At 41.6% G+C, this 121,896-nt stretch overlaps 1 protein-coding gene across 3 annotated transcripts; it reads right to left on the bottom strand.

The window, feature by feature from the left end:
• Window positions 1-384: 384 nt before the first annotated feature.
• Window positions 385-78,499, bottom strand: LIN7A (lin-7 homolog A, crumbs cell polarity complex component). Of its 3 annotated transcripts, XM_074951307.1 has the most exons (7): window positions 78,345-78,484; window positions 47,388-47,509; window positions 45,950-46,068; window positions 18,303-18,374; window positions 15,771-15,980; window positions 3,806-4,018; window positions 385-2,614 (listed from the first exon to the last, which is right to left on the bottom strand). In XM_074951307.1, the coding sequence occupies exons 4-6, from the start codon at window positions 18,360-18,362 to the stop codon at window positions 3,806-3,808; spliced, it is 483 nt and encodes a 160-aa protein (XP_074807408.1). In that variant the 5' UTR covers window positions 18,363-18,374; window positions 45,950-46,068; window positions 47,388-47,509; window positions 78,345-78,484; the 3' UTR covers window positions 385-2,614. The 3 variants fall into 3 exon arrangements, with proteins under 3 accessions (XP_074807408.1, XP_074807400.1, XP_074807416.1); XM_074951299.1 differs by lacking the exon at window positions 47,388-47,509 and having other exon boundaries at window positions 78,345-78,499; XM_074951315.1 differs by lacking the exons at window positions 47,388-47,509; window positions 78,345-78,484 and adding an exon at window positions 54,163-54,403.
• Window positions 78,500-121,896: the final 43,397 nt, after the last annotated feature.

Here is a 121,896-nt window from a genome sequence, read left to right as displayed (position 1 = left end):
GAGAGAGCCGTGTGCACATTTTTAGGCTCTAGTTAAGTACACGAGCATGTGTTTAAGTGCTATGCTGAATCAAAGCTGTAAATTTTATGTGAAAAATGCAGAAAACATCCATAATTGAAGGTTCAGTTTTTAGAGGATGACAGATTATTGGCAGTATTTATAGGATGCTGTCAGCGGCTCCAGTGATTAACTTGCTACATCTTTACAGATCCACAGTGCAGGTATGATCATTGAAATTGACCCCATAAACATAGGGTTAGAAGGGACTGCAAGGGTCATCTAGTCTAACCCCAATGATTTTTTGCCCCTTCTGTTTCCCCTTAGAATATCTGATTTATTGGTACTGTATTATACTCTCCTCTTATTTTTAAATGTTGGTAGAGACTGAGATGTTAATATTAATATGTATAAATAATTTATTGAACAATAACATATGCAAATGAATTAGATATGCTTCTCTATATAAAGACATTAATGACATTCTATTTTTTTTCCAATTAACTATACTAACTGTCCATTCCACTAAAATCTAGCTATTGTGATGGGGGGCAGGCAGGATCAGGGGAGAGTTCAGAAAGAATGTAATACAGTGGTCTCACTAATCACACTGTGTAATATTTGGTCTCTGAAAACTTACAGAGCAGTAGTCATGTGATATAATACAGTCATATGCAGTAATAGTTCATATACTATCAATACTAATGTTTTTTAAAAATATAGCTTTAAAATAGATATTTCAAAAGGGTACATCACAATCTTATTAAGTTAAAAAATGAAACAAAAAAGCTGAAACAAAATCCTTGCACAACATAATAAAAGAATATTCCATCTTTAACTTCTGGTGGCACACTCAAGCTACACTGTTTAATTCATGTTGTCACCAGCACCACTGGATGGAATTATTTCTAGGTATTATATTGTTCATCTGGTGTTTTAATATAATTTGGTTTTAAAAGCATGATTACTTTCAGCAGTTAATTATAGTAAAGGAACACTGTCAAAGCTGGTGGCTGGTAGGCATTTTTTTTTTTAAACCTATGCTACTATGGTATATCAATTTCCCCCTGCTGTGGCTGTCTGCTCTGTATTTGATTAGATCTTATACTGAAGTGAAGGGAATCAATGATGTGAGTATTTGCAAAGAAAAGATGTAACATGTTTTGGCTTTTTTGTTACAAGGCTGCAACCAGAGCATTGTTTCACAATAGTTCAGAGTTCCTTGTGTCCCCAAACTCCAAGTGAAATCAACTGGAGTTTTCAGTATGCAAGAATTGCAGAACTTCCCTCCGTTTGACACTGCTTTGCCTCTTTCTTCTCTATATAGCAGATATTTTTAAATGACAATAAATTGGTCAGGATTTGAGGTTTTTTTCACTTCTAAGGTAAATGATATTTTTAGCCTTCCAGCTTTGGCTGTGACTGTTCATTAGTCTTTGGAAAAGTAAATGTAAACTTAAAAAGGTTCTTATATATTTTGCTTTTACATTCCAATTTGACTTGATAAAGTTCTAAACTTTAAGATCAAACTGAGTTACAAGAAAATATGCCAGGAACAATTTACACTTCTCCTCCTAAATATATTAGCAATGAAATACAAAATAAATTTAAAAATACAGAAAAGCTAAGATAGCTGGGTTCTATTTATCACATGAATACGTGCCAAACAAAGCTTGGTCTTTTGCTAACGTTATCTTACTACATTTGTAATTCATGGTAAGCAAAGATCCTATTTCTGTAACAAGTACATTCTGACAATATATATTTTATGGAATAAATATACAGTATATTAAGTTATAGATTTCAGAATAATTGCTATAGTGGATACAAGCAATACCTATATTTAAAAATACGTTCTAGGATTCTCTAGCCTTACTACTAATAAAATTAAAGTAGATCTAAAACTGCCTCACTCTATTGATGCATAATAAAATATATGGAAACATCAAGAGTAAAAAGCCAATTGCTTTTACAACTGAATACTTATAAATATAGTAACTTGCTATTTTCAGGGAAAAAATTGAAAATTATTATAAACTGGAAGTCAGATTAAAACAACTCTACAATATATAGTAAAAAGAGGTTATGGAATGTGATGTGGGAGTTTGTTTTATGTTTGTGGCAAAATTTTGAACAGATGCAGTTTGGTTGATGGACTACAAGTTGTTCATTTCTGGAAATAACTGCAGAGAAAGACTTCACCCTCACTAGCAGCCGATCTTGGCCTCCTTAGATAAAATCCTCACTGACCTCAGTGAACCAATAGGCCAGAGTTTTGTTAGAATAAGGAGTGCAAGATTGGACCTTACAAAGATTTATTCAGAATCCCCAAACTTCTCTACATTTCATAGTGTTTACTTACCATACTGCTCATTAGGAATAAAGTCATAGAAATCTTGTATCTGAGACTGCACTGTACTGAAAAGCCCGATAAAGAAGGTACCAGGTGTGTTGTGGTTCTTACTAATTTATTCTTACACCATTTATTCATAACTTCTTGAAAAATTCAGTTATTGTGTTCTCTCTGTTTTCTTGTAACTGTAGGTTGAATACTGAAGCACAGCTCCAATTGCTTGGTTACTGAATTCTTGATCTAGATTTTATTCTTGAGAATAACCTAGAATTAAACAAACAAAAACATTTCTCAGAGCTAACAAAAAGAATTGGGGGATTGGATCACTCATATTTTCCTTCCTTTCTCCCCAACTAAGAATAACATCAACGAGCACTATAGTACTTTTAAAGATTGAGTTGGGGTGAGATTGTCTAAACTTTATTTAAAACCTTTGACATTTTGCATTTTAATGTTTAATGGTTCCTGAAACAGTCCAGTTTAAGGTAGAAAAACACAATTTATTACACAAAACATAACCATTTATATCTGTAACATTAAGAGCAGAAAATAGGAATTTTGACTAAGACTCACAGAATAAGGATCCATCAAGCAAAATTCTGTTCTCTCATGCAAAATCTCAGCAAAAGACTCTTGTTTAGGGGACCAAAGCAAGATACTAGGAAGAGCTGGGTTCAAGTCCCTGCTTCACCAGATTTCAGAGTAGCAGCTGTGTTAGTCTGTATTCGCAAAAACTTCCTGGATGACATTGGACAAATCACTTAGCTTCTCAGTTCTCCATCTGGAAAGTGGGAGTGATAGAAGGAAGTGCTATCTCACAGGGGTGTTGTGAGGATACATTAAAGATTGTAAGGCACTCAGCTACTACAGTAATTTTGGCCATATAGGTACGCAAGCGGTGAATGGAATGTTCCCTACCACAGTGGAGGTAGGATGTGCAGCTAAGCACCTTTCCACCACATTATGCAATGGAACCACAGTGGCTCTTGTGCATTTTGGCTTTTTGTAGCTGTGAAAGGGCTGGGAAAACTTCCCCTCGTATGTGTAGATGCTATTCAGCATAGTAGTAAGGGATTGTTATATTAAGCTAAAACTGGTAGCAAAAAATTCTTACTTTTTACAAGAACTCTATTTTTTGGCTGATGGGAGTAAAATACAGTATGAGAGGGTGTCCAGAAAGAATACTAACTTACTGCTCAGACTCTTCCTTGTATTCCCTGCCAGACTTGTATGCCAGGCATTGATTTCTAGATTCAGACTTGGAAAAACAGCTCCACATCAAAATGTGGCAAATCCCCTACTTGCAAAGTGCATTTTTCTTGGGGTAGGGCACACTGAAGTCTACCAAGCGGTAAGCACTCTCCGCTCCCGTTGCGGTCAATGCCCAGCAGCTGGTAAGAGATGCTCAACCCTTCACAGGTTCAAGCCAAAAGCATGAGCAATGAATAGTCTCACCTACGACATATGATTTTGCTGTGTATTCTGCTGCTGTTGCTGCTGCTGAATTAGTAGTTGCTGCTGTTGCCGGCGTCGTGCTGTCCTCAGTTTTTCAAAACGAGCCTCCATCTCTTCCAGCACTTTGGGAGTGTAGCGCACGACCAACTTGACACTATCTTTAGCAGCCTTCAGGAGCTCCACGGCTTTTTCATGGTGCTCTCCTTCCACACTCTGCAAGCAAGGAGAACAGAGAGCGTTCTAAAGATGCTGGTTTTATCTAGAGTCCTGCCCTCTTCTAGTACTTGCTGTCACAGAAAGGATGTCAGTGGTTTAAGCTGTTTCCGTATTTTAGACTTTTCAAATGGTCATGGGGGGGGGGGTGGTAAATGTAAATAGATGTATGCAAGGTTGATGGATTATCTCTCTTTGCATTTTAAATATGACGCCTGAATCATTTTTAGGTTGCATCTGAAATATGAAAATGAGCATAATTTCTGATTCATACAAAAACTGGGGGTGGGGAGAGTTTTGCAAATATACAAGCCAAAATAATGCAAAAACAACTGAATTTAAGAAAAGCATGTCAAACCTTTCCTGTGGCTACCAGATAAGAAAGTGGAATACAGTGAGTGTGAAAGCTTAACATAGGTGAGAACCGAGCAGGTTGGGCCTTTGGGAATGGCTCAATAGCCTTTCATTTGTAAGGCACTGAGACTGCATGGAGCTCAATGCAATATATAAGCCCCTACTTAACTTCAAATATGTGAACAAGCCCACTAACTTCAGAGATTACTTGTGTTTAGATGTTAATGGGAATGCTCACATGCATAATTGCATCCTTTGCTGAATGGGAGTTAGTATCACAAGTGCAGACCCCTTCCTGTAGTGACTGTTTGGTAGCCTATGCGAAATGAGCTGGTGCTCTCCATCCAGATAGTACAGACAGGCATATGCACTGCAATGGGCACTTACTGCATCTTCAAGAGTAAACCAGGAGGCCAACGGGTGAGTGATGAACCAGGACCTTACTTTTCATAATCCTAACACATGAGCATGTACATAATCCTCCTCATGCAAGTAGTCACTTTGAACTCTGTAAGTCTTGCTCACGTGAGGACAGAGTGATGCACGTATTTAAATGTTTGCAAGATCATAAACTAGCCTACCCAAGAGGTCACATCCTCCCCCATCACAGGGTTTCAGAGCGCAGGCTCCAGTCCCACCCTGAATGTCTGCACTGCAATTTTATAGCCCTGAAGCTCTAGACCCACAAGCCGAAGTCAGCTGCCCTGGGCTCTGACCCTGGGTACTTCAGGTTTTTTTTTTTTATCAGTGTAGATATACCCTTGTTGCTAAGCCATATTTATGCAGGACTTAACTGTGTCTGAAAACAGAATTTGAATTTAGTTTTAAAAATACTGCAGTTCTAGCTAAACTCTGCAGTACCAGACTGGCTTTGAGCGTGGTGGTTTGTGTGTGTTGATATTGGAAAAAAATAAAAAGGCATGTGGCCACAGTGGGGAGGAGGTGGCACAAGTGTAGGTGAGACAAGTTCATGGTTTGTGAAATCCAAACATTTAAAATATGGCATGCAAGTGAAAGAGAGCTTTCTGACTTTTTATGATGTATGAAGGTGGCTTTTTTGTTACTATTCAGTTGGGAATTTTACCCTGGTTTCCTGGAAGACCATAAGGGTAAGAATAGAACTCTGATATCCATGAATTGAAACATAACTGAGAGAAGTCTGGGGCTTTTTGTTTGTTTTTTGTATTCAGACTATTTAAAACTATTGTTTTTGTTAACACCCTTTTAACTCAAATAGACAACAAACAATTCAGAGGAAAGCTCTTTTGCTAAAGATTGAAGACCTTCTTCAATTAAGAGCCAAGAAACCACATCTCTGGATTCTTCAGAAAAAACAGGAGATGAGACATTACTGATATTTCTAAGCTTAAAAAAAAAAGTAGCAATTTTGTTGACGTTTTTTCTATATACAATTACCCACAAAAGGAGACTAACCCAATTTTCATCCCCTGACCCACCTACCACTGAAGTCAACTTTAAAAAGCAGCTTCCAGTGTCTCATTTCCCACTAGCTTCCTTGGAACATAGGCTTGAGCAGAGTAAATCCTCTTTACTGACTGTTTCTCAACATGTAACTATCTATTCCTTTTCAATTTCCTATAATTCCCTATCTCTCTTTTCCTCAAACGCCCCCTTCCTTCTCTTTCTTTCAGTTCTGAATTCTAGATTTCCAATCCTCACAAGAAGTGATATTCAGTCCTTGGAACAAGTGAGTGATAATGCCTATTTGTGAGAGAAAGCAAGGTCTTCTGTCAATGAGGTTTGATATAGTCCCTCAAAAGTGGTCCTTTATTTGTGGTAGACTACAGAGGAAAAGACAGGAATGAGGGAGAAAACATACTAACAACTGAAAGATCTCAGGGCCCTGATTAAGGGCAAAATTCTCTTGTCCGATCAGTACATACCCTTTCTCACACTTAATGCAAGTCATTTTTTGAATCTGCTGTGAAATGAAACATACTCCCAAATGTGCTTAATTTCTGATTTGTATGCTTACATTGTTTTTAAATAGTAGGTCTTCAAAAGCAGAGGTGATTTCTCTGAAAGAGGTTTTTCATTTTTTCCCCACTAAATTGCTTGACTGAAGTGCATTTCAGGAGTACAAATTGTTCCACACATTAGGTGGAATGGTGGAATTCTATAATGACAGATGATTGTCATATACATTCCAACAAACAAAAGTGTCTCAGTGCAAAAACCCTACAACCAAGATCTTCATGTGGATTGTAGACCATTTTTAAATGAATGTTTTTTTTTTTTCATAAAAGAAAAGAAATCAAAGCTTTGCCACACAGTATCTTGAAGCAATTGTGTATCATGCTATTTAAAAGGAAACTATGCCCATATGCCACAAATCTCCAAAGAGAAGCAGCAGCACTAATAAAAGTCCAATATTGCAAGAATACGTTGGCATCATTTTAGGAATGTCAGAAATTAGAAGAAAATTTTGCTTATTTTTGTCACTTCTAATAGATTGTGAATACTGTGTGAACAGGGCAGAACAAATATGAATTACTTCTGCTGTGGCACACTATGAGAGAGAACTTTCAAGGCAGAAGATGCCAAAAGCAGGCACATGACATGATTTGACTTCAATGAAATGTGTAACACAATCAATACTGTTTGTCCTCTAACCTCTTGCTGGCAGCAAACACAAGAGATACATCAACAACATATTTGGAAAATACTGTCGCAAGCAAGGAATAAACTTTTAGATTAACTGATGGGACATAAGTATTTCAGAAATGTGAACATGCTTCAGAAAGCATTATATTTATATTCAAAGTTGGGGGAATGATAATTATCATTTCAGGTACTAAAATGATGAGGTAGGCCCAGGGGTAAAAGTAACTTAAATGACTTATCGGTATGCAGGGCCCCAATATGGGCCCTGGGGCAGCTACCTCTTTTGCCCTCCCCCCCCCCGCACCCGTCAGCAGCCCTGCCGGTACAGTCGGCACTTTCTTGCTGGTATGCCATGCTATACCGTACTGGCTTACTTTCACCTCTGTAGGCCATTCTGTATTTGGCAGCCAGAGTGAGAAGGAACCTTCAACTAACTAACTAACCTCCTTCCATGTAGCTTCAGATGCATGACCATATGGTTTCTGAAGTACAGATTTTCTAAATCTCTTCCATAACCCTCCCACTGCAAGATCTTAAAATAGTATTAAAGTTATGTGACAGAGTATACTTTTTTTTTTTTTTTTAGTTGTTGTGATTATGATGATACAAATCTGCTGAACTTCCAGAGCTAAATGAAAGTAATTTGCAGAAAATAGAATTCCACTATAAATACTTGAAAAATTATTAGGTGAGAATATGTCTAATGCACAAAATGATCAGAGCTCAAATGGAAAACAATATATGAATAGGGTATTTTAAAATTTATTTGAAAGATAATTTGCATGTACAAACTAAAAATTTGCTTAGGAGTTTTGTGGTTTGATTTTTTTTCAAAATCAATCTATTTTAATAAACCCATAGGATGTACTGAATTCCATCAGAGGAGAATGTACTCAGTGCTTACTGTGCTAGCTATATAATAAATCATTAATATGTGACATGGTCACATTGATCACTTTAAAGTGACTTCTGTTCTTGAAACTAACCACATGCAGCTCTGCATCCTTCTGCATATCACTTTCTTCCTAACGAATTATGGTCAATATGAATCGGCATCAGCGTTGGGCACCCATAGCAATTAACACTGTCTATATTTACTGAGCAGCATATATTTACTTCACTGCTGTTATTTATAATAGGCAGTAAAGCACATGGCAAGTAGCATATCTGAATTTGCATGCAATTATTTAAGTATAAAACATTTATTTTGTTTTTTTAAAGGGGATGGATGGCTACAGACAGTGCTGTACGCAATTGTGGTTGTGCCTGTGTAATGGACTCAACAAGATTGTGTACATCCACTTCTCAAACCACTTAAACTTGATCGCAATTCATAGCTGCTCATTTTTGGGACTTCACCCCGGTCCCCTCCCCATTTGTATAAAGTCCTCCAGCTTAACACCATCTTCTTCTAGTTAGTAATGAAGGGCATGACCCTGCTCCCATTCATGGAAAAACTCCCATTGACTTGAATGGTGCAGGATAAAGACTTAAGCTTTCAAACAAAACAAGGAAGGTGAAACTACAAAAGGCAAAGTAAATGATTATGCTACTAAATATGGAACTTGATCCCATCACAGACCTGAGTTCAGGTATTATCAACCAAAGCTAATTTAAAGGTGAGTTCGGCTGCATTCAACACCATTACTGCACTTAGTTTTAATGCATCTGTGCCCGCTGTCACTCTTAAATTCGTAAGAGTTTGGCCAGAAGAGACCATTAGATCATCTAGTCTGACCTCCTGTATACACAGGCAATTAAATATTACTCAGTGACCCCTGTGTCAAGCCTAATAACCTCTGTTTAACTAAAGCATAACGTGTTTGTATGCTGAGTGTTATCTGGGGGACTGCTCACTAACACCCCCTCTAATAAAGAATACCATATGCCAGTGCTGCTTGCTGAATAAAAGGTTGTGATACTATTTAACACCCAACTTGGCTTCCTCCCTCTTTGTTTAACAACCTAAGAACAGCAAAGAGAAAGATATTCAGAATACACATATAATTTTTTTTTAATCTTGTAGCATTGGCAGGTGCTATCAAGCAGAATAAAAGTAAAATACCTAATGTAGAGATAACAATAGGTAAAGGAATTGCTGATATTATACAGGAAAGGACTGTCATTACTATACCCAGGTGCGTATAATTATAGTCAAAAATCCCCTACTCAATTGCAGACAAGGAAAAGGAATCTGATTACCGGGCAACAGGCAAAGTGCGAGTAGTATTGCTATTTGAGGTCTGTAAGTACAGATGTTGGATGAGAATTAGTTCTTGTATATTTATGCTGTATCCCCTGCAATATCTGACTAACAGTAGCTATGCAATAAAAGCATAACCAGTGCCAAATATGGACAGCTACCTCTGTGTCCTGGCTGAGCCATCTGCGGGGCTTACTGCATACAATGTACTTTACTCCCCTGCACACTGATCGGGTATTTCTTTTAAACTTCTGGTGAGACAATTTAAGCGACACCAACCGCTCATGCTAGGATAAGTAATACAGGTTCTGAACGCTCAGCCCTAGTTTTATGTTGATAATTATAAAGTTGGATAACCACCAACATATGAGCATAAGCAAGCTGCTGATATTTCATTTTCATCTCATGTACCACTGCTGATCCATCTGTTATACTGCACCTGCTGTATATTATTTGCTTTATCTCAGATGCAGGTGACCTGTTCATAGTGAACAATAGGTTAGCAAAACTTAGCTCTTTTTTTCTTCTATTCTCAAGTTGTCTGTGAAAAGATCACTACTTCCATATTTTTTTTTTGTTTTGAAACTATTCTAGAAATGTTTTGTGTGGGTAAAATTCGCCTCTGGATGGCTTGTGAATTGTTAGCAATAGGTATTGTTTCAAGTTTTCAACATTTATAATTCAAAATAGAGGGGTTTTTTCATTAGACATGGATCACAGATACGTTTGTCTCACCTCTCCAGATGAGCATAACTCTTAGATTCATGTTTCTCGTGTGCATACTCGAAATGGTGAATTTGACATCTGTTTTCTGCAATATTAGCTTAATATTTGTTCCAGTGCACATTCCTGAAAGTAAACTTCTGTAGGCTGCTCACAAAGAGGTGAGAATATAGTCAAAGCAAATGAATTTTAAAATTTGACAGTTCACATATTTTTACTGCATTTGTCCAGCTGTAATTGAAATAAAAAAATCTTTCCAGTTAAGTCTGTTGGTCAATTAAAATACTTAATTTCCTTTTAACCTGTATTTTTCCCTTTATCGGTTGGCAGTGATGCTAAATATCAATGAGATTATTTGATTTACCTCCAACCTGTGAAGTTCAAGTAACTTATTTGGTTAAGTATTCAACCGGAACTTGTGAAGTTGATTGATCTCTATAGTAACTCTTCTCTTTTTTTTTTTTTTTTTAGGAATCATACTTTTTCCCCCTTAGTGCATAGGGATGGTCAGCAAAATTTTCACAATTTCCAAAAATTTCCTATTCTGCATGGGGACAAAACTGAGACCTTTACACATTTTCACACACAAAAACATGGGGGCGGGGCAGAGAGAGAGAGACACACACACACACCCCCTAGCATAGCCTGGTGGTTAGGACACTCACCTGGGATGTCGGAGATCAGGGTTCAAGTTTCTGTTCCAAATCAGACAGAGCCAGGACTTGAATCTGGATTTCCCACATACCACATGGTGTCATACCCCTAAGGCTATTGGCTATTCTCTTGTTTGCTGTTTTTTTTTTTTAAACTAGAAATTCCCAAAACAAAAGTTTCATCACAACTACTATGTTATCACAAAAAGGGTCAGTTTCAATGAACCGTCATTTTCCAGTTGAAAAACATTTAATCAAGAAAATTCCCAACTAGCTCTAGTTGCTGATGCTTTACTATTCTTTACAGTCTTGCCATGAACAGAAAATTAAGCTGAACATTCTTCTATTTCAAGCCTATTATGAATCATTTTGGGGTGTGATCCTATGTCCCTTTCATAGGGAGGTGATGGTCAATGGGAGATTAGGATGGAAGTTTTGGGTGCATAAGGAATACAGGATTACTGTCTTTTGTACAGTGTTTTCAGGCAGAAGCATGCTATTGGAGTGTGCCATACTATTTTAATATTTTACAAAATCTGCTTACTGACATTTCACCTCTGCCTCATGGATTTTAATGGGGCTGTGCAAAGGGCAAGGAAGGAACAGAATACTTAGCTTTATGCCACAATGACTTCATATTTTATGATGAGTTGACTATCACGCTGAAAATGTGCCCTATTCTGAGGACAAAGATTATAACACAAAGAAAACACACTGTAATATTTATGAGGCAATTGTAAGAAGAATAAGAAATAGTGTAATCCTGACTCATCATTAAGTCTTCAGACTGTTAGAAAATTCTTTTTAAGGGATACATTCTACCCAGGGACTCAATGTTGTCACTCTGAAAAACTGCAGTGCAATACTTTTATTCATCTCCTGGTATACCACACACAGGAGAGGTGCAACAAATATGTGATAAGAAGCTATGGGGAGATCTGAGGGCAGAACTTGTCCCAAAGACACTTGGGCCTGATTTTTCTCCTCTCTATTCCAGTTCCCCTGTTTGGAGTGAAACTATTGCAAATCAGTCAGTCTGAAAGTGACTGAAGAGTACAGTAACTATGTAAAATGACACCTTTTTACTTTACGCATCCCTGTATGTATTTACCATTTTAATCAAATTCATTTAAATCATGATTTAAATCACTAGTCAGGAAGACTCGATTTCTACATTTCTACATAAAAGTGCATTCCTGTTGGTTGTTATAACCTTAATACATATTCTTCATATGTATTAATAGATGTAGGTTTCATTTTCAGAAGGTACGCACTATATTTTTTTTAAGTGATTTATTTTGAAAACTTTTCAGATTAGTTTTACAGCTATATCGGAAAATGAATGACTGTTTGGGTATTTCATTTACTAAAGGTAACTGAAGCAGATTATTTATGAAGTCATTGGGAGGTGAACTATCTCCAATTCAACAGGTTAATCATTAATATTTGGAGGATTTTCTTGCCAGGCTGTATTAGGAGGAGAACATCACCAGACAGACATTTAAATTGTTTTATTTAACTAAAACAACAATGTTATGTATTCTGGATTTTTTTCTTCAACAACAAACATATAATACTTTAACAAAACAAGCATATGAATTTTGAATTTAGTTAAACATTACAGTTTTTTAAAATCAGGTTTGTTTTTGTTAAAACTGTTTTTAATTGAAATTGTTAAATATTTTTTTAAAAACAAAAATTAAATCAACTATGTCAGCCTGGTCAACGTGAGAAACTTAAAATACTGGCTACTGCAGCTAACTCAGTCGTCTTCACCTTCATTTTCCTGTTTGTTCATAATGTGGAAAAGAAAAACAACCTTTCCTGCTTTTTAAGGTCCCAACGATTTCTCAATTTGGAATGAATTAGTCCAAAGAGAGAAAATATTCTTTCTACACTGGCAGAAGAAGCTACTGCTGTTTAAAAGTGAGATTATCACTTCAACAGTCTCCGAATCCAAGTACTTAAGTAACTTCCCCCAGTTCACTGGTGTGACTTTCTTTAAACATCATCAACAAACATATATTTCTTGAATGGTTCACCCTTAGCTCTGAAGTTTATTATAATTGGGATTATGGAGGGCTGATTGCTGGATGTCCATGTCATCGCCAACTCCTCCTCTTCAGCAGTTAAGGTTTGACCCTGGTACTGAGTATTGAGAATATTTACAAGAAAATGAGCTGGAGATAGTGTTTTGTCCCATTTGGTTTTTTAAATGCTTGTAATTTAACTCCGTCATTGCATATTTCTCTTTTTAAGATCTCACTCAGTTCTTCCAAATTTCAACAGCAACAGCAATAAAACAGCTATTTCGCTGCATTTTGTTCAAGGCGACAGAAATAGGCTTCAGGGTACTCAGCATGTGTTCAACATTTCTCTTAAGCCCAATGTTGAGAACTTTGGCTGTGACGGTGCCATCTATTTTCTCACGATTTTGTTCACAAACTGTCGTCAGATTAGGCCAGTTCTTGATATAGTGCTCAAAACAATCCACTACTGAGTTCCATCACATGTCTTGTGGGAGAGCTAGCTTGGTTCCTCCCACTTTTTCCAGAGCCGCTGCTGCAAAGTGGTTGTTCTGGAAGTATTTTGCAATTTCAACAACATTAGCCTTTATTTCTGGAACACAGAAGTCTTTGACTAGGAGGTGCATCAAATGAGCACTGCAACGGTATGTTATTAGCTTGGGACTCTCTTCACTCTCTCTTCTAAATTTCTTTTCTTGGATAAATTTGCAGCATTGTCTGTGACCAAGCTGCATACTAGACATTTGAATTTTTTTCACAGGCACTTCTTGTAAGTATTCTGCTGTGTGTGTCAATTTCCTGATATATCAATTGTTTCTGTAAGGAAGACATTCCCTTAACAGGATCGTTGTGGACATTGCTCCACCTATCAAGACGCAGGTTAACAATTTTACCCTCTAGACCTTTTGCACACTGCTCAATTTCTCTTTCATACACTTTATCCAGCAATTTGCCTGCTACATCTGCTCTGTTGGGTGGACTGTATCCTGGTCTTAATGACTGAATCATGTTAATGAAGTGTGGGTTCTAAGTCATACGGAAAGGAGAGTTTGTTGCATAAACAAACTAGGCAATTTTTTCATCAATTACCTCTTTTTGTAGTTTGCTGGTTCTTATCACAAACTTATCTATGGTTGTTTCTGGATGATGGATTTTTTTTTTCTTTTTGCTACAGGTGATATACTGTGGCTATGTGACATACATGATGTGACTGAAACACTATCATTGGCAGATAACTCTGAAACTATAGAAAATGATGGTGATTTTGAAGGTGGATAGTCTTCAGAATCCTGTAGGTTGAGGATGGGTTCTCCTGAACAAAATAAGTCAATGCTGTTATTTCATTATTACCATACTGTTCATTTAGTATTATTCCATTGCATTCACTGACACTCAGTACCACTTCAAAGGTGAAATTGTAAAAGGAAGATATGCCTATTTATTTTTTTATCACAACTGCATCTAAAATGATTGTACCGTAGAGTAACAACTATATTTTTTTTTGCTCAAACATAAGAATTCAAGAATAGTCTAGAAGGAAGACAGGCAGTTCTTAAGAAAGAAGTATGAAATAAAAAAGTTTACCAACCTGAAGATCCTGCATGTTCAGACATGTTCCTTTCATCATCTTCAACGCAGCTTCCGCCTGAGAAGGAACACTTCTCATGATGTTGTTTCATTTGGGCAACCAGGCCTTGCATTTCTTTGTTGCACTGTTTGCATTTTGCACGCATGCCTGTCTTACCCACAGGTAGAGGAACTTCATTAAAATATTCCCAAACTGGGTCTCTTTTATGGCCTGCTGCCATTATAGGTTTTCCCTTCTAGTGAGAGAATGGTATGATAGATCTCAAATCAATGAAGGCTACACTCAGAAAGACCTCAAGACTTCTGGAATATGCTGCTCAAACAGTTTCACTTTTGTCTCTACTGTCGGTCCCTCTCTTCTCACATTTATCTCCAGACTTCTTCTCCTTGTCCAGATCTATTCTGCTGCCAACAATCTTCTATTCATTGAACTTTTTGAAACTTTGCACTTTTAGAGAGAGGTAAGGGATTGACTCTATGTACACAAATTTGCAGAGGGGCAATAGGGTTGAGGTCTGTTATTTCTCACCTCCTATATGTTTATGTATTTAAAAACATTTTTGCTGTTAACAAGCATGTTACCTATGGAGACACAAATCCAGAGTTCGAGAACTTCAAAACTAAACATCTCTGATGGTATCTTCTAGACTGAGCACTGAGACCCATTGGGTAGATAGACAGACTAATCTAAATAATAGATACAGAAGCCCCTGGGATCCCATAAGATGGGGTCCCTAGTCCATGAACTACTGGAACTCATTTACAAAACTTTTGTTAAACATTACATGAATATATTGTCTCCTACTAAAGAATTAGAATTTATAATCCCTATTCCATGATGAGACATTATAGCACAAAGATATATCTTAATTAAAACTATCTCTAGATAGGTTTTTTTCCTCAAAAAGCATTTTATCAAAAAAATCCGATTTAAATAAAATCCGACTTTTTTTAAAATATATTTTTAAAAAAACATTGATTTTTATCCACCCTGGTATTTACTGATATCAGCTTATTTTAGTGACAAAAATAACACACAGAACAACACAAATAAAAGAGAATGAGCTGGATTTTATTCTTCATTGTGAATCATCAACAAAATTGTTTACTTAGTTCCTTTTTAATTATAGTTGTACAAAGCCACTGAAGCCCACAAGACTGCACAAATGACACAGAGGGCCTAATCTGGCCTGTAGGACTGTTACTGGCTATGAAATACAAGAAGAAAAAAGCTCAGTTTGACTCTCCAATTGACGCACTGGCAATGACTGAAGATATCTTTTTAACTTGTAAATTGCATGTATTTTATGCAGAAATCAAGACAATAAACAATGGAAATCCATAAGGACATTTTTAGAGTCACTTTTCAGAGCTGAGCCACACTGGAAGATGAAGCTCTAACAACCAATACTGTAACAAAGATGTAGTGGCACAAAGTTGTTTAGTTCACCGCAAATGTACTATCTCTGGTCTCTTACTGCAGAGCTAATTTTCTTTATGGTATGCCAGCATTTTAAACCTTCATTTGGAAAAATAAAAACTCACATGAAAAAGGAAATCATTCTAAACTTTTCACATACCACTCCGTTAACAGAAAGCAGCTGGTCTCCTCGCTTGAGTCCTCCATGTCTTTCTGCCACCCCTCCAGGAATGATACGAGAAATATATATAGGAGAGTTTTGTTCCTTTCCTCCCATCACGTTAAAGCCAAGACCTTCATCAGTCTTTGGCAGCTCCACCACTCGAGGGTGTGAATGGCCTTCACTTGCTGCAAAAGCAGCAACTGTTGCCTGGAAGAAAAGACAGTTATTTGGTCATGTAATGAGATCACCGTTAAGCCCTGTTGTTTGTTTTGCAGAAAGAATTTGTTCATATGAAAATATTTTGAAATGCTATCAAAGATTTGAAAGCACTTTACAAACGTTAAGTCTCAAATCACTCCTTTGAAATAGCTGGGGAAACAGGCACTGAGAGAAGTTAAGTGACTTGCCCAGTGTCACCCAGATATAGATCCTAAAAGGCCGGATTGCTAGTCATCTGTTCTAACTCTGTAATACATTACTTCTCTTTTTAAAGTTGCTTTGTCACTCACTTCTTTCCTTACTGCTGTGCAACACACCGATATAACCTTTTGCTGTACTTCTAATTTATGTAACTTGGATAAAGTTAATTGTTCCCTTCCCCCCGCCCCAATTTGTATGGGACTGATTATTTGGTTTATTCTTTGCCCAAAAAAAATCCTGAAGAAGGATATTTTCATTTCAACTATTTTATTAAATAGCCTCAATAAAATCCTCCTCTTGAAAGAAGCGCTGATAGATTAATAACTTTTATGACAGGGGCATGAGCTTTTATATTGTAACTGCACTTTATATAAATAGGTCTTGAAAAGTAATGCTACATAATCTTCAGATTATGAAAATATAAAATGAATTAAAAAACTAAATGACTATTCTCACTATAGAAAAATTACAAATATGTAAGGTATTGTAAATCTTGTATGAAGAAAAGAAAAACATTCTTTATTCAGTCTTCCACTAGCAATTGTCTCTTTTTTAATTGTAGACCCTGGTAAAGCATTAAGTAAACATTAAAAAATAATTATTTTTACTTTTCAACATATCCTCAGATTTAAAATTACTGCAGTAATTCTACATTATGTTAATGCTTGTTCAGCATTCTAATAATGTTTATGCTTTAATTGAAGCTAGTAGATAATGTGAATATAATGGATCATTCTCAGTTATATGTACTTGCTCATGCAAACCTTGTCATCATGCGTACATTTAAATGTCAGACATGAATGCACTAGGAAAATGCAATGCAGACAGCCCAGAAATAACCAGGAAGTATTGCGATATTCAAACATTGCTCTGTAACCCTGCTGTTCTATATGAATAAGAAATGAGAATGGCAAACACTATTCAGAATTTTTCACCCTTTATTATACCATGTATCAATCATTTTTGTGTTTGCCTACGGTGTAAAAAAAAATCATAATCTAACATAATTTTCTACATTCAGTAGTAGAACCTTTACAAATCTACATTGTTCATTTGAAGTTTCAAGAAAAAGGTTAACTTGTAAGAAAAAGCCGAACTCAATATAACAAAAATAAAATAAAAAATCAAATGTAGGAAAATATGTTGTTTACTGTATGGTAGGCTAATTATTTTAAACGTACTGGTTACCATAGGGAACATTTCTCTGAGATACTGTAGGTGTCTTTTATACATATTTCTGATTTGTCTGTTTTTACTATTGTCGGGGGGGGGTGTTTGCTTCTTTTCCCCTAGTGTAGATTTACAAGGGTGTAATCACATTAAAGCTAGTGAGATTTTGCCATTGACTTCCCTGGGGGAAGGATTAGGTCTTAATGAATTATTTTCCTGAAAAAATACCATGGTTTTCCTAGAATACACTTACTGCACGATATGTACATAACCTGTTTACCAAGTGGTAGGTAATCTTCTTTTACAATTTGGTGCACAGGGAGCTAATTCCATGATGAAGCCCTGTTGGAAGCAATTATTTTTTTTTCATGCACTGAAAACACAAAGCATATTACACATTGGGTACAATAGGGATTCTTCCATCGATACAGGGGAATTCACACATCGTTACCACTCACTTTTATCAGACTTACATACTTGGGCCCTGTTTTTCAGAAGTGATGGGCACCCACAGCTCCCATTGACTTCAATTGGAGTCTTCTGTGCTCAGCACCTCTGAAAATCCTACATGCATTGATTGGAGGCTAGACCACCTGCTACTTGGGATGAGCCCTATAGGAGAATTTGTCATGAAAATATTGATATTCCAGGTTTAATTCTACAGAATGAACCAGTAGATTTGCTTTTGCAAACTGATTTTTCAATAAACCACCAAATCCCATGATATCATTCTCTTTTCTTAAGCTACAGAAGCAGCACAAAGGTTAAATTTGCCATTAGGATTGTTACCTGGGAAGTAGCACTGGTTCTAGACTCTGGGCTGCCACTGATGTCTAAATTTTCTTACAGAGCACACACGAATACCTGAAACACACACGCACACAGTCAATTACTAGGTCACTTTGGTAACATGTACTTCAATAGTTGCACAGGTCTTACCTTTGCAGTGGCCCTGGCACGGAATTCTGGGCAGCCATTAACAGTTATGGTTTCATGCATATATTGATATACCTAAAATGTTCATGGAAACAAAGAGGAATTAATTATAGGAACAAAACCTTAATTTATTTTACCCTATCCAGGATACTCTTTCCATCATAAGATGGTTTCATTAATGTTCCATTAATACAATTAGAGAATCCTGTGTTTGTTGCCCTAGCTGTACATTTAGTTCCCTTGAAGACAATCTTTGCAATCCTCCCTCTACGCCTCCCAAAACTGCTCTCTCCCCATCTATGGGTCCACAATTTTATAGAGCCAATCCCTATTCCACCAGTGGCCAGCTTCTGGCCATGTCTGCCTTGGACTGTGTCCATTGTCTCTGACAGAAACTTGTTGAGTTTCTGTGACCTCTGAACCCCCTCAAGAATTGGGAAGTCAGGAGGCGGAAGTAAAACAAACAAACAAAAAAACCCCCAATCCACTTTCCTCATAGGGTCTGCGAAGGGAAGTCCAAATTAAATCTCAGGGAATTTAATTGTACAATGTGGGCATCGTCGCTCAGTGCTACAGACCTTCGCTGTCTAAGTTGGGGTGGTGTTGAATTTAATCTTCGCTGTAACCTACTGGCATTAATCTGTCATGACAAATGGTGGGGAATAAGGGATGGCAATCTGGGTGTTAGGTTAGGAATGGTTAACATTGGGGATGGCCCTTTATGGATTGGGATCATGTGTTGCCACAGAAGTTGTATAAGGTGAAGAATCCCAATAGCTGTAACTTTCTGCACAATGTTCTCTTTCTTGCTCCCCTTTCTCTTGCCCCAACCCTCCCTTTTCATCCTTCCCACTTAAATCTTCTCTCTTAAAGAATAGGGAGATGGCATCTTCTCTCACGGCGTTATCCTGGGTCCCTCGGAATGGGTGCAGAGAGGAGGTGATGGAGTTCTGATACCCTGCCCTGGTGATGAACACCCTTTTTATTTTATTTTTTAAAAAAAACTAGATAGTCGGTGAGTGGCTGTTGGGAGCTGTAGATAAGCAGAGGCAGTAAAGGCTCAGGCAGCAACAGAAGAAACAGAGCCTGGGTGCCAGCTGCACTACCCCCTTCCCTCATCCCCCCGGTAGCTCAAACCACATGCACAACTCATCAGTGTGGGTTAGAGAGGATAGTCTGTTCTACCTAGGTAGCTGCCATCTTTAGGCAACAGATGTTGGGATTCACAGGCAGCCTGGCAGGACAGAACACTGCTAGGAAAAAAGTTGAATTGTGGAACATCTCACGTAATGCTTAACATCTGAAAGGTATGGTTAGAATCCCTGTGCTGGAAATGGCCCAACTTGATTATCATACACATTGTAAGGAGAGTGATCACTTTAGATAAGCTATTACCAGCAGGAGAGTGGGGTGTGGGGAGAGAAAACCTTTTGTAGTGGTAAACACCCATTTTTTCATGGTTTGTATGTATAAGAACATCTTCTGTATTTTCCACAGTATGCATCCAATGAAGTGAGCTGTAGCTCACGAAAGCTTATGCTCAAATAAATTGGTTAGTCTCTAAGGTGCCACAAGTACTCCTTTTCTTTTTTTGATAACCTTCTGTGTAATGTCTACAAGAAAATATTCATTAACCACATGTAACTCCTCTGTTAGCTGTTCTCTTACAAAGCCAGAGGTTTTGCCAGTTCTTGTAATTTGTCTTGAGCAAGAGTAATAAAATTCAAAAGGAGTGTCTTATTTCTGTGGAAACTTGGACAGACAATTAGTATCTCTTGTGGCTTGCCTGTTCTGAAAAAATCAGTTGGCCCCCTAAGTATTTCCAGCTGTACTGGGAAAGATCTACAGAATGTCCTTTCTGTATCTGATATACAATTCAGTATTTTTCTATAGCATTGTTTATACAGTTTCATATTGCACAGATTAATTTGTATGTACAAATGTGGAGTAAATTTTACATTTGCAGTTACACTGTATCACACAGGTAGCATGTGCAGATGTGGTGGGAGAGAGAGGAAGAAGGATGCAATGGCTAAGTTTTGGGATGGAGCAGGATTCTTTTTGTTTGTTTTGTTTTTTTTAATTTTTTTTTTTTTAATATGAGAGTTGAAGCTGCCCCAATGAAGAGGGGAGAATGCAATGTGCAGGTAGGTGGATATCAAGGGAATGGCAAAACAAGGGAAGGGGCTATCCAAAAGATAACTGAAATTTTTTATAGCATCCAAATGTGGTAGGCACTTTCCTACAGAGTGGAGAACTCTTTGATTATCACCAGCATAGAAATCATACTAGGGCTAAATTCTGAACAGTAGTGTCTAATGACAGATTAAGGGAACAGGATGAAACCTTTTGCCCATCTCTTGTTAGGGTGAAATTCTGACCCTGTTGAAAAGTACAAATGTACATTGACTTCAGTAGGGCCAAGATATCACCCTAAAACTTAAAAATAAATAAATAACAAATAATAAGAGTACTGAGATCACTGACTCAGTAATCATTTTGAAACTCCCTTTTTTGTTTACATTGGGTGGAACAGTGGTTAAAACTACATAATTAGCATTGCTTTAGGTAGCTCAGTTTAGTGCTTCTAAATATTAAGCTGTAGGAATACAGTAGAACCTTAGAGTTACGAACACCTCGGGAATGGGGGTTGTTCGTAACTCTGAAATGTTCATAACTCTGAACAAAACATTATGTTTGTTCTTTCAAAAGTTTATAACTGAACATTGACTCAATATAGCTTTGAAACTTTATTATGCAAAAGAAAAATGTTGCTTCCCCCCTCCCCCCTTTTAAAGTAGTTTACATTTAACACAGTACTGTACTGTATTTGCTTTTTTGTCTCTGCTGCTGCCTGTTCCAGTTCCAAATGAGGCATGTGGTTGACTGGTTAGTTCATAACTCTGAGGTTCTACTGTATAGGATTTACCATATCAGATCAAATTACTACCCCGCTTCAGGCATCCAGCGTCCAGTGTGTACTGTTGCTTCAAAACCAATAATGCACTGAGCCAATTACACAATGCTGTATGAAGAAAAGGAGTACTTGTGGCACCTTAGAGACTAACCAATTTATTTGAGCATGAGCTTGAAGTGAGCTGTAGCTCACGAAAGCTCATGCTCAAATAAATTGGTTAGTCTCTAAGGTGCCACAAGTACTCCTTTTCTTTTTGCGAATACAGACTAACACGGCTGTTACTCTGAAACCTGTCACAATGCTGTATGTTCTTCATACACTCATATCTGTTTTATCTAGAAGCATGAGATCTGATTACCCTTACTATCATTGCTTGCACAACTACAAATGTTGCAGACCACAAATTAACAATATTTGGCTGACTTAAAGATCTATGATGACAGTGAATCGTGTTGAGAATTAACCACAGCATTCTATCAAGCTAAATCCTGAGAAGTTATTTGCGACATTGATTAAGCTTGGAGAAGCCAAGGGGTGGTGGGTATTCTTATCAACGTGTATATGGCAGGTTGAGGCAGAGGTACACAGGTAACTTATGTGAATGCTGATGAGAGAACGAGGCTTGCATTAGAATGCATTGAGCCAATGTAATGTTTGTCTGTCTGTCTTTCTGCAATCAGTCATGCAAAAGCAAGAACTTCAAATCTTTCCATTCAATGAAAATTTTTTTAAATTAGCAAATTTAAGATGGTGTTCTCTAAAGAATTGTCAGTATCACCATGGTGACCATAACATCTCTAATATAGTTCTATTCGGACAGGAATTTCTCTTGTAATTTAAAACCCTTTCACTACAAGCAATTGATGCTATTACCCTTGAATATCAGCTTGATGCAACAAGCAAATCCAGTTACCCTACGTGATTGTCACATAATGCTTAATATAATTTGAGATTAAGAGAGATAAAATATACATCTAAATTACTTTCACATTATTAAGTTAAACAAAACAATAAAAGGATTAACTATACCTGTTCCAACAAGCCCTTGAGGCTTTTAGTATGATACAGATTACTTGTTGTAACATCATATACAAAGCATATAGAGCTCCATAAATAACTATCAAATGTCTGTCGCCACAATATCTCTTTTATCTAAATTATCTCAGTATCACTTCAGACATTTAGATTGTATTATGCACAGAGAAATGGACATAAGCAATCCATTCTGTTGCCTATCCTATGTGTACAGATACACTAAAAATGTTCTTTGTTCTCAAGGTAAAGAAGATCATTTTTATTCTCAGAAGGGAACATGGCTTTTTTTTTTCAACACACATTATATGTCAAGGACCAGAAATAGTTTTAAAAATCTTATTGCCAATTCCAACATGAGCAATACATCCAATGAAAGATTTCTTAACAAACTGCAATTCTCATAAATACAACAGAATTTTTTAGAAGACTCACCAAAGATTTACTCAGCTAAAACATCACTCATGGCAAATCAAAGATGATGACAAAGGTACAGTACTATAATTACAAGTGTCTGAATTAATCTTTAGGGATATTTATTAAAGAGGTCTTTGAAAATGATGTCCTATGGTGCCCATGAAACACCAATCATCTCGAAAGACCATGTGGGATCCAGTTTAATGTGCCATGTCTTTTTTCTCATTTCAGTGGAAAAGCAAACAGACTATAATTGCTTTCATTTTAATCATTTTTTCTCCAACAAAAATAATGTGAATATACAAACCAAGAAGAAGTCAAACGTTCAATTTAATTTAAAGATGTTTGCCAATCTAACTATCCATATAAAAAGAAAAATCCCTACGTTTTCCAAATAATATTGCAGGGTTATAGCCAAGAGGTTTTCCTTGCCACCAAAGTGAACTTTAAACTATAATAAAGTATCATCAATAAGATGAAGCCCTGAGACATGAGGAAGTAGCATGAACATTACTAGATTGCAAAGTACTTGCGTGTATGGTTGGCGTAATGGTGGCCTGTTCCTTAAAGGGCCTGGGGCCTGGTCAGTTTTCAGACCTACTGGAAAGGGAGTGAGTGATTATAAAAGCCAGCAAGTGGCTCATTTGAGGGGGAAGGGCAGGGAGACGCTGCAGGAAGGGGCAGGGTCCTTCAGCAGCCTCTGTAGAAGGAAGGCAGGCTCCATGTGGTAAGTCCTGGGACTTGCGGCTGGCTAGTAAGCCCCAGCTGACAGTCTCCGTTTCCTTTTATGAGTTTGTGGACATTCAGACAATAAATGGAGCCCAAAGCCAAGGCCTACAGACTAATTTGGCATGCCTGATAATTCCCCAGGCTGGTGATGAAGCAAGTATCTTATAGCTAGTTTTTAAAAGTTTAAAGTGCCTAAAATTCTAGATGGATACTGGTAAATAAATAACTACTGAAGACCAGGATGTGTAAGAGCTTCACTGACTGGTACTGTCCACTGTAGTAGACGCACTACACGGAAACCTTCATTTTAACATGAAGGAAAGTAAAAATGTGCTTTAACATTCATTGTGCTGTCTGTTTCAAGAAAAGCTTCTAAAGCCAGGTATTTACTGTGCAATATTTAGTTCTTAATCTAAAATACTGAAAATGAATGTCACTGAAGCTGCAAAGGCTGTTTTGGAGGCAGAAGGTTGGAAGATTGGTTGGAAGGGCACTAGAGAATACAATTGTAGTAGCAACTGAGAGGATGGGAAAAGACCACAAAAGAAACTGGGGAAGCCATCCCCACAAGCAATTAATAAAGATGGAGCTGCAGGTGAACAACAAAGAGCTGCAATTGTAGGTTAAATGGTGACATTTCACCTTTTCTTTGGGGAAAATAAAGATTTCTAGGAAGAATGTCAACTCCCACATGTGAACGTTCATGAAGCAAAAATGTGATGTATGTAGGTATTTATTTTTTATTCATGCAGCTCTAATTTGTGGTATGGAGCCAGAAATACCCAGCTTTGTGTTCCACTTCCATATGCCACACACAGTACAACACTCTTATCGAGAAGCACTCCAGATAGCATGAATATAGTATTCAGCCACCATTTATGTAGCTTGTACAATTAGGAGCCTTAGCTATAATAAACTAGGTAGGAGCTTTAGCTATAATAAGCTAAAGCTGCTCCCTCACAGTACTTGGCAGAAACCCTGAGGGAGGGAAGTCCTAGCAATGCATGCTGTTCTTTGCGGTGAATCCCCATTGTGGCGCAGGAGCTTTAGCTGTCACAAAGAGGTGTACATTATAATAATAAGTACCTAGATCTTACATAGTGCTTTGGATCAGTATATCTCATAGCATTTTACAAAGGAGGTCAGGATCATTATCCCGTTTTCAGACAGGGAAACCAAGGCACAGTCAGTAGATGTGACTTTCCCAAGGTCCTCAGAAGGCCAATGGCAGAGCCAGGAATAGAACATAGGTGGCCCCAGTCTCAGTCCAGTACTCTGTCCACTAGGCCTCACAGCCTTCTGTTACGTCACATTCTTTCCTCCTCTGGCCCACAAGCACTAGAGGATAGCTTGGTGACAGAAGCTACTGCACAAAGGCCCAAAACGGTGTAATGTGGACTGAGAATGCAGACTGGCCTACTGAAGTCCTGGTGAAGCTGTGGGAAGACCCTTAGGAAGTGTAATGCAGTCAAAGCTCTGTTGCATGAGGGACACTATCAGAACCATTCTGTAATAGCCTGTGTGTGGCAGTGTGTTTACTGCTTGAGTCCTAGAAGTTACAATTTAAATAGAGACTTCGCTCAGTTAACCCCTTTAAAAGGCTTCTTTCTTCCAGTGGTGAAATGATACTGATATGGGTTCCACCCTATTCATAGCAATAACAGCACATTCAGAGGACTTTAGATCGCTTCAGTCTGAAAAATGAAGGCCAAAAAAAAAAAAAAGGCAAGAAACATAAACAAAATTTTGGAGGGGAGAAAAAAAGATGTATTTATAGAATTAGAGGACAAACTAGGACAAATTATAAAGAAATTGAGAGTGGCAAACTACAGGCCCAGATGAAGTTCTTAAGGATTCTAAAGAAAGCAGCAAGCTATTTAAAATACATCTGTAAATATAAGAGTACTTGAGGACCACTAATGGATGGTCACTTATTTCTATAGTATCCAGATCATGTTAGGTGCTTTATAAACAGAAACACAAGATCCTTGCTCCATGGAGATCACAAACTAAAGAGAAACATAGAAATGAAGGATGGAGGACAGAATGCAACAAAAGCAAAGTGACTGAGCAGTGAGGTTTAGCACCTGTTTCATTGCTGCCAGGACTTGGTTTAGGTTTTACTAGACTTTGACTTTAATGCTTCAGTGAGGGGAAGTCCAGGGAGTTTTAGAACTTTTGAAAAAAAGTGTGTTTTAATGAGAGCTAGACATGCTAGACAGTGCTGGGGAAGAGTTTCAGATGCAGAGAGCACCAGGAGTTGAATGGGAGGAGGACAGAAATGAGGCAGTTAGTTGTGGAGTGTTCACACATTCCTTCATGCCACAAAAACAGATGATGGCAGACCAGTAGGCAGGAGCTGAGCTGTACAGCACTATTTCTGTAGACTTTTTCTCTTGCGTCCAAAAGAACATAAGAACGGCCATACTGGGTCAGACCAAAGGTCCATCCAGCCCAGTATCCTGTCTACTGACACTGGCCAATGCCAGGTGCCCCAGAGGGAGTGAACTTAACAGGTGATGATCAAGTGAGCTCTCTCCTGACAAACAGAGGCTAGGGACACCATTCCTTACCCATCCTGGCTAATAGCCATTAATGGACTTAACCTCCATGAATTTATCTTGTTCTCTTTTAAACCCTTTTATAGTCCTAGCCTTCACAACTTCCTCAGGCAAGGAGTTCTACAGGTTGACTGTGCGCTGTGTGAAGAAGAACTTCCTTTTATTTGTTTTAAACTTGTTACCCATTAATTTCATTTGGTGGCCCCTAGTTCTTATACTATGGGAACAAGTAAATATCTTTTCCTTATTTACTTTCTCCACACCACTCATGATTTTATATACCTCTATCATATCCCCCCTTAGTCTCCTCTCTTCCAAGCTGAAAAGTCTTAGCCTCTTTAATCTCCCCTCATATGGGACCCGTTTCAAACCCCTAATCATTTTAGTTGCCCCTTTCTGAACCTTTTCTAATGCCAGTATATCTTTCTTGAGATGAGGAGACCACATCTATACGCAGTATTCAAGATGTGGGCGCACCATGGATTTATATAAGGGCCGTAAGATATTCTCCGTCTTATTTGCTATCCCTTTTTTAATGATTCCTAACATCCCGTTTGCTTTTTTGACTGCCACTGCACACTGCGTGGACATCTTCAGAGAACTATCCACGATGACTCCAAGATCTTTCTCCTGATTAGTTGTAGCTAAATTAGCCCCAATTATATTGTATGTATAGTTGGGGTTATTTTTTCCAATGTGCATTACTTTACATTTATCCACATTAAATTTCATTTGCCATTTTGTTGCTCAATCACTTAGTTTTGTGAGATCTTTTTGAACTTCTTCACAGTCTGCTTTGTCCATATATGCTCTAGACACACTTTGAGTTGACTCCACAGCTTAAACTCTTGTATAGTGTTTTTTAATAGATTAGGTAGTTCTCAAGACCAACAATATTTGTGTAACACACAATTCAGTTTTTACCTCTCTGGATTGAGGTGAATGAAAAACATATCTCCAAGAAATGGAACAGGTAGGCCCTCAAGATTAATATGGTGTATACATGTCACTGCTCATATCCTGTGAAAATAATCTTTTCTACACACTACAACAAAACGAACATTAAAACACAACAGCAAAATAGAGTATATATTTAACAACACTAACAGGTGATCTAAGAAAGAAGGTGATCTTGTCTGCACTATTGAAATATTGGTCCCAATAAAATTAAATTGATTAGAACAGGATTCATAATACGGACTTTCCTCCTTGTTTGCAATTAAATGACATTCCTGTAGCAACTACAGCAATTGCTTGGATGGAAGAAGAGTAGTCATGTATTTTTACCTGACTAGTATAAGTGTTTTTTTCCCTTATTGGGAAAAAAGTTAATGGCAACATCTCCTCCTCTTGCTCATCATTTTATCTCCTTGCGCTCTCTCTCTCTACCTGCCCCCCCTTCTACCCTAGTCTTTTTTTCTACCATCTGTTCTTTAACCTCTCCACTTTCATATGCTTCCCTGCTGCTTAGTTCCCTATTTCTTTTGCTCCTATGTATGTGCTATTCGGCTATATGATCCTCTAACCCCTGGACATAACTACCCTGAAGACTCCAATCTCTGGGTTGACTCTTGCTTCTCTCCTCCAGCTACTATGTGGCACCAGGCTCTTATGAAGGCAGCTAAGCTGCACTCCCCCCCCTTCCCCCATTATTGTTTTTTAGGCCTCTGGTCACCTCTTCATAATAAAGAGCCTTGCATGTCTCTAGGGGCAATTAGAAACAAAGACAGCAGATGCCATGTAACCAGATAGCTCTCTGTGGAAAACGAACAAGTGCTCCAAGGACTGTCATTGGTGGACCATGGACCACAGTATGGGTGCTGCTGAGTTAAGACTGTGTATTTTTTTTCTTTTATCTACTCTTACAAATCTCCTGCTTGGGGACATGTTTTATGTTACAGGTTGTCTGACTGTCCTTGTGCCAGGCTTCTCTTCCCCAGGAACGTTTAGCCTATGAACACTCTCTTTTAATTTCTTACTTTCAAGTAAGAAAAACAGGAATAGGTTATTGATTACAATTATTTCTGCACTTACACAAGAGTGCCAGTAAATGAGAATATGCAAAAGTAACAGCATCTGTTAAAGAAATGATTCAAGACACAAAAAAAGTCCTTTAAAGAAGTCACCAACTCAATGAGCATAAAAGGTTATCTCTGCCAATTATAAATATTTATGTAGATATTTTAGATCATATGGAAAAATTAAGGACTCCATGCCAAAACCAAATCAGAGACTAATCTATAAAGTTAGCAAGTCACAGATAAGTTATCTTTATTTAAAGAAAAAGGAAGGTAGGAAAAGGACAGTTACTTGTTCCGTAACTGGCATTCTTTGAGATGTTGCTCATGTCTATTCCACAGTAGGTGTGCATGCACACCACATGCACCGGTGCTGGAAGTTTTTCCCTTAGGTACCTGTAGGGGGAGCACTGCTGCGACCCCTGGAGTGGAGCCTCTATAGCGCGCTATAAGGGGAGCCGCGCGCTCTCCCCACCCTCGGTTCCTTCTTGCTGGACCAACTCTGACAGAGGGGAAGGAGGGCAGGATGTGGAATAGACAGGAGCAACACATCTCGAAGAACACCAGTTACTGAACAGGTAACTGTCCTTTCTTCTTCAAGTGCTTGCTCATGTGTATTCCACAGTAGGTGATTGCAAGCTATGTCTGATGGAGGTGGGTAGGAGTTCACAGATTCCCTGGCTGAAGCACAGCTCTGCCGAAACCAGTGTCATCCCTGGCGTGGGAGACAATCGCGTAGTGTGAGGTGAACATGTGAACTGAGGACCAGGTAGCGGCTCTACAGATGACTGGGATAGGGACATGGGCCACAAAGGCAGCCGACAAGGCCTGAGCCCTTGTCGAGTGCGCCCTCATGATAGGTGGTGAGGGAACCCCTGCTAGGTCGTAGCATGTGTAGATGCACTATGTAATCCACCGGGAAAGCCTCTGGGTGGAGATTGGTTGACCCTTCATGTGCTTGGCTGAAGCAACAAATTGTTATGAAGACCTGTGGAATGGCTTAGTCCGATCCAGATAAAAAGCCAGTGCCCTACACACATCGAGTGTATGGAGGCGGCGTTCCTCATTAGAGGCATGAGGTTTGGGGCAGAGGACAGGCAGGAAGATGTCCTGGCTCATGTGGAAGGTGGAGATCACCTGAGGGAGGAATGCAGGGTGTGGGCAAAGCTGAACCTTGTCCTTGTGAAAGACTGTGGTAAGGGAGGGAGGGTCGCAAGTCAGGGCCCTGAGTTCTGAAACCCGCCAGGCTGACGTGATAGCCACAAGGAAGGATGCCTTCCATGATAGGTGAGACCAGGAGCATGTGGCCAGGGGCTCGAACGGGGGCCCCGTGAGGCGGGATAACACCAAGTTTAGATCCCACTGAGGAACGGGGGAATCTAGCATATGGAAAGGACTGGTCTAGCCCCTTGAGGAAACACCCGCTCATGGCATGGAAGAAAACCGAGCAGCCCTGGACCGGCAGATGGAACGCCGATATAGCCACCAGGTGCACCCTGATGGAGGAAGGTACCAGACCCTGAGTTCTAAGGTGAAGGAGGTACTCAAAGATAAGTTGGAGTGGGGCAGATCCTGGGGAAGTACTCCGCTCACCCGCCCACCTGGAGACCCTGGACCACTTCGCCAGGTAGGCTCGGAACGTGGATGGCTTCCTACTTTCTAGGAGGACACGCCTGACCCTTTCTGAACACCTTCTCTCCTCCGCATCTAGCCACTGAGCAGCCATGCTGTCAAATGGAGGGTGGCCAGGTTGGGGTGGAGGCGATGTCCCTGCTCCTGGGAGAGTAGGTCCAGGCGGAGCGGCAATGGCTGCAGAGGGGCCACCAGCAAGCCCAGGTGGGTCCCGTACCAATGCTGCTGGGACCAAGCTGGGGTGATCAGGAGGACGCGTGCCTTGTCCATTTTCACTTTCTCCAGGACCTTGCCGAAGAGGGGGAATGGGGGAAAGGCGTAGAGGAGTTGACCCGACCATGACAGGAGGAACGCATCTGAGATGGCGTTCCTCCCCACTCCCCCGTGGAACAGAACCAGTGGCAACGCTGGTTCTGTCAGGTTGCAAACAGGTCTACTTGGGGAGTGCCCCACACTCGGAAGAGCTGGTGAGTGACCTCCAAGTGGAGAGACCACTCATGTTGGCAGGAGAAAACCCTGCTCAAGTGATCGGCCTGTGTGTTGTTGACACCTGGCAGGTGGAAAGCCTTCAGGGAGATGTCGTGGGCTATATAAAACTCCCAGAGCCTGAGGGCTTCCTGGCAGAAGTCCAAGGACCTCACCCTGCCTTGCCTGTTGATGTAAAACATTGCGGGCAGTGTTGTCCGTGAGTACTCTGACCACCTTGCCACGCAGTTGTGAGCTGAACACCACACAGGCTAAGCGTATTGCCCTGAGCTCCCTGACATTTATGTGAAGGGACAACTCCGAGACCGACCACATCTGTTGGGTCTGTGAGTTCCTTATGTGAGCCCCCCCAGCCCAAGTCTGACACATCGGACACTAGGTCTAGCAACGGGGTTGGATCCCGGAAGTGAATCCCCTGGAGCACATTGATCGGGCAGGACCACCACTGTAGCGAGGCGATCACCAGCGCCGGTACCGTGAGGACTTTGTCCAACCTGTCCTGGGCCTGGGAGAACTCTGAGGCCAGCCAGAGTCGAAGGGGTCTCATCTAAAGTCTGGCGTGGCGGACCACATACGTGCACACTGCCATGTGGCCCAGGAGCTGCAGGCATGCCCTGGCCGTGACCGAGGCTATGAGCCCCTTAAGGGCTGGAACCTGCCCAGGGGAAGGGAGGCTGTGGCCTTGGAGGCATCTAGGAGAGTGCCTATGAATTCTGTGCGCTGCACCGGAACCAACGTTGACTTGGCCTCGTTTACTAGGAGGCCTATGTTGGCACATGTAGCCAAGAGCAGCTCCACATGGTCCTGTACCTGAGACCGCGAGCTGCCCTTGAGAAGCCAATCGTTGAGGTAGGGAAATATCCGGACCCCTCAGCGTCTGAGGTAGGCCGCCACGACCACTATACACTTTGTGACAACCCTGGGCACGGTTGACAGGCCAAATGGGAGGACCATAAACTGGTAGTGGTCCTGTCCCACCAAGAAACAAAGGAAGCGTCTGTGCCCCTCGAATATATGGATATGGAAGTATGCGTCCTGAAGGTCCAGGGCCGCATACCAATTGCCAGGTTCCAGAGCGGGTATGATACATGCCAGAGAGACCATGCCGAACCGGCATTTGGCTATGAACTGATTGAGGTCTCGCAAATCCAGGATAGGCCTGAGCCCCCGTTTTGCCTTCAGGATAAGGAAGTAACAGGAGTAAAACCCTTTTCCCTGGAACTCCCTTGGAAGTTTTGCCACAGCTCCCAAGCTGAGGAGCCGACACACTTCCTGCTCTAGCAGGAGTACATGTGATGGGTCCCCCATGCTGTCCCAGGGAGGGGGGTGGGAGGGTGGGGGTGAGACAAACTGTAGCATGTAGCCCTGGGAAATGGTGTTGAGGACCCAACGGTCCAATGTTATTCGGGACCATTCCGCAAGAAATGTGCATAAGCGGTTGCTGAAGGCAAACTTTATTGGTAGGAGGGTCCTCTCGGGAGGCACCCGGGTACCCTCCTGCAACCAGTCAAAAACGCCTCTTGCCCTGCTGCTTGCCCCTTGAGGGCCTAGGCTGCGGGGCAGAGCGAGACTGCTTCTGAGGTCGCCTCTTCCGGGTCTTGGACCTCTTAAGGGCTCATATCTTGGCTGGGGAGCCGGGGTGGGAGCCTGTAGCTTAGGCTTGTCCTTGGCAGGCGGGACGTAAAGCCCAAGGGTTTGCAGGGTAGTACGTGAGTCCTTCATGCCATGAAGTTTCACGTCTGTTTGTTCCGTGAACAGGTCCTTGCCATCGAAGGGAAGATTCTGCATCACAGACTGTGCCTCCATGGAGAGCCTGGACAGCAGTAGCCCTGACGCCCTGCGCATGGACACCGCCGAGGCCATGGACTGAGCAGCTGTGTCAGCTGCATCCGATGCTGCCTGCAGAGCAGCCTTTGCTGCAGCGGCACCCTCCTCCACAAGCGGCTTAAATTCCTTCCTTTCATGCTCCAGAAGGGAGGGTTCGAATTTGGGCAGTGACCCCCACAAGTTAAACTCATAACGGCTGAGGAGGACTTGGTGGTTGGCCACCAGGAGCTGGAAACTGGAAGACGAATAAAGCTTCCTACCAAACGAGTCCAGCCTTCTAGAGTCCTTATTCTTGGGTGTGGGTCCTGGTTGACCCTTTCTCTCCCTATGATTTACAGACTCGACCACTAGGGAGTTGGGGGCCGGGTGGGTATAGAGATACTCATGCCCTTTTGTGGGCACAAAATATTTGCTCTCTGCCTTCTTTGATATTGGCGCAAGGGAGGCTGGCATTTGCCAGAGGGCATTGGAAATGTTAGCCACCCCTTCTTGCACCGATTGGGTACCGGTACCGAAGAGGAGAGGACATTGAAGAGCGAGTCTGAGGGTCCCTCCATCTCCTCAGCTTGGAGTCTGAGACTCTACGCTATTCGCTTCAGTAGCTCCTGGTGAGCCCTGAAGTCCTCCTGCGGTGTGGAGGGAGGTGGGTCTGCAACCTTATCATCTGGCACGGGGGAGGAGGCCGGTACGGAGCCCTGCACGTTGGCCAGCGCCGTGGGATACACCCCTTGGTCGGACTCCACAGCCGGTGTTGAGGGAGGGGGGATGGGATAGCTCAGTGGTTTGAGCATTGGCCTGCTAAACCTAGGGTTGTGAGTTCAATACTTGAGGGGGCCATTTAGGGATCTGGGGCAAAAATTGGGGATTGGCCCTGCTTTGAGCAGAGGGTTGGACTAGATGACCTCCTGAGGTCCCTTCCAACCCTGATATTCTATGATTTTATGATTCTATGACCAGCCAATCTACCCTTGGAGGCCTGGATAGTGAGGTGGAGGGAGCCTCCGACGCCCCTGCTACCGAACAAGCCCCTGGCTGGGCATGCACGGGGGTGGGGGGGCAGGGGGTCCACTGGCACCCCAGCCCTGCCATGGGGGCCCTTGCCACTGACCATGCTGCAGCACCGGCGGCACCAGCTGGTCGGGTTGGCTGGGCTGGGATGTAGGGGTCCACTTGTGGGTCAAGGTTGTGGTTACCAACGACCTATCGGTACCATGGGAGCGGTACTAATCGATGGTGCAGAGAATGACATCTGCCATGGGACTAAGACTCCGACATTGAGGAACGGTGCTGCCTCAAACTACTACTTCTTGAGATGCTGCGACGCCTAGATCTGTGACGACGTGGAGCTGGCGATCCCCACTGGGAGTCATGGGCACGGTGCCTCGAGGAGAGAGAGCTGGCGCGTGAACGGCGACGGCACCCACGTCGGGAGCGGCTACAGTAGCTCTGACAAGAAGGGGAGCGCCTACGATGCCTGTGCCTGTCCCGTTGATACTCTCTGTTCGGCGTGGAGCGGTGCCTGGAACTCCGATCTGACCAGACAACCTAGTGGGTGATGAAAGCGGAGGCCGGAGACTGTGCCCTGACAGGATGCTGAGCAGCGAACGGGCCCGAGAGCAGTCCTCTGACTGGGATCTGGGTTGGGTCGGGGTCGACTGCCTAGAGCCCAGTGGTGGCTTGCCTCTAGAGTGGGGCCCGGGTGCTGGTGGTGCCCCGGGGACCTGCAGAGTCATAATTCTCGGGCCGCTTGCAGGGCTTCTGGCGTTGAAGGCATCTGGACATTCTGAGAGGCCTGAGTCAATGCAACTGGACTGCTCCGCTCGACAAGAGTCAGAGCTCTGGGGTGGGGGGCGGAACTGAGGCTGCCCGACACGGGTATAGCCTCTCCCCTTGCTTTCTCTCGATGCCGCTGAGAAGACCGGGCCTTTCTCTGTTTTTTAGACAGGGAGCGGTGCCGGCCACTGGAAGATGCCGGGGGATCACTGCGCACCGAAGACGAGGTGCCCGGTGCCGAATCCACTCGGCACACTGGGGTTGGGACCAGTGAGGACTCCATGAGAAGGGCCCGAAGTCTAATGTCTCTTTCCTTTTTGGTTCTAGGTTTGAAGGACCTGCAGATCTTACAGCGGTCACTAATGTGGGATTGCCCCAAGCAGCGGAGACAGTCAGCATGCGGGTCACTTCTGGGCATCGAACGCCTGCAAGAGTCGCATGATTTAAACCCTGGGGCATGGGGCATGGGGCATGTGGCATGCCCTGGCCCGAACACTAACTAACTGAACTGAAACTTGTTGAACTAACTGACAGAGGTACCACTAACAACGAACGACGAGTTCTGGGACGAGCTGCAGTGAAGCGAAGCTGGAGCAAGTAGTTCCGACGCACCCTCACTGGCAGCAAGAAGGAACTGAGGGTGGGGGGAGTGCGTGGCTCCCCTTATAGCGCGCTATAGAGGTGCCACTCCAGGGGTCGCAGCAGCGCTCCCCCTACGGGTACTGCTAAGGGAAAAACTTCCGCACCGGTGCATGTGGCGAGCACGCACACCTGCTGTGGAATACCACATCAGCAAGCACTCGAAGAACTTATATGATGCCAAATGCAACTGTGGTTGTATAAATGTGGATTGAGGCAAGGGTGGATCCAGAGTTCTGTAGCTTTCTCCATACCCACTGATGCGATGTTTCCCTCCTCGCTGTTCCTTCATCCCTCCCTCGGATTAGTCTAGCCTGGCACTTCCACCCTGCTAGTTAGGTAATGGTGTACTAGGTCAACGCGAGTAAACAGACTTGCCACAGATGGGCTACCTGTTGTGTCCCCCACTCCCACCACATGCAATTTCACATACTTCTGTTTATCTTGTGTGCTAATTTTAGATGATCTCACGAGGTAAACAGGCTCAGGAGAGCTAAGTACTGGATAATAAAAGAATGATAATATGTTTTCTACCTCAGTTACAAATTATAATTAAGATACTGTAACACATCAGTTGAACACCTACGGTCCATAAACCCGTAGTATGGAGAGTTGTAGATCATGGGTTCTGGCTCTTCCTCTTCTTCCTTTACAGCTGCCAAATAGAGTTAAAGTACAGCTATTCAGATGTTATTTTCCAAATTGCTTTCCCATAGTGATAGTTACCACAGGGATGTTTTGCGGTCAAGAACTGGGATGGGGGATATTTTGCATGACTCAGAATAGGAGAGGGAGTATTGCATGGGGCAGTCTCTCTAAATGGTGGTTCCCACTGTGGAAGACTTTAAGAACCTCTGCTGCTAACAAATCTGTGCCCATCTAAAAACATCATGGCTGTCGCTATGTTGCATATCCTATCCCCTTGGAACTTCGCTCCTTTTCCACAAGCACAATTCCCTATCATATGAGTAAATGGAGGACTGGTGTTAGGATTGCATGGCATGCAATGCGTGGTCAAATAATTCTGGATAGAACCAGAATTAGGCACTGAGATTTTGTGAGCGTCTGTATACATACAATACATGCACAGATGTACATTCATTGTATAAGATCAAAAGTATTTTCAATTTTGCAGTCTGAAGCACCTGACAAAAGACCTCTTTTTAAAACGGACAAAACAAACACACACCTGTGAGCACAGTGAAATGAAAACTGCTGAAAAATGAAATTCCTGCGGGGAGACATTTGTGACATTATGAGTTTACAAGAAATAAAAAAAAGTATCTATATTACAGATGTTGTTTCCTGTAGCTACTGAACTTTGACAATTTACAGAAAAGCTGTATTTTTTTATTAGCTGGCACTGTAAGAATTAGCTATTTGTATGAGATCAAATAAATATAAGGTGGTCATTTAGGCTGCAAGCATTTTGAACATTTTGGTATGGTAATCTTTCATTAGTCTGTAAGTAGTTTTGTGTTTGCATCAGGAAATCTGTTAGCAGCTACCCTCAGAGACAAACATCTGCATCATTATCACAGCTGTCAGAACAATCCCCTACAGTGCAGCCACAGTGTGTCATTTTGCCTTATGCAGCACAGAGGATAACATATTAAAAAGCCCAAACCTGCAAATGAACTAGATCTCATTTAACTTCCTGAGGCGATATGACAGTTTTAATTACAGAATGTATGAAAGAAATATATGAAAATGTAAAAGCTAACATTTGGAATATGAGGATATTTTATTAAAACATTTCTTTCAGGGGGGAAAAAAAGAAACTAGGTCAGTTTTACCAAAGTGAAAAATGCTCTGACTCTTGACACCTTATTAAACTACCCTTAGGCAGTGAAAAAAATCTGCTATGGGGTTGAAATATCCTCCAAAATAATTGAAGTTTAATCAAGGTAAGGGGAAAAGTTTTAATTTAAGATACCACACTTTCTATAGGATCCAGTTAGAGCCTAAAAATTTGTTTTGCTCCAAAAGATCTTTTTATCTTGTTGTTTTCTGTTGCTTTTTAAAAAATACTTGATAGATACTTGGATACCATGCTGACGGGGCCATATAAATACTTAGCTTAGTCTTTGAGTTATCAGATGACCTCTCCCATTAATTTTTATCAATACTATCGGTTGCTACATTTCAGCTTTCATTTCAATCACCCGTTAGCTGCTAGTGCCCTTTTCCATCTGCCTTCACATCTCTTACTGTAGTTTACATATGCTTTGTAAAACTGGAAGCTGTAATAAACAGATAGAATTGGTTGGATTAGCATCTTGCTCTAGTTTTGGGACTAGGTTTTCTGTATGCTGGTATGCGTGGGAAGGACAGGGACAAGGAGAGTCTTACCCCCTCTTTCTGGGCTTTTGTGCAATGGCTGGACGCAGTCTTGGTCCTTGAATTTCTGCCATGTGAGGACTGTGACTGTCCTGTGCTGAAAGTCACAGTGAATGACCCCCAGGGCATAGGATGAAGTGGGGCCATGGTCTCACTCCCTTCTGTGTTGGCCACGAGAACATAACAGATGCACGTAGCATGCATGCTGTCATGTATTCCACAGTGTGTGCTCTGATATGTATTGGATGAGTCAGACAGAATGCTCCTGGTACTGCTGCTAGGGCAGGGCATCTCTGCATGCCCTCCCTTCCCTCCTGCAATGTGATTTCTTACTGAAAAAGCCAGATTAGTCAACTGAACTTAATTTACATTCTAATAAGATTAATAGAAATTAGACACTGAAAATACCTATTAGGTCATTTGGCGTATTTCCCTGTTCCCAAGACAGACTTCCAGGAAGCACTGAGCACTCCCCGTTCCATTTGAAATAAAGGGGAGGTGTTGCTGTTCAGCACCTCGATAGAAAAGGCTCAAGATGTCTCAAGTTTGGGCACCCAAAATCAGTGGCATTTTTTTGAAAATACTGGCCTCGGTGTATCTTTAGCGGCTTTTATGGCAATTTATAGTAGCTGGAAATGAGGAAGGGAGCAACCAGCTCCCAGAAGACTACTTATAATCCACAGACCATAATTTAGTAACCCCATCTCTCAACTCCTTGCCTATTCCGGTTTGGAGAAGTGTCTGAGCCTTCAATAACCTACACTCCCTTCACTTTATCAGTGAGTCTGTATGGGCTGCAGACCACAGCAGCTCTACACCAAACATAAAAAGCTTTCTCAGTGCCTCGCCAAAAATCAGCAGCTGGCTAAAGCTGAGCACATCATCCTTTTATCTGAGTGCATTCCCAAGTGTTTGTTCTACCTGGCTGGAATGGAAGTGAGAGAGAGAGAATGAGACTATTTGTATCTATTTTTAGACACTTAGGAAGCAAACAGATAACATGGGGTTCCTAGAGGTAGACTTAGAATTAGGCAAGCTTTTTCCCCCTCCGACGGAGTAACCCAGAAGTATAGATTGAAAGACACTTCTCAAGAATTTCCTAAAAAGCTTTGGTGGGTGGGAGTAGGGAACCATTGGGGGCTGTAACAAGGCAGGAATGCAAGTCTGTAGTAAAACTGCACTGGTCCACTCCAGTGGACTGCCAGAATAAATATTTTTCTCATCAGTTCACCTGGCTGCAGATTTCTCCGATAATGAAGAAGCAGGCTTGAGATGAACTGCAGTAAAGGTTATTGTTATCCTCCAGAGTTTTATATAATCAAATATGATACTGTGACACTAAACAAAAATGATAATGTAGGGAAATCAAATAGGTTGCTGATTTGCGTATCCAATGTTGTATTAGAACAATCTTCCATGAAATAAGTAACTGCAGCAAACTCTGTACAGAATTAGCTAAATCAAATTAGGACAGTTTATTAGAATTCTAACAATTATGCAGCAGTAACCTAGCCAAACACTGACATGAGAGAAATACAGTATTATTTTACTATTGGGTGTTTGCAGGCTTTTTTGGAATATTGATTTTTTTTTTCTGGGGCACAGCTAAGCAAGCCAAGCACAAATGCAAGTAGTTATATAGCCAGCAGCCATCCTCAACAATTGATCTTTAATCAGTACTTCTCATTGGTTTCAATCAGAACTCTCCATTGAAGCCAAAGGGGAATACTCAGTAAAGATCAATGGTATGATATGGCCCCAGATTCTAGAGACACTGTATTTAGCTCTAAGCTGCTTTTTAAAAAGTGACAACAGCAGCTGTTTTAAATCTCCTCTAGTGAAGTCATGGGGATCTTGTAATTGCACAGAGGCTTAATAATGTCTCCTCTCAGATACTGCTTGTTCTGCCTGGTATATTCATATATAATTGCTATTAATGAGGGCCATCTGCCTAGTGACAAGGTAATCATTCCAAAAGTTCATTCAGGCAATACAGTGCTTTCAGGAAACAAAGTAAGGATACTTCACCTATGTTTGTAAGATGGTGACATGAAAGTACTCTTTCCTTCACAGCAGTACATTATTTGTCATTTGGTGTAATTTTGGGTTAAAGTTCCTGATAACTACAGGAAATGGAATGCATCTAACAAGGTGAACTTATACAAGAAACATGATCTCTGCTTATTTAAACCCCAAGTTATTCCAGTTTCTGAACTTTCTAAATACCTTATACATTATGGTGGGAATGGGGAAAGAGGCAGGTTGTTTAGTGAGATATGACCAGTCATTCCCTGTCCTAATTTCTAAACATGCCCCTGACAAATACTCAAAATTCCTCATCACAGACACAACCCTTTTAACCAAAGGCAGGAGGATAAAACTCACAGTAGAGCCTCATAACACTAATCCTAAATCATTCAGAAGTCACTGCTAAACAAAATTAAATAATGCTCTTTCACCGGAAGGACAAATACGATGTCTTGGTAGAATTATTACTTTTTTATCACTTATTTCTGTATAGTATTTCATTGAAAATCTTAACACCAAACATCTCATGTCTACAAAGTATCATGCCCCCCACAGAACTATATACATTAATAAGGTCAGACAACTCTGAGTTTTACCCTTTGTAGCTCTTATTATGAGATACAACCATAAAAGGCTAGAGAGGTTAAAAGGGGCAAAATTCTGCTCTCGCTAGAGGCCTGATCCTGAACCCATGGAAGTCCAGGGGGTTGTTATCATGGACTCCAATGGAAACAGGATCATACCTTTTTACATCGGTGCAACTTCACAGAAATCAGGAGAATTGTACGAGTTTAACTGAGAATATGGCCAGGATCTGACTCAATATTTCAAAACCAAATGTTGAAATTGCAGATTTAACATCCAATAAAAGCAATTTTAACACAAAGGTGCAAATGTAGCTCTAGTGTAAGTATGACAAAAAATCTCACTGAACTTGGCCCAAAGTCAAGCTTTAAACTGTTTCCAAGATCTGTTAGTTTAGAATGAAAACTACATTACCAGTTTTAAACTATCACATTTGCCCTCTCTTTACCTGTTAAACATATGAATTGAAATTACAATATGAACTGCCAAGAACACAACTTCACAAAGAATTTTGCAAGCACAGAGATTTTTTTAAGAGATTTAAAACCTTGTTTATACAAGATTTAAAAGTCAATTATATTCTGGGGGACAAGGTGGGTGAGTTAATATCTTTTATTGGACCAATTTATTCTGGTGAGAGAGACAAGCTTCTGCACTTACAAAGAGCTCTTCTTCAGTAAGAGCTCTGTGTAAGCTCGAAGCTTGTCTCTCACCAGCAAAAGTTGGTCCAATAATAGATGTTACCTCACCTCATCTTGTCTCTCTGATATCCTGGGACCAACACGGCTACAACAACACTGCATACGATTATGTTCTGCACAGCTGCATACTATATCTGGGACAATTCCATATTCAGTGCTGTAAGACTGTTCCTGCTAAATTAACAAGAATGTGTTCTGAGACTATTTTTAATCTACAGTTTTACTTGGTATATTTTATATAACCTGTAATTTAAATGATAAATTTTGTTTGCCTTATTCAGATGGGTAGCCTCCTTGGCCACCAGCTGACGTACTAAAGGGCCAATTCTTCCACTTTTACTCATGTTGAGTAGTGTAGTCCCTTAATTTCAAAGGGTAAAAAGAGCAGAACTGGACCTTAAATTTGGGGTTTCATACTGAAGTTAAAGGACAGTTCTATCCTGAAAATTCTATCATCTTCATCCATGGATCTTCTCCCTGTGTGTATTCAAAGTAATATTTTAGTGGCTTTATTTGAATACATTTGTACACACGTTGGCTCTGTAGGGTTACATAGAGAGAACAGGATTCTATTTCTGCTCATCCACCAGCTACAAAAATAACTACAATTTTGCCTTTAGTGATTACGGGACAAAAAAGCAGTTACTCCGGTGCAATGGAGAGCAGAACACTGGGGTTGCTCAGCTGTTAGACTGTAGAATCTGGCCTGCAGAATCCTTTTTTTTTTTTTTTAAAGGTGGGGTAAGCAATTCAGCAGGCAGAAAGCGTGGAACTGAACTTTCAGAATCTAGGGCTAGCAGTGAGAGAGAAATAATATTGTCCTTGTAAACTGAGCAAAAGTTGATCTTGGAACCCTTCAAACACAGAAAAACCTGGGACAGTCTGATGATTTCTGGAACCACACTTTAAATTTCTAAATAAAGATCTTTCTTATAAGGAAGTTAAGGTGGAGGAAGTGTGAGTTGAGTCTAACAAACACCCCAAAAACATTGCACTGAGTATAGCTTTTTAAAAAGAAATCCCAAATATTAGAATGATAAACCCTGAATGCTAGAACTAAGGTGAATAGTTGAAGGAATCTAGCCAGATCCCTGCTGTCAGGCAATTCTTCATTGCTCAGTATCACTGCACCCAACTTATACTACCCACCCAACCTTAGCATTTCTCCCTGATGTTTGCGAAAACATGTGAAGTGTGAAAGTAACATTTTATTAAGGCACTGTAAGCCAGCTGGAGAAAATAATATATCCGCATGTAGGGCCGTGTGGGATTCTAGTGCTTAAATCACCAAGGCATGGAAATTATCATCCATTATTAATGAAGCACAATCACTCACACGTACCATATCCAGGAATAGTGACAGAATATGGGCTTGTAAGAAACCTTTTAAAGGTGGGGATAAACGTTTCTCACTGAATTATAACCTAACGTCCTGGTAATGAACCCCAGTTTTGATTATAATATAATATAACCAAAAATATTTCAAAAGCACCAGGGGCGAAATCCTGGCTCCATTAAGGTCAATGGGAGTTTTGCCACTGACTTCAACTTAGCCAGGATCTCACTTTACTAGTTTTATTAAGTTTTCTCCAGAAAGTACTCTAATACACAGATAAAAAGCGTATTTTAAATCAATGAAGTCTTTATATTGACCCTTCCTCAAAACAAATACTGTTCCACCAGATAATCCCATACAAAGTACTCAGCTATAGAGTCACCTTTCTTAAACCATGTCTGCTTCTCTCTTTTAAAAACTGTTGACAATCTTGCAAAAATAGCACCAGATGATGACCAGATATTTGGGGAGAAATGTTAATATAATAAAGCAATAAGACAATGCATATTTTAGGTTCTCTGGTTTATAACTAGACAGACTTTTATTTAGTGTTCCCAATCCTATTGTACATGAGATTAATTTATGTAATAAATTCAACCATATCACTGATATAGGACATTACCAATCAAATTTTATTTTAAATAACATTCACAGAGAAAACTGGTCCCAGTGGTGCTGAATTTTATTATCATATATTTAGTTATTTGGTATGGTGGTCGTGAGGCACTGATATCTTAATAAATATAGTTGTTTAACCTACAGGTGAACAAAAATCTTCATTTCCAGAACCTTTTAATATGCAACTTCTTAAAGGACAACCTCATACTCCAGGAAAAATAAGGCTCTGTTGATATGTATTACCTTCCACTACTGAATACCAAAAGGCAATAGCAATGTATGTGCATTTTATTTATTAAGTTGTGCCACATCTTTTGCTGATGATTTGTTATTCTTTTGGTTCAGCAGTGTATTCTAACACTTTCTGTATATAGCTGTCTAAAATGTATTGATAATAAAGCTTTGCAAAGTGCTGATTTTTTTGGTTCACTAGCCATTCCAAAAAATTTCCCCCCCTCCTCCCCCAAAATAGTTTCAGTGAGAAAATTTCAGTTTCTGGTCAACTGAAGCAGAAAAAAAATTTCATGTGAAACTAAATATTATTTTGTCTCACCCAAAACAAAACACTTCATTTTGTTTCTGAGCTTTCTTAAACATTTTATTTTTTCACTAAATTGAAATAAATTTCAAAAGAAAACATTACTTTGAATCAAAATTGAAATGATGTGTTTAAAAATGTCAAAACAAAACTTTGATTTTTTTCAGGTTTTTTTTTACTGAAACAATTTGGCAAATTTGACACAACATCACAAAATGTTTCAGTTGACCCAAACCCGCATTTTCCAATGGGAAAGAAATGTCAACTGAAATATTTTGCCTTGCTCTAATAGCCAGACTAGGTGTTAATTTCATTTACAATTCTACATAATTTCATTTCTTTTTTTGCCTTGCCCCAATTATAATCAAACCATAAATGTACATTATCTTATATTTTCATATCTAAGTTCATCTTTTCAGCAGATGAACTGTCTCATTCTGCCTTGCAGTCTAACACCTCACCTTTTTGCTTGTTCCTCAGCAACCAGTAGAGTAGAGCATAATGACAGTTTTGATCTAAAGTAATAATAGAAAAGGTGCGTGCCTTAAGAATTGGGTTGTTGTATGATGGGCAGGACTGGAGAAGAACCTAGCTTTTTCCAGGCAACAAGGTAGTAACCCTATACCTTTCCCTGTATCTAGAGAACTTGAACTGTGTTAACCAAATAAATCTTACACAGAATTTTTAATATGATTAGTCCAAAATGAGTTTGTCTGGCCATTATAAAAAATTATGGACTAGACTTCATGGTAGGCCTAAGGGAGCTTAGCTGTGGAAACCATGTACCATGCCAGTGGACTGAAAATTGGTGCTTCCATTTTCAAAAGGAATTAAAACATAATTATATATTTCAAATCACCATTCATTATTTCCAGAGCCAATAAAAATGTCTTGCCAATTTGAGACAAATACCTCCAAGTGGTACTAATATTCAGCTAAGTGAGCATGCCAGTTAATTATTTTCTGTTAGCTCTTTTTACATTAATTACCGATTCTTGACATGGCATCTTATAACCTTACAACCGTCTTATAAAACCCTGTAATTTAAATCAAATTCATAATTAACAACTACAATCAAGGTCACTTTTAAAATAAAATGATCATCCCTAACAGAGACTAATTACCTAACCTGCATTCTTCCCAATAATCTATTTCCTGGCACATGTTTTAATATCCCAACCCCTGAGCAGTTTCAATTGGCCACTGTTTTTCAAGATCTTCTTTCCAGAAAAATGTTTTCTTCTCCAACCTCAACCCCAAAGTGGAACTTTCTCCACTAAATAATGCTTGTCTAAGATACATGATGAATTTTTTCTGGCTGGGGCTGCACTGGGTCTCTGCAGGTATCCTGAGCTTCCCTCGGGGGGAAGGAAGACAGTGCCTGGTGTATCTCTAGCCAGATCCACACCTTCTGCCTTCAGGCCCTGCCCTCCTTTATAGTGCAGGTAGCCCGGCACGGAGTATGCTGGCACCACTTCCTCCACCACGATACAAACAACAGTTCTCTTATCTCCACCTGAGAGGTCTCTTGAAACCTCTTTGAGTTACCAGTCTTTTACAAGAACCTCCTCAGGACCTGGACTCTAGCTTCAGCGACCAGGTCTATAGCAGCCTCTGAGAGAAAGGGTTCTCCTCGTGCTATATAACCCGCATCTATGTGCACAGATGGTGGAGTCCCCCTTGGTGCACCAAAGGTTGAGCCTGGCTGGCAACATCAGAATCTGAGACATCCTGGCCTATGGTCAGAGGGACTGGTGGACCCTGCGGTGTTCAGCCAGTTCATGAGGCTGCCCACCCTGCATGACCCCATTGTGTACCTTTTTTTCACAGTGATATTAAAGAAGAGAGAGAAAAAATAAATGTCATTTATGACAGTTGGCACAATTGACCTGACCACTTATTTGGAGTTGGTCAACTGTTGTGTAAATAAATAATTATAAATATCCTAAAGTGAATATTATTTACTTACTAGTGTAAAGCTGTAAAAGAAAAATCAGTTTAGTACAGGATGGTTTTACCCAATAGCCCATAAAAGTACTTTCTATGCCTTATAGATGATCCTGTCAAGTTCTACTTAGATATTTTTAGTTCACTGAACTGATAGTGCATTACAGTCTAGGCCATTTCCCAGCTTCCTATGCTCCATACCTCTTCAAAAAGCTACATGTTTATTGCTTTTGAGAATATTTTCTGCTGATGAATATAAATGTGCTAGGATTTCATTGGTGGTATTGTAGAGATAGCAAAGCTCCCCTTCATAACTTGAGTGCCAAACTGTGCTATATTTTAAAAATAAATAAATAAATCTTCAATGCTTCCTGTCAATTAAGGAAACATTTAGCTAGTTAAATGAAAAGACTAGCCAGGATATCAGCATCTCAGAATAGAGAGTGCCATTATTTACAGTCTTGGAACAGTATTGCCCTAAAAAGTCTTTAAAACTGTGGGCTATTTAAGTGGCACTCTGTTTCTCGCAATGTAGAATATATTCAGTAAAATAAGGGTGTGTTGCACGTTGCCGATAAACTAATGTACCTTCCCTTGTCTCTTCCTTCCAGCCATTCATGGGAAAAAAAATCACAATCAATGCACTTCTGCTGCCTCAATACCAAAGAGTGCAATCCTGCTATTATTGAAATATATGATAGAACTCACATTGATTTCACTGAAGGAGGATTAGTGTTAGGCATTAAATAGATGAGAGGCTTGCCGGGTGCAAGCTGTAAACTGTTGACTCCATAAGAATATTTCCAATCACTTCAGTCAGGCATACAAATAATGTTTAGTTTAGTAGGAAAATAATCCTAAACATTTAGGAATCCTATTGAACTGATTAGCTTCATTTGTATCTTCTGTCCAAGAAATTGTAAAGTGAAAGAAAAGCATTATCATTTACATATATGAAATTTGGTTCACATTCCCCATGGTATGCTTATGAAAGAGGGTTCCAGAAAGGAACCGACTCTGTAAAAGAAAAATTCTAAAGCAGCCTTAACTATGGTCTCACTACTGTGAGCCCAGAACATATTTCACTGCTTTAGAGACATCCTAACTGTGTCTGTGTGGATATGTTGGAGGACAAGGAGAGATGAGAGCGCAAGGAGCTCCTTCTCCCTCTGTGTACCTGTGTGGGAGGCAGCCATAATTTATCATTGACTGCTGGAAAGTGCAAGGAGGGCCTTTTCGCACAGATGGCAGGGTAATGATCCCAGTCCTCAGCACTGGCAAGTGGCTACAACTTTCTAACACACACAGCATGACCTCATGTCTCTCTACAGGCCTGAGCCAATGCCCACTGAGGTCCCCTGAAGGGGTCCCCTTAACATCAGTGGATTTTGGATTAGCCCTACATTGCCTCTGGAGGCATCATGACTTCAAATCACATATCCTTTGCTGTGGTGGACAAGGCGCTCCTGCTCCCTCAACATTTATAGGAATAAGGCTACACTAAGAAATGACTTTCATTTCCGTACCTCTCTGATAGCTGTACAAAACTCACTCTGCAGTACTTTCTTTAGGGATTGCAGCTTGTGTACTGGTACTTCTCCGGACTCTTGTAGTTTCTCCAATAATTCAATTGCTCTTGCAACATCTGAATGGGTAAAAATAGGAATAAAGCTCAGAAAAGCAGAGATTTGACATGTAAGAATGATTAATGTTCCAAATAAGTGGTACAGTGATGATGAGCAATATTTTCATGCACAATCGGCTTTAGCAGTGCTTAATTTATTTGTTTTTCTGTTTATAAGTCTTTTCTGCAGGTAAACCACTTGAAATGTACACATTACCTTAAACTAATATATGTGTAGACACTGCTGTTCAGAAATCTGAGTCCTTCAGTACTGACATTACATGCATATTTATCAATTACAAATACTCTTTTCTAAAAACACAGATACCAGTGTAAGCAGATAATATACAGTAGCATGCTTAAAACAGTTAGAAATACATAACTGCTTCCTTCTGTATTGAAGAGAACAGCACCAAAGAGGTGCTGTCAAAGAGTCCAATTTAAAATAAGTCCTTATATAAGTCCGTCTGGCATGATAATGGATAAGGAAAGAATTTAATCTTTTCTTTGTACAAACCTGGAACTATACACTAATATTTTCTTCAAGAATTGTTTTTCCTGTTGCTAGAAGAAGGCTTCTCTAGTGATTAGAGCACTTGCCCAGGGCTCTGAAGAGCCAAGTTCAATTCCCTGCTCTGCCATGTACTTCCTGGATGACTGTGGGAAAGTCACTCAGTCTGTCTGCCTTGGTTCCTCATCTGTAAAATGGGGATAAAAGCACTTCCCTACCTCACAAGGATGTTGTGAGGATAAATATATTAAAGATTGTGAGATGTTCAAATAATGTGGTGATGGGGGCCATATAAGCATGATAGGTAGTGATTTGTTCCATGTATTACTTGATGGAGGCTATCCACTGGTCAAGTGAGGGAACTGAGTCAGTCCACTTAGTTAAAATATATTTCTTTGCAAGAATTAACTGAAACAAGTAGCTGAGCTGAAACGGGTGGATCCTAACCAGTGGTAGCAATTGTGGAAGCTGTAGCATAGGCAGGGCTCAGACATTTTTACTACCATGTCATGTAAGCCTACGTTACAACTCTGCTGCAGGAGCTGCATTGGAGGTGAATTACAGCTACAAAACTTGCTGAAGTAGATGAAGCCTGGCAACACTGTAATGATGTCTTGATTGTGTGGTCATTCCCATTGCCTCTAATGTAGACTTATTTTCATTTCTACCAATGACATCACTAGCCAATTATACCAGAAAAAATATCATAGTGTAGTCATATAGTGACTCAGGGAATATACAATACTACATGCATGCAATATATTTGAGGCATTTTAAATGTGATTTAGCTGCGTTTAAAAATAAAATCTTTATAATGAATGGAAATTACCTTAAATAACCCTCCTTCCCCATGATAAAGATTGTAGTGTTTGTGACTGGGAGATTACACTAATTGAAACAATTCTTAGAATCCTCATCTTGCAGTTCAGCTCTTCTGAGCAGCTGTCATATCTGGCACAGACATGAGAAGCTATTTAGAAATGGGGAAAGGATGGCTTCAGATGCGTGGTTTAAAGTATATTTTTTAATATTCATAATAATAGTTAAAAATGTAAAGAACAAATAGCAAAAGTATCTTTCTCACAATGAAATACCTCCAAAAATGGGTATGTACCAGATTCATAATTTTGACATTTCCCATTCAAACTGAGAGGTTCACAGTTAGTTCATTTTTAGACTTCCAGTCCTTGTCCCCAGCTTCAGCTGCTCTGCTCTGTGCAGACAGTACAAAGCAGATGAAGGGCTGCATCTGAGAATTGCCCAATACTCTGCTAGCAGAGCAGTTTTGATTGGACCTCTGCAGTTGCCATAGCTTAGAAAAGCCCTTCAGCTGCTTTAAATTAAAAGGGGTTTTGGTTTTTTGGGTTTTTGTTTTTACCCTGGTTAGCTCAGTTTAGAGCTTCCTTCCTAGCTCTCCTCCCAAACTATACTGAGCAGAAGCACAGTGCAGCTGCTGGCTGGTCCACCACTATTTTATTCTCACCTAGCTGTTCTACCTCTATTTCTGTGGATTCTCTGCTTCTCCCCATGTTCACTATGGTCCTGATCCTAAACCTATTAAATTCAGTGGAAAGACTCCTACTGACATCAGCGTTCTTTGGCACCCTGATTCGCGAAAGTAACCCTATTCTTAAAGCATATGCTTAATTAACTCTAGCCATGTCATTGTCCTGTTGAAATCAATGGGTTTTAAGTATATGCTTAAAGATAAGCATGTGCTTAAGTGCCTGGATAATTCACAGTATGATTAATTGCATTTAGAAGTAGGACAAGTTTGCATTTAGTATTGCGATATATTGCAAAGAGAGAAACATAGTAGTACAAATGATAAATTCATGCTCTCTGATGTGAAATCAACAGGAGGTGAGTGCATAAATTCCTAGGCAAAACTGAGTGCCAAGTTGTCATTTGCTGAAGTGAGCATCTCCCATTTTCTGATAGAGTAGTTGCACATGAAAAAACAAAAATTCAGGCAGCACCCATAATAAAGCACTAATAAAGCACCCATAATAAAGCACTAATAAAGCAAAGCTTGTGATTGTTTTTAAACTAAACAACGAAAACTACCAACAGTAGTAACTTTACCAGTTGATGATATGTTGCATATTATTTGTCTTATCGTAGCACCTAGGAGTCCCAGTCATGGGCCATGACTCCATTATGTATATTGTGGGAGGCATGACTTTTCACTATCTTGCTTACCATAACAAAAGTTATGAGTACTTTACTTTCTCCATGCTTTACGAGGTGTGTATAATACAGTATGTGTATGTAGATGGTGCTCCTGTGCAGGTTTTCAAACCATAGCCACTATACATGGTTTTTTTGAGTCAGACCTTCACCTTGCAGGTACTTACAGTTGTGTTTGTAGTAATAAAGAATCCAGATGCAAATTAGAAAGACAGTATAAGCTTTCTTAAGAAATGTAATTCAACTGCAGGAGCAGGAGAGCTAGGGCTTTATTCTCCCACTGTGAGATAGGCTAGGAATATTTCTTACAAGGTATTGACTTTTCTGGGAGTTACACAGGCTCTGCGGTGAGAGAATAGGACCCCAGACTCTAATCTAAGCTGCAGAGAACAAGTTCAGAGTGATCTTCACAGACACCCAGTCATTTAACCATCTCTATCAAGGATATTAAGTTCTAAGCATTACTTTATCAGAACAAAATTGTCCATCGCTGATCAGTGATCCTGAAGGCAGGATACTTCCTGCCTAGCAATTTCTCAGAATTGTAAACCCTGCCACTGAAACCCAAAGTAAACCTTTCTGCTGATAACACATATACTTTTATTTCAATATTTTATTTCTCATACTTTAAAACTCAAGATGTTCACTAGTTGAGCAAATGCAATTTTTAACTATATAAGCAGTATTGCACACTATTTGTTTTTCTAAAATGAAAGTCTAAGAAATACATATACAGGTATATACTTATTTCAAAAGATTAAACTCAAAGTCTTAGATGCTGTCGTAAGTTACAGTAAAAGTTGAAGCATGATTGTCTGGGGTTTTGGGATGCTGAAAACAGTAAATTGTTTACCCTTTGGCCCCAGGAGTTGGAAGATTTCCCAAGACTAGCAGCAAGTAAATAAATGATACTATTTAATTTATTGTTTCTGACACCAGAAAGTAATATAGCACTGGGAGTTTCCATTTGCAGGTAACATAAGGAAATCCCAGTGCTCAGAAAATATAATGAGACTATCAAGGTGCCTATTACAAAGACATTTTTTTTAAAATTATATAACTTTCCATGTTCCCAAATTCACCCAATACTGTAAAATAGATGTAGTGATCCAAGCTGTTGCTTTGATCTATTATCTCTCTATCATATTTCTTAACAATGTGCTTCCCTTCCCTTATCACTGCTGGGCCCAGTGCTCGGACTCCATTTGGTAGTGACTTTAGGGATAATGTTCATGGCAGAAGAATATATGAAGCAATAAATAGCTTTGGAGGAGGATTAAATCCCAAAGTGAAAATGAGGAATGTGCTCATGGCCATATGTTTGTTCCAAGCAGACACCTTTGTCATGAGCGTTATTCTTGTTTCACAAGACAAAACAAGTTTCAACACACACCGTAAGATATAGGCATGAAGGTAAAATATTACCTCATGAGGGTTTGAAACGTTGTACTGCTTTCAAGTGATATGCCTGTTGAGGTGAGGCTTGGGTAAATAGCTACTCTAAAGCAGGTTCAACAAGCGTAAAATTCATCCCTGCATAAGGGCTTAAGTGGAGCATCAGCTTTGTGCTGGCCCTCTGGACAGGGAGAATTTCACCCAACATGGAATAACTGCTTTAGGGCAGAGTTAAAATGTGAATAATTGTTCCAAGGAGTGAGGAAAAAGAAGTGATGTGACTGGCAGCTATGTGAGAAGTTAAAATATGGGGGGAAGTCCTGCCCCTATTGAACTTAATGAAAACACTCCTCTTGCTTTCAATAGGGCCAGGATTTCCCTTTGGGGTTCTTTTCTTGACCAAAATCCTCCTTTTGCTATGTAATTACTCTAAGAAATTAGTTCTGTTTGTTATGAAGAATGGGCAAGAAAGTGTTCTCATAATGTTTTCTCATCTATTAGTAGAAAGTGTAAATTAATGAATTAATTAAAAATCCATTGAAATTGTGAAACTATTTTAAAAACAGTTTAAAGCTACATTTATATTATATAATAAAGGAAATTAAACTCAATCTTTTCTCTTTACTATTTCTAATTCATCCCTTTCATCAGTCAAGGAAACAGATTATTTTGTTTAAACAAAAGCCTTCCAATAATAATCCCTTTGATCACAATTTTATTTGATTGAAATTTAGATTGCAATCAAATTAGCATGGATTTATCTTCTTCCACTCACTGATCTTCCATTGAGATCAATGGGAATTTTGTTTGAAGACTGGGGGTGAATGATTACTTGATATTTTATGTTGAATATACCAGAAAAGGAACATCTGCTTATTCTTTCCCTTTTGGACCTAATGCTCATCTTACATTTTTATTTTTACCAACACCTCTTTATACTTCTCTCTTCTATTTAAGCAATGATCTCTACTCTTCCCCCCATTCTATTTAACATTCTGTTCACTTCTCCGCTCTTCTCATCATTGAACTCACATGCAGCACTTGAGGAAATAATGTTTCAGCATGGTGGGTCACATTATCAGTGAAACACAGATAATGGTGAGGTGGCTGCAGATGGAACACATTATATCAACAGTGTGCATCGAAAAGGAACATTGTTTTCAGAAAAATTCTCATCTCATGTAATATTTTTATATTTTTTCATTTGAATGCAGTTTCGTTTGCATTCCTGGGGACCATAAGCAGACTATTATGTTACTGTACAGAGGTAAAGAAAGAGGGAGAAATCACTAGAACATGGAGCTAGTATGATTTCATACTGTGATTAAAAACTGGAACATTACCATGCAGTATTAAATGAAGCAGAATTGTGTAGACATAGCCATGTAGAATAATACAGTTGTAAAGGCAGGTCATCTTGCTTGTTTATCATTGTCCTTCAGTCCCTATGTTTAGTCTCAACTTCTTTCAAATGGTATTATTATATGTCATTCTCCCTTGCTGTCTCTTTATTCAAAACTGATGTCATTAAACACAATTTATATAGATCTGCCTGAAATTAATCTGTTTATTTTAAACATAAATATTATTTCCAATATTTTGCATTTTAGATAACTGTAGCCCCAAAACAACAACCAAACGCAGATACTATGAGAAATAAGGATCCTAGGTACTCCAACACTGATAGACATGTCACAGTTCTGTTACCAGTTTGTAAGGTAAATTCTAGCTTTCATTGGAGTATGTATGATAGCCATAACTGATGGCAGAATTTGGCAAGGTTTGTCTTAATTCTAACTCAGGAGATCCAGGAAATCCAGCAATTCATAGAAATGCCAGGATATTTGATTTTAGCATTCTGAATCATTTTGTGTTCAAGAGTCACTATAACTGTCAGTGTTTAGTGATACAAAATTTCAGTAACTTTTGGAATGCAAGATACTTAGATCCACTATGTACACCCGAGGTAAGAGCTGTACTACATTAATTAATGTATGGTCTTCCACTCCTGTGCTTATCTGGAGATCGTACTGTTATAATCTGCAGCCCCCTGAACAATTTTTAACCATTGGCATAACAGACTCTTTTTGACTAGTAATGACAGTGTTCTGTGAAGTTAGTTTTGGTTCAAGCAGTAATTGCTTACATAGGCAATATATGGCTGTTTTTTCACCAGCTGGTCTGGAATCATCTTGCTGGACTGATCGCAATAAGGAAATATAAAAATTTCTTGTAGACTAAAAAGGTTTTGGATAGTAGACTTCCCACCTTTCTAAGACACATTTTATCCTTCTACTGCCACACTCCAGCTATGAAAAAGTTAATTGAAGGTGAAAGTGTATTATTTATCAGAAAGAGGAAATATATACTATAAACACAAAATGCCATCCGGGATGTCATTGCAATTAATAGTAAGAATACACAGTTTGTCTCTGACATTTCACAAAACAGTTATTTAAAAAGCTCAAAAGGGCAGAGTAGAAATATACCCAGGGCAGTGTAAACGGGAGAGTTTCAGCTAATATGTCGTTTGAAAATCTGAGGAGACTTGGGCATGTCATTCTTCCTCATTCAAGTGTGTCTAAAGATTTTATCTAGGCAGAAGGTGAAGAGTTTCAATGAAATAAATCTTTGTACAACTTCACAGTTCATCTGGATCTCCTACTCTTCTAATTAAGTGTAGTTATTTCTGCAATATTCAGTTTTGGATGAATTTCAGTGCATACTTCTGAAAATCCTCGGTATTAGTAGAATACTGATGGCACTTGCTACTTTGTATTCCATTACACTTCCTTCTATGATGTCATACACCAGACAGCCCAATTTGCTTTCATTCTTGTGTGTAGTTCCTTACTTACTCACAGAACAGTGTTCTCTCCTGTTCCAGTAATTCTCTTTAATTTACTGATTAAAATGGAGAGTTTAGAAGAATTGAGAAAGTGGGGAGTCTTTTTGTGCCATTTTTGTTTGTTTTTTAAGTTGTACAAAATTTCATGCTAACTAGTCATCTGAGGCCTGGTCTACACTACGAGTTTATGTCGGATTTAGCAGCATTAAATTCGAATTAACCCTGTACCGGTCCACACAACGAAGCCATTTTTTCGACATAAAGGGCTCTTAAAACCAATTTTTGTACTCGTCCCCAACAAGGGGATTAGCGCTGAAATCGACATTGCGGTTTTGAATTAGGGTTAGTGTGGACGCAATTTGAAGGTATTGGCCTCCGGGAGCTATCCCACAGTGCACCATTGTGACCACTCTGGACAGCACTCTGAACTCGGCTGCACTGGCCAGGTGTACAGGAAAAGCCCCGGGAACTTTTGAATCTCATTTCCTGTTTGGCCAGGCGAGCTCATCAGCACAGGTGACCATGCAGAGCTCATCAGCACAGGTGACCCTGCAGTCCCAGAATCGAAAAAGAGCTCCAGCATGGACCGAACGGGAGGTACGGGATCTGATCGCTGTACGGGGAGAGGAATCCGTGCTATCAGAACTACGTTCCAAAAGACGAAATGCCAAAACGTTTCAAAAAATCTCAGAGGCTACATCAGGGACGCAACACAGTGCCGCGTGAAACTTAAGGAGCTCAGACAAGAGTACCAGAAAACCAAAGAATCAAACGGATGCTCCGGGACAGAGCCCCAGACATGCTGCTTCTACGCTGAGCTGCATGCAATTCTAGGGGGTCTGCCACCACTACCCCACCCCTGTCCGTGGACTCCGAGGATGGGGTACTCTCCGCCATGGCTGAGGATTTTGCAGATGGGGAAGATGAGGAGGAGGACGAGCTTGGGGAGAGCACACAGCACACCGTTCTCCCCAACAGCCAGGATCTTTTTATCACCCTGACTGAAATACCCTCCCAACCCACCAAAGCCGGAGAAGGGACCTCTGGTGAGTGTACCTTTTTAAATATAATACATGTTATAAAAGCAAGCGTTTTTTAATGATTAAGTAGCCCTGAGGACTTGGGATGCATTCGTGGCCAGTACTGCTACTGGAAAAGTCTGTTAACGTGCCTGGGGATGGAGCGGAAATCTTCCAGGGACATCTCCATGAAGCTCTCCTGGAGGTACTCTAAAAGCCTCTGCAGAAGGTTTCTGGGGAGAGCAGCCTTATTCCGTCCTCCATGGTAGGACACTTTACCACGCCATGCTAGTAGCAAGTAATCTGGTACCATTGCATGACAAAGCCTGGCAGCGTATGGTCCCGGTGTTTGCTGGCATTCAAGCAACATCCGTTCTTTATCTCTCTGTGTTATCCTCAGGAGAGTGATATCGTTCATGGTAACCTGGTTGAAATAGGGGAATTTGATTAAGGGGACATTCAGAGGTGGCCGTTCCTACTGGGCTGTTTGCCTGTGGCTGAAAATAAATCCTCCCCGCAGTTAGCCACACGCTGGGGGGGGGGGAGGCCATTGGCGCTGAGCTGTTCACGTTTGGCTAGCAGGGATCTTCCCTGATACCAGCCAGGCGGAGGGGGGAGGGGAAAAGCGATCATCCCAGAGAATTGGATGGGGGGAGGGGGTTAGTTTGGTTTCTGCTGCTGCACGTTAACAGGAAAACTGCAGCAGTAAATGGCCAACTCAATGGGCTTTGCTTGGTATGGAAAAGGAGGAGGCTGCTGTTATGAAGGTTGCAGAGGCCGAAAGACTATGGCTTACCATGGCTGCCTGCAAGCCGAATTCTGTTGCCCGGCCCTGCGTGTGTGATCTCTAACACCAAAGCTGCAAGCACTCAATATAAGATGCAAAATGCGACATTGTATCAAAATCACATGTGCTATGTAATGTGAATAGTGTTGTTCACCGTGAAAGAGTATAGCCATTGTTCTGTAAAATATATCTTTTTAATACTTCACTCCCTTTTTTTCCTCCAGCAGCTGCAATTTTTCAAGACTCCCTCCTCCATCCCAGAGGCTATCTCAGATAAGGCGGCGAAAAAAATGCACGCGCGATGACATGTTCTCTGAGCTCATGCAGTTGTCCGGCACTGAGAGAGCTGTGTGGAGGGACACAATAGCAGAGTACAGGACAGTGGCCGATGAACATGAGGAGAGGTGGCAGGAGGAAGATCAGAGGAGGCATGAGGAAACGCTGGGGACTACTGCGGGGTCAAACGGACATGCTCTGGCATCTGGTGGAGGTTCATGAACGGCAGCAGGATCACAGACTGCCGCTGCAGCCCCTGCTTAACCGTCCTCCCTCCTCCCCAAGTCCCATAGCCTCCTCACCCAGACGCCCAAAAACGTGGGGTGGGAGGCTCCAGGCACCCAACCACGTTACCCCAATGGACAGCCCAAGCAACAGAAGGCTGGCATTCAACAAGTTTTAAAGTGGCCTTTTCCTTCCCTCCTATCCTCCTCCCACACCCCACCTGGGCTACCTTGTGAGTCATCTCCCTATTTTTATAATCAATTAATAAAGAATACATGTTTTTAAAATGATAGTGACTTTATTTCCTTTGCAAGCAAGCTGTGATTGAAGGCGGGAGGGTGGGTGGCTTACAGGGAATTAGAGTCAACCAAGGGGGCGGGTTTTCATCAAGGAGAAACAAACAGAAGTGCCACACAGTACCCTGGCCAGTCATGAAACTGGTTTTCAAAGCTTCTCTGATGCGCACCGCTTCCTGTGTGCTCTTCTAACTGCCCTGGTGTCTGACTGCGCGTATTCAGCGGCCAGGCGACTTGCATCAACCTTCCACCCCGCCATAAACGTCTCCCCCTTACTCTCACAGAGATTGTGGAGCACACAACAAGCAGCAATAACAATGGGAATATTGGTTTCACTGAGGTCTGAGTGAGTCAGTAAACTGCGCCAGCGACCCTTTAAACATCCAAATGCACACTCTACCACCATTCTGCACTTGCTCAGCCTATAGTTGAACAGCTCCTTACTACTGTTCAGGGTGCCTGTGTACGGCTTCATGAGCCAGGGCATTAAGGGGTAGGCTGGGTCCCCAGGGATAACTATTGGCATTTCAACATCCCCAACAGTTATTTTCTGGTCTGGGAAGTAAATCTCTTCCTGCAGCCATTTAAACAGACCAGAGTTCCTGAAGACGTGAGCGTCATGAACCTTTCCCAGCCATCCCACGTTGATGTTGGTGAAACGTCCCTTGTGATCCACCAGAGCTTGCAGCACCAATGAAAAGTACCCCTTGCGGTTTATGTACTGGCTGCCCTGGTGGTCCAGTCCCAAGACAGGCATATGCGTTCCGTCTATAGCCCCACCACAGTTAGGGAATCCCATTACAGCAAAGCTATCTAGTATGACCTGCACATTTCCCAGAGTCACTACCTTTGATAGCAGCAGCTCAGTGATTGCATTGGCTACTTGCATCACAGCAACCCCCACAGTAGATTTGCCCACTCCAAATTGATTCCCGACTGACCAGTAGCTGTCTGGCATTGCAAGCTTCCACAGGGCTATTGCCACTCACTTGTGAACTGTGAGGGCTGGTCTCATCTTGGTATTCTTGCGCTTCAGGGCAGGGGAAAGCAAGTCACAAAGTTCTATGAAAGTGCCCTGCGAAAGTTTCGGAGCCACTGGGAATCATCCTAGACCTGCAACACTATGCGGTCCCACCACTCTGTGCTTGTTTCCCAGGCCCAGAATCGGCGTTCCACGGCATGAGCCTGCCCCATTAACACCATGATCGCCAAATTGCGGGGGAACACGGTTTTAGAGAAAAGTGTGTTCATGTCCTCATCACTGCACTGCCATCGCCTCCTCGCCTGGTTTTTCAGGTGCTGGTTCTGCATATACTGCACGCTAATGCACGAGGTGTTTACAATGGTCATAACTGCTGTGGTGAGCTGAACAGGCTCCATGCTTGCTGTGCTATGGCGTCTGCCCCTGCTTGGGCAAACCAGGGAAATGGGCGCAAAATGATTGTTTGCCGTTGCTCTGGTGGAGGGAGGGGCAACTGACAACATGGCTTATAGGGTTGGCTTACAGGGAATTAAAATCAACAAAGGGGATGCCTTTGCAAGAAACAGAATGGCCCCCTCAAGGATAGAACTCAAAACCTCAAAGACAGAACTCAAAACCGGGTTTAGCAGGCCGTTGATTTCACGGAGGGAGGGAGGAGAAAATGAATAGAAAACAAATCTGGTCTATTTCTTGTTTTGATCCACTTCATCTATCTTTATACATCTTGCTGGCAGCAGACTGTGCAGTACGACCACTAGCCATCATCATCTCCTGGGTGCTCGGCAGAAGACGGTGCAGTATGACTACTGGCCATCATCTTCTGCTGGCTGCAGATTAAAAGACAGTGCACTGCCGGTAGGACTGAATCGCCATGAGATGAAACTTAAAAGGGAAATGACCTGGCTGAGTCACTCCCATGTTTGCCCAGGCACCCCTGACCTCATCGAGGTCAGTTAAAAGAGCACCCTGGACTACGTCGATGACGGCTACCAGTCATACTGCACTTTCTGCTGCCAAAAGACAATAAACTGTTGCTGTGTAGCAATGTAGTACCGCGTCTGCCAGCACCCAGGAGACATACGGTGATGGTTAGCTGAGCGGGTTCCATGCTTGCCGTGCTATGGCGTCTGCACAGCTAACTCAAGAAAAAAGGCGCAAATGTACCCAGAACTACCCGCGACAATGTTTTAGCCCCATCAAGCACTTGGATTTCTACCCAGAATTCAAATGGGTGGCAGAGACTGCGGGAACTGTGGGATAGCTACCCACAGTGCAACGCTCCAGAAGTCGACAGTTGCCTTGGTACTGTGGACACACTCCGCCGACTACATGCACTTACAGCATTTGTGTGGGGACACACACAATCAACTGTATAAAAACGCTTTCTACAAAACCGACTTCTGTAAATTCGACCTAATTTCGTAGTATAGACAAGGCCTGAGAGGTATACCTCACTATCGTAAATTGGGCATAATGGTGTGCAGGGAGCAGCAATTTAATCAGTTAAAATCCAGTAACGTTATCCAGGCCTTTATGGTACATTTCATACTGCATCTATAATATATAAGCATATCTTTGAAGTCTTCTCAAAATAACTATAATTAAAAACAATGTTAATGTTCTATTATTTTGATTTAAATAAATGATCTGGTAATCATTACAGGTCTAATTCAAGAGCACTTTTATATTCCAACAACTGAATATTGCTACAGCTACTCAAACATAAGAAAGAATGAATCATATAAAACTTCTACTGTTCAGATAAATACCAAATCACTCATGCATATCTTTTTCAAGTGGTCTAGGTAAACGGCCACTGGCCCCAACATACATGACAATATCCATATGTGACAAGAACTTCATTATTAGCAGGTAGGACATCACTTTTAAAAATTAAAGGTATGTCTACACTGCATGCTCCCCTAGTATGGGTATAAACAGCAGTGTAGACACTGAGACACTGCTTAGGTGAGTAGCATAACCCTGAACCCTGTGGGTATGTGTGACATTTTGAGTATCATGCAGATCAATAAGGGGTTCTGTCGCTGCCTGTCTTGTAGCTTTGGGTGCCTTAATTCTATGCTGCTATGGCTCAGAGTCCTGACACCAGCTCACAAGCACAAAAGTCTCATCCTCACTTCCACCAGCCTAGTTACTCCTTTCAGGGTGATCCCAACATAAAAACATAAGAATGCCCATACTGGATGAGACCAGTAGTCCATCTAGCCCAGTATCCAGTTCTTCCAACAGTGGCCAATGCCAGATGTTTCAAAGGGAATGAACAGAACATGTCATTATCAAGTGATCCATTCCGTTATCCAGTCCCAGCATCTGGCAATCAGAGGCTTAGAGAGACAGAGTGTGGGGTTGCATCCGTGATCATCTTGGTTAATACCACTGATCGACCTATCCTCCATGAACTTATCTAATTCTTTTTTGAACCCCCCTATAATTTTGGCCTTTAAAACATCTCATAGCAATGAGTTTCACAGGTTGACTGTGCATTGTGTGAAGTACTTCCTTTTGTTTGTTTTAAACCAGCTGCCTATTAATTTTCACTGGTTTTTGTGTTAAGAGATGGGGTAAAAAACACTGCCTTATTCACTTTCTCCACATCATTCATTTTATAGACCTCTATCATATCCCCCCCCTTAGTTGTCTCTTTTCCAAGCTGAACAGTCCTAGTGTTTTTAATCTCTCCTCATATGGAAGCTATTCCATATCCTTAATCATTTTTGTTCCCCTTCTCTGTACTTTTTTCCATTTCAAATATATCTTTTTTGAAAGGGGCAGAGGGAACTGCATGCAGTATTCAAGGTGTGGGTGCACCATGGATTTATAAAGTGGCATTACGATATTTACTGTCTTATTATCTGTCCCTTTCCTAATGGTTCCTAACATTGTTAGCTTTTTTTGACTGCTGCTTCAAGGGTTGCCAAGCCTCCAGGATTGTCCTGGAGTCTCCAGGAATTAAAGATTATTTTTTAATTAAAGATTGTGCTGTGATGAAACGTCCAGGAATATGTCCACCCAAAACTGGCAACCCTAGCTGCTGCACACTGAGCAGATATTTTCAGAGAACTATCCACAATGACTCCAAGATCTCTTTCTTGAGTGGTAACAGCTAATTTAGACCCCATCATTTTATATGTATAGTTTTCTATGTAAATCTCCCCAAATTCTTAACTACAAGACACTCAGACCTTTCCCCTCTGGTTCGTCACCCCAAACATGTGAAAACTGCCCCCAGTTATCAGTTTCACTTTGGCGCACACACCATATGTCCTGTCATAGATGGGATAAAGCATTTCAGGGACAGTGTCCTGTTTAGAGGCTGCCCATCAGTTTCTATAAAGCCTTCACTTCAAAGCCCTTCTTTTTTAAGGATTTGCATGGTTTTTGTCCCCCCACCCACTTCCGTCGACTATGATGATTCATCGTTACTCATAATGGGGAAAATTCCCTCTTGACTTGGTAGCTGGAGTGTCTCAGGGTCTTCCCATTAACTGTAATTATTTGTCTTTTCCTGGGTTGAAACATGGATCATTACTTGCATGCGGTTTTGTGTAAACACGTAGCTTGGAATGCACTCCTCCCTGCAGTGAGGTATATTTGAAATTGTAGCTTAAGTCATAGGCATAGTATTCTATATAGATCGGGGTGGGCAAACTTTTTGGCCCGAGGGCCACATCGGGTTGCGGAACTGTATTGAGGGCCAGGTAGGGAACGCTGTGCCCCCCAAACAGCCTGGCCCCCGCCCCCTATTGCCCCTTCCCATTTCCCACCCGCTGACTGTTCCCCTCAGAACCCCCGACCTCCAACCCCTCTGCTCCTTGTCCCCTGACTGCCCCAACCTATCCACCCCCCAACAGGCCCCCTGGGACTCCCTCGCCCTATTCAACCGTCCCCTGTTCCCCGACCCCTGACTGCCCCAGAACCTCCGCCCCATCCAACTACCCCCTGCTCCCTGACTATCCCCTGGGACTCCCTACCCAACCCCTCACCGCCACGTGCGCGTGCCGCCACCCCCTTACCATTTTGCTCAGAGAAGCAGGAGCTCGCAGCCCCTCTGCCCATGCCGCGGTGTGGCTGTGGGGAAGGGGGGACAGTGGGGGAGGGTCCGGGGGTGAGCCTCCCCAGCCAGGAGCTCAGTTTGCCCACTTCTGATATAGATAAATACATAACCACAGTCTGTATACATATCTCGTAATGGCCATCAAGTTCAAAACATTACATGCTTTCATAAAAGACCTTACTCCACATATTTTTATACACAACATTGTATACAACCAGCTGATTCAAATGCTTACTCTTTGGGGTTAAGAGCCCCTTTTCTCCCCGGGGGGTGGTGGAGGAGGGGTCTGGACCCTGATTGTCACAGTATATAACCTACACCAGTCGTTCTCAACCAGGGGACTGGGGCCCTTGAGCAGGTTTCAGGGGGGCTTCCAAGCGGAGCCAGCATTAGACTCACTGAAGCCCCACTGCATGGGGCTGAAGCCCAGATCCCTGAGCCCTGCCACATGGGGCTGAAGCTGAAGCCTAAGCAATGTAACTTTGTCGGGGCCCCTATGGCATGGGGCCCCAGGCAATTGCCCTGCTTGCTACCCCCTAATGCCAGCCCTAGCTTTTATATGCAGAACAGCAGTTATTGTAGCACAGGTGGGCCGTGGAATTTTTATATCATGAGGGGGGTCAGAAAGAAAAAGGTTGAGAACCTCTGCCCTACGCGGCTCTCTACACACCCAAGCAGTGCCTCCCCCAGTGTCCCACTGCCTTCCTACTGCTAGAGTCTTTCCCTGCTGCAGGGGGAAGCTCTTGCAATGGGGAAAGACTCTGGCAGCAGGGGAACAGCAGGGAAAGGTTCCGGCAGCTCCCTGAAATGCAGAAAGGCTCCAGAGCCTTTCTGTGCTATAGGCAGCTGCCGAAGTCTTTCACTGACATGTGTAGCAACGCATTGTGCTGTGGGAGCAGCCAGTTTTTCACTGCAGCGTGTAGCTACACACCTTATACTCCGTGATTTGCATTGTAGACATACCCTGAAGCTGCTTAAAATAAATAATTTTAAGCAAGCAGTTTAGCAAATCTTTAAGTCTCTCCTTTCCTAATGTGTGAAAAATTCCAACCATGCAATAGAGTTGGATGTGCTGTATCTGTCTCACTTGGCCTATTATAGTGGTAAATGAACTTGTAAGTGTGTTGGTGGACTTCCTATGTGCTTTCTATCACAGCCGGGGTCAAGCTCCTTCTGCTGGATGCTCATCAGGCTGCTGTGTTTGGATCCATACACTGGATCCTACAGGTTTCTAAGCCAGTAATTTAAGCACACCCTCCCCAGAACTCCAGCCTCATGGGTACTGCTGTTTTGCAGTTCAACCTTTTTGGGGTCATGTGACAGTTACAATACTGCCAATCTCAAGAGATCAGCACTCATGAGCTGAACCCCAAATATAATGAGATTTTTTTTTAAAGTCTATATTGTGGATTTTGGTCTGTCTTTTGATTTTGAATTCCCCCTGCCCGGGCCCAGCATGTGACATTAATGTTGCTCACTCTCCCAGATGTGTTAGTAAGGTGATTGTGGGCTCCCATTGCAGAAGCTCTAACCCCTAACATCTGCCTCTTCCCAGGCTGGGTGCTGCAGTGTTTCATTTGCAAAGAGTAAAGCTGAATGCAGGTTAAGTTGAACAAGTGAAACTTTGTTAAACCATGTGTTCTGCTCTGTCTTTGTGGTTGAGTCTCTCTCCACATTCTCTGTTTTCCTGGTGTCCCATCAATAACAGTCCCTCCAGGGAAGAAACATGGGCCTCTGACTCCAGTTCAACTGATCATGATATTCCTTCATTATTTTACAAACATTTTAACATACAATGTTGATATAAACAAATAATTGACACCCAAACTCCTGCTCCGTGTCCCTTCTGCCCTCCAACAGAGCCAAGTTGGAGTCTCATTTTAACCACAGATTCAGCTAGTTACATATTTCTTTGAGACAGCTTGGTCTCCTCAACAAGTGACCACACCAGGAATAACTGATCTCCATCTCCCTGTCACCATAATCTAGCAAACTCTCTCTGCGGAGTTCCCTCCTTCCCCGTGGGGTTGGCTTCTGGATGGTTCTCTGCGTCTCCATTCTGTGATGATCTCTGTAGTTTCTGGCTGGGTGTTGTCTGCTGGCTCGTGTCTCCTGTTCCTTCAGATCACTTGTCCCTCTTGTGTAATCACCTTCTATGATCTGGTTGCCACTGCACCCCTCATTACTCCTTTAGTGTCTCTCTAATGGCTGGATCCTCACAGAAGTACCTGTCTCCAGGGCCGACAGATCCCATACTCCAGCACCTGCTTTCTTTGACTGCTGGCCATCTCCTTTGCAGTTTCTCCATCCTTCTGGCTGCAACAGGTCCCCCTTCATTGGTGAAATGGTTTTGATCCTTTGTACCGTCACTGCCTGCGCTGGACAGTTTTGGCACCCCGTGACAGCATATTCCTGCATGCCAAGATGCTAACAAAGGGTCTGAACTAGAGGTCTGCTTGGGCCTAATTTTAAAGCCTGGCCCAACCCCCTGGATAGATACATTGAGGGCACTGATGTACATTTCTGCCCCTGTACTTCATGAGCAGGGGTATGGAGGCAAGAGTGTGACCTGGAAGGGCTGGAGCAGCCACTATGGCATCTGGGATTGGGCTGTGGAGTAGGAACCGAGCAAGTGGGGCCTCTTCCCCTCCTGACTGCAGAGCATCCTCTGAGCCAGCAGGTGTCAATACTAGGTCCGGTTGGGGGGCACTTGGCAGCAGCTCAGCACAGAGGGAGCCGGGAATACTGCACCCATGACTGCGCAGGGAAGTGTGGGGATCAGAGCTGCTGGGAGCCTGGGGCACAGCTGGAGACAGGAAATGTCAAGAGCTGGGAAGCGGGGCTGTCTGGATCATAGAGCGCACTGCAGAGAATAGGAGCCAGGCACAGGTAGGAGGAGATGGGGACCGGATAGGCTCTGTGGGGAGTCTGCCCCTATCTTTCTCCCATCTCCCTCTGCTTCAACCCCATCACCCAGTATACACCTCCCCCATTGTGAATAACATAGTTGGCACACTGAGTGATAAAAGACTATTCAATCCGAGCCAAGCCCCGATGTGTGCTATACAAATCACACCTGACCCAAACCCATCACTTGTAGTTGGGTCCCATCTGGTTCGGGTTGGGGTGGATGATATTATCAAAGAGGTGGGATGTGGACTGAGGCTAGGGAGTAAGAGGCATCCACGGGGAACACGCATCATTCTCCCACTGGTCCTATGAAGACTTCCCAGGAACAGCAATAGGCCCAAAGGCTTTTACCCCTGTTTTGCAGGAAATATGCCTCAAGAGTTATCTTTTTTCTGATTTGACCTTTAAGACCATGGGATGAGTGGGGCAGGGAACCTAAAACAGCTGTATAAACCTGAGAAACTCAAGTGAATAAACTGACTTTATATTTAAATACAGTTTTATAATTTGGAGCTCATAAAACTGAGGAAATAGTAAACTGATGTGCCAGTTTCCCTGCAGTCCTTGTAATTCAGCTGGTTTCTGACCTGGAGTGCCATTTGCTATTGTAGTTTAGAGTCTGTCTTAAGCAGAGTCTGCACTGGAAACTGGACAAAACCACACTAGAGACTAGCCTGAAGTCAACAAACGGAGTCACTTTCATGTGGTAGCTGAGCAGGATTTTAATCCAGATAAAAGGCTGGTGCATTAACCCACCCATAACTCTCTGCTTGCTTAATAAAACAAAAATTGCCTTATGAAATTTGAACCTATGGTGAAACCCATTAAAACCCGTGGAGGAATTAAAGAAAACTAGAGCAGTGGGGGGGGGGGGTCGAGGGGTGTGTGTGTGTGGAGAGAGAACATGTCTGTACCAAGACAAGCAGTAAGAAGAAAAGCATTATTTCTAATTGTGATGTATCTTTCTTTCAGCGGAATTCCACTCCATTACCCACCTAACCTGCTAAGTAAAGGACATAACAAGTGATACGTCCTGCATCTAGATCACAAAAAAGTAGCACATACAGTATAACTGTGCATGTTGCCACACTGGTATTCAATAGTGTGTTTTTTAGCTATTGTCAGACAGATTTTTCTTGGGGAATGGGGAAAAAGGAAGGAAATGAACCACCAACAGGTGTTTCACAAAGGGAGGTGAGATTAGTTCACAGATACTAATTCTCCTTCACAACAGGCTCTGTGTTTGAGCTAGAGCCACTACTCTTGGTTTCTTCTCTGCTGGTGTGTCATTATTAGAGTCTCCTGCTGTCTGCTCCTTAGTTCTTATCTCTTCAACTAATCTTGATCTTTTATTGTTCATACCAGAAAAGGGAGGAAGAGATGGCAGTGGGCCAACAGTGGACATAAACAGCTTCACATTATTTCTAGCATTATGATTTTAATTTCTACACTGGCTGTTCCATAAGCCTCCTCCCCATAGAGGCAGCAGAGATCAGATGACTTTATTATGTATGACAAATGATGCAATAAGTCATTACGCATGAATACATAATGGCACTGTTTCTCTGTTGGAAGAAGTAATGAGAAACTTTGTTAAACTTCTGTCTTTCTGAAGTCACCTTTTTTCATTTTAGTTGACTCCAACGCTGAACTTTGTAGACTAATTTCCTGTGGCAGCTGACTAGGGAGATACAACTTCAGAGAGAAACACAATTTTCAGAAAGTATATATGAGAAATATTGTAATGGCAAGATTAGTGTAATGGAAGCAACATTCCTTGTTAACATACCCCAGTGTAACTAGACATTGCAGGCAGTTCTAGTATACTAGTGATTGACATGGCCAAATATACCACTTTTTTACTTTTAATTTCCAAGCCTATGACTTTCCAAACAACAAAATGAATGGAACTAGGGTTCTTTGTGCATTAGTACGATCATAGGAGAGAGCGATGACTTTCCAGAATTGCTCCTGCAAGCTGAAAACAAACTTTGAAATGGAAAGCTCCCTTGCTGTTGTACAGATAATATAGGTAATGTCAGTATAAACTACAGCTGTGTGGTTTGCTTGATTCTGATAGATTTTGGAAGTGGAAGTGTGGGGGTACAATTTATTTCAAATTGTAGCCTGATTTAACAGGACATCATTTATGAGATGTGGAAAAAACAAAACCTGAGACATTGTGGCATGGTTTCATTGTTAGGAAGCAAAAGGTGAGGTATACACTATGAACTCCATAGCCATTGCTATTATGATACAAAACTGGCAGCATGGCAGGAAATGGTGATGGGGCAGGGATGCACAACTTACTCTCTTCCCAACTACTATTCTTTGTAGGATCATAGATTTTTAGGGCCAGATCACCTAGTCTGACCTCCTGCAAACCACAGGCCATAAAATTCCATCCAGTTACTCCTGTATTCCTCCAAATAACTTGTTTGACTACAGCACATTTTCAATTTGTTTTGAAAGCATGAATAGATGATGGATTTCAGATGGTTAAGACTGCTGCCAAAGGACTAATATACGCCCCAAACAGCTATCTGATTTTTGCATGTGGACGTCTGTGCCAGTGCTGGAGCTCATTGATTGCAGAGGACTCCATACAGGCCAATGTGCAGGACTGATACCTTAAAATATAAATAACGTTTCTTCTTCGTTTTTTTTTTATGTGATATGATTGAGGAAGATAACGAAAGAGTCAGGGTCCTGAAGGATAAATGCTTACCCTGAGGGATTTATCAAAAGGAGCTTCCACAGTAAAGGTGAAGCAACTTTGATTCAGCAGAAATAAAGAGAATGCCCATTTGAGAAATGCGGGTCCATATACAATACTCTGTGTTTGTGTATGACATTTTAAAAAATCTTATTCTCTGAGCTACTCCTTCCAACCCACACCCACTCTGATGATGATACTGCATGCCATTTACATTGTTGTGAGTAATTTTTGTGTACTGTCAACAGTTATTTAACTCTTTGGATTTGTTGCCTGATATGCTCATGAAAACTTAATTTTTCCATCTTTTAAATAATTAAGAACATTCCATTTGTTTTGGAGCATTCCTTCCCCGCCTCTTCTGGCCATTCAGTTTCTGGATGACAATTTATCCCCTTTATTTAGTATTATCACATAAAGGGGAACAGGGTAACACTTTATGAGAAGCAATTTCCACTTCTTGGTTACTTGGTAGCATTATTCCTGGGTAGTTGTTTTGTCTCACTATTTGTTAGAGACTCAATTCAGGAAAGCTTTTCGGCATGTATTTAAATCCATCCCTGTTTAGGACAGCACTTAAGTATGTGCTTAATTTAAAGCACATGTTTGGGATTTCAGTACATGCTTAAAGTGCTTTTCTGAATAAGTATTCTTTCCTGAATTGGTTCTTATGATCTTCTTATCCACAGTCTGAATCTCTAGCAAATGTCTGACTACAACTCTAGGTAAAAGAAGATTAAATCAGCTCAGATTAACTTTCTTTGTAAATGTTTGTGTATTTTAAAGTACGTTAGTATTTTAAAAGTACCAGATATGTTTGAAGTCTCTCATGCAACACAAATTATCTGTACTTTAGAGAAGATAGATAAATTTAGGAATTGCCACTTAAGTGGGGTCAAAACACTATCTGCTTTCACTTGTTTTTTCTCTTGACTTTTCATCAACAATTAATGATGGTTCTATGTAATGACTTAAATTGGTGGCTTCACATTTTATTAATATTTCAAATCGTTGCCTTTTTATCTGCCAAGAGCATCTTTACATTTGACTAGCATAGCTCAACTAAAAGTGTGTATCTTTGTGTACTTGCATAAGTATCATAACTGTTAATGCTTATATGTATTTTTGTGATGGTTAATTAAAAGAACATATCTTCACAAAGCCAAAGACTTTATTATCCATCACATTTATTATTTCCACTGATTATTTCATTAGAGGAGTGCCCAGCCCAGTAGCACACATAAACTGAAAAGAGAAGACATATATTCAAACAAATAATTTACTTGATATTTCATTAAGTACCTGATCCTGCCCTCTTTACTCAGGCAAAAGACCCACTAACTTCAGAGTGAATGAGGCATGTAGGATACTAGGATTGGGCATAGGGATTTGTCTATAAAACACATTGTCAAAAGGGAAGGAATATATAATATAGCCTGCCTTGTATTTCCTAAGCATTAGCACACAAATCCTGTAATCCTTGTTGTATGTGATGGACTCCTGTACCTGCTCAGAGCCCCAGTGGGGATTAGGGATGAAAATAACATTTTAAAAAAGTAAATGTTTAAACGACTAAAATTTTACTGGTTAAATGTTTAACTGTTAGGCTCTACTGCCACCCTGTGCACCCAGGGTCCCGGCCGCCAGCAGGCCCCCCATGCCTGGGGTCCCAGCCGCCACCACACGCAGGGGGCTCTGCTGCTGCCGCGCGCAAAGCCCTGGGCATGGGGGCCACCAGCAACCAGGACCCCAGCCAGCAGCTGGGATGGGGTGGGGGGAAGGGGATCAGCAGCCAGGAGCTCAGGGGCATGGGAGCTGGGACCCGTGGTGCAGTGCCGGCAGCAGGGTCCCGCAGCAGAGTTTAAATGTTAACCAGAATACCTTACCGATAAGACTGATGCTTATTGGTTAATCGGTTAACCGGTTGACATTTTACATCCCTATTGAGGATCAACAAGTTTCAGAATCCAGAACAATGTAACAAATGAGGAGTAGAATACATTATTGGTAGCCTAAATTCTGTTCAGATTCAGGATCTTCCAGCATAAACTCAAATACAGATGCTCCCCGACTTACGCAATCATTCCGTTCCGGAACGCCTTGCGTAACTCGAGTTTTGCATAAGTCGGAAATGTATTCCTGACCATTATGCAAAAAAAACCCAACAAAAAAACCCCCTCCTATTTCTAGCTTACGGAGCTTTTTCCGTAAGTGCGGATATGCGTAAGTCGGGTCTTGCGTAAACCGGGGAGTGTCTGTAAACTAAAATTATGTCTAGGTATTATTATTGAATTGCTACAGTACCAACAGTGTGTTAGGTGTTTACAGACCAGGAGTAAGGCAAAATCCTTGCAGTAATAAGTGTTTGCTGTGAGCATTGTCCATCTTGTTTTGGCAATCGTATCCCTAACGTGCTCAACAAACATTTCCTTAACATGAACAAAGCCACTGAAGAACAATGTGGCATGACTAATCTTGTGTTCAAAAATTACACTTGACTGGGGATTTAAGATATCCCTTTCCAAGTCACAGAAGTGACTTACACCAAATTCCACCAAAACTCTGTGTGTTCGTCGAGTGTTACATATAGACACACGTTTATGAAGGACTTCATATTTAAGGCCACATTGTGCCTGGATGCAAGTCTGATGCACAAGGACAAAGTTGAGAGAAGGAGCTCTTGCTCCTTTCTGGTCATTGTACAGTGGCCAGGCCCATTTACAACCCCTGAGGTATCAGGGATTGCTCGCTCCTAGAGGCCTCAGGGCAGAAGCCACCTCAACGAGGACAGGAAAGAGAGAGAAGGAAGCAGGACCATGATCCAGTGAAACTGGTGGACTGCAGATTGGAACACAGACTCCTCAGGCAGACCCAGTCCCTTTCAGAGTTCCCCTGGGGAAGTGGATCTCCATACCTACCCACAATTCAGGGCTGTGCCTAACAGATGCAGTTGAGTTCCTCATGTGCATTTAACTTTTTAAAATAGTAACATTATTTTGACATTTCTTATAAAAATCCAAGCTCCCATATTAAAGGTATAAATATAGGAGCCATAAGACTTTAGGAAGCATTACTAAACTATGTGCATAATTAAAGAAATTTGTTATCAATGCTGCATGAACGCTTCAGTTGCATAGATCTGTAAAAAGCATACTCATTCATAATCCAAAATGCACTAAACCAAGCGGCTTACCCTAAATCCATCTCTTCAGAAAGACATCCAGTAAAAAAAAAATCAAACACAGTGACATAAAACAAATTATTTCAGTCTGTGACTATGTCTTTCTGTTCCAGTACTACATAATCAAATACAGACCAAGCCCTCTGATTTTTTTTATCTTAATGGAATGAGTGATTTTTATTTTTAATATATCATTATTTTGTATATCATCACCATAAAGGATATCCAGCTGCAAATTTGTGGCACTTAAAGTATTTTCATTGCTCTCAGATGCTACAATGACGGGTGCTATAAAATCTCTGAGATGGACAGATATATTTGATAGATATTAGGTGATACTCATGCCTGTGCAGAGGGACAGTACAATCACTCCAACCCTATTCTGAGGGCTTAAGTGGGATTTAAGTGATGCTGGGTCTCTGTAGTAGGGTCAAGCTCCTACCTTATGAATTAGACTTTGGATTAATTATATTATTTTCAGAACAAATATACATTATAGTAAGACTTACAGTCCAGAATAATGGCATGTTTCCAATTTCCATGAAAATTATATCAATGATATGTACTTACCACACATGGATGTGTGTGTGTGTGTGGGGGGGGAACCAAACCCACTTAAGTAGGCTATCAAAAGAGAAGGATGAACAGAAAAATAACATAGAGAAGGATGTACACAGACCTATAAAAGAATGGTGTTCTATCTGGCTGGAATGGAGGTTTATTTTATAACTATCAACAGAACACTGCCATAGCTGCTTATATTAGAAGCTCTAATACTAATTTCCGATCTTTTCTTATTTCTCTTTATCTTATCTTTATCTTTATCTCTTCTAAATAGAGTGCTGTATAGGACAACTTTCCCAATGTGTTTTGGCACATCCATTTCATTTGAAAGTTATTTGTTTGAATTAATAGAGAATAAATGGAGTTTAGTTATGCAGTGTAGCTTAACAGCAAGAGGTCTTTCCAGTTTCCTAGCACAGATCTGAGAGCAGTAGAAATTAGGCTGTCAATAAGTTTAGGTTATTTTAAGGTTATGTTCACATATATTAATGCCTGAATGATTTTAAATTAAATCCATCCCAGACTGTTCCCCATTGACCTACTGCACAGCCAGCAGTTATGACCCTGGGTGAAGCTTCATAAACAACTGTGGTAACAGTTCTTTCTGTGCAAAGAATTCAGCAGTCTTTCCTTCAATCTGCAAGCACTTAAGGAAGTGTTCACCCCAAGGATGTGAATACTAACTATATGCAAATAAAAAAGTAATCAGGATATGGGGTGGAAGGATAGATGTAGACATCAGCTAGTGGGACCCGCTCCCTGGAAATATATTTTCCATGACAATCTAGCTCTTAACCATGAGTCAGTTCAAAACAATTTAAATATCTAATTGACTAGAAATCAAGATGCTCTCTTGAAAAGTGATCTTTCCTAACTTGCCATTTGCTTGTCCTGTGCAAAACCCACAATGAAAAAGATCAGGGAACATGCTGGTGCAATGTTCTGAGTAAACAGTGGCCACAGCAGACTAAGTTCAGCTTCAGAGTGAAGAGTACAAATAACATTTCAAAGAAGTTAAGCTTTTTGAAAAATAGTATTTTAAAATGTTCAGTAAAGTATAAAGGTTCAGATAAAGTGAAAGGTGAAAATCCATCTTCTATTATTGACAGATACAATGATGTCTGCCTATAAGTGAGGGACCCCATGTGCAGACTCGTGAGCTTGGTACATGAGAAACACAGGAATTGAAATCTCAGACAATACAATGGCCCTGACAAGAAATGTTTGAGAGAGAGAGTAATAAAATGCCCACATATTTTAGCTTAAAATGAAGGTTGTTTAAATTAATTTTCTCTCAATGCAATCAATAAACATTAACTTTCAGACCAATGTCTTTTTACATCTCTTGAAAGTTTCCCTGGGATGGAAAAACGGTTTCCATCCCACTTCTATGGCCAGTGAGGATGACTGATAGAATGACATAAGTGGTACTGAGTTGGGGATGTAAGGTTGGTTCAGCAGGGAGAGGGGAAGTGTTTAATCTGAGGGGCATATGGTTTGGGGGGCATAGGCTTCTTGGGTAACTGGTAGGGGAAGTATGGTGGGGAGAGTGACATGAGGATGCTGAGACATCTGGGTCTTGGAAAACCCATCCTCTGACAAGCAGGATTTCTCTATGTTGGGAAGTCCTTACATATGTTCTATGAGGATACTCTACCACAGGGAAACTCTGGCCTGTAACAGACAGGCCCAGACACTCAGGTTGGCCACAGTTTGATAGTGGCATTAAAGCAGTAGTCCTTCCTCTGTAGATTTTGGGGACCATCCATTGACTTATGGAGGGCAAAAATCCTTCTTGATGTCCCCCCAAAGAAAGAAGATGGGGGTGGGAGAGTTCAGTCTGGTCCTCCCCCACCAGCAGACAATTGGAGAAAAAGAGGTGAATGCCACCCTAAAGACTCTAAGGATACATGAGAAGTCCTAAGTAGAAGTTTATTTGGAAGGTGCAATTGCCTTATGGGTATCCATGGGCATGGAGCTGGGGAGCCCATGCATTTTAGAGACAAGCCTTAGGGATCCCTAGCAAAGAGGGCTTTACTGGTGAGCTGAGTGGAAGTCTGGTGGAGACATGGGGAGGGGGCATTGGGTGGATCTGCACTGTAGCAGGAGGCATGGTGGAGCAGGAAAAGAACCATGGAAGCAGCAGGTCTCTGGTAGAAGAGGTCATGGGAAAACAGGGTTCTTTTGGGAAGGCCTGGGTTTGAGGTGATCATGACAGGGAGTGGAGGCAGGTGGAGAGTAGGGCTCTGCAAGTAGGGGACGTTAGGTCATAGTGTCACAGGGCTGTAGCCGTGAGGCACTGGGGAGTAAGTCTGCTCCCCAACCCCACATCTCAGTAGCACATTCTTACAGTCCAGACTAAAGAAAGATTGCAGAATGATCAAACTTTAAAAGATTAAATTTTAACTGTTGCCCTTAGCCCCCTTCATGGTTATCTCCAAACAGTGCTTCTCCCATGTTCTCTGTGTCTCCCAACCCTCAACCTCTGACTCTCTGTAAGTCACTACAGAATCACAGGGCTAGAAGGGACCGCCAGGGTTATCTAGTTTAACCCCATGCCAAGATTCATCATTTATTGTATCTAAACCATCCAAGACAGATGGCTATCCAGTCTCTTTTTGAAAACCTCTAGTGAAGGAGCTTCTACAACTTCCCTAGACGGTTTGTTTCATTGTCCTACTGTTCTTACAATTAGGAAGTTATTCCTGAGATTTAATCTAAATCTGTGATGCTATAGTTTGAACCCATTGCCTCTTGTCCTGCCCTCTCTGGCAAAAGAGAACAATTTTTCTCCATCTTTTTTATGACAGGCTTTCAGGTATCTGAAGATAGCTATCATGTGCCCCCATAATTTCCTCTTTTCCAAACTAAACATATCCAGTTCCTTCAGCCTTTACTCATATGGCTTTCATTCCATCCCTTTGATCATCCTTGTTGCTCTCCTCTGGATCCTTTCCAGTTTCTTTACATCCTTTCTATACAGCGCTGACCAAAATTTGACACAGTACTCTAGCTGAGGCCTAACCAGCAGCAAATAGAGTGGTACTATCACCTCTTGTGACTTGCATGCTATGCTTCTGTTAATGCAATCCAAAACTGCATTTGCTATTTTTGCAAAAGCATTGCATTGTTGACTCATGTTGAGGTTGTGATCCACCACAACTCCCAGATCCTTCTCTGCAGTGATGCTGCCAAGCCAGTTATCCCCCATTCTGTATTTGTGCATTTGGTTTTTCTTCCCTAAGTTTAGCACCTTACATTTGTCTTTGTTGAATTTCATTTTGTTGTCTATAGCCCAGTTCTCCAATTTATCAAGATACCTTTGCATTTTAGGTCTATCCTCCAAAGTGTTTACCACTTCCCATAGCTTTGTGTCATCCGCAAATTTAATCAATATGCTCTCTGTTCCTACATCCAGGTAATTAATAAAGATGTTAAATAACACTGGACCCAGAACAGATCCCTATGGACCCCACTTGAGACCTCCTTCTAATCTGACATCATTCCATTAATATTACTCTTTGTTTGCGGCTATTTAACAAACTATGTATCCACTTAAGGGTAGTTCTACTGAGTCCACATTTCTCCAGCTTACTTATGAGAATGTCATGTGGGACTGTGTCAAAAGCCTTGCAAATTCCAGGTATATTATGTCCACCGCATTCCGTTATGCATCACAGGCTTTTTCCCCTCCCAAATCTCTTGAACACTTGTAACCCCGCCCCCAACTTCAGCCTCCCCTATAGCAGTAGCTCTCAACCTTTCCAGACTACTGTACCCCTTTCAGGAGTCTGATTTGTCTTGTGTACCCCCAAGTTTCACCTCATTTAAAAACTACTTGCTTACAAAATCAGACATAAAAATACAAAACTGTCACTGCACTCTATTATTGAAAAATAGCTTATGTTCTCATTTTCATATAATTATAAAATAAATCAACTGGAATATAAATATTTTACTTACATTTCAGTGTATAGTATATAGAGCAGTACAGTAACTCCTCACTTAAAGTCGTTAACAACAGTTAGCGTTGTTTCGTTGTTACATTGCTGATCAATTAGGGAACCTGCTTGTTTAAAGTTGTGCAATGCTCCCTTCTAACGTCGTTTGGCAGCCGCCTGCTTTTTCCACTGCTTGCAGGAAGAGCAGCCCATTGCAGCTAGCTGGTGGGGGCTTGGAACCAGGGTGGACCAGCAGCCCCACTATCAGCTCCCCACTCCCCTAAGTTCCCTGTGCAGCAGCCACCCAGCAGGCTATCAATTGCCGGCAGTCCAGCTGTCCCTCCCCCCACTGCCATGTGCTGCTCCTGCCCTCTGCCTTGGAGCTGCTCCCAGGAGCCTGCTGCTTGCTGTGCGGAGAGGGCTAATGTCAGGGTGTCCCATTCCCCCTTGCTCCTGCACCGTGCTTACCCCATCTCCATAGAGCAGGGGACACACACGACAGGGCTCAGGATGGAGGGAGCTTCCTGGCAGCAGCTGTGGTCTCAGCTTGCTGATTAACTTAACAAGGCATTGTACTTAAGAGTGGGTCAGCGTACTTAAAGGGGAAATGGGCATTTCTCTCTCTCTCTCTCTCTCACTCACTCACACACACACACACACACAGTGTGTATGTCGCTGTCTGCCATACTGTCTCCCCTCCCTCCATTCCTGCTGCCTTGTAGAGTGTGAGGCTACATTAACAATGAGTTAACCCTTGAGGGTTCAGCCAATTGCTAGTTCATCATTTAGCAGTAAGGCATTCCTTCGGAAATATCCCACCCTCTGACTTCACCACCTCAACCAAGCTTCACAATCATCATTGCTGTGTACAGTATTAAATTATTTGTTTAAAACTTATACTCTGTGTGTGTGTGTGTGTGTGTGTGTGTGTGTGTGTGTGTGTGTGTGTATATATAGTCTTTTGTCTGGCAAAAAAAAATTTCCCTGGAACCTAACCCCCCCCATTTACATTAATTCTTATGCGGAAATTGGATTAGCTTAACATCGTTTCGCTTAAAGTCGCATTTTTCAGGAACATAACTAATGAGGCGTTACTGTATAAACAAGTCATTATCTGTATGATATTTTAGTTTGTACTGACTTCGCTGGTGCTTGTTATGTAGCTTGTTGTAAAACTAGGCAAATATCTAGATGAGGTGATGTACCCCCGGAAGACCTCTGAGTACTCCCCAGAGATACACGTTGAGAACCACTGCTCTGTAGAAACCCCCACAGCTGCACCTGCCCTAGTAGCTGAATCACATCACATTCCCACCCCAGGACATACGCTGTCTCCCTCCCAGCCCTGTACAGTCCTCAGATTAAAGGGAGATGTCTGTGAGATGAAACTGTGATTAAAATTTCCATTATATTGGAAAGTTGCTCTACATATTAGAGTCCTGCAGACACAGATGGTTGTGCAGGTAGAGAGAGACATGCTGACAGGAATTAAGGAAGTTAATTCTAATCAGGCTTCCAATCATGCACACAAAAATGACAGTCACCTTTAAATGTTGTTTTATTTTAACTTACATATTTCTCATTTATCTGTGATGGGGTTTGAAAAACAAAACTGCATATAAAGTTTGTTATGATGACACATTCCAGGACAGTAATGAAGGTTTTACATCTGTATATTATTCATATAGGGCTAGATTTCACCATTTAGACACTGCCCAGAGGAGGGCGCAGTGCAGAGGCACACTGCCCCCATGGACCCCACCATGATAATTCCCTCACCACAATCACTTGAACTACTACATGCCTTCAAGGAATGCACTTTACTCTCCTTGCTGCACTGACTTCTCTGTGGGAGAGCATGGAGCCAGTGCAGGTCTATGGTATTTTCCAGAGTGGACTGTGTCTTGACCTTAGCAGGGCTGAGGCAGACTCAGGAGGAGCCCAGCTCTTTCTATTTTGATAAAAGCAAAGGGAGAGCTTCTCTTCCTTGATTTGAGAAATCCTGCTGCCCCAGAGATTCCCCTCTTCCCTGGCTGGTAAGGGGAGGATTCAAGTGAAAACACCTGGAGGCACTGGGCCTAGGTGAGATGTCTCTGGGGCTCTCAGCCTTCTCAACAACTGGAGCAGCAGCACCCCCTGAAAGGCGACTGCGTCCCACTGAAGAAGTTGCCTTCTTTTGGACATGAACACGTTGGATATATTTTTTTTCCTTGTTGCATGCAATCACCTTGTGCTGATGCAACTCTGCATCTCAACTACATTAACAGTGAGTCCTCTTAGGAGTCACTGGGATTGATGAATTCCTTCTCCTATTTTCATCTACTTCAGCCACAAGGTGAGAAGAGGGCATTTTGGCCCTCAACTTGCACCTCTGTGAAAGTGCCAGGTACACCCTGGCCCATATCTAGTGGAATCTTACTTATGACTATTGCGAGAGAGAGTGTTTAAAAAAAACATAGTTTCAATAATGAACAGGAATGCTATGGGATCATAATATTGAAATACTAATAATTCTCTTTGAAAAGCCATGCATTTTAATGGATTGCCATCTGTTCAACCCTTTACCGAGAAATAGATTTGTCCTGCTTATTGCAAACAATATTGGGATGAAACTACACATTACACAGTAGATTTCTAAGCACTTTGGATAAACACGTATTCTCCTTCTTTCTGCAAGTCAGTACTTTATTTCAGTAATAAATTCATTTTGTTCTTTCTTTTGTCTGAATATCTTATTAAAACAACCCACCTAATGCACAGTAAAGTTGTGATGGGACCACAACAGCTGCTATGCCCTCAATTAGGTTCCAGCAAAGTAACCCTAGTGTCCTCTAAATTAAAATCTCAAACTGAGTTCATCAGGTTTCCTTTCCATTGAATTTACAGCAGGAAGCTCTGTGCCTCTTGTTTCGAGTCCATCTTAATCTTCTAGAAAGAGTATTTTTAAAACCAAGGCACTGGCCTAAATCATTCTCTACAAAGTAAAGGATTTACAAATTGCTCAGTGGCTCAGACACACAGGATGCAGATTAAAAAAAATTGTCCTAACACTTAAGAGTCCTATCCAGGGAGCTTGTTTGATCTCATAACGAAGAAAAAGCCAAACAAATAATAAATCAAGTTATTTTCCCCTCTGTAATAACCAAATATTTCTGGGGTACCTTATTAGGATTACAAATGTACTTTCAATGGTATCAGTTTAGAAATCGTTTCTTATTGTCGCCTAATCAGGTTGGGTGGGAGATCTAATTTTACAGCCTTGTGGCAGAAGTTTAAATTTAGCATAGTCTCAAGCTTTCTGCACCCCCTCTTTATCTCTTTTGTAATGGACTGTACAAAGAGAAGGATAAAAAGGTGCTGTTGTCACAGTCTCGAGGGTGGAAAAAATTTATCAGTGTTGTTGTCAATGCCAGGGGCAACTAGGCGTCTTCAGGAATATAGCTGTCTTCTATATGGAAGCAGTATTAATTATAGCAAATATGGCAAATTGCAGCTCCCTCCCATTCTCCTTTACCCCCCCAAATTCAGATTTTTCGCATGGCTGACTTTCCTTTGCTTATGTCTGAGCCCTTTTCTTAGAGGAGTTAGCTATGGGGAAAGTGAAGCTACCACAAAGCTAATAACTAGAAATGCATCTATATGCCAAGCAGCAACTCTGCCATTATACTTGAGATGCCAGTATAGGGACATACTCAAAATCAATGCACTAGAGATGCTAGTAGGGCAAGATGCTGTACCAGACAGCAAGTTAGCAGAGAAAAGCGAGTGCAGAAAAGATGCAAAGCAAGATCGTAGAGCTACATAGAGAGATTAATACACTACATAGAGAGTGCAATACACTAGCCAGCACTACCCTAGATTTGTAATATACAATCCCCTTCCCCCTGGTACTGTGGGGATCCATGCTCCGGCTATCTCCTCAGGATGCCAGCCCTACCCCAGCCTCCAAAACGCTTCTCCCCCTCGAAGAAAGTTTGGTCTCTTTGCTTTCCTCCCTCCCCCCCCCCCCTTCACCTTACAGCCACCTGCAGTCCGAACTGCCATGGGGGGCAGCGTCCCCCCCCAGTCCCGCAGCCTGCCCACTGCCCTGTTCTCCGGCAACAGGCTCCAAGCATGCAGGTGCAGCTTCAGCAGCCAGCACAGGTATGGCCAGGGGGCTCCTGCGGCTTTGGGGGCCCCTCCCCAGGACCAGGGTGGGATACAGGCAGGGGCTACTCCGCGGCAGCCAGAAGCAGCAGGATGTGCCGGGGATGCGTCTCCAGGGGACACCAGCCTCTTCTCTGCAGCCTACTGTGGTGACTCCCCGCACCCAGGGGCGCCTGAAGTCCCTGCCTGAGCCGCTGCCCTGGAGCGGGCTAGGGGCGACAGCAGCTGCGCTTACCTCTGTCCAGTGTGAGCGGCTGGACCGCTGTCAGCGTCGCCATGTCTGCGGCTGCAGCCGGAGTGACGCTGGGCTCCAGGAGCGGCGTGCAGGGAGACGAGGCGGAGGAGGAGACAGGGAGGGCGCTGAGGAGGTGGGTGGCGCTGGGGAGGAGGCTCAGGCGGGGAAGGGACAGGGGCGAGCAGTTGGCCGGGGATGCTGCTCTGTGGCGCGGAGGAGCGCTAGCCACATGTAGGCAGGCGGGGCTGACTCCGCGCTGGCCGGGCGCCAGGGATGTGCGTGTGCCGCCGCTGGCTCCCCGGGCGCCCTGCCTGTGGCTTCCAGATGCGCGCAGCGCCGCCTGGCGTGGGCCGCGTCCTCTGGCCGGCCTGGGGCTCTCCCGCGCGGGCCGGTGCCTGCGGGGAGCCCACCAGGACCTTCCCTAGCCTTGTCATAGAATAGCAGGGTTGGAAGGGCCCTCAGGAGGTCATCTAGTCCAATCCCCTGCTCAAAGCAGGACCAGTCCCCAGTTTTTGCCCCAGATCCCTAAATGGCCCCCTCAAGGATTGAACTCACATGAGCAGGCCAATGCTCAAACCACTGAGCTATCATTGCACAGCCTGGGCATGGGGAGCCGGGCGGGAAACACCGACTCGCTGGAGATGTGGCAATGGCGGGGGAGGGGGAGCCAGGTTCCAGCCCCCGGGAGCGAAGAAACGCGAACTGCAGCCAGGGCTAGGGGGTGGGGGAGGCGGCAGCAGCCTCCAGCTGCTGCCCGAAATGTAGCCTTCCTCTTCTGCCACCCTCTGATGTCAGCAACGAAGTGTGTGTGTGGGGGGGGGGGGGGGGCTGTTGGGCAAGGACTCTGCAGCTGGTTGCCCTGCGTCTGTGGGGGGAGGCCAAGGGGTGGGGAGAGTGTGACTGGGTGTGAACTTCATGTGTCTGCAAAAAGAAAAGGAGGACTTGTGGCACCTTAGAGACTAACCAATTTACTTGAGCATAAGCTTTCGTGAGCTACAGCTCACTTCATCGGATGCGAATACAGACTAACACGGCTTTTCTTTTTGCGAATACAGACTAACACAGCTGCTACTCTGAAACCATTCGTGTGTCTGGTTTGTTTAAAAAAGCGGATCGTCCTACCCTCTGTCCCCCAGAGAAGGAGTAGATAGGTTGCTACAGAGGCAGGGAAGGGGTGTATTTTTTTTAACGGGTACTTGTGTGGCTCCAGCACCATCCTTATCTATAAAATGGGGAACTAAGGCACAGAGAATAACATGCTGACGGTCACATGGAGGTTGTTCACAAAGCCAGGAAAAAAGCAAGGTCTCCTGAGTCCTAGTCCAGTGCTCTACACACAAGCGTATCCTTAGTTTGGCTGCACAGGCATTTTCATTCTCAGTGGTCACTTTCAGCAGGTTATCCTTTTGCAGTTTTTACCCACTGGACTGAAGTTTGCCAGGTTAGATGTCAGTCCCGGAGTACACATTTTTGTAATCTTTGAATAAAAAGGGTTCAGCCATTCTAATCCAATATAAAAAATGTTTGGCAACTTTTTTTTTTTAAAAATCACCTTTATGCCTCAGTGGCTTGAGGTGGATGTTGGCATTTGGCAGCGAGAGTGTCCCCAAGTTATAGATGTGCCTTTTGGTCATCTGGGGATGTTTGGTTGAGATTTGTGAAAGTTGGAAAGATTTGTAAAGAGGACAGTGCAGGCTCATGGATATTTCTATTGTGATCGCTTAATGGCTTCCTAACAGTTCTGTGCATGCATATACTAGGTAAACCAACGGGAGTCCAGCCACCTTCCTTCTGAGGAGTGAAGGTGTATATGGGTGATGACAGAGAGCCAAAGTACTGCTGCAGCCTGACCTATGAAAGATGAGGTAGAGAAAGGTTTGCATGAAATGAGGCAAGGCTCTTCTGTGCAATATGTGCATTTTGCTGTTGTCCGGTACATACTTAAACATAGTGGAATTTCTGTTCCTACATTTTCCCTTTAAAATATATAGGAAATGCTATACAAAAGAAATTGCATTACAACGAAGTTACAGTTGCAAAGTAAAGTGTTGTGTGCTCAAGCATGAAAAACTGAATCCACAATTAGAGCAATAAAGAAACTATTACTGGAATATTTTTACCACCATTTGGTGTGTTTTATAATTAGGTGAGTGTAGGAGAATAAATTTAAGACACATTTTCTCCTCAGAAAGATGAGTTAAAAACTAAAAGTCCTCTTCTGAGTAGTAAACACAGTAGTTAAATCAGTTTGGCTGTGTTGACAAGAAAATGTTTTAATTGGCTAAAATGCTGAAATTTAAAAATCAGTTACTGGCAGGCAGTCAATTATCTTAACCTAAATTAACATAAGGTTTTTTATTATGTAGATTGTATGTATTTGCATAGCAGCTGGATTGACATAAAGTGTAACATCTCCTTTTAAGCAGTCACATTATTATATATGGGATTCATAGTCTTAAACTGAAAAGAATGTACACATTTGGAGCTATAACAGCCTAATGTGACAACTCTCAAACTGTTATGACACTTTTAAAAAACCTATTATGGGAAGTATGTTTAAATAATATTAAAAGCACACTGCCAAGCTAATTAAGCAATCAAGTTGTTTTTCTTGTAGGTTTTCAGAATTCTTCAGACTCTTTTTTAAACTGACAAATTAAAAACAGACATTTTTTAAACAAAAAACAAATATAACATTACGTGGCCTGTTTATAAATGTGTAATAGACATGCCACATGGATAAGTTATTAAGATCCAGCTCTTCAAATAAATAGTAGTAGTCCTCAGGTTTAAGAGCAACCATATTAGGGGAGATTTCAGAGTAACAGCCGTGTTAGTCTGTATTCGCAAAAAGAAAAGGAGTACTTGTGGCACCTTAGAGACTAACCAATTTATTTGAGCATAAGCTTTCGTGAGCTACAGCTCACTTCATCGGATGCATACTGTGGAAAATACAGAAGATCACTTTAGATAAGCTATTACCAGCAGGAGAGTGGGGTGGGGGGAGAGAAAACCTTTTGTAGTGATAAACACCATGGTCTGTGTGTATAAAAACATCTTCTGTATTTTCCACAGTATGCATCCGATGAAGTGAGCTGTAGCTCACGAAAGCTTATGCGCAAATAAATTGGTTAGTCTCTAAGGTGCCACAAGTACTCCTTTTCTTTTTGCATATTAGGGGAGAGGTGCTTTCTATGGGAAAAATCAGTAGGCCAACTTTGCGCCTGGTTGAGTGCCCTTTTATGTCTGTTGCTGGATGAACAGGTCAGATGTCCCATGCCATGCAGGATTAAGCTTGATCAGTACTTGAATGGAGATGTCCACAGATCTTGGCTTTCCCGTAGGGAGTGTTGTTGCTGAGGCACTAGATGACATCCTCACCTTTAGATTTAGTGTCCTATTTCTGAACAAACTTTGCTTTGGGCTGTTACATTTTGCCTACCTAAATTCCCCATGTAGTTTCAGTTGGCTATTGTACTCTTCATTTCATGCCACGTTCTGTAATATTACCATGTGTTCCATCCCAAGAATTTCAACTATGGATAAATTGATTGTTTCACAATATAACGCAGGCTTTAATCTCCTCTTCTCCTTTTTATAAAACAAAGAAAATGTTCTGCGTGCTTCCAGTGCTCTCAAACGGTAACAACTTGACAGCTCTGGAGACTGAAATTCACTGTTCATTTACAACAGGGTCAGCTGTAGTGGTGGCTTCTCTTCATTGGAGCCTCGTCATGCTAGCACTAGGCTCTGCATGGAACTCCTATTAGCTTCAGTTGAAGTTCTGTGCACACAGGGGTTTGCAAGATCATGTGTGGAGTTTGTAAAATGGATCCTTTGGGATTAAAAGCGCATTATCTGTCTTTGCTTTACATTTTCTTGCTGATATTGGTTTCAGTCACAACCCACCATAGTATTTCAATGAAAATATAAGCAAAGATGCTAGCACAATTATCATGAAGGGCCTGTTAATTTCTTTCTTCTTTATAACCTGGTCATTAAAATTTGCTTTGGAATGAATTCTGGTATATAGTGTGAGTAGGGGAAAGGGCCCTCTTTCTCTTTATTTAATCAGTCAGAGCAATTCCTTGGTGTTTCTATAAAGGACTTGGAATTTGGATATCCAATGGTTTATGACGCAATTTGCTTATTAGGCAGAGAATTGCGTCCTTCTTCCAGCAGGATTTTTTTAGGATTCTAAAACAACAAGATACAACTTGGTGCTTTTGGTAATAATTATACACCATATATTATATTACCAGCATGTGCAGCGCATTCTGCTCCAGGACAGCCATCCACTGTTAAGCAATATTTCAGATGGATTGGGAACTGGGGAGGTAGTGCTTGACAGCTGCGCTGGTGCTACAATTGTTACAATCTGGGGCCACTTTTATGTTCTAATATTGCAAAACATATGACATAGTTTCAAAAAACTGTTCTTCTAAAAGCTCCAAACCAGCTTCAACTTAACAAATGGTGCTTTTTTAATGCACCCATTGGCTACAGTGAGAATAGGACTGAGCTCTTGTGCTCTGGGAGCTTTACTGTTGACTTCAGTTCAGGTGTGGGAGCAAGCCCTTAATCCATAATGTTATATTGTCAACTTTGGATATGTTGTATATCAGCTGAAATACTGACATTTTTGAAAGTAGTTATGTTGAATTAGTTATTTTTATGACTGTTTCGAGCATAGGGTGTATAATTTGTGCACACAGTCTATACCACCTTACTTTTAAAAATATTAAAACTACAGTTGACTCAGGAACTGAAGAGAAAAAGTCAAATGAAAAAGAGTCCCATTCAACTACAACACATGAAGGCAGACAACTAAATACTGACAGATTTTATAAGTGCTTGTATACCAATACAAGAAGTCTAAATTACTAAGATGGGTGAACTTGAGTGCCTGGTATTAAGTGAAGACATTGATATAATAGGCATCACAGAAACTTGGTGGAACGATGGTAATCGACGGGACCTGGTAATAGCAGCGTACAAAATATATAGGAATGACAAAGTAGGTTGTGCTAGTGAGGGAGTGGCCCTATATGTGAAAGAAAGCACAGAGACAAATATAGTAAAAATCTTGAATGACTCAAACTGTACCATAGAATCTTTATGGATAGAAATTTCATGCTTGAATAATAAGAAGATAGCAGTAGAAATATACACCAACCACCTGACTAGGATGGTTGATGGTGATTGTGAAATGCTCAGGGAGATTAGAGAGGCTACAAAACCAGAAAACCCAATAATAATGTGGTGATCTCTCAACTATGCCCATATTGACTGGGTATGTATAAGGACGGGATGTGGAGATAAAATTTCTAGAAACCATAAATGATTGCTTCTTGGATCAGTTAGTCCTTGAACTCACAAGGGGAGAGGCAATTCTTGATTTAGTCCTAAGTGGAACACAGGATCTGGTCCAATAGGTGAATATAGCAGAACCCCTCAGAAATAGCAACCGTAATGTAATTAAATTTAGCATCCTTATAGGGGGAAAATACCAAAGAAACCCACCATGGTAGCATTTAACTTAAAAAAGGGGAACTATACAAAAATGAGTAAGATAGTTAAACAGAAATTAAAAGGAATGGTCACATGAGTGAAATACCTGCAAGCTGCATGGAAACTATTTAAAACACCATAATAGAGGCTCAAAATAAACATATATCCCAAATGAAATAAAAACAGTAAGAAGAGCAAAAAAATGCCACCATGACTAAACAACACAGTAAAAGAGGTTGTTTAGAGGCAAAAAGGCATCCTTTATAAATTAGAAGTCAAATCCTAGTGAGGAAAATAGAAAGGAGCATAAACTTTGGTAAGTCAAGTGTAAAAGTATAATTAGGCAGGCCAAAAAAGAATTTGAAGAGCAACTAGCAAAAGACACAAAAGCTAACAGCAATTTTTTTTTAAGTACATCAGAAGCCTGCCAAACAATCAGTGAGGCCTCTGGACAATCGAGGTGCTAAAGGAGCACTCAAGGAAGCCATTGATGTTGAATTCTTTTCATCAGTCTTCACTGCAGACAATGTGAGGAAAATTCCCACACGTGGCCCATTCTTTTTATGTGACAAATCTGACGCACTGTGCCAGACTGAGGTGTTAGTAGGGGAGGTTTTAGAACAAATTGATAAATTAAGGTACCAGGACCAGGATGGTGTTCACTCAAGAGTTCTGAAGTAACTCAGATATGAAATTGCAGAACTGCTAACTGAGGAATGTCACCTGTCACTTAAATCAGTCTCTGTACCAGATGACTGGAGGATACTTAATGTAATGCTGATTTTTTAAAAAAGATCCAGAGGCAATCCTGGCAACTACAAGCTGGTAAGCCTAACTTCTCTACTCGGCAAATTGGTTGAAACTGTAATAAAGAACAGAATTATGAGACACATAGATGAATATGATACTTAGGGGAAGAATCAATATGACTTTTGTAAAGGGAAATCATGCTTCATCAATCTATTAGAATTCTTGAGGTTGTCAACAAGCGTGTGGGCGAGGGTGATCCAGTGGATATTGTGTACTTGGACTTTCAGAAAGCCTTTGACAAGGTCTCTCACCAAAGGTTCTTAAGCAAAGTAAGCAGTCATGGGATAAGAGGGAAGGTCCTCTCATGGATCAGTAACTGGTTAACAGATAGGAAACAAAGGGTAGGAATAAATAGTCAAGTTTTCAGAATGGAAAGAGGTAAATAGTGGAGTCCCCAAGGATCTGTATTGGGACCAGTGATGTTCAACATATTTATAAATGATCTAGAAAAGGAAGTTAATAAGGAGGTAGCAAAGTTTGCAAATGATACAAAATTATGCAAGATAGTTAAATCCAAAGAAGATGGCGAATAGTGACAAAAGAATCTTACAAAACTGGGTGACTGGGCAACAAAAGGGCAGATGAAATTCAATGTTGATAAGGGCAAAATAATGCACATTGGAAAAAATAATCTCAACTATACATACAAATGATGCATCTAAATTATCTGTTACCACTCAAGAAAGAGATTTTTGGAGTGATTGTGGATAGTTCTTTGAAAACATCTGATCAATGTGTTGTGCTAGTCAAAAAAAGTTAACAGAATGTTTGGAATCTTTAATAAAGGGATAGATAATAAGACAGCAAATATCATAATGCCACTACATAAATTCATGGTACACCCATACCTTGAATACTGCAAGCAGCTACAGTCACCCCATCTCAACAAAGATATATTAGAATTGGAAAAGCTACAGAGAAGGGCAACAAAAATGATTAGGAGTATGGAACAGCTTCCACATGAGGAGAGATTAAAAAAGACTGGTATGATTCAGTTTGGAAAAGAGACGACTATGGGGGGACAAGACAGATGTCTATAAAATCGTGAATGATGTGGAGAAAGTGAATAAGGTAGTGTTATTTACTCCTTCATATAACATAAGAACCAAGGTTACTCAATGAAATTAATAGCAAGTTTAAAACAAACGTAAGGAAGTACTTCTTCAAACAATGCATTGTCAACCTGTAGAACTCATTGCCAGGGGATGTTGTGAAGGTCAAAATTGTAAGTTGGTTCAAAAAAGAATTAGATAAGTTCATGGAGGATAGGTTCGTTGGTGGCTATTTGCCAAGTTGATCAGGGATTCAGCTGCATGATGGGTGACCCTAAACCTCTGACTGCTAGAAGTTGGGACTTGACACCAGGATGGATCACTCAATAATATTCCCTGGTCTGTTCATTCCTTCTGAAGCATCTGGCTCTGGCCACTGTCAGAAGACCAAATACTGGACTAGATGGAACATTGGTCTGCCCAGTGTGGCCACTCTTATGCTACCATTAATTAAATTGTTGTATCATAATTTGTGAGCTACAAAAGACATTGCTCACTATTGGCCTTGTATTTACTGCATCTATATACAGATGGGGCGAAGGGGGAGGGAAAACAGGTTATGTGGCTATTAGTAACTTGCAGGGTGCCTGCTCAAATGGGTAGAAACCTGATTTCAAGAAGTTACTGTAGTTGATTCTAATTTTAGTGTATGCTATGAATTCTTTTTTTACTGATAAGTAAAAATGTGAATATGATCAAATTGCTATTGTAATCTTGAATGCTTTTGTAGTTTTTGATTGGGATGTGAGCAAAGGCAAGCAGTTTGCAAAGCCTGATTTGATTACAGACCCAGATGTAGAAGTAGGCTGTCAGTATTAACTGAAATCATCAAATACATAATGAATTCACACAAATAACTTAGTTTCCTAGTTTGAGTTTTAAAAAACAGCAACAAAGCAATGATGTGATTGAACTCAAATTTAGCAGTGTATTTGTCCTAGCCCTAATTTCTATAAATTAAGAAAAAAGTTTATTTTAGTTTTCAAAAGATGGCTTATGATGGTACTGAGACTGTTCTGTGTTTTCCAACCATATGCTCACAAATATTAAAGCACTGAAGGAGATCAGAATGTCAGATCTACTAATGAGGTTTGTTCTGAGTAATACTTTGTCTTCACAGGGAAAGAGAACCAAGAGGGAATGTATTTGAGTTATCTTGCTCTTGAGAAACAGTTCAATGGTCACTGCTGTACTACAGGCCTACATCATTTCAGTGCTAACCTGTGTGCCAGTGTGAGCAATCAAATGACATCTGGCCACTACAGCGCAGATCAGGTTCCTTATTTGCCAAGGTATTCTATTTCCTCATGTGTCCTAATGGCAAGATCGTTCTTTAAAGTATTCTAGAAAAGTGTGCGTATGAGTTCCAGATCTGTAAGGATCATGGGTGCAATCATTTGGGGAACTCATTTGTCTGGAGGCAGAGTTTGGAGTCTTACTTTTTATGGGCCTGAGAGTCTTTTAGAGTCCGATCCTACAAACACCTAGGCACATACTAACTTTATTCACATGGTATTCCCTCTGACCACCTGGAGCTACTCCTGTGAGCAAAAGGCACATGCGTACGTGTTTTCAAGATTAATGTCTGAATTAGTTCATTATCTAATTAAAATTATATGAAAAGACCAGGGCTGTCAAACAATTAAAAAAATAATCCTGATTAATCATGAGATAAAAAAAATCATGATTAATCATAGTTTTAATTGCACTGTTAATAATAGAATACCATTTATTTAAATATTTTTGGATGTTTTCTAAATTTTCAAATATATTGATTTCAATTACAATACAGAATACAAAGTGTACAGTGCTCAATTTATATTATTATTTTTGATTACTAATATTTACACTAAAAAAGATAAACAAAAGAAATAGTATTTTTCAGTTCACCTCATACAAATACTGTAGTGCAATCTCTTTTTTGTGAAAGTGTAACTTATATTTACGGGAGACAATGCTGCCCGCTTCTTATTTACAATGTCATGTGAAAGTGAGAATCGTATGAAACTGTTGTAGCCGGCGTTGCAAGGTATTTACCTGCCAGATATGCTAAACATATGCCCCTACATGCTTTGACCACCATTCCAGAGGACATGCTTCCATTCTGCTGCGGGGTTCTGCTCAATAACGATCCAAAGCAGTGCAGACTGACACGTGTTCATTTTCATCATCTGAGTCAGATGCCACCAACAGAAGGTTGATTTTTTTTTTTTGGTGGTTCAAGTTCTGTAGTTTCTGAATCGGAGTGTTGCACTTTTAAGAAGTCTGACAGCATATTCCACACCTCATCCCTCTCTGATGTTGGAAGGCACTTCAGATTCTTAAACTTTGGGTTGACTGCTGTAGCTATTTTTAGAAATCACACATTGGTATATTCTTTGCATTTTGTCAGATCTGCAATGAAAGTGTTCTTAAACTGAACAACATATGCTGGGTCAGCATCCGAGACTGCCAAAATATGAAATATATGGCAGAATGTGGGTAAAACCATGGAGCAGGAGACATACAATTCTCCCCCAAGGAGTTCAGCCACAAATTCAATTAACACCTTTTTTTAAACGAGTGTCATCAGCTTCGCCTGTTCTCACTTTCAGGTGACATTGTAAATAAGAAGCGGGCAGCATTATCTCCCGTAAATGCAAACTGTAAAAATGTTTGTCTTAGCAATTGTCTGAACAAGAAGTAGGCCTGAGTGGACTTGTAGGCTCTAAAGTTTTACATTATTTTGTTTTAGAGTGCAGTTATGTAACAACAACAAAAAATCTACATTTGTAAGTTGCACTTTCACAGTAAAGAGATAGCACTACAGTACTTGTATGAGGTGAATTGAAAAACACTATTTCCTTTGTTTATCTTTTTTACAATGCAAATATTTGTAATAAAAATAATAATATAAATTGAGCACTGTACTTGTATTTTGTATTGTAATTGAAATCAATATATTTGAAAATGAAGAAAAACATCCAAAAATATTTATAATACATTTAAATTGGTGTTCTATTATTAACAGTGCAACTAAAACTGCGATTAATCATGACTAATTTTTGTAACTGAGTTAATTTGTAAAAAGTTAATCGCATGAGTTAACTGCGATTAATTGACAGTCCTGGAAAAAAACATAATATTCTTATTGTCTAGGCCTTCTGAGAAGCCTGCAATGACCAGCTTTACAAGTAATTTTTCTGATAACTTATTTTTACATTTTAAAAGAACATTTTCTCTTGGCATTAAATTAACAACACTCTCCAGCACCTGCTGTCATCCATCTGCTCAGGGCCCTCAGATGACACCATTCTGGTAAATCTGCTCTGCAGTCATATTCAAAGCCATCAGATTTGCCTTCAAGTTGACCCATATTCTGTTCCAGGGTAGAGAACAAATTCTCAATTTTCTTTCTGCTCTAATGATGTCAACAGTTTTTCTCTGTTGAAGGCTTTTCCTAAACAGATCTAAACATTGCTGGGAGTCAGACTTGTTCATACAGCTCTTCTGAAGGTGTTTGATTTTCACCTGCCATTGTTGGGGTTGATGAAGAGCTGGGCTCACTGACACAGCAGTCTGATCATATTAACAACTGTAATCAAACACTGAGCCTCCAAGTTTATCTCTGCTGCTGTTGTAGATGAAAATACCCCAATTTGTTAACTATTGAAATGGACCTTGAATATGCAGAGACTTCCCTCTCCAATAGGTTAACACATTATATATTGAACTGTATTCTGCTCTGTTTGAGTGTACAAGGGGGAAAGGGAGCAAGAAGTTTCCTTCCCTTGTACCCCTCTATGGGACAAAGCCCCCTAGGGAAGTGCAGCCTCTGCTTCCTGCTATCTGCCTCTGTGGGTACTCCTTTTCTGGCTGGTCACAATGAGGAGTATAAGTCACTTGTTATCCCATGTCGGGTGGAGCTGCCAGTGCAGTGTTGGCTTCCCCGGAATTGGCAGGGGGAGTAATGGCTGAGTGGTACCTCTTCCATCAGAAGGCACAGCTCTAAATTCACAAGCAGGCCCTCATTCTTACATTTTCCAAGTGATTTCTGTGATATTTTCATGCAGTTTCTATTGATGTTGAATCAGTTGCTTAAACTTTCCGCCACACCTGAAAACTCTTTCTAAGTTTCCTCCAAATAAACAGGAGACTCCCACAGACCTATTTGCATTTAAGTTTTGCAGATTCAATTACTGTCATTTGCTTCCCTTAGCTTCTTGCCATGCTGCTTTGCTGCATTCTCCAATTATCAAGTGAATTCACAGGCAGAAGAAAAATCTTTTGAATAGGAAACAGCCATCTGGCCAAATGTACCCAATCTTTTTAGTTTAACCTACCTTCATCTTCCTAATTTTCATACTACACACTTCAGTCCCACTGGAGAGCTAAATGCCCTTCCTGCTCACCTGAATTAAATGGAGTAAAGCTCAGGCCCTTATTTACAATATATTTGTATATCTTTGTCTATCAGGCTGAAGGATGTCTTTGTATCATTCATTGTACGATATATACATATGTAATGAACAGGAGATGTCCTAAAACCAAAATGTGGAGTTCTCCCTATGTAATCCCTTTCCAACTTTCCATCAGCAGTTAGCCTTTTCCATCATTTCCATTGGCAGTTTCCATCAGCAGTTAACCTTTTTCTCCTAATATTAGCTGTTTGGGTACCACACATCATATCTGGTGGACAAAACACAGTTGCCACAATGCACTTGCAGGATGCTTTCACATTCCCCAGCTGCATACCAGCGTATGTACCTGGAGGATGTACAGGGTCCATTCCAAGCTGCCGCAGAGGCAAGCTGCATATGCTCAGAATTGCTGACTCCCCAGTTATGTTAGTTACTGGCTACTTAGTTCTAGTTTAGCACAAAAGGGTTAAAATCAACTTTTTAACTAAAGAATAGCACTCGCTCTGTGCTGGAGAAATGAAATTCTAATGGAACTGCATTGTGACAAAAGCAGAAATGTTTCTGCTGCTTAAACAAGATAAATACTAAATAAGTATATTATGGTTTGTTTCAAATGGTGATTGCTTCCCCTCTAGCACAGATGGCTAAACTGGATTACATTCTAACGCTGCTCATTTCACATAAGATTGCCATCATAAAATACCTAGTTTTGAACCGACACTATTCAGCAGATATATTCTCCTGTCGTTTGTAGTACTTTGTTTCACTTTTTAAGGATCTAAACTTGGATATCTAAGATGTTTACCTTTGAAAGAGTCTACTATCTTTTAGGGATTTGTAACAGACAGAAGCCCGGCTAAGTTAAAGGCACTGGTCTCTAGGGTGGGAGAAAAAAGAGTTAAGTGGCAGTGCTCAGAATAATCATCAGAGGCTCCTTAGCTTCTCAAGGTATGTCTACTGATCAAAATAAAACCTGCAGCTGGCCTGTGCTAGCTGACTTGGGCTCACGGGGCTTGGGCTGCACGGCTGTTTCATTGCTGTGTAGAGTTCAGCGTTCTGGCTGGAGCCCAGGCTCTGGGACCCTCCCACCCTGCAGGGTCCTAGAGCCCAGGCTCCAGCATGAGCCTGAATGTCTACACAGCAATGAAACAGCCCCGCAGCAGCCCAAGCCCCATGAGCCCGAGTCAGCTAGCACAGGCCAGCTGCGGGCCCCTAGTTGCTGTGTAGACATACCCTTAGAAATGCAGCCTGGAGGGTGAAGAGGCAGGATGTTCTAATTAAAATCTAGATTAGTCTAGATTAAAAATGAAGGCTTCCAATAAAACAACTTATTTTCGTAATTTATTTATTTGTGACAAAATTAATGTCATTTGCCTCACTGTATTAAGTCTGACTGTTTATCATTGTAACACTTTATCTGCTACTGCTAACTGTATAATTCTGTGATGTTTTTTCCAATTTCCTTGGTGGCCATTACATTATTTCTCAAGGAACATAAGTGAAGCAAGTACAAATAAAATTCTGCATTCCATGCACCTATTGGGCCAGATACTGTAGCCCTTATTGGTTATATGCACAATCCTATTGCTACTTATTGCTGTCTCTTTTACTGATTTCAATGGACTATTTGTGAGAGAGCTGCAAGTTTGGTCTATAAAGAGGATTTTTGTTGTTAATTACTAAGGGAAAAATGCTGTCTAGCAATGTATGTGTGGCATTTAGCATTCAAATCCCAAGAAAGTAGGTCTAGAAACACTTTTCAGTTATAATTATCAGGATTAAAATAGCAAAACTGCCGTGCAATTTGAACAGAAATGTTAACATTAAGTGAACTGCACATGCACTTTCCAAGTGAGTTATACTGAGAAGTGTTAGCAGGTAAAAAGTAAGAATCCAGTTCTGCAGGATGCTGAGCACTTCCGACTCCTTCTGAAGTTGAGTGGGCATTGAGAATGCTCAGCATTTTATAGGACTGAATCCCAGAGTTTCAAACCAACATCATGTAAAGTCACTTTTTTTTTCTGGGGGAAAATACAGATTGGTGCAATGTGATTAAAGTAAACACTAAAGCAATTATTTTACAGGCTAGCTAGTTGAAATATTATTTATCAAGAAATTAATCCTATCTTTTAATCCTAACATTGCAGGTACTCTCTAGGAAGTGAGGACATATTTTATTTATTTATTATTACCTTCAACAGATTATAGAGCTGATGTTGCCCCTGTTATTACTAATGCCTTAGGCTATTAAAGTCTCAGGAATGGGAAAAGAACTGAGGAAATACAAAAGAATTGGGGAAAAGAGGATGTGTTTGTAATACCAATGGTTTGGTAAATATTTGAATATAGAAACTATTGTGACTAGCTGTTCAAAACTGCATGGCTTTTTAGCACTCTCAGGGCTTGATCCTGGGAGGGGCTGAGCAGAGTTGCAGGTGTTCAGAATCTCCCTGGATGGGGCCCTAATCACCAGCTGTGAAGCATTCTAAAGACACTGCTTCATTTTTTACCAGCACAAAAGCAAAATATCCCTGGTACTAACAGGCACTTTTAGTTTTGCCTCATTGAGAGTTAGAAACGTTATGAAAAGAATAATTATTTCTTTCATACCTAAGTCAATAAAAATACAATTTGGCAATAACTGGGGCCATTTGAGTCAAGCATCAATTGATTTTAAAATGGGAATCAAAATATTTCCCACCAATGGAGTGTGTGATTTCAGGATGCAGCTGTCACTAAACTGTATTCACTGGTGGCTTATTTTAAAGCATAAAGAACAGCATAACAAAGAGTGAACAAATTTTTAGAAGGTTAACACTTAGAAAAGGAAAGGCTTTTCTGTTTTGGTTTTATTTATTTTTACTATAAAGGCATTTCATAATATGCACTGCTACAGACTAGGGACCGAATGGCTAGGCAGCAGTTCTGCAGAAAAGGACCTAGGGGTTACAGTGGACGAGAAGCTGGATATGAGTCAACAGTGTGCCCTTGTTGCCAAGAAGGCCAATGGCATTTTGGGCTGTATAAGTCTGGTCATTGCCAGCAGATCGAGGGATGTGATCGTTCCCCTCTATTCGACATTGGTGAGGTCTCACTTGTTGTACTGTGTCCAGTTTTGGGCCCCACACTACAAGAAGGATGTGGAAAAATTGGAAAACGTCCAGCGAAGGGCAACAAAAATGATTAGGGGCCTGGAACACATGACTTATGAGGAGAGGCTGAGGGAGCTGGGATTGTTTAGTCTGCAGAAGAGAAGAATGAGGGGGGATTTGATAGCTGCTTTCAACTACCTGAAAGGGGGTTCCAAAGAGGATGGCTCTAGACTGTTCTCAGTGGTAGCAGATGACAGAACAAGGAGTAATGGTCTCAAGTTGCAGTGGGGAAGGTTTAGGTTGGATATTAGGAAAAACTTTTTCACTAGGAGGGTTGTGAAGCACTGGAATGCATTACCTAGGGAGGTGGTGGAATCTCCTTCCTTTGAGGTTTTTAAGGTCAGGCTTGACAAAGCCCTGGCTGGGATGATTTAGTTGGGGATTGGTCCTGCTCTGAACAGGGGATTGGACTAGATGACCTCCTGAGGTCCCTTTCACCCCTGATATTCTATGATTCTGTGAATATGAATGCGGCCATTTCAGGGAGTGGGATTATCTGACATGCAAAGCAAGCCTTGTGATTTAGACCATGTACAGAATATAAATATCATACAGCCACAGAGAGCAGGTGGCCAGAGATTTGAGTAATGATGAACATCAGCCTGCTGCTTTGGACTGTCAGCATCTAGGCCAGACGGCATCTTTACACTTGTCTGTGCTTTTCTGCAATTTTGGGTCTAATACAACTCTCAAGATTCATAAAAAAAAAACCAATAAAAGTATGGCTTCAAAAATGCACGGGAGGGTAAGGACATAGCCTTCCTATATAACTGTGTAAACAGAGCAGCTTTTTAAAAAATTACATCACCAGCATATCCAGAAGGGGAGGAAAAATCTGAAATTATTTAGGACTCTGGGACTTAAACTGGCTCTCTTGGATGTCATCCTCATTTATGACAAGCCAGGCCTATCTGTCTTCTTATTCCACCACTGTAGTACTGGAGTGTGTCCCAATGACACAGGCCCATTTGTGTCGAATGGCAAAGAATTCACTATTCATTATAAGCAACTCCTGTCTCAGACTTGACAAACTCACTACACCCAATAAACCAGTGTCATGGTATTTAGCCAGAAAGGATAGCATGTGAGGTCTCTACTGAAAGCTTGAAACTTATCAATACTTCTTGTGAGATGTGACCCAAAGCATCCCGTATTCATACTCTACACTCTACTGCAGTAATATTTGTGCAAAATATGACTTGTGTGGTACCATATGAAAGCTAATAACATGAAGGTTATTAATATCATTGTAAAATGCATGTGTTAACGTTATATGTGAAGTTATGACTTCCCTCTGTATGATGTTACTAGGACATGTTTAAGACAAGACAGCCTGCCCTAGGTAAAGATGATAAACAGGTCTGTCCTAGACAAAGGAATGAGGTTTTACCTCAGTTTACATATTAGCAGTAAACAAAGCTATTGAGCTAAACCAGCGGGGGTGTTATCCTGCTTCTGAACTTGAGAGGCAGAGAACCAACATGGCTCCTGCACTCCAGAGAGACACAGGAGACTATTATATGGCCCATTACTGTAGAATCTCAGTGCTTCATAATCTGTTTTCGTTCACAGCACCCCTGTGAGGTTGGGAACTGCAGTCATCCCTTTTCTGTACGGATGAGGAATTGAGGCACAGAGAGATTAAGTGACTGGCACAGGAAGTCTGTTGTGGGGCAGGGAATTGAACCTGGGTCTCCTTAGTCTCTGAAGCGTGACTGGCAGGGGTGCAGGATAATGGCAGTTAACAGATGGAATGGGCTAAAATTGTTGGAGTGAGGCCAGTCTCCCAGTCTTAAAAACTCTCTGGTTCATGACTGAATTAAGAACTGGACTATTTGCCATGGGTGTCATCAGTGAGGAAAAAGCATTTCTTTTTAACTATAATTTATAGCCCATAAATTATGGTGTAGTGAATTTGCTACCTCTGTTGCACAATAGTAGGATCTCATTACCTCCTTCATGACACTGCCATAGATTTGTAGAAGTTCTTTGTGTCTGAGCCTGTCTGTTTCAGACTGTGTTTTCCACTGCTAATATGTTGGGGTTTTCTTCTTTTCTGCTTTTTCTGTTGCAAGTTGTCGGACAACCATGGGAATCCATGTGTGCAATGGGTTAGAAGGGGACACATTTTGGTGATAGGTGTCTATAGCGTGAGTTGGGGAGCAATTGGAATGTTTCCCTGATTTATAGTCTCCTTAGTGTCATGATTGGGGAGTTTTTTGTTTGTTTTGTTGTTGTTTTATTAGTGTCTTGGAATTTGGCAGGATCCAAGAATTTTCTGGGGAAATGGTGGTGGTCATGTACGGGGAGACTTTGGCAAACCAGTAAAGTGCCTGAAACCACTATGGCTTATTGCTAAAAGCAGCCAAGTCAGCAGGCTTAGCTTAACCAAGGCAGGAGGGGAGGGGGGTCTTTGGGTGCCACAGAGAAGGCAGCTTGACCCTGCATCCTTCCTGATAAGAATTGTGTTGAAGTGGCTGAGACGTGCATTTTAGAAGAGCAGGATGTGCCCCAGGAATGTCTATTGGGGCCTCAAGGCTGCAAACTCTGGAAAAACCCACACCTGGTTAATCAATAATCAGAAGGAACCTTTTGCTGGACCACTGAAACTGCTTGTAACAAGTTTTCTTTAAGGGACATGTCTAATGTATAAGTAAGGGGGGAAAAGTGTGAGGTAGTTGGACTCTTTTTGGACTCTCCCTCTGGATACATCTTGCAGTCCCCACCGGCAGACGGAAGATTTGGCCACCGGAAGCCTGCCGCTGTGCCACTCGAGAGCCACACTCAGCTTTGGTAATTATCAAGGGTTGGGGGTGTTTTACTAACCTCTTGTGGATGTGTGTAAGTGCTTGAGACTAAGTAAAGTTTAGCTTTAAGTGAAAGCACTTTTGCGTTGTCCTGTTTGTGCTAGCCATCTATCGGTTGGATGGCCATGTCTCCCCTGATTTATTTCCTGACACCACCTCGCACAGAGTAAATGTTACCAAGAGCTTTGGGTTGAAAGAACCCCGGGTAACAGTAATTGTTTCTCATGTTGCCTTATCTTCTGTCACTGTAGGAGAGCTGGCCTTTCTGCCTCTCGCCTCACAGCCTGCTCCAAAGAACAATACCTGCAGGAGAGGGAAGGAGAGCTGACTGCCGGGAGAGAGGGCTACTTTGTCTCCTCTGGGGAAAAGCCAGATAAAAGATGAAGATTGTGCATAGAGTATCTCTTCTGAAATGACCTAAAATCTTCTAAAATGCAGGATGTTTCAAAATTTTCCAGGGAAAGGATGTCTGCCACTCCACCCAATTTTAATTTGCTCTTGTATCAACACAGCTTCTCCATCCTAATCAATTATAAGTGATAGCAAAGGGCTTTGTCACACTTGCACTGCTTATGACACTGCGCCTCCCCCCTCATTATTTAAATATGTTATTTTCATTTTTCATAGCCATTCAAACTGAAGCCATATGTTTCTTCTTTTTAACTCCAGGATGCTACAATTCCTCCCCTTTTCCTCAACCATTTGCCCTTCTAAAGTCTCATTCTCCTTCTATTCCCCCAGTCAGAAACTGAGTCCCTAAACAATAGAATTTTCCCAGCTCCTGATCACAAGTTTTCCCATGTTGATACCCTGCCATCTTATGTGTGGAGAGATTCCCCTTGAAGCATAAAGCCATCCATCCTCTCAGTCTGACCTCCCCACCCCCGTGATCCTGCCCATCCATCTATCTACAGATGTAGTTTCCACTTTTCCTCTTATTACCTAACACACAGAATTGGACTCTCCCATTGCAACCTGCCCATCCATCCATGTACTTCTGTGAGGTAGTCATCCTCTTCCCTGCCAACCACACAAATGTCTCACTTTGGCCTAAGACAAGCTCCAAGTCTGTTTCCCACTCAGTGCCAAGCACCCCAGTCATTGGTATGCTCCAGTAGATTTTGGCACTTGAAGTCACAGTAGAAGAGGAGTTGTTTTGCTAAGGAATCTGCGCTAGTCCCAGTCCTTTCTCCAGTCTGCTGTAATTAACAGGTCCAAAGTTCTTTGAGCTAACTAGTAATGGGGAGGGCAATCAGATATACCATAGTGCAGTATGCAGCGACAGAAATACTACTCAGAGCTACATTCCTATTCTTCAGATGAAATTCATCCTTGGTGCAAATCTGTTGGCTTCCAGAGAGTTGCACTGCGGATAAATTAAGCTATCTGTCTTTTGGTTATTGAGGTGCAGTCTAGGAGTAGGGCACTTCATGTCCCAAATCCTTTAGTAATTGCTCTGCACTGATGCAGTGACACGTGATTACCCTTCCATTGGCTGAGGATGACATAATGAGTAGAAGTGGCCAAATTATTAATTTCATGCAATTTATACATCAAATTTAGTCCCTTTTCCTGTTTGTAAATTGTTTCTCAGGAGATCAGTTTTTATGAATTTCGTAGCAACGTGGATACTTAAAAAATAAAGCAACATAATTCAAGTGAAGAAAGCCTTTGTCGTCACTGTGTCAAGGTGAGGGAATCTATTAGGTGGATACCTTTTATCCATACCTGCCAAGCCTGGCTACTCAGGCTGTGGGGAGAAAGGGGAGGGTTTGCTGCAGAAGGGAATTTAATACTAAATACAGTAAATTATGAGTTATGCTCAATGAGCCAGATCTTCAGGAGGTGTAAACTGGTGTAACTCCACCGATGGGAGTGATACTGACTTTCTGTCGGCCAGACCCTGTACTGATCTATCTAAAGACTCTGGTCCTGATTCTCATTTAGGCTTTACACTGCTCTGGCACTTTAAATGGGACTTTACAGGTAATGAGTTTACTCATTACAGGTAATGAGTTACAAAATGAGTTACACCTAGCAAGGGACATCAAAGGAAATAAGAAGAGGTTCTATAAACACATAGGCACAAGAGACAGACAAAGGAAAGTTTAGGTCCACCACTTAGCAGGGAAGGAGAGCTAATAATGGATGATACTAAGAGGGCTGAATTGTTTAATATCTATTTTGCTTCAGTCTTCACTAAAAAGGTAAATTGTGACCGGAGGCTTAAAACAATTAATTTTAACAACAAGGGGAAGAAACACAGGCCAGAATAGGGAAATAACAGGTTAAAGAATATTTAGATAAGTTAGATGTATTCAAGTCAGCAAGCCTGATGAAAATTACCTTAGGGTATTTCAGGAACTAGCTGAAGGAATCTTGGAACCATTAGCAATTATCTTTGAGAACTAGTGGAGGATGGTTGAGAGCCCAGAAGGTTGCAGAAGGGCAAATATAGTACCAATTAATTTTTTTTAAAAGGGGACCTAGGGAATTATAGACCAGTCAGCCTAACTTTGATACTTGGAAGGATATTAGAACAGGAAACAAGCAGTTTGTAAGCACTTAGAATATAATAGGTTATAAGTAATAGCCAACATGGATTTAACAAGAACAAATCATGCCACACACACCAACCTAGTTTCCTTCTTTGACAGGTTTACTGGCGTAGTGGGGGAAGCAGTAGGCATAATATATTAGATTTTTCATAAGGCTTTTGACATAGTCCCACATTACACTCTCATAAAGCAAACTAGGGAAATAGGGTCTTGATTAAATTACTATAAGGAGGGTGCACAACTGGTTGAAAAACCATACTCAGAGTAGTTATCAATGGTTCACTGTCAAACTGGGAAGATGTATTTAATGGGGTCCCACAGAGGTCTGTCTTGGGTCTAGTATTCTTTAATATTTTCATGAATGACCTGAATAATGGAGTGGAGAATATGCTTATAAAAAGTGTGGATGACACTAAGCTGGGAGGGGTTGCAAGCACTTTGGAAAACAGAATTAGAATTCAAAATGACCTTGATAAATTGGAGAATTGGTCTGAATCCAACAAGTGTAATGTACTACACTTACAAAAGAAGAATCAAATGCACAACTACAAAATGGGGAATAATTAGCTATGCAGTAATACTGCTGAAAAGGATCTGGGAGTTATAATGGATAACAAATTGAATATGAGTCAACAATGTGATGCTGTTGCAAAAAAGGCTAATATAATTCTAGGATGTTTTAACAGGAGTGTAATATGTCAGGCATGGGAGGAAATTGTCCTGCTCTACTCGGTACTGGTGAGGTCTGAGCTGGAGTACCATGTCCAGTTTTGGGAGCCACACGTTAAGAAAGATGTGGACAAACTGGAGAGGCAAGAGGAGAGCAACAAAAATGATAAACAGTTTGGAAAATCTGACCTATGAGGAAAAGTTAAGAAAACTGGGCACGTTTAGTCTTGAGAAAAGAAGACTGAAGGGAGACCAGATAACACCCTTAACATATGTGAAGACTGTTACAAAGAGGACAGTGCTCAATTGTTCTCCATGTCCACTGAAGATAGGGCAAGATGTAATGGGCTTAATCTACAGCAAGGAAAATTTAGGTCAGATATTAGGAAAAACTTTCTATCTATAATGATAGTTTAGCACTGCAATAGGCTTCCAAGAAAGGTTGTGGAATCCCATCATTAGCGGTTTTTAAGAACAGTTTAGACAAACACCCATCAGGAATTGTCCCTTAGTGCGGGTGCTAGGATGTGGACTAGATGATCTCTTGGGGTATGCTTGTACTGCAATGTAAGTCCATGCTTGAGCCCAGGCTCAAGGCTACCCCAGCTCCTTGCGTTTACACTGCAATTGCACTAACCCATGGTTTGGAACCACGGTCCCAGGACCCTGCAGGGCTGGAGGGTCTGAGCTCAAGTCAAGCCAGGACCCAGGGTCTGAGCCCTATTGCTTTGCAGTGTAACCGCACCCCACTTGACTCAGGTCCCAGGAGTCAACTGGAAGTATCCTACAATTCCATGGGACAACTTCTTTAGTCCTCTCTATCCCAACAATCTGCAATCCATTCTACTGAAAACAGAAGCCACCCTCCCTTGGCAAACGGCAGCAGCTCAGGTCAGCATCAATCCATCATTCTGTTCTGATCACCAATCTGCAAGCATGCTGTCAGAAAAACCTGCTGGGTTTGCAGTGGAGAGCAAGCAATCAAGTCTTTTGCAAAGCTACTTCCTGGTCATGTGCAGGGCAGGCAGTAAAGATTTCCCACAGTGCACCACGTTCCTAGGGCTAGAGAGGCCACATTTTGGTGGGGGGTGCACTAAAGACTCTGGGATATGCTTATTTTGACTTGGGTCTGCACACTGCAGTGTGGATGCCAGAGCCCTAGGATTGAGTAGGGGCCGGAAAATTCTTAACCTTGGGTTAAAGTACAATATAGATGCTCAAGCCCAGGATTCCCTAACATGGGTCAGCTTACTTGAGTGCCACTAACCCTGATCTTACATTGCAGTGTAGACATACTCTCAGTGTTCCTTCCAGCCCTACATTTCTATAAGTCTATGATTTGCATCCACATTAAGGCCCATTTACACTGCCAGAATTAGTATAAAGATATAAATTGCCTTAGAATAAATGAAAACCATGCCCCCTTTCATGTTTTCTTAAAAATGTCCTCCCGCTCATCAGTTTCCAGATGAGAATTCTCAACCTGGGTTTCTTTGATTCCCTGCCACACACACTCTCTCCCAGAAAGGTTGAAAGCGGATTCCATGTCCCACAGTTTCGCAGAGTATAGCAAAATTGTTTCTATGTTCAATAGAAAGGATTGTTTTACTGTAAAAGCCTTATTTTACAAACTAATTGGGGATTAAGGATTGAACATCTCAGAATTACAATAGATACGGTGCCTGAGTTGCAGTAGGGTGCACTGCATCCTTCAAACAACTGCAAAGCAGTGAATGCAGGCCAGTGCACGGAAGGCATCAGAATGTGAAAGAATGGGACACTTGTTGGTCATAAGATTCGTGGTTGCAAAATCAAGGTTCCAGTGTACGTAATTCTTTTCTATTTAATTATATATTTGTACCACCATCAAAAAAGAATAATAGCTTAGAACCATTTTGTTTGATATTTTTAATGTGATCACGTGTAAAATCCTGTCTTAGTTATGGATATCTGCTAATGAGATTTAGAGTGCCGCCCTTTTCTGTGTATCTAAATCTCTTGCATAGAGGAATAACTGGGCCTCTTGGGTTCTGTCTACACTGCATTGTAAACCCAGATCTGTGGGACCCAGACTAGTAGACTCAGTGTTTCCAAGCCCACACTGCATTGTAAACCTGGGTTTACAATTGCTGGACATGGGTCTCACAGCCATTCTAACACATCCATACTACACTACGCAGAACTTCTGACTCAGGTCCGAGGCTTGAGCTGCATCCACACTGCAAAACAACAGGGGTTGGACACAAGTCACAGTGGGACTCAGGCTTTGACCCACTCCACTAGCAGGGTCCAAGGACCTGGGTCCTGAGTGCTTGCTGACCCATGTCAGACTGATTTGGACAAAAGGGGGCTTGGGCTCAAATCTGAGTCCGAGCCTGGGCAGTGTAGACATACCCTGATGTGATAAATTTCATAATATAAGCTGGAGTCTCTTTGGGATCTAAATCAAAAGCATCAAACTGTAGTTTTTCTATGAATGTGATCTAGTCAGTGCTTTCTTTCCGAGGTAAGCAAAATATACAAACTTTCAGGGGCTGAGCTTGGCTTTCTCGTAGTTCCACTCTTCTTTCAGTGGCCATAACATTTTTGACTTCCTGTTAATAGTAAGAATTCGCCCTTTCTTAGCCTTGTGATTTTATTTTTCCCTGCTTGGTGGTTTCAACCCAGCTTTCAGTAAGACAAACTGTAGAGTTCAAATTATTCTCTTCAATTTGTTCTCAGTGGTGGAAATGGAGGATTTCAATGTATATAGCTTATCACTTGTCATGACAATTGAGTGGTTTATAGGTTCCTCCAAATTATGACAAACTGTGAAGTTCTCATCCTTAGTACATAAACAAAACGTCACAATTTTGTTCCAAGAAATGGTACTACATCATGCAATGAAGTTTTGTTTATCATTCCTATCCATGCCATAGCATTATACTTATGTTCTTATGTTTTTTAATCCCAAGTGTATCAGGTTGTCAACTCTTGGGTTTTTTGATTTGTTTCTCTAGGTGTTTTTTTTCCCCTTGTCAAAAGATTATCTGCAATTAGTTGAATTTTAAAGATTAATGAACCCATGGCAGAGAGCTTCGGGATGATGCATCTGCTTAAGCTTGAATCCAGCCCTATCCCTACCTTTTCCTAACATATTTAATTTCTACTGCTGAAAAATTAGGAGTTTTATTAGAAATATAATCAAAACAAAATAACAAACATATGGAGATAGTTTTCTGATTGATTACAGGCAATTAAGAGGACAAAAACAAAAGTAATCTTACACATTCTAAAAATCAATATAACTAAACTGACAAGTAAATTATCATAGTCAAACATATTAATTCTTTATTCCTATAAACAAATCTCAGCACAAGAAACAAAATAACAGCTGAAAACCACAGACAGCAAGATACAAGATATAATTATACATGCAATATTTGCATGGTTCTAAGCTGAAATACATGCAACTCTTTTATATTCAGTTCTAAAAATATTTGCCTTAGGAAACTGGACAGTGGAGTGGGCTAATAATGGAATATAATTTCTCACCTCTGCGCCATCAGTTCCTGTCCAAACCAGGTTGGAAGTGTCCAAAAGTTGTTAGCAACTCATGATTGGTCAGAAGCTTGTAGCTCTTGAGCAAGGAAGATGGTAGAACCAGCATCCTTTGCTAGCACTTCACAGAAAAGGCTACTGCTTTCTGTGTACCCAAGAGGAATACATGTTGTACTTGTTTGTTTACACCTTTATCCTCCAACTCCTGCCTTGGTGCACAGCAAGGAATGAAGCATTGTTTCATGGAATAGTGCATGTGTGAGAAGAGGCTATATGTAGACTCAAGTACGGTTATGTATTAGGCATGGTCCTCTGCACTGAATGGAAAAATGTCTCATGCCTCTTGCATGCCTGCATGCCTCTTGCATGCCTTTCAAGAACACCAGGCAAAAAATGAGAAAGGTGTGGCTGGAGAAAGGACATGTTTGAGGAGGCTTGGTCATCAGTGGAGGATGAATAAAATCCTTCATGAAATTTTGAAATCCAGTATGAAAAACTTCATGAGAAAATAGAAATAAAGAAAAAAAGGAGAGTCAGGAAAAATGTTACGTGTGTGTGTGTGTGTGTGGTGTGTGTGTGTGTGTGTGTGTGTGTCTTGCAAGATCAAAGGATAGAAACATAAAGTTACTTTTCAAGATAAGAAAGTTGTTGCAAGGACCATAGAGACCTGTCAGGTGACTTCACAGTGGCAGTGTAAAGGTGACTGACTACACTAAAAAATATAATGATGAATTATTCAGCAAAGACTTTAAAAGAATTTTCCAAGGGTAACAAAGAACAAACAGAGAAAATAACGAATTAGCTGTTACCACTCAAGAAAGAGATCTTGGAGTCATTGTGGATAGTTCTCTGAAAACATCCGATCAATGTGGAGTGGCAGTAAAAAAAAGCTAAAAGAATGTTAGGAACCATTAGGAAAGGGATAAGAAGACAAATATCATAATGCCACTATATAAACCCACGGTACGTCCACATCTTGCATACTGCATGCAATTCTGGTACTCTTATCTCAACAAAGATATATTAGAATTGGAAAAGGTACAGAGAAGGACAACAAAAATGATTAAGGGTATGGAACAGCTTCCATATGAGGAGAGATTCAAAAGACTGGGACTTTTCAGCTTGGAAAAAAGATGTCTAAGGGGGGATATGATAGAGGTCTATAAAATCATGACTGGTGTGGAGAAAGTGAACAAGGTAGCGTTATTTACTCCTTCATATAACATAAGAACCAAGGTTACCCAATGAAATTAATAGTCAGCAGGTTTAAAACAAACACAAGGAGCAGTCAACCTGTGGAAATCATTGCCAGGGAATGTTGTGAATCCCAAAACTGACAGAGTTCAAAAAAGACCTAGATGGGTTCATGGAGGATAGGTCCATCAGTGGCTATTAGCAAAGATGGCCAGGGATACAGTCCCATGCTCTGGCTGTCCCTAGCCTCTGACTGGGCTGGGAACGGACGATGGGGGACGTATCACTTGGTGATTGCCAGTTCTGTTCATTCTTTCTGAAGCACATGGCATTGGCCCCTGTTGGAAGACAGGATACTGTGCTAGATGGACCATTGGCCTGACCCAGTATGGCCATTCTTATGTTCAATTCCTGTGTTGCTATTAATGAGTGATGGGAAGGAACCTGTGAACTGTATTAGGTGGATCCCTGCACCTGTGCAGAACCCACAAAGAGTTAACAGGATTCTGTGTGATTTCAGGAGAGCACTTGTGGTTTTAGGGCCTAATCAGTTCTCACTGAAATTGAAAGTTCTGGGAATTGGTTGGGTCCTTAGGTGAAGTTCACACCCAGGCAGAAATAAAACCTTATTACCTGGAACTTAAGGGAGGCAGAGGGCTTTGCATAGATGCTCTGTACCAGGTGAATATCATGTTTAAAGCATCCAATTGTTTCACAACTGTTTTTTATCTAATTAAACAATATTTTCTTGTAGTTTTGCATTTTGCATGTTTGCTTCACAAATTTTAAACGAGGCATTTTCCCAGTCATAGGAGCAGATGCAGGGGGCGGAGGGAGAGTTCAGCACCCGTTGGCTACTTTCATCTCCTTGAGTGAGTCCTGGAGTGCTGAGCATATTTGAAAATCTGGCCCATAATTCCTAGGCAGCAGGCAACCTGTAAGATGCAGATTCACTAGAAAATTACAATTAGCAGGGATCAATGGCCTGCAGTTTCTCTTTCTGCTTAAAGTATCTTCCAACCTAAGCAACCAAATGGAGTTCTCAGCAGTAGAGCTTGTGTTGGCCAAAATAAGATTAAAATGTTGCAATCCTGATTTTAGAATATATGAGGCAACTGCTCTGACACTGACAGGGAGTCTTCAACAGGCCTTGTGGCATCGGGCACCGAGGGAGGAGTATTGATGTTTTTGCAAAACACTGCAAAAAATTTAAAAAGTGATGTACTGAAGACTTTTAGAGGAAAAGGTCAATCTGAACAAGGTCTACAGTCAATAACAGTAGCTAAAAATTATCTGCTTAAGTGCCTTTTGATTTAACATGCAGAGCAGCGGTTCTCAAACTGTGGGTTGAGACCCCAGAGTGGGTCACAACCTTGTTTTAATGGGGTTTCCAGGGCTGGCTTAGACTTGCTGGGGGATGAGGCCAAAGCCCGAGCCCCACCACCTGAGGCCCAAGCCTCAGGGCTTCAGCCATGGGTAGCGGGGCTCAGGATTTGACTTCAGCTCTGGGCGGCAGGGCTCAGGTTACAGGCCCTCTGCCTAGGGCTGAAGCCCTCAGGCTTTGGCTTTGCGCCCCCTGCCTGGGGCGGTGGAGCTCGGGAGGGTCCAGGCTTCAGTCCCCCGTCCTGGGGTCGCATAGTAATGTTTGTTGTCAGAACGGGGGTCACAGTGCAATGAAGTTTGAGAACCCCTGAATAATAGAGAGTTTCAAAGGGCATTTATATGTCATTTACATAGGAGAATAATGGTAGGGGGGAAATACATGATATCTGGTGCAGTATTACTTTCTTTTGAACCAAGTTAAAACCAGAAATAAAGTCAGGAGAGGACGATGAACTTGTCACATCATAATATTTATAATAAAAAGTATATTCTTCACACAGCCATCTAATTAATTGATTTGTCATCTAACCTTTAACTATAACTAGAAGATGGTGTATTTCGCTCAAGTCATCATGGTGCCTAGTAGTCAGTGACACACCAAGCAGTCATTGTGAGATAATTTTGCTGCACTGTGCATATACTGAATGAGACATCTATCAATCTTTGTTATTAAAGAGATTTACATATCTAGTCCATCATGCATGATGCTAGAATTCACTCCTTTGTGCAGAGGAAATGTAAATCTCATCAAACCTTTTCTGAACAATTTTTTCAAGGCTCTTGCTTACCTGTGATTCTCTGGGCTGCTGTATAAGAAGCTCAGTTTGATCCCAGAGTCTGCCTTTCACTCCCTTGATTAGCAGAGCCTGAGAGCACTACCAAGCTGGCACATTTAGACCAAGTCCTGCCCTTTAACTGACAATCTCTGTTATTAATTGCATTTTTTAAATATGCAAACTGTAAAGAGCAAGACATTTGACAGGTTATACAATGTTTATCCATGTAGATGATTTCAGTCCAAATGAAAAATGTGTCATGACATTGTAGATTTTCATAGCAGAGTTCACCATAAAGATCCCTCTTCCGTATTTCATTTCTCACTTCATAAAGTGAGGTAAACTGCAAAACTGCAGGGTGGGAGGATTCCAGAGCTTGGGCTCCAGCCCAAGAACAGAAGTCTACACAGCAATGAAACAGCCCATATCCCGAGTCAGCTGGCATGGGCCAGCAGCAGGTTTTTCTTTGCCGTGTAGACATATCCTATGAGCACAGGGGGGCTCCCTATGGGCACCGTAGTACGTAGCCCATACAAAATTTAGAACCCTAATACTACGAAACATTAAAACTGCCTCCGTAAATATGAGGTGAATATTAAGCATGGTCTTAGTGAGTGCTGCCTGACTGACAGATTGGTTCGGAGAAATAGGGAGCCTTTAAAAATGGCAATCTATTTGTATTAGTCTAGAAATACAAAATAATACTAAGCAGTTTGTCAGACAGACCAGTTTGTCAGAAGTGGTCTTCATGTCTAGTGTGGGCTTTGGTACTGCTTTATGGGATGAGCACAACACCCAGTGGTTAACAGCAGTGATGTTGATCAGCACCAGCCCCTGAAATACCCTGAGAGTGAAACTGGCATAGTAAGAAAAATTAAAAAAAATAACCACGTTGTGCTCTTTCAAAGACCTTCATTGATGGGCCATAATTTAATAATCCAGATTCCTGATCTGTGTCAATATGTACAATATATCTGTTAAACACTATGAATAAATGGACCCCTGCATAAATATATTCCTCTTCGTTGCAGATCCAAGGATAATTTGGTGAATCCTGGATAATGTAAAATGAAGCATTTCTAAGCCAAAGATCATAGTTAATATTTACTTAATAGAGCAACACTGAGCAGTAAAAGGAAAATATATAACCATGCAAGTAAAGCTGCTCTTTTGTTCTGGAGTGACAGATTCCATGACTTTCAAGTCATGATTTTGATTCATAATCATGATTTCTGATATTTTGGGATTTCCCTGTTTGGGTGGGTGGGTGGCTGGGAAGGTGAACAACTGAATCTAATTGAAAACACAGAGCCACCAATTTAAAATATAAGCAGTACAGGAGGCTAACAGCCAGCAGGAGCTCATCAAAAACGCTGCTTTGCCACTACTGCGCCCCCCTTTCCCCCAAACAAAACAAACCACTACATTAAATTTATCTGGGTTGATGAGGGATTTTTCCTTCACCAAGTTTAAAAACAACAAAATCATGTGGAGAGCATGATTGACTACACAACAACTGCCTATAACAATGTAATTACTCATGTGTGGCTCTTTTTTGTTATTCTCTTGCTCAGGTTTCAGAGTAGCAGCCGTGTTACTCTGTATTCGCAAAAAGAAAAGGAGTACTAGTGGCACCTTAGAGACTAACCAATTTATTTGAGCATAAGCTTTCGTGAGCTACAGCTCACTTCATCGGATGCTCAGGTTATTCTTACTGAATGCTAGATTCTGGCACCCTTACTCAGGTTCAATAGTACCTTCCTCCCTGATTTCAGGTTGAACTCCATGATAAAATCACAGCCCTAATCATGGACCATGTAAAAACAATAGAGAAAGAAAACACACAGGCAAAAAGAACAATGTGAGTTTCCATTTGGAGAGTTTCCTTATCCTTCCATCTGGGGAGCATGGTGTTTGCTCCCTGTGACACACTGTACCTCAGAATCATCATCATGTTCCCATTATGCCTCTGGTGTTTAAGGCAGTGATGAAGCTCCTCCACTCCTGTCTGTTTCTGGCAAGTCTTTTAATGGTTCCCCAGCTGTGCCCCAGGTTTTTCAGCTCGGCTTCCACAGCTCTTCGCCATGTTGTTTTCAGGCAGCCTTGTTTTCGCTTGCCTTCAGAGGTCCATCTTATTGCTACTCTGGTGATGGATTCAGTTTCCCTCCAAAGCACATCGCTGATCCATCTCCTATGTCTCCTGGCAGTGATGGTGCTCATATCCTCTTGGCTGCATTGTGTCAAGAGATCTTGGTTTCAGATTGTTCTGGGCCAAAAGATACGGAGGATTTTTCTGAGGCAGGTTGTATGGATTGAAAATAGTCATGTCATACTTTCTCATTCCCCAGAATTCTGCACTATAAAGTAATGTTGAAAGTACACAGCTCTGATAAATCTTGAGTTTGGTTTGGTTTTGTATGTTGATGATGTCCAGACTGTATTTAAGCTCCTGAAGGTGTTCCTGGCTTTATTGATTTTGTTCTGGATGTCTTGGCTTATTCTACCATCCTGGCTGATGGTGCTGCCAAGTATGTGAATATTTCTACATTGATGAGAACATAATCCTCTATCTGTACAGGTGATGGTCATGATATCTGTCTTATTGCAGTTGATTTTCAGTCCAATTTGCTGGCTGAATGCATTGAGTCAAGTTGTTTTTTCTTGTATATGGTGTTGGGAATGTGATAGGAGAGCAAGATCATCTGCGAAATCCAGGTTTTCAAGAGATGAGAAGGGTGTCCATTTAATGCTTTTTGGCATGTCTTCTGTTGTATGCTGCATTACACAGTTGATGGCAATGCTGACGAGGATTGCAGACATGACACACCCCTGACGTACTCCTATTTTAATTTCAAAACTGAGCTCACTGTGATCAACACTGCATGTAATGTTGAAATAAAAGCTTTTGATGATGTTGATTATACAGAAAGGGATTCCATATGCCCGCAGAATGTGCCATAGACTGGTCCTGTGAATGCTATGAAAAGCCTTCTCAAAGTCTTTGAAATTTATGTAGAGTTGCTGTTGCCATTCTAAGCATTCTTCTATTATGTTTCATAGAGTGAAGATCTGAGTCTGTGCATCCACACCCTTTCTGAAAACAAGCTTGCTCTTTTCTGAGAACTCTATCGGCTGCCTCTGATATATGCTGGACTATGATCTTACACAATACTTTGCTTGGCACAGATAAAAGTGTGATACCAGGCCAGTTATTACAATCACTGAGAGTTCCTTTCTTTGGTATCTTCACTATAATCCCAATGGTCCACTCATCTGGCACTTTTTCCCTTTCCCAGACTGATGTAAATAGAGGGGCCAGGATAGATGCTGTTAACTCAAGATTTACCTTGAACAATTCTGCATTCAAGTTATCCTTGCCAGGAGCTTTCCCATATTTTAAGGGTTTGGTGGCTTGAATGATTTCTTCCTTAGTTGGGGTGTCTGTGTTGATATCAAGATCTTCTTCTGCCTCCTGGATGTTTGTTTCCTCTTTAGGTGGCTCCCTGTTCAGCAATTCTTTGAAATGCTCTGTCCAGCGCATTTCTTGTTCTTTTTTGGTTGTTAGTAGGTGGCCTTGTTTGTCCCTGATGAGTGTTTGTTGGTGTCTGCCATTTACCACTGATAAGCCACATCATTTTGTAGATGGTTCCTTGTTCACCACGAGCTGCTGCATCCTCTGCTTGTTTTGCCAGATTATCAATATAATGTTGTGTGTCCGCTCTCACAAGGCGTTTGACTCCCGGTGTGCCTTGCTATATTGCTCACGGTATTTGTCCCTTAGCTTCTGGGATTTTGTGTCTAAAACCTTTCCCTTTGGAGCTTGTCTGGTTTCTATGGCATTCCATGTGCTGGGTGTGATCCACTCCTTCCTTCTTTTCTGCCTGTAGCCTAGACAGGCTTCACTGCTCTGTTTATAAATTACTGTTACTTTGTCCACTTCTTGTTGATCTCCTCATCTGTATTCCCCTCCTCTTCATCAAGGTCTGCAAGTGCTTGAAACCTATTCTTTACCTGCAGAATGAAGACTTTCTGTATTTCAGGGGACTTTAGCTTATCAATGTCATAATGTCTATGTCCCTTTTTTGGTGGATCCACACTTCTCAGTTTTGGCTTGATGGAGGCTGTCACAAGTTGGTGGTCGCTGCCAACATCTGCACCCCTTCTCACTTTCCCATCTGTCAGTGAGCATCGCCATTTGATATTGATCATGATATGGTCAACCTGGTTCTTATCTCTGCCATTTGGAAAACACCATGTCAGCTTGTGAATTTCACGATGTTGAAATAGGGTTCTGCCGATTACTAGGTCATTCATATTACAGAAATCAACAAGCCTCTCTCTATTTTCATTCATGGTGCCACACCCATGTCTTCCGCAGAATGGCTCCCTGTAATCCCCATATTCATCATTCACATATGGTTGTAATATTTCATACAAAGCATGCCATGTAAAGTAGTATATGACAGGTCATTATCTGCTGAAACCCGTTGTTCTATCTAAATATGTATATGATTAGTGTGTATAAAATTATGAGATTTTGCTGTATGATTGTTACTAAAATATACTGTAAGTTTGCTAGTGACATACAAAGGACCCACACTCAAGAGGGTGCTCCATGACCATTAATCAGCAGAGGAGTTGTGATCAAGGGATCTACAATTCAATGACAGTTGCCCAAGTCCACACAATAAGGGTTTAGTCGATCACTGTGACTCAGCAGTGCCCACCAAGATATGTCTGGCCAAGTGTCTTCTAGGCACATGGACTTAGGGTATAAAATAAGGAACAGTCGCAGCATGTCTTGGCTTTTCTCCTCCCCCACCTATGCTGGAAGCTGCAGGAATGCTGAGAAGATGACAACTTCACTTGAGAAGCCTGTGTATTAAGAACTGTAACATCCAGTGGGGTGAGAAAATTGCTGATCTAAATACCGCCTAGTTTAAAAAGTTTTAAGATTTAGATTGTGTGTTTTTCTTTTATTTTCTTTGGTAACTTTTCTTTTTTGCCTACCCTTATAATGATTAAAAATCTATCTTTCTGTAGTTAATAAATCTGTTTTATACTTTACGTAAAACAGTGTGTTTTGGTTGAAGTGCTTGGAAAATCTCAGCTCAGTTACAAAGGCTTCTCTCCATATTGAGGGAGGGGCATACTGGGTAATAAACTTACACTGGTGAGGCTTCTGGCCGGGGCAAGACGGTACAGCTCTGGGGTGCAAGGCTGGGGATCTGGGAGGAATTGGCTGGAGCCTCCCTATTGTTAGTTCGTGAGTGGCTGAGAGAAGCATTCAGAAGCATTCAGCATTCAGTAACTCAGTTGGGTGTGTTCCTACCTGTGGATATCTGTGTAAGTGCAGTACCTGCCAGAGGTTGGCAGCTTGTCACATCATCACAGTCTGAGAGGGAGCCCAGGTTGGTGGGACAGAGCGCTCAGCGGTACCCCAGTTCCAGGCTGCACACCAGGGACCCTGTCACACTCCCCTCTCTCCGCTTGTCTTCCATCTTGTGCAAATGAGAAGGCATTCACACACACACACACACACACACACCCCAGCTCAATCTCATTGATCTCGCTAGATAAGAGTTCAGTGCCCTTGATATGTTTGGTGAAATGCTACGAGTTTCCTGCCCACCCAGTCCCCATGCAAACATGCACGCCACAGGAACCATGCAGCTGTGCTGCCCTGCTACAGCTGGTCTCATATCCCCCTGTGTGCGGGGTAAGCCTCCTTGCCTAGCAGTCAGAGTCTGTGGCAGGAGCCCTATCTAGCGGTTAGACTCTGTGGCAGAAGCCCTGCTTGGAGGTACGGAGATAGGAAAACCTGGGTTCTTCCATCACCAGGTTCTTGAACACCATATTGCATTCCCCTTCCTAAAATGGATACAAATCCAAGTCATCCCATCTATCTTGAGCACCAAGACAATGGAACTCCACCACCTGCTGTGAGATTCCTCTACCACCCCCAGGCTCAACATAACCTGTAGCTACTGATGTATGATGTATTGCCTGGGCAGGGGATGGTGGCTTTCATGGACCTTGCTCCAGGGCTCTGTTGTAGTGACAAATCAGCCATGGTTCTGACCCTGTTGGGCCAGATGCAGACTTTCCCCCAGGGGAATTGTGTCTGAGTCCTGGGATAATGGAGCCTGGGGGATTCGGGGAGTGGGGAAGGGTGCTATGAACATGCTGTCACAGTCCCACCAGGCCTTAAGAAGGTTTATGTGATAAATCTGGGTCTCCTTCCTCTTCCTGGGTTGTCAAATCTCATAATCCACTGCTCCGACCCAGCATACCTCAAAGGGCCCTCGGCATCTAGCCACTAACTTTGACTCCGAGCCAGGCAGTAGCAGCAGTACTCTGTCATTGGGGTGGAATTCACATAGATGGGAACCATTTTCATAGGCTTACTTGTGACATTCTTGGGCCCTTAAGATGTTTTCCTTTGCAAAAGCTCCTGTTATCTTCAGGTCCTCTGATAGCTGGAGAACATACTGTACTACCGTGATGCCTCTGGGCTCTTGTTCCTCTAGGTTTCCCACACTAGGTCTAGCATGCTCTGGAGTTGCTTCCCATACAACAACTTGAAGGGGGAGAACCCTGTCGAGGCCTGGGAAACCTTGCACACTACAGATAGGAGGGTCAGTAACACGCGATTCCAGTGGTGAGGGTCTTCAGCCATGAACTTTCTTAGCATCCCCTTAGGGTCCCATTGAAGGGTTTGACTAGCTCATCTAGTTAGGGTGGTAGCCAGAGGTTTTCAAAGGTTTGATTTTCAGCAGCTCACACAAATTCTTCATCAGTTGTGACATGGAGTTCATCCTCTGTTCTGTTATTATTTCCTTGGGGATCCCCACCCTCATGAAGATCTTCATGGCTTCCATAGCTATGGTCGCTGCTTTGGTTGTAGGAAGAGGAATTGCCTTGGGGTACTGTGTTGCATAATTTACAATCATCAATGTGTGTTGGTGCTCTTCTCTTGGAGCCCTATCAAATCCATACCTATTCTTTCAAAGGGGGTGTCTACTATCAGTATGGGTATTGGGGGAAGGGGACCTTGGATTGTTCTTGGTCCTTTCAGCTGACCCACGAGGCAGGACATGCAGTAATCCCTTCTTATGGATGCCTGGCTAATAGAACTGGCAGGTAATTCTCTCCAGGATTTTCTCCCTCCCCAGGTGGCTGGCACATGGTACTGAGTGTTCAAGCTGGAATAATTCCTTCCAAAAGGGCTGGGGTACCAGGAGTTGGGCCTGGATTTTGTTGATCTGGGGGTACCCCATACCAGCCAGTAGAGGCACTCCTCTCCCAGCTCAAAGCATGACCACTGTCTTACCCTCTGTGGGTTGACTACCTCCCCTTGACAGCAGCCAGCTGTTCATATGCCCAGCTCAAGGTGGGATCTCTCTTCTCTTCCCCTATGAAATCCTTGTGCTGGGTCAACCATTCTGTACCCATGGGGCTTTGAGTTCGTTGGTTCTGCTGGTCTTTCAGGGGCCCTTCTGCAAGCTGTGAAGTCCCCTCCCCCAGATCTTCTTGCACACCTGTGTCAGCCAGTTCCATGGACCCAGCTTCTTCTCTGGTCTCAGAGGCCTAGTCATCCGCCCTGGCCAGGTCTTTCTTCCACACTTGCAAGAGTTTGCCAAAGTTTTGCAAGAGTTTCCAGTCATGGCCCAAGACCATGGGATAGGCAAGAGAAGCCACCACTCCCACAAGGAGAGTCTCTGTATACTTCTCTACTGTCAGCTGAATTTCCTTTGTGGGATACAGGCACATGTCCTCATGTATATACCGTAGGAAGATCAGGATGGATGGCATCCCATAACCTTATATTGCTTTGCAGTGGCTAGCCAGTCTCAGTTCTTGTGCTTCTTGAGCACAACAATGATAGAAATCTAACACTAGGTTACATTGTCATTTTCTCACCAGATGTGGATATTCCTACTCCAACGTGCATGCTCACAGAGGAATTCTAGCTGAATCATCCAGAATGCTTGCAGAGATTTCCATTGCTATGTGGCCCGCATGTATCCCTCATTGCTACCAATGTGGGCTGTGGGATATAAGACACAAAACAACACTCTAGCAAAAAGCTGAAAGAGCAATGAACTACAGCTTAAATAATTTAAGTTTTTCAGAGACTGATAAATAGTTGATTTATTAGTAAATCTTGCAGTGTCTCAGAAGCACCTCTGATCTGGTATGGAGTTTCTATGATAGTCCAAAGTTCTATCAAAAGTGTGAATTTAAAATGGATAGAGTTAGTGGATCATTGGCACATCACTAATTCTGCTCTAAGAATCTGGAGTGCTGCAAACCTTTGCTTAGCTGCCTCTTTTGCAACTGGATGACAAGGACACATCCAAAAGACAAATTGGATGAGAAATACACAGACGGCTCTAGAAAATAGCATCAAAACAGAGTTTCAAATGAGGTCCACATGCTCACTCACAGCGATCAAATGAAAGCAGCTTTTATGCAGCATAAGTGACTCAAAAGCCAGTGAAAAGTAAGAAAATATAGACCGACAGCATTTTCTGATGGCACCTCAGGCATTTTACAGTATTGCATGAAACCAATAGAAATAATTGTAGGAAAAACCAAAGTTGTAAATTCTATTCTTAAAAGCAGCCAAAGCGTCCTAGATATCTGATGCACAAGAGCAAAATATTGTGCATTCAACAGTAGAAGCATGCTAGCTAAATGATAAAGCACTAGAGATGATATTCTTGCCCAAAGATGTTAAAAAATGAAGCCAAACTTAACTGTTGAATCATTTGAGGTAAATTTACATGTTACTAAGTAACAAGGTATGAGAGCTCTTCTATATGCATTCAGTATGATATGATGAGACAGGTGTGACAAAGTCAGATCGCACAGCTGTAAGAGGGTGGACCTGTTGGGTTCTGGGAAGTGGGCTGGTGTAAGCCCACCCACGGCTAAAGGACCCTCCCCCAGCCTATGGGATGGATCCACTGAGCCCAGGACACAAATAAGTATGGGGGACAACAGAAAAAATAACAAGGACAGGTGTAAGGGTCAAAGGGTCAAAAATAGGGAATCTGAAGGGGACACCAAGCAGAGAACCCTGGACAGCACCCACTGCTCCTTGAAGGTGTCAAGGGAGCTAGCGGCTGCCGCTCAGAGGAACTCTGCCCGGATATGTAAGAAAGTGGAGGAAGGCAGGTATGTCAGCCTAGAATGTTAAAGGCCCTTTTCCCTGTGATCTGAAAAGAGGTCACCTCAGGGCAACTAGGGACACCTGAGTCCAATTAAGGGCTGCCTGTGACCTTCAAAAATCACTCTTCTGATAAGAGAGAAGGAGGAGAGACAAGCTGCAGCAGGGCTTGCGGTAGCAGGGAGAAAAGTCTTCTTTTTCTGGGTGAAAGGCTGCTCTCCTCCATATAGGGGAAGCAATTGAGCTAACTGCCTGTTTGGGGAAGGACTGGCACCCTGGAGCCAGCAGCATAACAAGGCAACAGCCCCAGAGAGGGGACAGGGAAAGGTGTTTCCTTTTGGTGTTATGAATTGGTTTCTTTGGTGTGGCTGAAGAGTGCTGCTTGGGTCTATGCTGAGGCCCACCTTTTAAACAGTGAAAAATAAATCCTGAGTGAGGAAAAAAATCTCTCTGGAATGGAACTGATTTACTCCCAGCCAACCCTCCTCCACTCAGTGCCAGAGGGGGAAGCGCTGTGTCTGGTGAGGTGAAGGAGGTGCCTTGCCACATAGTTTAGTTCTCATTAATAAAATTCTGGCTACAGACTTCTGCAGAAGCTACAGGCAATTTAGAGAGAACACAAAAGACCAGTCAACAATGAATTATAATAACTCAGTATAGCAGAGGCCAATCATGGACAAGAGTGAGTCTGCATATTAAGCAATGGTTGCAGTCTGAAAGTTTTCCAAAGATCACAACAGGAAGCTTTGCTGGTAGCAACACAATTCTGAAATTGCCACACCTTTTCAACCACCCCTCATTGAGGACATCCCTCATTTTAATGCATTCCACACACATTTGGTGCCCCAAAATGAAAAGTCATGAAACTGAAGTATATAGAATGTTATTCACCCTAAAGGAATGACTCCCATAGCATTTTAAGTTTCCTGTATAAATAATTCATTCTGGGCCATTGTCACATATTGGGTATGTCTACACAGCAAATAAAAGCCCATGGCTGGCCCATACCAGCAGACTCAGGCTGTGGGGCTGTTTCATTGCTATATAGACGTCTGAACCCTGAAGTCTAAACAGCAATGAAACAGCCCTGCCGCCTGAGCCCCGTGAGCCTGAGTCAGTTGGCACGGGCCAGCTGCGTGTTTTTCTTTGCTGCATAGACATACCCAGGATTACTCTGCCACTGTGCTCCAAACTGGACTTGGAGGGATCACCTCTATTGACGAGGTTCAGTATCCACAATTCCCATCTAATTCTTGGCCTCTTATCCACAGTGAAGCTTCTTTGTGGTGTGGTCCCCGAGGAATCAGTGTGAAACCAGAAACCAGATTATAACAGCCATCAAGATTATAACAATTTTCAGGCTCTGGGCTGGATTCAAACTAGTATCCTAATTCATGCAGCCCCTGGGAGCGACTGGGTTGTGGAAACCTGACTCGTATTATTAATTTACAAGAAAATGTCAGTCGAAGTCAGTGAGATTATTTGCAGGAGTGAGTGCTCAGTGACTTGAGTAAGGGTTCCATAATGGAAGTCTTAGGAAGCTACAGAGAGTATACACTCTCCCCAGCTGTCTTCTGACTGCCTATATTTTCCTCCTTTTCTCTTTGCCTCAACCCCATCACCTATTTTCCTTTCTTGACAGAACAGAAGGGCCCTAACAGAGTTATAAAATCTTGTAGGTTTACATCATGAAAAGCAGACTTTGAGTACTTTAAAAGAAGATTTTGTGGTAATTGCAGATGCTTGACATTGAAATACTGATCTTTGGGAAGAAAGGGTTTCATTATCTTTTAATTTCAAGATGAATAAATGTCATTTTTTAGTCAATGTCTTTTTTCAGCACTCTTGATAACATTTCCACAGCATATTGCCTTCTGGGAAAGGACTGAGATTCTCTTTCACAGATATTATTCTGTTTGAAATTTCTGTTTTAAGAGAATGAATATGAATTTAAGCGTGTTTTTAACATAAACTTGCTCTCCTTAGCAGTCTGCTAGGATAACCTCCTAGCAGTTTGATACTGTAAAAATCTGAGCCTTTAACATGGTCCTTATCATTGCATATAATATTTAAGAAATTCAAATATTTGAATGATTAGTAGGCTAATCTGACAGAATATTCAAATATCAGAATATTCATGTAACACTGAACTTATTGTGTTTTTGATAGAAAGAACTCTAATGTCTGGAGTACCAGAACATTATTATGGACTGAAGAGAAAGTCTGTACAAATCCCACTCACCCTGCATCTTATACAAATAGTCCCTCCACCTTGTGCTTGAATCAAATGTAAATGAGGATAATAGCAGACTCTAGATTCTTAGAGTAATGAGTAGATTTGGAAGGTCAACACAGAAGAGGATTCAAAGATTATGACTTTTACATTTTGTGAAGTAGAGTTCCAATCCTTGTTTTTACAAACAATGCTATGGCAAATCTAATAACTGAAAAGTGAAAAACTAGTAGTTGAAATAGTAATCATTTATATTCTGGCATTGATTCTCAGAAGAATAATGCCACCTTTAAATAGTGTCTCTTTCCCTAGCAGACAGTATAGTCTGACATGACTATATTGATTTCTAAGACAAAACTGGGTCCTTTTTTCCCACAATGTGAAAATACTATTGAATATTTTTAGGTAAATCTAAACAGTATGAGGCCTTATCTGACGATTTCTGCACAAAGGGCTTTGAAAGCCCTCTGCAGTGACACTAATGAGGGGAAATTAGGATCTCAGGTCTATTCCAGGTTGTTCAGAAAAGTGATGTGTGCATGCTTTTTAAAATCACTTACATTAATAAAGGTGAGAACTAGATATATTCTTAATGATTGAGTCTGGTTGATAATAATCTTGCAATTATATGGTACTCAAAGTCATAAACAATAAGAAGAGGCACATAACCACTGTGTACATTGCAACATTTCCAAAAATGTACAATATAGCAGATATATAGATTTGAGTATTTTTGTTTGGAAAAAACAAAACTACTTGTAGTGTCACAGATGTAAATGGCATTTTGATCAACAGATGAAGATGGCGTCTCTGCCCTGAAGAACTCACAATGATAGATCGCCTGGAATGATTCAGATATCCTGCCTCCAGTTCTGTTCCTGTGACATCAAAGAGGCTCCTCAACTGTCAATTTGTAAAATTCACCCAAACTGTTTCCCTTTCCATGATGTTCCATCAGTCCCATATGTCCCTTCACCCATTCTCATGACTTCTTCCCACAATTTCCTTTTCATTGAAAAAACTACGATAGCATTTTATTTGAGGATCATTGCTTTCTAATTGTCTACAATACAACTTCTTCCCTGGTCAGAGGTACTTCAGTCCAGAGCATATTCCATACTAAATTGCATGAAATTTCAAGGCAGTAGTTTCCAGGGCAAAGCTGCTGTATCTGCTGGACTCCTTAGAAACATATCCAGGATGGGGTTGGAGGAGTGCTATGGGCTGGTCACAGAGAGGGAGTTGTGAGCTGTTGAGGGATGATATAGAAGACAGGCCTAAACTAGGGTCATGGGAAAAGAAGGAAGCTTGAATAATGGAAACAATGAAAGAGGTTTTCTTATCTCAGCAGAGCTAAACCTTATGAGCCAAATTTTCAAAGGGGAGCCTCTAAATTTCTGCCTGTAACTTTTCACCTCCAGTTTTCTGAGCACAAAGAGTTTAGCTGAACAGATATTGTGACCAGGGACCTCTTGGAGCTAACTGGCAGAGGGCTTTGCAGGGTTCACAGGGTCAGATATATGCATAATAGTTCCCCAAAAGGTGGCATGTAAGGACTCTACTGAGAGCCAGTAGCCAGCTGTTCATCATAATCATTGTGAAATGTATGTACAGATAAATATTTAAGAAGTTATGTAGCTATACTGAAAATTCAATACTTGGGATTAGGGTGGGTCTGCAGGAGGAATATTTTAGGAAAGTTCCTTTCAGGCAGGTGATAACAGATGCATATGTCCCTGTCTGGCCATATGTATACTGTATATTTCACGGTGGAGGTCTATTTGCATATTGAGCTTGATGCTAATCAAAAGGTTGCAAAATCAACAAGATAGGGAAGCCGCAGGGGAAAAAGAAATACAATCGGCAAAGAGTGTCCTGTTTATGGGGACAAAAACCCCAAAGGATTGTCCTGAAAGATCTAAGGGTACCAAGAAACACCCGGGATCTTTTGCTGAGGAAGCAAGCAGACATGACTTGCCTTATGAATGGATGATCATGGCTGAGACTGGCTGTAAAGTGCTCGAAGAATTTTGGGTGAACATTGCTCTAAAGACATGAAAGTATCTAGATAAGTAATCTTATGTTCAAGAATGTGTGTTACGATTTGATTTTATATGTAACCATTTCTTTCCAATACTTCTACTTGCTAGCTCTTAATTCTCTACACTTTGTTAAATAAACTTTTACTTGTTTTCATTGTACACACATCTAAGTGCTGTGTGTCAAGCGGAGCAGTGATCCAATTGTAACTGGTAAGCTGGTGTGTAGTGCTTCTATGGGAGCAACAAATCTGTGAATGGCTGCTGAACGCTCCAGGGAGACACTCGGGCGTTGGAGTGTGGCCAGAAGTGCCAACTTTCTAATGTGCCGGGGGGTGCTCGACCCCTATCTCTGCCCCAAGCCCTGCCCCCACTCCACCCCTTCCCCCAAGATCCCACCCCTGCCGTGCCTCCACCACGCTCCACTCCATCCCCGCTCTGCCTCCACCCCACCTCTTCTAGCCCTGTTCTGCCCCCTCCCCCGAGTGCACCTCACCCTTGCTCCTCTCCTCCCGCCAGCACCTCCTGCATGCTGATCCATGGCGGGCGGAAGGCACTGGGAGGGAGGGGGAGGAGCTGATTGGGGGGAGCTGGTTGGGGGGCGGCCCTGGACACCCACCGAGTCTGTGCCTATGAGTGTGGCTATCGTTAACCCGTAGAGAGCAAGTGGGGCCTGCATAGGTCTAGAAGGAAGTGCTTGTGTGGCCCTTGGCCACAGGAGTTGGGGAGCTGACCCACCCACAGCAGGCACAAACAAAGCTTCCTCACGGTAAGGGCAGGTGGTAACAACCCTGAGTAAACCCAGGCAGCATCACATCTTCAGTACTGTTCATGTGCTGAAGTGAGTAGCCTTGCCTGTACAAAATTGTGGACCCACTTTGGGAAGGTTGCTTTTGGAAGTTTGGCTGCAAAATTTTCACATTGTGTAGCAAGCCTAGTTCTTCTCTCCTTACTACACATCTGCCCACGCTCATCACGTGATGCTGGGGTGTGCAACAAGCTGTGCCATGTCTTCCATTATGTACATATCAATGCCAACTTTGACAGCTGTAGTGTTTCTCGGAGAGACAATCTTCTGTGTTTCACTGTTAACTTCTCCCACAGGAAGCTGTGTGTCTTGTGAATTGGTTTCTAGTGCAGGTTCAATTCCCTAATGCTAAGCCTCAGACTTTGAACAAAATCGTTATTTAAATTTAAGACAATCCAGTGAGTGGATTTTATCATATTCCTTGATTTACACCTACACTAGCACATTGTAGTAGCTGTCAACTTCGGGGATGGAGAAGAAATCCACATGGTTTGTCAGGTGCAAAGGCTGAGGGTTAAGACTTTTGTCAGAGGGAGAGAGGGTGGGAGAAAATCAAGGCCTTAGTCACTGCTGGCAATGCATTGGCAGCTGCAATGGACTCCTGAGATTGGTGGAGGCTGAGTGGAAATCAGGGTGCACCCTGTACGGTTAGTGGTATGAGAGACTCTTGCACCGGGGAGCAGAGCAAGAGGCATTTACTGAGGAAATTTGAGACTTGCAGAATGTGAGAGACCCTGCTCACAGGTGAGTGAGTAGTTTTCATTCATGAGTCCTCTGTGAGCTGGGCAGTTCAGATGAAAGGCAGTGTGCTCTAGTGGGCAAAGCCCTGGATTGAGATTAGGTTTTATTCCCTGTTCTGCCACTGGCTCACTGTGTGATCTTGGGCAAGTTTCCCAATCTGTAAAATGGGGAAAATGATACAAAGAGCTCCTTGGTAAAGCACTTAGAGATCTGTTGATGAAAAGAGCTAGATGTTATTATTTAATAGTCCACAATGATAGCTTCACCATCTCCTATAAAAGCATGTGTTCTCTGCACACAATAAACATGTGTTATGATTTAATAATAGAGAACTGAAGGGCAGAAAAGCAGTGGTTGTGTTAATCTGTGAATCTGTTAATCTGTGTCTGTTTCTGTGATTCCTGCAGACCTCTCTTTTACTAATCTGAGCGCACATCACCATCCTTTTGCTGCCATCCAATACATATAGCTCTTTCTCAGCTATTCCTCTTTCATGGACACTGTGTTAGACATACACTTGTTTAAGTATCTCCAAAGTGATTCATGGAAAAAACCCATAAATATGAACCATGAATAACTGTGTTTTAAGGATAGAAAATTTCTATTACAATCACATTTTCTTGTACTCCAACTCTGAACACTGGTGGCTTGTAAACAGAACTCTTGCTTATGGTGTTATAGGCACTCAGATTTAAAGCTAGTCT

Source organism: Natator depressus, chromosome 1 (genome assembly GCF_965152275.1).
Source record: "Natator depressus isolate rNatDep1 chromosome 1, rNatDep2.hap1, whole genome shotgun sequence".
In the NCBI taxonomy this organism is placed as follows: domain Eukaryota; kingdom Metazoa; phylum Chordata; order Testudines; family Cheloniidae; genus Natator; species Natator depressus.
This window is presented reverse-complemented; position numbering and strand designations above follow the sequence as displayed.

Bases quoted from the DNA above. Each gene is read 5' to 3' on its own strand.
- LIN7A (XM_074951299.1), bottom strand. From the start codon at position 78,387: ATGGCGACGCTGACAGCGGTCCAGCCGCTCACACTGGACAGAG. The intron at 46,069-78,344 runs GTAAGCGCAGCT...TTACCCATTCAG, and splicing joins GCCGCTCACACTGGACAGAG to ATGTTGCAAGAGCAATTGAA. The intron at 4,019-15,770 runs GTATGTGAAAAG...CCTTGCTTGCAG, and splicing joins TGCTTTCTGTTAACGGAGTG to AGTGTGGAAGGAGAGCACCA.